Source organism: Nelusetta ayraudi, unplaced genomic scaffold, assembly GCF_046127955.1.
Source record: "Nelusetta ayraudi isolate G7.1 ecotype Tasmania unplaced genomic scaffold, CSIRO-AGI_Nayr_v1 ptg000168l, whole genome shotgun sequence".
In the NCBI taxonomy this organism is placed as follows: domain Eukaryota; kingdom Metazoa; phylum Chordata; class Actinopteri; order Tetraodontiformes; family Monacanthidae; genus Nelusetta; species Nelusetta ayraudi.
In genome coordinates this window covers 2355438-2494780 of record NW_027466218.1, presented here as the reverse complement: position 1 = coordinate 2494780, position 139343 = coordinate 2355438, and the positions used below count along the sequence as shown (strand labels likewise).

The 139343-nt window shown below is 46.0% G+C and overlaps 12 protein-coding genes and 5 non-coding genes across 17 annotated transcripts in view; 8 read left to right on the top strand and 9 right to left on the bottom strand.

Annotated features, from left to right (window-relative positions):
- Positions 1–31419: 31419 nt before the first annotated feature.
- Positions 31420–40186, bottom strand: gata2a (GATA binding protein 2a). The gene is made up of 5 exons (XM_076014474.1): positions 39958–40186; positions 38552–39124; positions 35968–36113; positions 33582–33707; positions 31420–32795 (listed from the first exon to the last, which is right to left on the bottom strand). Exons 1-5 carry the CDS (start codon positions 40184–40186, stop codon positions 32499–32501), a joined length of 1371 nt encoding a protein of 456 aa, XP_075870589.1. The 3' UTR covers positions 31420–32498.
- Positions 40187–53616: 13430 nt separating this feature from the next.
- Positions 53617–58648, bottom strand: rpn1 (ribophorin I). Its single transcript, XM_076014235.1, has 10 exons — positions 58286–58648; positions 57523–57587; positions 57036–57342; positions 56733–56942; positions 56453–56645; positions 56229–56328; positions 56011–56149; positions 55392–55511; positions 54679–54924; positions 53617–54566 (listed from the first exon to the last, which is right to left on the bottom strand). Exons 1-10 carry the CDS (start codon positions 58526–58528, stop codon positions 54384–54386), a joined length of 1806 nt encoding a protein of 601 aa, XP_075870350.1. The 5' UTR covers positions 58529–58648; the 3' UTR covers positions 53617–54383.
- A 268-nt stretch (positions 58649–58916) lies between these two features.
- On the top strand, positions 58917–58989 carry trnaf-gaa (transfer RNA phenylalanine (anticodon GAA)). The gene has a single exon. It is a non-coding gene; the product is annotated as a tRNA-Phe (tRNA).
- Positions 58990–60058: 1069 nt separating this feature from the next.
- rab7a (RAB7a, member RAS oncogene family) lies at positions 60059–65441 on the top strand. The gene is made up of 6 exons (XM_076014430.1): positions 60059–60424; positions 62249–62311; positions 62443–62569; positions 63445–63663; positions 63776–63904; positions 63991–65441. Exons 2-6 carry the CDS (start codon positions 62259–62261, stop codon positions 64084–64086), a joined length of 624 nt encoding a protein of 207 aa, XP_075870545.1. The 5' UTR covers positions 60059–60424; positions 62249–62258; the 3' UTR covers positions 64087–65441.
- Positions 65442–65446: 5 nt separating this feature from the next.
- hmces (5-hydroxymethylcytosine binding, ES cell specific) lies at positions 65447–68793 on the bottom strand. Its single transcript, XM_076014429.1, has 7 exons — positions 68649–68793; positions 68296–68497; positions 67806–67949; positions 67490–67708; positions 66642–66784; positions 65885–66077; positions 65447–65775 (listed from the first exon to the last, which is right to left on the bottom strand). The coding sequence occupies exons 2-7, from the start codon at positions 68482–68484 to the stop codon at positions 65599–65601; spliced, it is 1065 nt and encodes a 354-aa protein (XP_075870544.1). The 5' UTR covers positions 68485–68497; positions 68649–68793; the 3' UTR covers positions 65447–65598.
- Positions 68794–68850: 57 nt separating this feature from the next.
- Positions 68851–74867, top strand: uqcrc1 (ubiquinol-cytochrome c reductase core protein 1). Its single transcript, XM_076014428.1, has 13 exons — positions 68851–69015; positions 70041–70181; positions 70289–70375; positions 70520–70649; positions 70818–71016; positions 71670–71749; positions 71838–71953; positions 72059–72202; positions 72878–73038; positions 73168–73253; positions 73334–73422; positions 73517–73592; positions 74354–74867. The coding sequence occupies exons 1-13, from the start codon at positions 68953–68955 to the stop codon at positions 74416–74418; spliced, it is 1437 nt and encodes a 478-aa protein (XP_075870543.1). The 5' UTR covers positions 68851–68952; the 3' UTR covers positions 74419–74867.
- A 4907-nt stretch (positions 74868–79774) lies between these two features.
- Positions 79775–84871, top strand: cidec (cell death inducing DFFA like effector c). Its single transcript, XM_076014394.1, has 7 exons — positions 79775–79887; positions 81688–81776; positions 81984–82036; positions 82123–82264; positions 82894–83043; positions 83519–83709; positions 84413–84871. Coding segments are annotated over exons 1-7 (810 nt in total). The 5' UTR covers positions 79775–79886; the 3' UTR covers positions 84597–84871.
- A 2096-nt stretch (positions 84872–86967) lies between these two features.
- On the top strand, positions 86968–100902 carry LOC142880446 (G-protein coupled receptor 22-like). The gene is made up of 2 exons (XM_076014381.1): positions 86968–87198; positions 97070–100902. The coding sequence occupies exon 2, from the start codon at positions 97181–97183 to the stop codon at positions 98780–98782; it is 1602 nt and encodes a 533-aa protein (XP_075870496.1). The 5' UTR covers positions 86968–87198; positions 97070–97180; the 3' UTR covers positions 98783–100902.
- Positions 100903–103166: 2264 nt separating this feature from the next.
- trnaq-cug (transfer RNA glutamine (anticodon CUG)) lies at positions 103167–103238 on the bottom strand. Its single transcript has one exon. It is a non-coding gene; the product is annotated as a tRNA-Gln (tRNA).
- A 1332-nt stretch (positions 103239–104570) lies between these two features.
- Positions 104571–116216, bottom strand: synpra (synaptoporin a). The gene is made up of 6 exons (XM_076014382.1): positions 115891–116216; positions 115679–115744; positions 107125–107249; positions 106767–106965; positions 105112–105303; positions 104571–104976 (listed from the first exon to the last, which is right to left on the bottom strand). Exons 1-6 carry the CDS (start codon positions 115906–115908, stop codon positions 104725–104727), a joined length of 852 nt encoding a protein of 283 aa, XP_075870497.1. The 5' UTR covers positions 115909–116216; the 3' UTR covers positions 104571–104724.
- On the bottom strand, positions 105971–106042 carry trnaq-cug (transfer RNA glutamine (anticodon CUG)). The gene has a single exon. It is a non-coding gene; the product is annotated as a tRNA-Gln (tRNA).
- trnaq-cug (transfer RNA glutamine (anticodon CUG)) lies at positions 106294–106365 on the bottom strand. Its single transcript has one exon. It is a non-coding gene; the product is annotated as a tRNA-Gln (tRNA).
- Positions 106559–106630, bottom strand: trnaq-cug (transfer RNA glutamine (anticodon CUG)). The gene has a single exon. It is a non-coding gene; the product is annotated as a tRNA-Gln (tRNA).
- A 4474-nt stretch (positions 116217–120690) lies between the features above and the next one.
- On the bottom strand, positions 120691–124954 carry zbtb49 (zinc finger and BTB domain containing 49). Its single transcript, XM_076014258.1, has 9 exons — positions 124830–124954; positions 124621–124673; positions 124004–124203; positions 122755–123887; positions 122619–122665; positions 122453–122526; positions 122208–122290; positions 121900–122061; positions 120691–121571 (listed from the first exon to the last, which is right to left on the bottom strand). The coding sequence occupies exons 3-9, from the start codon at positions 124153–124155 to the stop codon at positions 120847–120849; spliced, it is 2376 nt and encodes a 791-aa protein (XP_075870373.1). The 5' UTR covers positions 124156–124203; positions 124621–124673; positions 124830–124954; the 3' UTR covers positions 120691–120846.
- Positions 124935–127668, top strand: lyar (Ly1 antibody reactive homolog (mouse)). Its single transcript, XM_076014259.1, has 8 exons — positions 124935–125359; positions 125481–125595; positions 125775–125882; positions 125967–126047; positions 126170–126482; positions 126670–126732; positions 127165–127250; positions 127470–127668. The coding sequence occupies exons 1-8, from the start codon at positions 125238–125240 to the stop codon at positions 127605–127607; spliced, it is 1026 nt and encodes a 341-aa protein (XP_075870374.1). The 5' UTR covers positions 124935–125237; the 3' UTR covers positions 127608–127668.
- A 1502-nt stretch (positions 127669–129170) lies between these two features.
- On the top strand, positions 129171–131297 carry tmem128 (transmembrane protein 128). The gene is made up of 4 exons (XM_076014367.1): positions 129171–129350; positions 130220–130352; positions 130440–130601; positions 130687–131297. Exons 1-4 carry the CDS (start codon positions 129248–129250, stop codon positions 130784–130786), a joined length of 498 nt encoding a protein of 165 aa, XP_075870482.1. The 5' UTR covers positions 129171–129247; the 3' UTR covers positions 130787–131297.
- Positions 131298–132891: 1594 nt separating this feature from the next.
- Positions 132892–139343, top strand: part of otop1 (otopetrin 1) — a 7173-nt gene continuing 721 nt past the window's right edge. Inside the window, exons 1-6 of the mRNA XM_076014467.1 lie at positions 132892–133866; positions 134098–134234; positions 134558–134616; positions 135287–135417; positions 137381–138288; positions 138715–139343. The exon at positions 138715–139343 is cut by the window's right edge and continues 721 nt beyond it. Of these exons, the coding sequence (XP_075870582.1) occupies positions 133491–133866; positions 134098–134234; positions 134558–134616; positions 135287–135417; positions 137381–138288; positions 138715–138885 (1782 nt within the window). The 5' untranslated portion in view covers positions 132892–133490 and the 3' untranslated portion in view covers positions 138886–139343. The remainder of the gene's footprint in view (positions 133867–134097; positions 134235–134557; positions 134617–135286; positions 135418–137380; positions 138289–138714) is intronic.

Genomic DNA, 139343 nt, shown 5'->3' with positions numbered 1-139343 from the left:
ACAAACACAAACGCCCACCACCACCACCACCACCACCACCACCACCACCACCACCAGCTATTCATGCTTTCCAACCCCAGCCCGCTTGGCCTGCCCTCCTCCTTCGCTGGCTCCAGCAGCCCCGACCAGGGGGCAATAAACTCGTTATCTCCCCCTCTCAGATCCTAATCTGACGGCCCGCCGCCCTGCACGCTGCCAGGTGACCTGGGGTGGGGTAGGGTGTAGGCAGGGAGGGGTGGAGAGGACGGGGGGTGGGGTGGGAGGGCTGCAGCTTCCCTCTGCAGCTCCAACTCCTGCTCCCCTTTGGGTTTGCCCTTTTTCTTTTTTTTTCTTCTTTTTTTTAAATCCCTTCAGCTTTCCCTGCCTGTCAGCACCATCTTAACCCCCACCTTCTGAAAGCCTCCCCTGCCTGAGGCTCTGACGGTCTCCTCCTTCTCCTCACTCTCCTCCTCCTCCTCCCCCCCCTGCCCTTTCAGCAATTAATCCAGCTATTGATCACAGTGGAAAGAAAAACCTTGCAAATGTTTGGTAGGCTGCAGGCAGAGTGGTTGACGTCCATTCAGGCCAGTGGGTGCAGAGGATCATCTCAGCTGGGCAGCATTTTCACTTTGATAATCTTCTGTGTTAACGCGGCTTGCAACACTAAAGGAGCAGTTCAGCCCAAATTGAGATTTCACCCATTCGCATCTCACCTCCGTACTGATAGAGGCTCTGGTGACCTTTTCTAATCCTAATGACTGCTCTGGAGTTCAAGAGAGAACTACAAAATCTAAAAGATTCTCCTGTTTTTTGTTGTTGTTGTTTGTTTTGTTTTTTTACCTAGTATTTTTTGAACAAGCTACCACAAGAAATCTGCCTTACGGATTTTTCTTTTTTGTTCCACATCTGAATTCCTAGCTTATTGTTATGACACACTTCTATTTTGTTGCCATGAGGTAGAGTAAGTTGTTGAATAGAAAACTATATTTCAGTCATGGGCGAAAGATCACTTTATAAACAATAAGCAATGAGACAGAAGTTTAACCGTATAACAGCAACTCCCATGGAAAAAAAACCCGAACATTTACTGATAGATTTCTATCTAACTACCAAAAACCCAATCACGTTTTTCACGCAGTCATTTAGCACAATTTGAACAAAATATTTGAAAAAAAAAAAAAAAAGTTAAATTTGTGGGTATTTAAATTTAGTGTGATGGCAATAAACTAACCTATATTTCCAGTAAAAACAGTACAAACAAAAATGAATCTGTATCACCCCAAAATCAAAACAAAAAACAGAAAAAAACACAACCTCTCATGCTTAAGGTAACTTGGGGTGACAGTGGGGACACACCCTTGGCAGAGCAGTACTTCAGTGCAAAGTTTTTACTCAATATTTGTACATGTATTCGTACATGAACATTTTGTTCTAGAAAATCAAATGACAGCGGTTATATGAAAAAACATTTATAGTTCAAATTTTTATTTGGAGGGTTGAAACAGCTGGTCTATAACAAACAAAAGTCAGTGAAATGAAAATGACTCATCAAACTGAACGCAGATAAAAGCAAAAAACCTGTTGGGTACAATTACAGTACACTGTTAAGGTCCATCACCAGTAAGGTTGTTTTTTTTTAAAGATGTTTTTGGCTAAATTCCCGTCATTCTTTGACTCTTTTGAAGGAATGCTTTAAGACACTGCCCCCACGCTTTGCTTATTGTTCCGTGCAGACCGGCAGCGAGATAGGCCTTCTCAAGCAGCTTTTTTTCTTTCTCCTTGGAAGTAAATCACGACTTGTGCTAACAGTCGTACAGTGCATTTGATGTGACACTCTCTTGGCGCGCTACGCCACCAAAAGAAACATTCGTCGTGTTGACACAGCCCAACAGCTTGCGCGGCTCAGACAGACAGACAGCGTCCCGGGACCGCTTCATCAGACGGGCCGCCACCTCCGCTCAGGAACAATGCGAGCGTAAAAGTCTGAGACCCGCTCGCTCAAGGTTAGCGGAAAATTCCGAGCGAGATTCACTTCCTTAACGAGTCATTGTGAGGGTCCCGTCTAATCAGACCCCTCTGTTTATTACAAGTGTCCGACGGTACTTTGAGTTCCCGTCTACGAGGCGCTTGTCTACACGGGGGTTTCCGCGGACTGCCGCCGCGCTCGGACTCCCGCTGTTTCTCCTTCGATGACGAACAGTCGACTTCTGTGCGTCTCGGGGGCCTGGGCCGCCGCCCGGGTCCGAGTCTTTGATGTGGAGGGGCGAGGAGGAGCGTTTGGGTGCTCGGGCAGGAGCTGCGACAGACGGGGGCAGAGCGTGATGGAGTGATTACTCTCCTCGCCGCGCTCCTGTCTGGCCCTGGCATGAATGGCCCCTCTTCATCCCACCCTAAAAGGCACATTATTGGCCGAAGGAGAGTGGGATATCCTGGCCACTGACCCCCGGAGTAGGGGGGTCAAGGGGAACAGGGGGGCAGATGAAAGGGAGCGTAATTACAGGCGAAAGACAAAAAGAAAGCCTGTCTGCAAACAACTATTTTGGTGGGAAGCGGACCGAGGGTCGGCCTGGAAGGGGGGTACGATCCAGATCAAGACATTTTTCCCCGGCGAGTTATGTGTCCCTTATCACATCCACATCCTGGTCATGTGAGGCCGAGGTACAGCTCCCATTGGCAGAGCTCGGGCTTTATCTGATGGCGATTGGCTGTGCCCGGCGGGCACAGGAAGTGACAGCGTGGTTCCCACAGTCCCACCCGTGTCTGTAAGGGAAAAAAAAAAAAGATTGAGTGGTTGGCTAAGAGAAGGCTGACATTTGTGGATGTGTTATGGATGGAAGTCACATCGTGCTTCTAATCAATGATCCATCCATCCATCCATCCATCCATCCATCCATCCCTCCATCCATCCATCCATCCATCCCTCCATCCATCCCTCCATCCATCCATCCATCCATCCCTCCATCCATCCATCCATTTTTGATACCCGCTTATTCCTGAGCTCAGGGTTACGGGGGTCTGCTGGAGTCTCTCCCAGCTGTCCTGGACAAGTCGCCAGTTTATCGTAGAGCCAAATAGAGACAAACAACCATTCACACTCAAATACACACCTACAGACAATTCAGAGTTTCCAATTGACCTCACATGCATGTTTTTGGACTGTGGGAGGAAGCCAGAGAACCCACGCAGACACAGGGAGAACATGCAAACTCCATACAGAAAGGGTTAGGGTTAGGGATTCCCAGGCCTGGAACCAAACGCACAACCTTCTTGCTGTGAGGCGGCAGCGCTAACCACTGCCACCGTGTCACACTCAATAATTCATATGATAGTGAATTCAGATCTGGTCGCCATCCGGTGGGAGGGGTTTCCCTCGCACGCCGCTGAGACTCTCGGTCTTTGGCCCCTGACTGACACGGCCCCGAGGTCCCTGTTTGTCTGACCCGACGTGCTCCAACTGGCCAGCCAACCGCCCGACTCGTTGCCTTGTCCAGCTCCAGGGATCCATTCTTCAACTTTAAAGGAGCCCGGAGTTGATCCCGTCGGCATCGGCGGGATGTCCCTCGTGCGGCCCTCTATCATGAGGAAAGCTCAGTATCACTGTCAGCTGTTTGTGTGTGTCTGCGGGTTCCCAGCAGTGGCCCGACACAGTGCCGCTAGAGCAAACACAATCTGATTATTATTAAAAAAGAAAATAGAACATTAGTCAGCAATAAAAATTTAGTGTGCTTGTTATTTCTTTCTTGTTTTTGTAGTTTTGGGTGGATTATTTATTCTTGTTATTTTTTTTTAACATAGCAAATAATATGACATTAAACGGTCAGACCAGATTGTTCAGAATATTCACTGCTGGTGGGTTAGTGTTTGAGATTGAACAAGACTCACTGTGTTCAAATGTGAAAGCAAATTGTCATGATGGATGCGGTTGTTGTAGTATCATGATATATGATATTCAGAGACTTGGCAGCTTCAATTGTGTTTTGCAGACATTCTTTAATGATCTGGCATATTTAAAGGTGTACAACATGAGCTGATAGTGCTAGTTAGCCATGAAATTTAATCTTGGAGGCTGAGTGGTGAAGAGAAATGTCTTCCAAGGACTTGTAGAACAACTTCAGTACTAAATGACGGCCTGGGTGAAGAAGTTTGGTTACCTTTACGTTCAAAATACAAATACCCTTTTTCAATCCAGAAACACAAACAACCATCACTGACTGACAGCTCAGGCCGTTCATCTCTCAACCTCTGGGGATTTGTCCAGCTCCAATATGACTGTTCTGTTCTGCCAATTACACGCTGCAGTGACTGGAGGAACAATATCAGTTTCACGAGATCCGCTCGTTCCTCACCCCTAAAATCCCTTTGACCAACAGACACTTTCCCTGAGTGCCGGGGCATCATGGGCATCATCAAGTTCCCTGATAAATGCGTGTGTTGTGCTAGTTTTATTGGATCACTCACATGCTTCTCTTGTGATTGCTCTCTTAAGTTTTCCTGAAGTAATGCCAATCTGCTCTCCGCCTTCTTAAATTGGAATTTAAAAAGAGGAAGAAAACAGAATACAGCCAATTTAAAAGTAGTAAATCACAGCTGAATGAGCGGCCACTCGACGTCATCGGCTTGCAATTAAAAATTGCAAGGCAAAATAATTAAGATTAATTCATACAGAAATTGTGTGAGACTTTCAGATTTTCTTCACTTTAATGGAGTGTGTGTGTGTGTGTGTGTGCGTGCGTGCGTGCGTGCGCGGGTACGTGCGTGCGTGCGTGCGTGCGTGCGTGTGTGTGTGTGTGTGTGTGTGTGTGTGTGTGTGTGTGCGTTGGGAGAGAGGGACGGAGGGGTTGGGTCTTGTTTTGACACCTGTGGGCCTTGAACAGGTTAGATGCAGCTAGAGGGTGTGTGTGTGTGTGTGTGTGTGTGTGTGTGTGTGTGTGTGTGTGTGTGTGTGTGTGTGTGTGTGTGTGTAAATCCTGGTGAATGCCGGCAGATGGATTTAAGGCTCCACTTTGTGATGGAGGGCGATCACTCCCTCCTGGCTGATGGATGGAGGTCGGGGAGGCGTGCAGGGCTTCCCTGCCCACCCAGGGATGACTTTATTGGGGATCGGAGGAGTGCTGGCGAAGGGAGCAGCTCCGCCGGCCGCAGGAGGACTCGCTCAGATTCCTGGTCAAGATTCATGATCGCCCTTTGCAGGAATGTGGTCAGGCAGAAGTGGTGTGCGGCGTGCACTCCCAGCAGATCCCGGATGGAGAGCTGACACTTGAGGATGACTTAGTGGAAGCAATGAAAGGCGGCTCGTGGTGCCGAGGAGGGTGGAGTGGTCGGGGAGGAGAGGAGATGAAAAAAAAAAAGAAGGCAAATTTGTGATGAGGGGAGAGAAACGACGCGGTATTAGGAAGGAACACTGGTCCCGGCAGCTTTATTACAGGCCGAGATTTACGCTCCACTTTATTCCCGACTGTCACTCATAAAACTAAAAGAGAGCAGAGGAGCAGGGAGGGAGTGGATGATATACTAGCGCGGCTCCGCATGATAATCAAACCTAAACAGGAAATCAGCCGAAGGACTTGGCAGAGAGGAGGATGTCATTGCGCAGCTGGACGCTCCGATGGGGGGGGAGATACTTCTGTTAGTCCTCATTTCTCCTTTGCTTCATCTGCCTCAGGGCCTTCCACCAACAAGAAAAGTTGGGGGGTTTTTTTAAACAATTTTTTATTTAGTACACTTCAGTCAGTCACAGCTGGAGCTTCAATTAAAAGCAAAAGGCTAATAATAGGTATGATAGCTGCATAATTGCATTTTGCACTGCCATAATTGCTGTGTCTTTCTCATCCCTCTCCAACATAAACAGTCTCTTGTCGTACCCAAACACACATGATAGTGTCAACTTCTGGGTGGGGTGACAGAGGAGGGGGTGTGTGTGTGGGGTGGGGGGGGGTGGGGGGGGTATCCTCGGGAAATGAAGATTTTTTTTTTTTTTCCCCAAAAAAACCAGGAAAAAATAGAAATGCTTTGACAACCTGGGGAGGAATTTGAAGAGCTGTCCCGAGGAGTGTTTCAGAGAAAACAGATAAGATAAACCAATGGAGGAATTCAATGAGGCGTTGGGCGAGATCGACCCCGGCGATAAACTCCAATATGGTGAGAGGAATCGGCGAGAGATAGCGCAGGTATGTGTGAGGTAGTCAGATTTAGGAGATGCAGTTGGCAGGTTTTTGTGTACATCATTGTTGGTATCTTGTTTGAGGGAGCAAGATACACGGAGGGAGAGGGAGAGAGGGTGGGCGAGCGACTGTGGAGCACGCGCCGTTGTTTCGCCGTGCGGCCGCTATGCGGTAGACCCCCCCCCCCCCCCCCAACCGCCTCACTCTCTCTCTCTCTCTCTCTCTCCCTCTCCACCTCCTCCCTCCTGCCCTCCCTTCCTCTCGGACTGCATTGTAAAATCACATTGATCTGGCCTGACAAGGCGTTGAGTCTTATCCCCCCGCAGTGCAAGCTTAGGGGTTGACGCCGCCGACTGGGGAGGATAGTGGCGGCGGCGGTGCGGCGGCGGCAGCGGCGGATAAGATGAGGGAGAGGCGAAGATCCTCTGCCTCATCGGCCGCATTAAGAGATGGGAGGAATCTAAAGTGTAAAATCGGCCTCTTTCTCGCGATCAGTTGGGATTTAGCACCGGTTCGTGGCAGTCGGCGCCGCCGCTGACTTCTCTTCCCTCCTGACAGGGTAATCGCCCGGGGGGGCTTAGCGCCACGGGAAGAACAATGCCTCCCACTTCCTCTCATCTCATCTCACGGATGATCTGGACAAAGTACACGTCCGCATCGACCATATCTGCCTGCCTGCCTGCCTGCCTGCCTGCCTGCCTGCCTGCCTGCGCGGCGGGCGAGGGCCAGGCAGCCGGCGGAGACGGCAGGATGACAGAGCGAGGCCTGAGAGAGCGCTTTACAAGTCCGACGGGCTGTCAGTGAGGGACGGGCATGATGGGATATATATATGTGTGTGTGTGTGAGTGTGTGTGTGTGTGTGTGTGTGTGTGTGCGGGTAGGGGCTGGGTTTGCGTCAGCTTGTGTGTTGTTTGTGTCTCTAAATATGCTTACATGTTGGCACACACACACACACCCCCCCCCCCACCAACATGCCACAAGACCCGCTTGCCTGCGCACGCCATCGCTGCACCATGCAGGTGTGTGTGTTTGTTTCGTCAGCGACTCTGTGTGTGTGTGTGTGTGTGTGTGTGTGTGTGTGTGCGACGTGATCACCGACGCATGTGGAGATGCACCGTGCGAGATGCAGCGACAGAGAGGGGGGGGGGGGGGGGGGTCAGCGCTAATCTGCCTCAGGTTTAGTATCTGGAATCCCTTCTGTTTCCCCATTAATAAGCGCCCCTAAATAAAGCTGTATCTCTGACACATGCAAATGAACCGACGCAGGCGGTGGCGACAAAAAAAAAAAAAAGATCAAAAGATGAGAAAGTCTGCCGTCGCCGTTAATCTACCTCGGCGGAGACGAGAGGCTTTTTTATCTGGCCTAAATTAACCGGCTGATCCGCAGTCCGTCATCAGCCGCCGCATCAGGAGGAGGCGTCAGGTAGTGGCGCCGCGCAGCGCCGCACCACGCCGCGGAAAATGTGTTTCCGACATAAAACAGTGAGAAACAGCCGGCGGTCTGCTTTTATCATTTTAAATCACTCCAGCTGCGTTCATTTTTTTTTGCTTTTGCTTCATCTTCTTTTTTATCGTCCTATTTTCAAAAAATCCGCAGGAGGGGGACGCCTGTGACGAGAAACTGCTGAAATTGTCGTTTTGTCGCCGTGAAAAGGGAAATTGTCCAGATCAGAAGTGCAGCTGTTCATCCGGCCCTCCTCCTCCTTCTCCTCCTCCTCCTCCTCCTCCTCCTCCTCCTCCTCCTCCTCGCCGCCACCGCCGCCGATGGCCTGTTTTTGACCGCCGCCGCCGCCGTGTTCAGGTTTCCTCCGTCCCTCCGTGTGTCAGAGGCGGCGGCGGCGGGGGCGGGGGGGGTGGTCGAGGGGAGCCGAGGCCGGCTGCACGGAAACCCGAGACTTGGCTCTCCTCCCTTCTCTTCATCTGTCCAGGTGCAGGGCTTCACCGAGTGTCTAAATCTGTTAAGTACAGTCTCACTCCTTTTCTGCCTCGCGCGCCGCGATAAGGAGCCCGGCTCTCCGGCCTCCATACCCCACACATGCATTCTCGTATAACCCGGGCCATTACTTTGCATCATTGAGGTTTAGTCCCCCCCCCCCACCCTCGATAAGCACACTGAGGGCCCATTCTCTCTCTCTCTCTCTCTCCCAGCACTGAGAGAGGTTTTAAACTATCCGAGCTATGGCAACCATTTTTATGACACCGCCTGTTGCACATTAGCTGCCCGCTGCCACCAGCGCCTCATGTCAGGCACGTGCGCGTTGGGGGAAAAGTGCTTTAAACTGTTGACGTTTTGGTTTCAAAAAAAAGAAGAAGAAAAAAAGATTAGCCTGTGTAATTATACGACTGTAAAAAAAAAAAAAAGCAGATCCTCAGAGCAGGCGTGGCCATTTGAGGCAGAGAGAGTTGTTTTTACATGCATAAATCACTCCCCCTACACACACACACACACACACACAGTCCACATGAAGACAAGTAATGTAGCCCTGGGGCTTGACCTCTGCACCCAAGGAGCCGCTAATACCCTTAAATGACCGGCCAACAAGTGGCTGACTGCTCCACAATAATGACGTCTGACTCAGAGCGTCCAATTAGCACCGCCAACGGCCACAAGGGGTCCTGCCTGCATGTGTCACGGCACTCTCCGGTTCCCGTCAGGCCCGTCCTTCCCTTTGATGCAAACTCGGCGTGATATCCGAGCGTGTGTAAAAGCTTCTGTGTCTTTAAGAAAGAAAAAAATCCTGAGAGAAGAAACAGCATGAATAAGTGCCGTTTGTGACTAGTGTTCATGCTTGTGTGTGTATTTGTGTGTGTGTGTGTGTGTGTGTGTGTGTTACCTGCCGCTTTCAGGCTGGATACTGTCTCTGTCTCCGTCTAATCGGATTGCAAGGACACCAGCAGCTAATGCGGCCTGCTGCCATCAAGTCGTCCATTTAAAGCAGCGCTGATGTGATTGCTGGAGTTTATTGGTAAATGGAGCAAGCAGGCGGGGGCCCGAAACACACGCCTGCGCGTACACACACACACACACACACACACACACACACACACACACGTACATATACACGCACTTGATTTTACTGACCAAACACTGGGAAGTGCTTTAGCCTTTACCTAGTTAGCACTCTTATCAGTCCCGGCGAGTTGGGGGTCACTTTGGACAAAGACCTAAAGGGAAATGCTTAATGTCGCTTTATTGACAGGAAATGAGACTTTGAATGCGATTAGGTATTTGCGGAACAGGTAGCCGAGTGGACAAGTGCGGTTCAGACTTTGTTTAAAAGCCATTTGATTGTTCGACTCTTGCCTCCGTCCGTTATCTCTGGCCCTGGGTTCCCATCTCCCTGTTTTTAATGGGCATTTTGGAGTATCGCATCAGATGAGGGTGGGGTCGAGACACTCAGAATGGATGGGGGGACGAGGGGGGGGGGGGGGTTCATGCACAGTCCAAAAAAATACGTTTTACATTTACTGAAGATGTTTTTCTTATTTTGGCAGGTGCATAAATTAGGATGGGACACATTTTCCAAATAAGTTGTGACATCCTTCCGTTTCCCTCCTGTATTGCAGGGCAACAGTCACTGTCAGCCGAAGTGGAGAGTGATATACTTTCATGCATGATATCATCTATGAAAAAAACAAAAACAAATCACCAAGCTGAACCCTGTTATCTTGCCAAGTTGTAGACTTACCAGGGCAACAACTGGTTTTGTTTCCGCTTCTTTGCCGCTTCTTCCTTTTCATTTTCTTTCTACCTCGTCGTGGTATGTTGCTTCCACTGCCTTCCACTGATCCACTCAAACCACTCGATCAGCACTCACTTCATTTTCATTCCTTATTTTCCTTTCATGTGTTTTTTAAATTGCATTTTCAAAAAAATTCACTTTACATGAAGTCAGATGGTGACGGATGTAAAAGTGACACAAATATGACCACAGCCGGTTGTGGTAGAGTTTTGGCCCTTCCACAAGCCTCTCCCTGTCAGAAGCCAAAGCCAAAATATTAGTATTATTAAGTTGTTTTCCTATTTTCCTTTCACAAATGTTGACTCGTGGCCAGAGGGAAGTGCCTCAGTCAACAAATTCAATGTTCTCTGACCTCAACCTCGCCCCCGTTCAGATGCTCCTGTGGATTTGCCCTTCGCTGTTTTGACCCCTGTCAGGATGAGTGCTGTCCTTTCACACGCTGAAAATGTTCTAAAATTATTCTTCTCTGTAAAAAAAATAAAAATAAATGGCAGTGTGTTTTTAGTGCGTGACGGCGGCTTCTGTTTTTACACACGCAGACCGAAAATGAAGGAAGTGTTTGGTTGAGAAAAAGAAACACCTCTCCCTGGTGAATTGCATTGAAAGTGTGTGAATGTGGGTGCGAATGCCTCACCAGTCTCACCCCCCCCTTCCACCCCCCCCCCCTTTTCTATGACTTCCTTTACCCCCCAGGCCCCCCTCATGCGCACCCCTCTCTCCCGCTCGCGGCCAGCCGCTCTCCCCAGTTTTCTTTTTCGCTCCTGCGATCTTATCACACCTCTCCTGATTTCATTTGACCGTCGCCGGCTAATCAGAGGCCAACATCTGGATGGTCCCCATGGCAACCGACAGGACCAAATATTCTGGGCTTTAAAAGGTGGGCTGGGGTCTGGCTGGCGGCGGAGGGGCTGGGGGACAATGAGAAATAGCGCGAGATTGACAGCTGTGATGGACGGAGCAGAACAGAGGCCTTAAATGACGTTACACTGGCAGGGTGTCTACTGTGTGTGCGCGTCTGTGTGTGTGTGCATGCGTGAGTTTTGTAGGGTGGGTGGGTATTTATGCTTTAACTCATTTCCCCTGAGTCAACTGCCCATCCCATGGACCCAGTGGGAATGGGTGGAGTGGAGCGCTGTGTGTGTGTGTGTGTGTGTGTGTGTGTGTGTGTGTGTGTGTGTGTGTGTGTGTGTGTGTGTGTGTGTGGTGATTACAGAGGGAGCTGGCTGTTCTCTAACTGTACAAAACAGCTCCAACCAGCCGCGACAGCGGCTGCGCTTTATAAATACATTCACGCACACAATGGTTTTTCTCAGCAGCGGCCGAGGGAGAGAACTTCCCCTCGCTGTGCGGACCGGCGATGCCTCCGCCGAGACTTGCTCAGAGGCTTTTGCGGGCGGCCCGGCTCTCTTATTAAGTTACCATAAAAGCCAAAGCCCGTCCTCCGGATCTCCTGCAGCTTTTGTGATCGATTATCCAGGAGACGTGCGCGCATTCGAGCGGTGGTGTACCCGCTGATCGCTTTACCTGTTAATTACTGTCACTGGCCTTCTTCCTCCTCCTCTGCCCCCCCACCCCACCTCACCCCAGTCCCCCTCTGGTTTGCCTCTCGGTCGTGGTGCACTCATCATGACCAGGGCCCATTACAGTTCAGCTCCCCGAGGGCGAGTAAAAACCTTGTTTAGCGCAGCCTGCAAAGCTAAGACGGGAAGCACCAGACACACCCCCACCCCACCCCACCCCACCCCAACCACCACCACCACCACCATCAACCCATCCCTCTGCCCATAACTGCATTAGGAGCCAACCAGTGGACAGGCTGTGGGACCGGGGGTGAGAATGCGTCATATGAAAGAAGCGTAGCGGGGATGCAAAGTGACCAGCAGCAGGCGGAGGTGAGTCGGAAGCATCGCTGATAAACCCAGAGGGGCTTTCACAGCTCTTTCTGTATGGACTCTCCTCTCCGGCCCTCACTTCCTCCTCACCCATGTAGTGCCTGTGCTGTTTAAATGTGTCAGACCCAAAACCAATGTGCACGATATGATGTCTACTGATCTTACACATGTCTGCATGACAGCACTTCCTTTCCTATGTGTTACGTTACAAACACACATTCAAGACACATATGCTGTCAATGCTGCCTGCTGTCATGTCACGTCATTCTGCATGTTATCTACTGTGTGGTCGGTTGGTATCGGATGAACACTGTCATTTGCATTTCTGTGAAGAAACACCTACTGGATCCATATAAAGGCAACATCCAGTACCTGTACATGAAAGCCATGAAAAGTTAGAAGCAACCAGAGCGCTTTATGTTATCAGCAAGCTGGAGATACTCAGTTGTGTCAGGACCACACAAGAGCTCCGGAGCGGCCTGTAAACAGCAGCGCAAGTGTCTTCAGTAGGTGGTTTAAATCATGCTTGATCCTTATTGGTCCAAGTAAACGTGGCAGTCCAAGTAAGAGGACACCAGAAGGTGCATTTGAGTTTTTAATGAGGAGGCGGGACGGTTTCAGACTTTGTCCGACACGTTAGATTAAAATCAAGATGCGTTTTTTTTTTTTTTTTTTTGTAAGATAAAAATAAACATAGAAACATGCATGAATAAATAAAAATAGGTAACACAATTGAGGGGAAATGCAACACCTCAACTCCTCAGAAAAAATTAGTAGATTTCTGCCCTCAAAAAGACTTTGGTCAGCAGAGTCAAACATCGTAAATAGATTGTGTGATTGAATAAAGGCAGTGGAAAACGTGGAGTTAAGTGTGTGAATGATCACTGTCATAAAGGGGCTGGTATGCACGCTGTGCTCACATTGTCCCACTCCTCCTACTCCCTACCTCTCTTATCTGCTCCATCTCATGTCACTTTTTAAGACTATTCTGGGATGATTTACACGCCTTGTCCAAACAGGCAGACAAAGATCACAGATCCCCCTCGCGCCATTATCTCGTGGCCAGATATTAGTCACATGGGACATTAAAGTGTTTTATTCGACGGAAAGAAACTTTGTGTGTGTTCATCAACAGTGATTCATTTGTTCTTGCTGGTGGTTATCTGAATGTATGCTGTGGGTCTTCTTGGAAGCGGGACTGTTGGACTTGTTTCAGTGAGTGAACCTGGTGGGTTGTTTTTTGTTTTTTTTTTCCAGAAAGAAACAACTGTGAGCGTTTTAATTAGTCTAACGTGGGGACAACAGTTTGAAATGTTACAGGAAAAAACTGCCGCAGTGTCATTTTTAAGGCAAGATTTTGAGGTAAATGGAGGGCCAGAAAGTCTTTAGACAGCATGAAAACAAGACAGAAGATGTGGGATGTAGTCGTGCTAACCTGGATGTTTTTGGATCCGCCAGATGATGTCGTTTGTTGCAGTAGTTTCATCATGCTTCACTCTGTACGTTCCACAGAAATGCAAGGTTGTTGTTTTTTTTTGTTGTTTTGTTTTGTTGTCATCCACTGTGGCTGCGGGGAATAAAGGTGCAGAAACAAATGTCGCAGACAAAAGGTGACGTCAGAAACAAATATGGAAAAGCCAGACATCCCCGGTTTCCTGTATACACTGATATAGTTAAGTGGAGTTTCCTGAGGGAAAAAAAATCCTTGCGTGTGCGAACAAAAGGTCAAACTATGTATATATACACACACATATAAATACAAATTGTTGTTAGATTTCCTTGCTTTTCACGCTGAGATTTGAAGGTCAACACATATCAATTCATCAACTTTAGGATGCGCTAAATCACAGCCAAAACCAACTGATCATACTAGAGCAATCACGAGGAGACAGTGGCCAGGAAAAACTCCCCAGTGGGAAGAAACCTCGAGCAGACCCCGAAACTGGTGGGCAGCCATCTGCTTTGAGCGGTTTGGGTGAAAAAAAAACACAAAAAAAGATAGAGATAGAAGTAGAGACAGAGATAGGGGCAGTAACAATACATCATTGACAAAGCCAATAATTCTTACTTATCTATTTTTTTGTTAAATTTGTGTTTGAGTGTGTGTGTTTAATGGTCTAGAATTTAATTGCATTTTTTAAATAAAAAAAAATTTAATGAAAACATCCCAGAAGATCAGTAACTGCATCCAGTTGGCAGTTGCAGGTCATTGTTGTCCTGCGCTGCTGCTCCTTTTAAAAGAACACATGGTTGCGCACCAGAACCACATCAACCACGCCGACAGCAAACTGGCCCTCCAAAAACTACCGTTGGAGACAATACCCCAGGGATCCCAGGGGGCGGATTGGCTGAGGGCACAGGGGGAGAAAATTGAAATAAATGAGTAAATGGGGGGGATAATAGGATGGGTAAAAGGGGGGAAAAAAATCCCAGAGAGCCCAGAGAAAGTCATCGGGTATCAAGGGAGCTGTATAGATCCGTCATGGCTGGCCAGTAATTAAGCAGGACAAACAGAATGTGCGGTGAGATTCTAGTGGGGTGTAAATGCATTAGGGCCCCTTAACCGCCGCCTGTTGGGATCAATAAGTCTCCATTCGCGTCAGGCTGAGTGGGAGCTGTCCAACTCTCTGAGTGCTGAGCCTCAATCTCTGCAGCATGGGATTCTGACCGGGGCTTCGGACCACCAGGACAGGCTGGGTCGACGTCAAGGGTCAAATATTATAGGACGCGTGTTTGCAACGGCACTGAAGGATTTTCAAGTTGGACACCTGTTGGATGCTGTATATTAGATATATTAGCAGCCAGGGAAGATAATAATAAAAAAAAAAGTCATTAGACAAGAGCAAAGGGGGGAAAAGTACATTGAGGAGATGATGACAGGCACAGGGAGGAGCACTGATAACCTTGCTGGCTTAAAAGCTTCCTCCGGAGCCTAATCAGGCATCCCAATTACAAAGATGACCCCTCCCCCGCCCCTCCACCACCGCCACCACCCCCCCCCCCTCCGATAAACGGCATTATTAATTAAAGGGGCCCCAATTGAATCTGTGTGTGATGGACAAGCCTCGGGACGATTAGCTACAGGACCTGACATGGCTTATTTCTGCAAGATGGGCCATGCCGATAAAAAGGGAAGGAAACAAGTCATCGCACCAGTGCAATGTCATGCGCGCCGCCGAGACGTGTGCAAACTGACAAAGCCTCCGCTGCGCAAGACAGGAGTTAATTGGAAAGTTGCTATTTTCAGTTGACCCCCTCAGAGCAAATTGCACAAGAGTTTGACTTTTTTGTTTTGTTTGTTTGGAGTTTGTGTATGTGTGCGTGTGTTTTTGTCACATCGTGATGGAGATGTTTTCACGACAAAAAAAAAACCTTCAGCGGTACATTGGACGTGCATATTGCGATCACAACACTGGGCTTTTAATATCACATTATATGTCCCTTAATGAAGTCAGCATTAAATCCTAACAAAGTGTAAACTAATGCTTTTATCTGTATGCATTTATCTGTATGAATCTAAATTGACTTCAGCACATTTGCATTGAACTAAAGTTGTAGCTTTGCCCCAAATATTTTGATGTTAGAGTTAATCTGAACTAAAGGCCAGTTTTTGTAAGGAAATTATTTTAGAAAGTGCTTTGTTGTTCACAAAGCAAAGTTATCTGTATTTGAGCCACTCTCCTCTTGTCAGCCAGCATCAGAGGAACCAGATCTATTGTAGATCTTTTATCTTGGCAATGGCTTGATATTAACCTGTGATAAATGTTTCTGATTGTAGGGTAGAACCAGAAAAGCTGCATGAAACCTGCAAAAGCAGAGGGAGGAGGTGCAAACTCCAAAGAGGAAGACCCTCAGCACCGGCGTTGAAGTTCATCCAAGACCTTCTGAATGAGAGGTGCGAGTGCAAACCACCACCTTCCAAAGAAGTAAGTAGGAATGTCAGTGAGTTGTGCATGACATGATGAAAGATGAAGACTCAGGTCTTGTCTCAGTCTCAGTGTTTATGCTGCTCCTGTTGTGCAAAAGGTAAGAAGAGCACAGACTTTTATCAGCGGCCCTCCTTTTTCCCACTGATGAACTAAGGTTAAGTCTATGATAAGAATTAAATAGGGAAACCGAAAGGATGAAATTATAGTTAATGTGTTCATATAAAGATTTAATCGTTTTTGTTTTTTAATGACTGTTTTGTGAAAAAAGCTGATTGATGATATCTGCACCCTGACGCCACCAGATCAAAGCTGTGTCGAGATGTGTGGCTCTGAGAAAGTCTAGTAAAACAAAGTTACATTTGTGAAAGAACATTTAGAGCTTTGAATGATGCTAATACTACCACTAATTATAAAACAACAATAATGATAATAAACCTTCTTGATTGAGTACGATAGCAAAACACACATTTTGGGAAAGGTTAGGCAGACCAATATAAATGAAAATCATTCCTAATTACTAATTTCTAATTCAAATAAACATGGTAAAATGAGGTTTAAAGCAGATGTTTAACAAAACTCGGAACACAATGTAATCCATGTGCCTGATTTTGGACTTGGTTCCTCCTCAGTTATTTGGTTCGGTTTGCATTGTCACAGTTGGGTGACGGCCCAGGGTGTGAAGGTCTCTCACTGGGTGTTTATGAGGAGACATGCAGACGTTGCTTGGCTTGGCTTGGCTTGGCTTGGCTCGGCTCGGCTGGGACGCCCTACCTCTGCCCCTGTGCGCCCCCTGGGGAGCTCCGGAGGATCTGATAAGAACGGGTTCCCAGATCAGGGTCAGATTGACAGTTGAGTGCCTGAGGAAGACTGATGGATTTGGGATTGAGATGGGAGGTGGCTCCCTCTAACAGGAGGGCCCCTCTGGGACCTCCAGGGCCGGCAAAATATGTTGGATTTAATGAAACAAATTGTTTGACGATTCAATACAAAACCAGATATTAATATAGTTTTATTATTAGCTTTGGTTTTCTATTAAGGGTTTCGCTTAAACTCAAGAACGGAACTGCGGTTACACTTTCCCTCGTTAGGTTTTATTGCAACCAATCAGCTCCAGAATGTTGATGTGAGCTGTGAGATGTTTATGGCTGATGAGACCGTAGCTTGACAAGGAAACATATTGTAATTGAAGCCACTTGGGAGGCTGGGACCACCTCTCCTCCTCCTGTTCCACGATGTGGAACAAGATAATGAGAATTTTCCCACATGCTCTTCAGCTATGGATGCACCAAAATGCCATAGAAAGGGCCAAAGGGCAGGCGGAGGCATTTTATCCTCGAAAAACCCCATTCCACGTGAGAAGCTATCAAATCTCCCTGAGGAATAACCGGAATTGGCCAATTTTTCTTTCAAAAACAAGAACGTCCACAGTAGCGGCCCATTTTTCCCCCCTTTGGTTTAGGGTCTTAAATAAACTTCTAAATTTCCTGGTAAAAAGATGTGGCTTTGTGATTAACTGGTTGTGTTTGACAATTTGCTCCTGCTTGGAGATCCTTATTTTAGATAACAATTTAAGGGCAGAAGTAGCTTTAATCTGATTATAAAGTCGATGTGTATCTAATCTGATAAAGGCAGTTCTATTCTTCTTTATATTTGAAATGGAAAAAAGAATGGGTTGGGGGCCGAAAATATTCATGGCCGCTGTCTCCTACGTGGCTGCTGACGTTACCGCAGAAATAATGTTGCCGCACAGACAAACTGCTTAATTGTTCCTCGCCGGCAGACAACCTTTCACATATTTTCTCTCTTTGGCTCGATGGCGCTCTGCGACTCGGAGACTTCTGCGAGACACACAGGAGCACACACGCACCATTATATACACATACTCACGCTCTTGATAACCGTGAAGTGACCTATTAACCCAGTACATGGCACCCTTTAAATCGACCCCTGCACACAGACGCACCCGCACATGTGAACGCTGCACGCTGCAGGATGGGAGCCGCCGCCACTGCGGCTGCCGGGTTTTTTTTGGCACGGCGAGCCGGAACGCACACGGTGTCGGCCGGGCAGACTAACTGGCTCTCGGACTAATTGAGTAGAGTGTGTGGCCCTTGCGTGGCCCCGGTCTGACCCCGCTGTAGCCAAGGACACCGCTGAGCTCGCGCTTTGATACATTTGATACGGTTTAAGTGAGGAATGAAGACCTAAGCCTGTTTACATTTGAACCGGATTAGTGTTGGGGTGACAGTAAAGTAACGGGGGGGGACCGAGAGTGTGGGGGGGAGGGAGGGTGGATGCAGAAGTTGTGTGAGGTTCAAAAACATGAAGGTTGTTGGCTTGGACTGTACATTTAACAGGTAGTTGTGTTCTGAATAAACACAACATTGTGGATATTTCTACTTGTTTTTGCTTTGAAAAGCAGCAATCTGTTTGATATGTGCGTGAAGCATCCATCTGACCTTCACACCAAAGTGTGGTGGAAAGTGATTAGATGAGCCTTCAGTTCGTCATGTTCTTGTGGACAAATCTGACTCAAGTTTAGCAGGCTAGCTGGCAACAACTCGACGCTGCGGGTGGCAGCACTTGCATGAGGAAAAACTCCTGTGCTTCTGCCATGTTTCATTGAAAAGTTTGGCCAAAGCCATTTGGGAGGAAACCGAAAATACTTTTTCCACAAAGAACAGTTCTCAGTGCTGCTCTTTGTTCGTTCTTGTTCTCGTGTGAAATTGCCATCCGGCTCTGATGAAACGGTCGCTGCTGCTGCATCCACGCTGCTCTCTGTCTCTTCTTCGTCTTCTTCGTTGGTGTTTAAGGGCATCTCGCGGCAGTCACTTCCTAATTCGGCAAGCAAGGAGCAAGGAGGCCGAAAATGCTTCGGGTTGGAGGTCGGGAAGATGGATGGTTGAGATTTAAGTCTTGAAATCTGAGCCGCGCAACTGCATTTACGAGTTCAATTCTGGCCTGTGAGATTCACTACGTTAAATATTTGTGTACTTTAGCGAGACGACACGCTTGTACACGCCTGTGGATCAATTTCTTGCTGACTACAAGCATAATTCTATTCTTTGTTGATTATAAAAGAGGGTCCCTGCGTGTTGCCGTAATGGAAGAGACTGCGAGAGAAATCTGATCTCTCCCTGCTCGACCCTGACTTGTTCCTTGACTCGCTCTGTTCCGCTCTTTTTGTTGTCACACGCACACACACACACCCACCCCAAGCGCCACTGTCTCCTTTTTTTCTTTTCACCCCCCTCAAGTAACGATTTGATGTCACTAATAGCTTCCTAAATTTTATAGAACAGCCACAACCAGCGGCTGTCTAGAGTTTCAGACGCTGGACTTTTGCCAGACGAGGAGGGAAAGTGAGTAGCTGCAGAGGGGAGACCTGAGGCCGCCTTGGGTCGTGTAGGTGAGGGTGTCCAGCAGCAGCGGCCGAGGAGACGAGCTGCGTTGTGTCACCGCACCGGCTTTCAGTTCGAGATATTTATGTATTTGGATAACATACGTCTTTGTAAATCAAAGCCTTTTCCTTCAGGATCGTTGGCAGAACCAAACAACGTTAACTGCGCGGGTGGGCTGGTGTGCCCTTTTTGTTTTAGTTGAACTTGACAGAGATAACAAGTCACAAATCCTCCTCAGTTTGGCACAATTAGCGGCTATATTTAGCCGGCGATGCTGCCGTTTTATTTCTCCTTAAGGTGCGTCTGGACCAACACAGATGGACGCAGAGGCTGAGCGTGACGCAGCACAAAGGGGCCCTTTGTCGGAGGGCCGCCGCGCTGCTCATTCAGCTCAGCCCACATGAAAGTCAATGGAAGGGAATGACGAATGGATGCATCGCCGCTTGTCTCCCAGTGTGCCCGCGCTCTGTGTGTGTGTGTGTGTGTGTGTGTGTGTGTGTGTGTGTGTGTGTGTGTGTGTGTGTGTGTGTGTGTGTGTGTGTGTGCTCGCTCGGCGTGCGCCGCGGGCCGCGTGTTTGTATGTGTTTGCTTGTTTGTCACATGATGTCCTGTGGCAAACCCTAACTAACCGTACAGGCGCCAGCGGAAGGTAGGGGAGGGGGGGAGTGGGAGGGGGGTGAGCGGGGTGGGGGGGGAGGGGTGCATGAGAAGACCTCGGAGCCGGGGAGGCGGGGGGCACACTGCTGTCACATGAGGGGCATGTAACGGAGCCAAGCGGCGTTCAGACAGTTGGATAACTGCACAGATGACTCATGACCTGACTTTGTTCTGGGTAAACACTGAGCTGCACTTCAGGCTTGTGAGCCAGGCAGCATATCAGAGGAAACTGAGGTTTTTTATATTATTATTATCATGATTTTTATTTTTTATTTTTCCTCCCTGCTCAGTAGAATTAATTAAACAGTGCGAGCTGGACATAACCTCGATTAAAAAAGCCACATCTAAAGCAAACAGGAATGTGACAGAGATGATTAGTCTGAAAAATTCACTTTAATAGTGACAATAATTATCATTATTATCACGACACAGAATTGAGAAGAGACTTTTCTTTACTTTTTTGTGACATCACAAAGGGCAGTGGAGCCCGACCCCCCCACTTCACCCAACATCTGTACACGAAGGTTGCGTCACTGTAGGCAGGAAAATGAGACTAGTCCAACATTTCGCTGCCATGTAACGTGACGTGACAGATAAAATCTTGTACGAAAGATTGATATTTTAGGCGCGGAAGTGCACTCTCACTAAGACCCCAAGGCGCCTACCAAAATGCAGTTTATATCATGCACAGTTCGTGCTGGCTGACTGTCTGCAGTCCCTTGCTGTAGAATGTAATTGAAGGGAGGGGGGGGGGGCAGATATAAATAAACATTATCACTTCCTGTTAGTGCAAATCCATCACTACCCATGTCAAGACTAGTGCACTGGCCCAAGGCTGCTGTACTGCTACACTACACTACACTAATGAAACATTTTTTTTTTATTATTATTATTCATGTATTTTTTTGGAGGGGGGGGGAGTGGCTGTAAACAAACAGTTAAATCTGTTTGTTTTTAATCTGCAGATTTTTATTTTATTTTATTTTTTTGTAGACAATCAGATGACTGATAAAGGAGATTGGCGTATAGAATATAGATTAAATAGGCTGTGGCGGTTGTATCAGTCACAGATAAAAACAAAAAGATCCAAAAACTTGTTTTATTTGGGAGCTTTAATGACCTCACAACTGGTTGATTCTGTGTGTGTGTGTGTGTGTGTGTGTGTGTGTGTGTGTGTGTGTGTGTGTGTGTGTGTGTGTGCGTGAGCGTGTGTGTGCTGGTGCGTATCCATCCTCTTCAAAACCTCAATCAGCTGCCAGCACCCAGTGTTGAGCCTGTAAAGCATAATGAAGGTATTAAAAGGTTTTTTGGTTTTTTTTTTGCCCTGCCTTAGCATTTCATCACTGTCAAATTAAAAAATGAAACGTAGCGCCAAGGTGGTGTTTTCCCGAGAAAAATACAGAGGTGGTTGGATGGGAGTCCGGAGTCAGTGAAGAGAGAATGGACACACATACACACACACACACACACACACACACTCTCTCTCACACGCACACTCACACACAAACACACAAAAAGGCCTAAAAGGAAACAGAGTGGCTTTGTGCGGCTCTTTATCACAGAGGCTTAGTAATGCTGTCATATCTGCTGCTTACACTCCATTAATCACAGGCTGCATGTGTGACTGGCTTTAAGGGTTGGATGGCAATTGGGGAAGAGTGTGTGCCGGACTCCGCGTGGCTGAGGTGGTTGTGTTTACCCAGAGCGTAAGCGAGCGGTTGGCCTGGAGCCTGGCACGCCTGCCCGTGATTGGCCACTGTGAAATGTAGCTGACACAGGGAGCCAGTTGCCACCTCGGCTGTTCTGTGTGTGTCCGTATGCACGTGTGTGTGTGTGTGTGTAATACGTGTGTATACCCAGCTTGCATTCGCTTGTGCACGACTGAATAATCTGTTGCGTCACCAGTTGCGTTTCCATGACAGTTTTTCAAAATAAAAGCGATATTTCTAAAAAATCTCGACAAAGTACAGTTGCGATTTTCAGGTTTTTTTCCATTGAATGGTGTGAAGCGCATAAGCTGTAATTCTTGTCAAATCTCGTCCCGCGAGACCCCACTTTGAGGAGGATGGAGGTACAAAACAATTTCTGCGTTTCAATGTTGTTTGCTGTCAAGAATGGCTGTAAAAAACGTGTAAAAAACATTCCGTCTCCTCCTCCGTCCAAACTCACTAGTTCACTTGAAGTGAGCTGGTCACGTCACCCCACCAGTGACGTGTAAATGTGAAAAAAGTTTTCCCATGACACTTTTGCCATATACCTCTATATTGATACGTCTGAGAAACCACCTCATGAGTCATGAGATCGTCAAAACCTTTTAGAGATATTTGAAAGGTTTTTCAAAGTTAGTTAGTTAGTTAGTTAGTAGGTGTTTCCATGACCATTTTTTTGTTGCAATATTTAGGTTTTGCGCGATTCTAGGGGTCATGGAAACGCAGCTATTGACAGCAAGTACTGACCGGGTGGTTTTTTTTGTTAGTTTTTTTTTCTTCTTGCTTTTAAGGCCCCGATGAGACCGAAGGCTCGGCGTGTCAGTGTGAGTCTCGTGGTTGTTTGAATTCAGAGAAGCAGAGGATGATGGGAGAAACCTTTTCAACGCCTTCCCGCCTCATTCAGCAGACCTGCTCTCCGCCCGTCTGTCGTCTACCCCCCCCCCCCCCCCCCCACCGCTCCCGCTCCTCGTGCTTTGAGCTCTTGATCACTTCTCTTTCCCCTCTCTGTTGCATTCCGCGCAGTTTTGTCATCCTGCCAAGGAAACAAATCAGAAAGCCTTCCCTCTTCCCTCGGCCGCTGCGCTGCTGGCTTTTTCTTTTTTTTTTTCCTTTTTCCTCCTTTGTCTCGGCCTCGGCCTCCGTCCACCCACCGTTTGGGTCTGCGCCCCACCGTCTCGGCACGCTTAACTTTGACCCAGCCCTCCACTCCAACCGCCCCCTCCCCCCACGGGCTGTGATGTCACGGCAGGAGCAAAGGCTGTTGGGAAGTGGTGACCCGGGGTCAAACGAGCTCGTGTCCAGCGAGCATTTCTGCCTGTTGTAAACTGGCCATTCTTCCCTTTGAGCAGAGTGCTTCCCTTGTTTGGAGAAAGTGTCTCCTGTTTCAAGAAGTCGCTCCAGCCTTTTAAAGAGTTTCAAAGTGGCTCCCCGAGCTCCCTATTTTTCTTCCGGCCTAATTTAATGTGCCCGTACGTGCCAGTTATCGTGCCACAGAGCTTGTTATTTGTACCCATAATTGAATGAGGCCTTTTACATCACTGACTTTTAATTAATTTTCATGTGTTGTTTTCTTTCTCTTTTTTTCCCCCCCTCTCCAGCGAACCATGGCAGCGGTGAAACGTTTTAATCAGGAGGGTAAATGGAATAATTCTATCAGTCAATTTGGTCTTGTCTTTGTTTTTACATGGGTGATTAACCGTGTTACCAGTTGTTCAACTGGCAGGCTGGATTAGCTGGACTGAATGCTCCGTGTTTGTGCGCGAGCATGAATGTGTGTGTGTGTGTGTGTGTGTGTGTGCGTGCGTGTGTGCTTTTGATGCAAAATGCTTTTGTATCACTGTGTGCGTGTGCTTACGTGTGTGTGTGTGTGTATGTGTGTGTGTGTGCTACACACAAATTACTGACAGTTTGGCAGGCTAAAAGTCAATCCAACGCGTAATTTCCAGAAAGTAACACGAGATTAAACAGTGACGTCGGGGGAGGAATCACGAGCGGTTTCCGCTGGACGTTAATGTGTGTTTCCGTCCCGAGAACTGAGCGACCGCGTCAAGAAGTTCTCCATGACGTCTCCGATCCTCTTACTTTGACTCTGTCCATTTTTGTGTAACCTTTAGTCGCTGCGAGCGGCCCGGCTGGTAAACATGTCGTGCTGTCGTCTTTGTCCCCAGCTCTTATCGGAGCAGATAGCCTCCTCAGATAGTCTCCTACCCGCACAGTCAGAAACTCGGGCGGCCACGGCGGCGGCGGACGGAGCTCATGCAGGGCCGCGCTGTGACGGCAGAGAGGACGGGGGAACCTTATCTGTCATCGCGGTGGAACGATGACAATCGGTTCTCAGGCTGGAATTTTACTAAAAGGACAGCGCGGCGTCCAGAAAAAAAAAAAAAAAAAAAAAAAAGCGTACACCTGGCCGGGCGTGAAAGTGGAGAATTATCGAGTGCGTCAAGGGAAACTCTACCGGACGCCGTTTGCTGCGAGCTTGCGTTCTGAAGCGGGGAGTTGCTGCAAAAGATGCAACTGATCACAGTCATGCAGAAACCACAGGGAAGTAGGTTTATGTAACGTGGCCGTTCTTTTTTGGCTCATCATGCGCTCCTCCGCGGCGCCTTTTCTTTCTGACAAACATGACAGATGGATATCAAGCTGTGCAGTCTGCTCGGCCAAGATAAGGACCGTTTCAGCGCCGGGGTTGCAACATCCCGCCGAGCCAATGAGTGAGCACAACGCCTCCTTCATACCGATCCTCCGCAGATAGGCTCTCGGTGCGGGTGCGATGCCCCTGATAATTTCTGTCTCCACTGAATTCTGGCATCTCTCCTGTGTAATGGTTGCAGGTCAGCACAGGTCCCGCAGTCCCCGTAACTAGTTTAAAGGTAAATTAAAGGACATGCAGTCCATCCAAGGCGCGCGCGCGGTTACAAAGTCGATGTCACACAGCGGTTAGATCGTTTCCAAATAAAAAAGAAAGCCTCATTTCACAAGTTCAAAGTGTGCGTTAGCGCTTGCAGAAAAAAAGCCACGTGATTTGTGGTTCATGGGAAATGTTTAATGTTGAAAATATTCACAGTTTAAAATATATTTGTATCCTTTCACATCTTTACAAAAACATCCTTTAGCACTATACTTTTTACAAGCACGTTATTTTTTTTCCCCCTTATTTAATCGTCCTCTATTCACAAAACTTGTATGTGTTGGTTTTTGTTTTTCTGCCCTGGTATGATGCCCAAATATCTTTACTTATAGTTTGACAAAAGCAAAGACACAACAACATTTCATGCCGAAGACAGACTGCTGACAAAACCAGTCTGGTGTCCTGTGTGGGTTTCTGCATGAGCGGCAAGATGTGCAGTGTTGCAGTGAGCCTTGGTGCGCAGACTCCGTCTCTGCGGTTTAGGAGTCGTGTTGGCATTTCTCTGGTTTACCTGCACACAGCGAGCGTGCATAGTTTACACCCAGCTGAGAGTCTCAGTCTGTGCGATGGCGTGCACAGTTTCACAATTATACTTTATGCCGCAGACGACGAGCAGTAGCAGCTCCTTTCTCTAATCTGTCGGCTAAATGCGTTGGTTGTGGGCTGGCGTGGAGCCTTGAAAACAGGCCGCTCACTTGTCAGCGCCTCCTTCTTCTTCTGTTCCAGTCCTTCACGGGTCAAACTGCAGTGTGCAGATCCGGGAGTGATTAAACTCACATTATCTGTGCGTGTTTGTCAGAGACAGACGGAGAAATGTCGTTCTAAATGATTTTCAGCCAGCCAAACGTGTCAACATGTACACTACCAGTCAAAAGTTTGGACACACCTGTTTCCTCTTGATTTTTAACTACTTTCTACACTGTAGATACACACTGAAGACATCAAATATACGACCAAGATATGTGGATTAATGTGGCAAAAGAAAAACATGTTGTATATATTTTATATGAAGGGCAGCTGTTCCAGATTATCAAAAATATAAAAGTTCTTTGAGTTATTTTTAACCTTTTTTGTTTAATACATCTTCCATATGTGTGTTCATTCATAGTTTTGATGCCTTGAGTGACAATCTGAAATGTAAATAGTCATGAAAATGAAAGACAAACCATTAAATCAGAAGTATGTGTCCAAACGTTTGACTGGTAGTGTAGTTTAAAAGTCCAATTTTAGTTCAATTAATTAGTTCAATTAGCTAAATCAACATTATTTTCTCATTCACACTGCATGTGTGTTTGGGAACAGATGGACCCATGATAAGGAAGATATTCATGACCATTGTGAGCGTCCGAGCAGGACACAGCTTCTTTCCACCGGGTGTTTTCTCTTGTCCCGTCCTCCGTCTGGTCAACAATCCCTGCGGGGCCGGTCCAGAGGAGCCATCCAGGGTGTGTGCACCTGCATCCCGTGCTCTTGGCGTCGGGCCGAGTCGCCCTCAACCTCTCCCCCGTTTCTTGCCTCTCCTCCAGTTACTCGTCGGGCGGAGGAGGGGGCTGGGATTGGCGACGGACGTGACACTGGAGCAGGGAGAGGATGGCAGGGCCAGACATCTCCCCGCTCCCCTGAGCCCCCGGCCGGGGCTTCAGCGCCGCGCTCCCGCTCACGGCTGAGTCGGCCGGGTTGCGTCTCGGATGAATGGGCTCATTTGTCCTCGGACAGCGGGGATGAATTTGTCTGTCGGAGCAGGTGAGCAGGGAGGGCTGAATGAGACCTGAAAACACTACCTGTCCCAGGTGGACCTCCTGAATGCTGCGCGTCCCAGGTGATGGGAGACTGACCTGGTTTTCAGGCGGGGTGGTGCAGAGGGGGGGGTAGTGGGTCCACACCCAGCTCCTGACAGCTACTGCTCTACCTGGCTGCCGCTGGATTGGGGGAAAAAAAGAAGCATAAACTGGGGGCCACAAATTCGATTGCCCGGCTTTTACGCCATGAAATCTGTGCAAATAGCGCCAAAAACAGTGCGTCCTGTCCACAGAGCTATCACTTACACTAGAAAGCTGTACTCGATCAGATCAGCCACTAAACAACTACAAATCAAGCTCAGGTGGCGGTTACTGTAAAATATATAACACAATTAGAATATATAAGTATACTGACATGCCTTGACAGCCTTCCAATCATGACAGTGGTCGTGATTCCCGGACAGGCGCACAAGGACGCCAGAGTTTCTCTTTTTAAGATTAGACTAATTAAAATTATTCAATGCGCTCCATTCATTGTGGATCTGGCCCGAATTCTTTTTGTTTTAATTGAATGCGTTCAGAGGAGCCGCTGGTGTCGAGATGTTTTCGAGGCCGACTCCTCTCGGCACTGGCAGGGACACATTGGGCTGGCAGTGACACCACACACACACACACACACACACACACATGCAGCGTGATGGGGTGAGGGGCCGTGTGGGAGCGCAAGTCGGCTGCCCTCAGCGAGCCGCTTGTGGAAACCATTTTGCAACCACAAACTCAATAAGGTCTGGTATTAAGGTCTATCTGGGCCTGCTGGCCGCCGATCCAAGACAACTCTGGCTTTCTCTTCGCCTCGTTCACTTCTCTTCTCTCGCGTTAGCCAAGGAATTAAAAGCCCCGCAGAAGGACTGAGAGAGAAAATTGCGCTGCTGACTTTGCGTTACGCAACGTGACAATTATGGATACAGAGACACATACACAGACCCGGCCATTAACGCACACCTGATGCCCTGTAATTCTCAATTCACCACCATTTTCATTATTTGAAATGTTCCGAATATAAACCAAGTCAACATTTGTGTGAGTGGAGGTGCTCAGAAAAACACTCAGCACAAACCCAGTGTTCCTTGTCGCCAAGCTTTTTACCGTCAGCCTTCTACACTTCTAATTGTTTCTAATAGTCCACCATAAGTATTTCCTGTTTGAGCTTTTCACTTCCTGTTTTTCTTTTCTTTTCTTTTTCTTCTTTTTTTTCCATCAGTACTTCGAAATACTCTGACCTCAGTCAAGCTTGGCTTGCTGCTGTAAATAGCCGCCTCTTGCTGTGGTGGGGGGAAAAAAAGCGATAAAGATCAGAACATTTCTAACTTTTTCTGACTCATTTCTGACATTCGGAGAGATGGGTGAGATTTGGTGTTCTGGCAGTTTGTTTCCTGTCAGCGGGGGTCAGTGGCTGCAATCTGCTTCTTTCTAATTATCACTTATTACAGTCAAGACTTTTTTTTATTTGTCATTGCTAAGCGCTACGGGTGATTGATCTTACAGCAAGTCACTGCGAGTTGCTGGAGTGTCACGCAGCATCTTTTAATAGGGCTCAGTGCTCAGGTACTTTACTAAATACACCCATCCTTTCCTGTTAGGGGGTATTTCTATGAATGCCTCTTGATCCATTAAAAAGAGGAAGTTCACATTTGGGTCTTATCACAACGCGCTCTGTGAGACTCTGTAGCCATTACAGTTCCAATCACCCAAAGGCTCAGATAAAGCTTCATTCACAAGTTCTTCTTGTTGCTTGCTCAGGGTTAAGAAAGTCACTCTCTGTTATTGTGCGGCGGCAAAGGCATTATTATCCAAATACTGTCCCGTCTTGCAGCCTTAATATCCTTCTAGGGGTCTGGGGAAGGAGGGGATTCTCTTTTAGCAGGGCCCCGGCAAAGGTCAACCCCCAACACAACACACACGCTCACACACACACACAACAGTGCGAGACCTGCATCTGAACCGTGTTCCACTTCCTTTCATCTCCCGCGTCTCTCCCTCTCTCCCTAACTCAAGTTTGCGAGGGGACGGTCGGAATACCTTTTGATTCCGCTAATTCAATTTGATGGAAAAACAAATACGCCGGGGGAGTGGGAGGCAGGGAAGAAAGGAGTGGGAGTGTCAGCCGGGGGGGGGGGTGGGAGGGGAAACGAGAGGAGCCTCGAAGAAGGGGGACGGGGTCGGTGAGGAGGACAAGCGGAAGAAGCTGGAGAAGGTGGGGGGGTGCAGAGGGAGTGGAGGCGAGCGGAGACATCCAGTTCCAGGTTGAAGTCGTAAAATAAAAAAAAAAGCCTCCCGCCGCTCTGATCTAGGTGGCCGCCGCCTTCGCTGGGCGCTGCCGCATCTGAGCTGGCTGACTCTTCATCATATCTTCTGCGCAGCTCCGCTTTGATGGTGGAGATAAGTAACATCCTCCTTTATGGCTCATTTTGTGTCCCATAACTCTGAGCGTTGGTCGGGAGGGGTGGGGGTGAAGGGGGGGCCGGGGGCCGGGGGGGGGGGGGGGGGGGGGATTGGCCGCCCCATTTGATGTGTCGACTGCTGCGCTGAGGCTCACCAAGCGCACAAAAGTCTTCTTCCGGCAGCTTCGCAGGAATTAACGAGGCAGCGATGGCTGTCCTCAAACACTTAGCCCGGTGTTTGTGACGGCTGTCATGTCGGCAAACATCACGAAACCCTGCCACACACAAGCAGCGTCCTCGTTTGTGCGTGCGCACTCGTGTTTACGTGTTTACGCCTGCATATGTGTTTGAGTGTGTCCAGGCGAGAAAAGGCGGGGGGTTGGGTGGGGGGGGGGACTCTCAGAGCGGCTGGCCGGCCTGGCAGGCTGCTGTATTATTTTTGGGAGGGTTGTCCCTTCCCTCTGGAGGGCCTCAGTGAAGAGCGCTGCCTGCCACCACCCCCCACTCTCACCCCACCCCTCCTCCACCTTCTCAGGCTCCGGGAGTCGGGCCAAACCCGGCTCAGGGGGCTCGCTGGCAGCAGCAGTGGCACAAAACGCTGCCGGACCTGCAGGCCCGTACACGGCCCAAACACCCAGAGCGCTACATACTGAGCGCAGATGGCCGGATCACTTATTGGCACTGATCACCGCTGGTGTTCAGCAAGTGGATCAGTGCGCGGCCCCTCTCGCTGGATGTGCACACTTAAAGGGGTAGTTCACCCCCGAAGTGACATCTGTTTCATGTACTCGTATTGATCGCCGCATCCGGTGATGTTTTCTAATGCAGGGTTGATAAAAAAAAATTTAAAAAAACACAACAGGACACGTTTCCATGCGCAAGATTTGGCAGTTCAATTCAAGAGGCTAGCGGCACGTTAGCGCTGTAGCCTCCTGGCTGGGAGCCAGGCTCTGTGAACTTTAACTCACCTTCCTCTGGAGAGCGAACGCAGTGAACGCAGCTGAACAGGGAGGCACCAGTGGATATTTTGGCTGAAAAAAAAAGGTGTTGTGGCAGCGTCACCCTCTTGAGACTCACAAGTCGTGCTTTGATGACATCACACGCGCAGTTACGGACACGTTGTTCTTGTTTTTTTATGTTTGGTTTTTTTGTTGGTCTGTTGTTTCTTATCACGGCTTCAAGGAGCCTCCAGGCCGACATTCTGTTGGGATTGGATGGAATAGTCTCGCTCATCTCCTTCTGCAAAAAAAAAAACAAAAACGAAGCAGCTATTCAAATTAGGTAACGTCACCATCGGTGAGAGTTCACATTGTTTGGTTGGAACTGTCCCTTCCATGGCAGCGTTCTCCTCCTTCGCGGTAATGCGGCATGTGCTGACAGCACCACGTTCCAGCTGCACCAAATAACAACAAAACATCCGCATATAATCCCGGGATAAATATTATTTCAAATTTTGAACTCCTCGTGCCTCTGGAAGCCCCCCCACCCCACCCCCTACACACCCACCCTCCAACCCCGGATCAACCTCTGCAGCAATCCAGCAGATGTCAATGGGCGGAGGGGTCCGGGGAGGAGCCCGCCGTCCACTTTTAGCCGTTTGATCGTACACTGTGTGCCGTGGGTGTGTGAGCTGAACTCGGCCGACGGCGACCTCAAATTGGCCCCAATCGACTCAGACTCATTAGCGGCTGGCCGTGCTCAAAGTTCCCCTTCAGACCCCCCCCCCCCACCTGCCCCCACCTACCCAGCCAGCCAGCCAACCCCCTTTTTTTAATTTCACCGTTAGACGTCCAAAAATGCTGAAGGGAGAGACGGCGCGACCGACGGAGAGTACGAGGGGAGAGAAAATGGAGGCTGAATAAACGGCAGAATAAACAGGAGAGCAGCGCGAACAAAGAGAGAGAGAGAGAGAGAGAGAGAGAAACAAAACAAAACAAAGCAGGAGAGAGAGAGAGAGAGGGAGGACAAGCAGCGGTGGACGCCTGCTTCCTGGCAGCCCTCAGCTGCGCTCACATCTGCGTTGAGAAGGGTCCGGGCAGACCCCCGTGTGTTTGGTCAGGTCGCCTGATTGCCTTTCCTTCCTCCTCTCTCTCTCTCTCTCTCTCTCTCTCTCTCTCTCTCTCTCTCTCTCTCTCCTACTAAAGACCTCGATGTCCTTCCTCTCACTCCAATCAGCACAGCCAAGAGCGAGCGAGGGAGCGAGCGGCTCCAGCAGACCCACACTGAGAGAGAGAGTAGAAAAAAAAAAGAGGGTGGGGGCGGAGGGGGTCTCTCTCGCTGAACTGCACTCATGACTCAGTGTTCACCACTTTATGCATTCATTGAAAAAACAAGAAGAAAAACAAGACTGCCGGTTTAAAAAAGAAAAGCGATGGTGTGAATTTGGGTTTTCTCTCTTTTTATTTATTTTTTTCCTCGTCAAGTGTGTGTTTGTAACCATGCGCGTCTGTGTATATTTATGAGTGTGTGTGACTTCTTCTCTGGAGTCTGCTGTCTGGGTACAATGGTCTAGCCCGGGGCCCTCGGCTCCACAAAGGGGCCTTCTCTTAACAAGCCGGGCATCACAGATAGAGGAGGGGCCTGACCAAAGCATTACCACGCTTAAGGGATCACAGAGCTTTCCTTGATGCATCTGATATAACTTATGATTTTAATAATCGCTCTTCATTAAAATGGAGAGTTTGGTCCAGCGTCGTAGGTTAAGAGTGCGCGTGCGTGCCTCTGTGTGTGTGTGTGTGTGTGTGTGTGTGTGTGTGTGTGTGTGTGTGTGTGTGTGTGTGTGTGTGTGTGCGTGTGTGCGTGCGTTAGGGATGAAGGATGGTGGAGAGGAGAGCCCTAATAAACGCACACGACGGCGGTAGATCCAACTTTAGTATTAAACTTTATTTCCTTTACTTTCTGTGAGATGGGGGGAAAATGATAAAAAGGTACAGCTCAGGACTTGATCTAAGACAGGTCAGTGTTTCTCTTGACATAACAACCATGAAAATTCAAACAATCGTGAACATAGTCTTTCCATGTGTCTTTGACAAAAGCCTAAAGAGTGAAAATAAATTATCGTAGCAATAATTATAACATCAAATATAACAACAATAATAGCAATTAAGTATTTATAAACACCCAATTTACTGTTTTTCTCTCTCTCTTTCTCTCTCTTTCTCTCTCTTAAAAGTCCATTATTAAAAACAGTCGCGATGGTGCACAATCCAGCATGGGAGGAGAGCACTGCCTTCTGGGTACTGTAGTCTCAGTCTGGCTGGTTTCCCGAACAGGTTTCCTGGCGCTGGAGCTGACTGCCAGTCTTCCAGCGCTGGACAGTTTTTTTCTTTTGTTTTGTTTTTTTTGCTTGTCGGTGGAGCGCGGCTGTGGACACGAGGCTGAGGGGGCGGGTGGGGGGGACGAGTGGGGCGGGCGTGTCTCTGAATATAACAAGACGGTGGTGAGGCAAGGACAGAGTTGTTTTTTCTCTCTTTTAAAAGACACCTCTTGTGAGTCTCCTCTGACGGGGTCAAGAAGAGGCGGGTACCAAAGTGACTCAGTAAAAATAATAAGCAGAAGAGGAATGACGAGCGCCTGTGTGTTCGCTCCGTCCCTGCAGGCCTCGGGTCGCCCCCCCGGGGGGACTCTTGCCAACCCCCCCGCCCCCTCTCGCCACATTGGCTCTTCACAGAGTCCGTCGCATTTGCAGCGGCCCCGTCGGCGAGGCCAGGTGTGGTGTGACCCCCGACCCCCAACACCCCACCCACCCACCAGAGTCCAGCTGAAAGCCTCCACCCTCGCCGACCACTTTACACGAGCGTCCCGACGTGCTGCGTCGGAAGGGGACGGTGGTGCTGTAGTGTTCGTGGCTGGCGGGCCCCCCGCAGTCAGAGGGGTTGCGGGTTGCCGAGCGGGGGTGGAGGGTGGTGGTGGTGGTGGTGGTGGTGGAGGTGGGGCTCAGTGGGGCTCGGCCCAGACGGGCGAGCGGTTGGAGTGGTGCGGGTGGCCGAAGGACGGGTGGATGGGCGTGGGGGTGGGCAACATGTGTCCGGAGTGGCTGAACGGCGGCAGGTGGCCCATGTGGGCCATGTGGCTGGTGAGGCCGGGGCCGCCGCCGAAGGGCGACTTGTCCTGCATGCACTTGGACAGCTCCTCGAAGCCGTCGCCCGCCCGCTTGCTCCTCTTGGACTTGCTGGACATCTTGCGGTTGCGCGTCTGGATGCCTTCTTTCTTCATGGTCAGGGGTCTGTTGACCTGCGGGTAAAGAGGGGACGGGGGAGAGGGGGGGGCAACAGGTTAGCGCGGCGCTCAATAAAAACGGAAAAGTCCCACAAAGAGAGGACACCACCAGAAAAGTGTTTTGTTTTTTTTGTGCGAACCCTGGATGTTTGCCGAGCGCCACCGACGGTGGGCCAGTGTTGCACATTACGTCTGTGTGAGCCAGCGAGCGGCTATAAATAATGAGCAGCTGTTTTGCATTTATATCTGCATGATGAGGGCGAGTCAGGGGGCGGGCTTGCGTTTATTGTGCTTTTGTCTGATTTTAAAAGCAAACTTAACAGGCCCGGTCAATATGAATACATGGGCATGAGGGCTGGCCGGAGCTGAAAGGAGCAGCCGCAGACAAATCCTCATCAGTGTAACCGACGCCGTTACACTGAATGACAGTCCCACCCTGCAGCCTCTCCGGGGAGTTACGCCCCCTATTGAAGCACGGGTGGATTAATAATATAAAAAAAAAAAAAAAAAAAAGAGGTGGTGGTGGTGGTGGTGGTGGCGGCGGGAGGGGGGTGTAGACCGGTGGGTTCTGCCCGACAGGGTGAGCAGGCTTTGCCTCAGCACTCAAAGAGTTTCTGCGCTCCTAAATCGATACTCGCTGTCCGCCCACTTGACCAGTTAACGAGCTCTCTCTCTCCCTCTCTCTCTCTCTCTCTCTCTCTCTCTCTCTCTCTGTCTCTGTCTCTCTCTCTCTCTCTCATACACACACACACACACACTCAAAGACGCCCACACTTTCACTTCGCACTTGTGGCTACTTACATTGTGCAGTTTGAAGTAGAGGCCGCAGGCGTTGCACACCGGGTCCCCGTTCCCGTTGCGCCTCCACAGAGTGGTGGTGGTGGTCTGGCAGTTTGCGCAGCAGGTGCCTGCTCGTCTCGCTGCGGACTGAAGGGAAGCAGAAGGAGGAATAATGAATAATGACCCATTCACATGTTGCGCCCGGAGAGGTCAGCGCAGGCACCGAGAGGCGCCAAAAAAGACATAAAGTAAAAGAAAATGTCACCAAAAAAGGAGAAAAAAAAATACTAATAAATAATCTGACGCTGCGTGGAAAAATCGGGATTTCCGCCTGGCTGCAAAAATTAATAAGAGGCGGGATATCGTTGGGTTTGTTTTTTTTTTTTTTCGTCTTTTTTTTGCCCTGTAAATTGGACGGCGGGGCCGTTTCGTGAGGTTTCGAGCTTTGACCGCATAATCATGTGCAGAAAGGAATCAAAGGGGCGCAGACAATAATGTGGGAACACGGCTTAACTCCTCCAACACATCCATCACATATTTGCCGCGATGTTTGCGCCACAACATGTGGGAACATTTACAACACGGCCACACACACACACACACCGCCCATTATCATTATTTATCACGCGCGCGTTCTAATGATTTCATTTATTTCCCTCGTTTAATTTCTCCAACTTGCATTTTCTGGCGTTGACGGGTCACAGCGCGGCCCTCGTGTAAATCCCATTTATCCGGAACCGCAGAAATCTGGGTTATACAACCCGACAAGACGCGCAGTCCCGGCTGACTCCTGCGTGTGCTGCGGCGCCCATTGCTGATCGATTCTTCACACATAATAAGAAACATTAGCTTTACATGCGAGGAACCCTCCAGCTCCGCGCTCTGCGGGCAGCATCCAGGTTTTCCCTGTATAATTAATGTCACATGCAAGCCGTCGCGCTCTTGACCTGCAGAGCGGCTACAAACGCGCTCAGTTTCGAGCGCGTAATGGTTAAAAATAAAACGGAGAAGAGAGCGCATTAAGGTTGTACCGGCGGCCACCGGGAATGACAAAACAAGAGAGGAACATAAATCCATTTATTTTCCAATCCCCGCCCCTCACGGCCCCGTCCCTTCACACATAAGCGGCTCCTCCAGTGTTGTGATAATCTCTTTACAGTATATGTCAGTCTGGCTATAGAGAATGCAGCGCGCTGGGTGAAGGCGGAAACAGCCGGGAGCCTGACTTCCTTATCTGGCCCGGGCAGATATCCGGATAGGAAACAACTGGATGCCCCTTTGAACACAAGTCTGAAAAACACTTGAGCTGAAAATGTAAAAAGCTGCAGCCGCATGAGCCGTGCCAGTGGAAAACCTAATGGAGTTTTTCACGAGAAGGAACGACACGATGGAGAGGGAGAGGGAAAAATGGAAGAGAGGAACAATTTTTCGAAATATACCAAGAAATTGTCAACCCATCTCTTAATGGTGGCCATTTATTTCCAGGCCAATTTTCCAGGTATCGGTTAAAAGGTTGCCGACTGAAGTCTTCCCATGTTTTGATTGTAGCTTCCCAAATACCGCTTTACTTTAGAGGAAATTAGAGGAGTTAACGTTGTTTATTTATTTATTTGGGGTATTTTAATTGGTTCTTTATAATTAGCTCGTATAATAATTTATTTTAATCACATCATATTGATTTATTATTTAAAAATGTATAGCTAAATAAAAATAAAAATAAATGTTGTATAATTTCATTCCTACCTCTTCTGACTTTAACCAGCTTACTAAAATAAAAAACAGAGGACATTTTTATTTAAAAAAAAAAAATAGAATTAAAAAATTAAAAAAAAAAAAAACTATGTCAGTGCTTTGATTTTTTTTTTTGTGTCCAATAAACCAAAACTACTTTTCACGGTTGTATAAAGAAAATTCCTTTGGATGAAAATAAATTCATTGAGTCATTGGTTTTGAATAACATCTCTTAAATATAGAGAAAATGCAATTAATTTAAGTTGATACTTTGTGTCAGCATGTGTGCATGTGTGCATGCGTGCGCTCGTGTGTGTGTGTGCGTGTGTGTGTTGGCACTCTGCAGCAGCGTTGCATCCCAGACGAGACTGTCCTCGCTGCTTTTCATTTACTCTAGCATGGTGTTAACTAAAGCAACATGGGCATTGGTATCAGTAACAGTATCAGAAGTACCAGCAATAATGATAGCAGGAACAATGGCAATAGTAGCCATATTGTATCGGGCCATGAAGGTGGATCATCGGGGGGTGAGAGGGAAAAACAATTCCAGGAAGATCATAGGGAAAATATAACTTTCCTGGAATTGTGCTGCCGGCATCTGCTTTGTGCTCATATTTGGGTGCCTGCTTCTCAGAGTGTGCAGCTTGTTGGGAGCTTTGGGACATGTGGGACTCACCAGTCTGCGTTTGGGTTTGATCAGCGGTCGGTTCTGGCCGTTCATCTTGTGGTACAGGCCGCAGGCGTTGCACAGGTAGTGGCCGGTGCCGTCCCGTCGCCACAGCGGGGTGGACGTGGCACCGCAGTTGACGCACTCACGGCCCTCTGCATATAGTTCAAGAGGAAGGAGAGCAGGGAAAATTTTATATAATTAAGAAGTTCACTCAAGGCCCGGAGTTGCACAGCTTTTCCGTACGGCCCAAACACAGCGGGGGTCCCTGCTTGACCCTGGATGGGTAAAACCTCCCCTCGTCCTAGACTGTGAGTGTAGCAGGAGCGCACGGCTGTCAGGGACACAGACACCTCCGTGTAAAACGATCCCCAGTGTGGAGTCCAAAGACAGACAGAACGTGTCCAGAGGTGTTCAACAAGCACAGTGACAGACACCCATTAAATTAGGACTGCATTATTCATCAGCCCAGTGGGCCTTCATTGGTGGGGTTGGTATTAAATGTGGCCCCCTCTGTTTCAGACTGCTCGCCATTTGGCTGCCATTAATAATATAGGAGTCGGAGTGGGTTGAGAGCATTCCTGCATTTTCGGAGGCAGAAAAACCTGCTTCCCCCCGAGCCACTCGACTCACTTGCCGTCATTCAAGTTCGCCCGTCTTCAAACAGCCTGTTGCTAAAAGTCACCAATTCATTTAATTCGAGTATGCCTCTCCTCCCCAGAGCATCATCTCATTATTCCTGTTATAATGCCTGCGACGCCCCACGGTCCCACCCTCTTACTCCACAATGGAATCTGACCTGAGCAAAAAGCTATGCTGCCTTTTGAAATGCATCTCGTCACCCTTTCTCTCCCTCTCTCTCTCTCTCTCCCTCTCTTTTCTTTCGGGTGAACTCCCTTCTTTTCCTCCTAAGTGTTTCACAATGCGCCAACCACATTCTCACCAATATTCACACATCTTGTTTGATGTGTGGCCGCCTTATGCAAGCGCTGCTGTGTCGAAATCAACATTTAACACGGGGGAAACTCAAGCGTTTAAGGTAAACCTTCTGACCGCTTAAATGTCATTGTGGCATTTTGTGCAGCAATCAGTCGCCATCACTGGCCACTGGACACTCACTTCTGATAGATAAGAACCCCTACGTTTTTCTTGCCGCTGCTTTTGTGTAACTGATTCAGGCCCAGTGTGCTCGGCTCGCGCTCTAAATGTCACCGTGTAACATTTCTCTGATTCAACAGCTTGCATTTTCCCCCCCGACATCAACCACCGGAGCGTTCCCTGGGCGTATTAAAAGGCTGCGGATGACAATATCGATTACATGCGACAATTATCTTGGCCGGAGCACTGTAGTCCAAACTTGTTAGTTCATACTGTTGCCATTTTCCCCTCTCTTTTTTTGTTTTTTGTTGTTTTTTTTTTTTGGGGGGGGGGGGGGGGGCTGGGTGGGTACAGGGGGGTTCCATTAATTCAAAGTTCAGCAGCTGGAACAATGCAGGGAAATTGCAGAGCCATTAGCAAAGCAGGGTTGTTATTCAAACCTCGCCACATTAATGTCAGACATGCAGCAGGTCTGAGTCAACTCCAGCAGTCCATTAAAACAGGTGTTTATGCAGCCAGACTGATAATAAACTTTTGTTTTATTGTGAAATATGGAATTTTTTGCTGGGGATGGTGGTGGTGGTGACTGTGCGGGGTTGTCTAATGCATCCACGCTGTAAACTGCTCCACTTGGTGTTCAGTGCACTGGGCCAAGGCCATGCTAAAACACACAAACAGCAGGACTCCGTCGCCTGAGCTTTGTTAGTGCTGGGGAGGCGGGGAGGGGAGGGGGAGGGAGGGGGCGGTGGAGGTCGTGATTTGTTCACTCTGAGGTATACAGGATATGGCAGGAGCCAGGGCGTCGTGACTCCTTGGTTTTTTAAGTGCAGTATAAAGGGACCCCGCTCGCCCCCCTTAAAAGAAAACAAGGCCATGACGCGAAAGAAGAAAGAAAAAAAAAAAGCCAGACTGGTTGAACTTTTACTCCAACAACACAGACGCACAAAAAGACGTCGAATAAAAGGAGCGATGTTAAACCATTATGCAACGTTACTCTGTGTGGTTAAAGTCAAACAAAATAAAAGACGGGGCTCGTAAGTCACGATATCCCGAGCGGTTCACTTTTAATCGGCTCCCCTTTCTTCTAAAATTTCATTTAATTGTGAACATAATGGCTCCTTACATGACGCAAATAGCTGACCCCGATTATTAGTCTGGAGGGTCTCACTCGAAGTTTAATGTCCTTTAAGGTGAAACGGTTTCACGGTGCGTGGATGAAGGATGTTTCGCTTTCAGTATTAAAACCAGCCGATTATTACGAAGAAGAAAAAAAGAAAGGAAAAAAACAGGCACGGGGAAGGAAAACTGTCTCCCGCCTGCAGTCACCAGACAGGTTTATAAATAAAAGCACAACAGCTGATTAGGCTGTCATGTGTACAGTGCTGCACGAAACCGACCGATTTTTAGTGTTTTTCGCGTCGTTTTCATCTGACGCGACAGGCGAGGCGAGAGAGTGAAAAAAAAAACAAAAAAAAAAAACATGCGTGGGACTCACCTGAGCTCGACCTGGCTTTGCTTTTGCACTTGGGCGTGAAGCTGGAGGACGAGCCGCCCAGCAGGCTGCCCGGGTGGAAGAGGCTGCCGCCGTACTCGTGTGGCGGCAGCGAGTAGGCCGGGTAGGTCGGGATGGGGTGATGGGTGGCCGGAGCCTGGCCGTTCATGGAGGCCAGGCCGCCGCGCAGAGGGCTGCAGCTCTCCATCTTCATGCCGTCCGGCAGCGGCAATTGGTACTTGATGGACTCCTTGTCGTCCATCCTGGTCGAGGTGGAGGTCGGGGAGGTGGGTCCGGGGTCCGGGGACACGTCTTTTGGGGGGGTGGGCGGGAAACTGTAAAGGTGTGGACTCGAGTGGGACGCCGGGGTGAGCGAGGACACCGGGGCCGTGCCGGTGCTGCTGCTGCACGGGTAGCCGGAGCCGGTGGTGTGCAGGCCGGGTTTGCTGAAGTGGCTGACCGCCCATGCGTTGTGGTGGTGGGCTGCGGAGAGGGCTGCTTTGCCGGGGTCCAGCCAGGGAATCCCGGGGCTGTGGATGAGGTGTGGTCGACAAACCTGGTTCCCAGTGAGGCGAGCTGAAACCCCGGGACACGGAAATATATTTCAACATTTTCCTACTGCGTGTAGGACAACAAACAAACAAAAATAAAACCCGAAAGCAACAACGCAATTTTCTCACCTTTTAAAAAAATTGAATTACTCGACTCCGACATTTATTCCGAGACGTAGGGCGAGATTTAAAAATGATATCAATAAAAACGCTGACGAGATCTATTTATTTTAGCCTAAAAAATATTGTCGGCACAACCGCAGAATTATCATAAACATGTTTTCCATAAGATCGTTTCCTTTTCAGATGACCGAGACAGGGAAATTAAAATGAAAAAGACACACACGCACACACACACACATTAAATCCAGCTTCTTCGTAGCGCGCTATCTTTTCATCGACGGCAGCCCACTGACTAAAGATTATCAGTAAATTTGCGGTTTTTATTTTATATCCGGGAAGTGTCTCTCGCTCTCTCTCTCTCTCTCTCTCTTAACACACACACACACACACACACACACACATACACACACTCCCTCCAGAAACCCCTGCCCCAGCAGAGAGGGGTTAAATGACATACTTCCCTTTCCTCTCGCTGTCATTTGCTAGAAATTCCTTTTATGTTGCTGGATCGTCCCAGAAAAAAGTACAGCCACTTTCTCAGCACGTCACGCAAATTACTGAACTCGCGGCATATTTTTTTTTTTAAGATGCCGCTAAATTATGACAGCGTTAATTCAACTTGTAAAATCCTGCCCGTTTTATCATTATTATTATTATTATTATTTTTTAAAGCGCAATTCCAAAATAAAATGCCGATGGTGTCATTTTCTCCCCCAAAAGACACGCTGGACTCACCGTGTGCTTGGCTGTACGTGACCCTTGCCCGGGAGTTGGTGTAGTAGGGGTTCCCTTGAGAGTCCAAGTGGTTGAGAAACATGTCAACCTCGTCCTGGGGCAGTAAAGGCGCCATGGGCTCCATGTAGTTGTGGCTCAGACTGTGGTGGTGAGAATCCGGGTGCTGGCCGTTGAGCACGGCGTGGTGGTGCGCCATCCACCGAGACTGATCGGCCGCTGCGACCTCCATGGCTGAGCTGAGCGTCTCCTCTGCCGAAGAGCGACTCTCCGCGCCGGCGCCGCTTGTCTCCAAGTAAAGGGAGATAAATCCGCTTTACACTAGGTTCAATAGTTCCCGAGCTTGGAGCTTGGTGGTGGTGGTGGTGGGGAGAAAGTCTCAGCTGTGCGCTCGTTTGTTTATCTCAGAAATAGAATCCTTGAATCAGCCGCTGTCCTTCTCTCCTCACTTATACCTGCAACGAGACGGAAACGAAATGTTAAACACTCTCCAGCCTCCCTTCCCGTGCAAGACGGGGTTTCGTGCTGACAGCGGTGGCGACAAACAAAACAAAACTTCAAGCGAGATCCTTCTGATTTTAAAGCAAACAAAGTGTGCAAGTCGCACCGGCAACAGCAGCAGCAGCAGCAGCAGCAGCAGCAGCAGCAGCAATGCGCTGCGAGCTTCCGCAGAGCAGCACACAGATACAAAGGCTCTTCGTAATACCTGTTGCAATTCCGTGCAGCTGACCGGCAACAACATCAACAGCAGCAGCAGCAGCTTGGATGTGTAAAAAAAAAAACACACACACACACACTACACACACACAAAACCCTCCTGATCCATGCAGTGTTCAGGTTCATTAATGAGATGTGGCGCAGACTGATGCGGCTGGCGCCAGTAAATTCCCATATCAAGCCACGTGAGGCGGGGCCTCGCTGCGAGCCAATCGCAGCCAGCTCAGCCACAATTGGCTCGCCGCATCCCTGCTCTCCTTTCAATTTCCATTTTCCAGCACCGCAAGAAGAAGAAGAAGGAGGAAAGGGAAAAAAAAAAAAAAAAAGCTAAAAGACTTATCAATCAGCAGAGTAATTTCTCGGGGGGTATTTCTCTCTCATGAAGCTCACACTGAATGAGCAATCGGCCCCTGATAATCTGCTTTTTAGCGGCGGTTATAAGCCTAAAGACAGACATCTAACATGCGCGGAAATTCACTCTGAGCAATGTTAAAATGATTTCACAACGACGAGGCTATTGTAAGTCGCCTTCATTCGTTTGAAAAACCCCTTTGCGAGAAAAAAATGTTTTAATATGTGTCACATATTTTTTGATTTAATAATCACATTTAAAAAGAAGAAACATTTTCATTAAAATGCTCCTTTTTTCCCTTCACCGTTTTCTTTCTTTTGCGAGACAAGTTGCCTGTGTAACTTTTACACCACGGCCATAATAGGTGTTGTTTTTCGCATATTGTTGTTATGTAAATAAACAGCGTCTTGGGCACCTCTAAAACCAACAGAGGAGGAGTCGTTTTATGACCCCGAAATTGGCCCCCATTGTTGGGAGCGCCCTAATTGTCTTTAATTACCAGCAGCGCATTCCTCTTGTGAAAACAGTGGGTTTTGTCTCCGGGACGGCGCAATCAAAGGCTGCTTTGCATACTAATGGTCCTCCCTTGTCTTGACCTGATGGCACCAGGGATGGGCACATACAGGCCGCGCCTATCAAGCAAGAGCGGCGATCAAACCTCTTGTCGCCCTCGTTCACAGGTGAAGCCCGCCGATGAATGAGCGCAGTTTTACACCTTCTTTGCTCATCTATTTAATCGCAATATTATTAGCCTCAAATGGAGAGCGCGTGATTCGGCCACGATCTGTACCCGCCCACAGAGAGGAGAGAAGAACTCCTCATTGGAATCCATAATAACCCTTTGTAACCTATGATTCGTGTTAAAGGATTAGGCCCAAAAACGCGTGGCTCTTGATAAAGTTATTAGTTAACACAATTATTATAAAGATGCATTCCCGAGGGGATCTTGCGCGCGCGCGCGCGCGCGTGTGTGTGTGTGTGCGCGCGCGCGCGCCAGCGATCGCTGAGAGAATAATAATTGGAAGGTTAGTTCGCCCGGACTCGGCGCCACGCTGACGCCTGCTGACGTCACAGAAGCACGGGGGTGAGGGCGAGTGTTTGGAGGGGGGGCGGGGGGTGAAAGCTGCTGATACCTGAAGGGAGAACCGGTTCAGGTGAAATAACCCTCACAACCACGACGATGATGATAATGCATGTCTTAATAGCGCTAATCATTCTCTGATCTGATGTTATACCTGCAGTGTGTGTGTGTGTGTGTGTGTGTGTGTGTGTGTGTGTGTGTGTGTGTGTGTGTGTGTGTGTCAGTCAGTCATCAGTCATTAAATCACTGGCACATTGCCAGGGGTGCTGAGTTGATGAGCTCAGCCCTTTGAGCTTGTCAACTCCTAAAGTCAACAAATTAGTGCATGTGGGGCAGCAGAGGAGCAGCCACCTGAATTACTGACATTCCAGTGGGAAAAAAAATTGGGGGAGGCACCGAGGTCCGGCAGGTGGAGGGAGAACATCCTCACCCACGTGCTTATTTACACTTTGGTTTCAAGAAAGCGACACTCGGTTACTCATCAAATGTATGTATGCTGCATAGAAAGAGGCTATTTTATGGTGAAGAATCAATTCTGTCACACATTCTTGGACCCATAAAACTCTCTGTGAAGCTTGAATTTACCCCCCAAAAAAACAACAGAGAGAGAGAGAGAGAGAGAGAGAGAGAGAGAGAGAGAGAGAGACAGGGCCAGGGCCAGGGCCAGGCTGGTTTTTATCCTCCAGGCGAGTGAGATTTACACACAGTGTAACGCGTCTCCGTGTAGCCTGCAGTGGTCACCTCCCCCCCCACCCCCCTTGTCTCCGCGTTGCAATTCTGGCTGTGCTGCAAGCACAGGGCCGCGGAGAGCCGCTCCCAGCCCAGCCCCGTCCAGCCCAGCCGAGCCCAGTCGCTGCAGCATGCATTGTTGTTTTGCATGTTTGCCAAATGGATTACTCAGCAGGATTTAGCCCTCTGTAATTTATACCTTCATTAATCCCATTTGTATCTGTGCTGGAACAAAAGATGAGAGGGAGGGTGAGTAGAGTGGTGTGTGTGTGTGTGTGTGTGTGTGTGTGTGTGTGTGTGTGTGTGTGTGTGTGTGTGTGTGTTTCCCCCCCCCCGCCCCCGTCTGTCTCAAGGACACAGCAGTATTGTTTCACCTATGCCACCCTGGACCAGAGAACGGTGTGACTCTCCCAACACCTCCTGCGTTGGGTTGAGGACGGCGGGCAACAACTGTATTGCTGCTGCAGCCGCAGTGGCTAATGAACAACAAGATTATCATTCCGATCCATGCTGTTATTAAACGGGATTGGCTTTATCTACCTGTTTGTTCCCATTGGGCACGGTCATCCATCATTATCCAGAGTGGAGGTGTGTGACTGTTCGAATGGGTGTGTGTGTGTTTGTGTGTGTGCGTGTGCGTGTGCGTTTGTGTGCGTGTGCGTGTGTGCATGTGCAGGAGGGGGTGAAGAGCCACAGTGGGGCTTGTGAAGATAAGCAGAGCCAGAGAGAAGAGAATGACACAAACCAGCTGAAGCATTATTGTCCCCTTTACTCACGGCTAATTAGATCGAGCCAGGGCACCAGGGGCTTTATAGACACAAGCACCCCAGACATAAGACCATATAACTGCTGCCGAGAGGAGTCTGGATGCTGCCACGACGGCAGCACTCACTCCCATTTAAGCAGCTTGAGCTCGGAATAATAACATTTCAGAGAAAGGGGCTTTAGTCATAACGCACAGAATGCACTCTTTTAAATGAGGATAATGGAGCGTGAGATGATTATTGTGTTCGCACAAATAGCCTAAGACACACAGAGCAAATTTTCAGAAATGTTCGGCCAACATGCGACTTGAGTGGCTTTGAAAACGATGACAACGTCAGAAGGAAGCGAAACATGGCCACACAACATGGGCTGAGGCGAGGTGTGTTTGCAGCCCACCACACGGCCTTCAAATATAATTATAGGTATCTTCATTTTTTTTTCTTTAAACTTGACTTAAGCCACCGCTTCCACACTTGATTTTTACAGCATCACACACACCTTAACAACCAGCAGGTTTATGGACACATCAGGTGAAACAGAGGTGGCTGTATTCATTTCAGCTCCTGCATGCCTGTGGAGACCCCAGGGCAACCCCCCACACCCCCCACCCCCCAACCCACACACACACACACACCCCATCCCTGCTCCTCCTTTTATGGCTACTGGCATGATTGCTCCTTTATTTAGCAGCTGACTTTTAATTTCTATTTATTTGTTTTTCATCATGCATTTGTCCATTTTTATGGAGGGATTGTTTCCCTCACAGCATGATGCCCAACTAAACCTTTTATTTCACCACACAGCTATCAATGTGTATTTATATATAAACAATAGCCTCTGTGTGTCTGCTTATTCGAAATGAGCAATATCAGAGTGTAATTTCTGTTTAGAAAACATTTAATGGCTATGTAGACCATTTATCTGACATGAGAAAAATAGAGCATCTTATGCACACAGTTAGATGATCCCACCTTTAATTTAATCATGTGCTGCCTCTTCAGATGTGACGGCTACAGTTAGTAATATTGCCGTGACCAGATCGGGATCCGTGTCAAAATGGGCCATAAAATATAAACCATAAAAAAAAAAAAAATCAATGAATGTTTACACATGTAATTTGTTTTTCGTTCCAAAAGCCGCTGCACAAATAATAACATCCTCAGTGGCGCCAACCGCGGGCAAATGCGCAGATATCTTAAGTAGCATCTTCCAGCTATCATCGTTATTATTATTATTTTAGTATTTTAAAGGGGGATGAACGTAAGATTTATGGTGCCGTTGAAAAATGCAATAGACGCCGTAAGAATATTACCTGTTTTCGGAGCGGGTGCGGGAGGCTGCGCTCCTCAGTGGTCGCGGTTCGCCGGGATCCAGCGCACAGCAGCTGCGGCTGTTTCTTCTCCTCCGAAAAAATAACCACGCTTAAAAAAAACAACAGAAAATGCCCAGACGACCGACCGCCTTTAAAAAAAATGTCATCGGAAGGAGTCTCGCTTACTGATGCTGTCGACTGGGAATGAAAGGAAACAGGCGCCGGTGCTGCGCGTCTCACTCATCAAGCCGCCAGAGAGAGAGAGAGACAGACAGAATTCTGCTGCTCGCTCGCTGCTTCTTCCTCTGTGGCTGCATCCAAACCTCCCTCAAAATGAGCAACAACACACACAAAAAAAAAAAACTTAACTGGCCGCATGAGACGCCTCAGCACCACCACAGCAACGTAACGGTACGTCAGCCAACAGCGTTTTCTTCCGGGTCCCGGAGAAACGGATAGAAAGCAGCAGCAGCGACAGCAGCTGGTTTTTTTTTTTTACCTGTTCCAGAGGTGATCAGAAACATCTGCAGAGTCTTGCCACCCCCTCCTTTTTTTAAAAAAAACAAAACAAAACAAAACAAAAAAAACTTGCCACTAGTCAGCCGCAAACCCCATGGATTGGTGGCTTGATGGGTTGCATGTATTTGATTATTTTGTTAATAACTTTACAAACCCCGTAGCCACTGAAAATTAGTGGTCCTGACACAAAACGAACGAACAAACAAAGAAAAACAAGACAACAAACAAAGCAGCCACCATGCTGCAGATTAGTTGTGGTCAAAAACAATCAAAACGCAATGCACGGTTCCCTAAACACAGACATACAAGAAGCAGACTCAGAGTGACGCTAAACTGGTACAAATCATCGCTGTTCTTGATGTTGTTGATCTATGACTTGCAGACATGCAAGCAAAAATGCAAAGTTTTTTTTTGTTTACATCTTTGCGAATGGAATTGGGGGGAAAAAAGAAATACTTGCTCTCAGAGAAGGACTTCCTGTGGGTCCACCTGTCTGGTGCACAAGCTGTGATTTAAAAAAAAAAAATATATATATATATATTATTACTTTTTTACTTTAAAAACAAAAACTGACGCGTTAGCAAAGCCACTTTCCATCAGTCAGTTGAGGCAGTTTCCACTTCATATTTCTTTGGTCTTCCCCATGTGAGTTTTCCTCAATTTTCCAACGAAAATTGTCTGGGAAAACTGACGGCCTCGATCCTAATTGAGTCGAGAATTTTTTTTTTAAAATTCATGTATTTATTTATTTTATTTAGCTTTATGTGACTCGCTTCCCCATCCCTCCTCCTCCTCCCCCTCCTCCTCCTCTGTCCCGGCGTCAGCCGTCTCAGAGCAGGAGAAACACGCTCTCCTCCCTCCCCTCTTTCTTCTGCTTCTTTGTATTCCGCACAGCGACAACAACTTTGTAAAACATGCAAAGCCCCCAAAATCTCCTGCACGCGACCGGGACTCGTGCGCCGCGCCGCAGCCGGGCAGGTGCAAGGGGCGCACGGACCTCTGCAACGCGGCGGGGACCCGCTGCTCCCCAGAGTGCACACGCACACAAAAACATCCCGAGTCCGAGCAGAAAGGAGCGAAGAAGTCGCAGAGTGACTGAATTAATGACGTTTTGTGTCACTGTTTAAAATCACTCGAGCAGAGCAAAAAGTGAGAGCTCAACGTATCTGTCACATCCATATCTGGCAACCTAATGGACATCCAAAGAAATACTTTGGTCAATAGTAATAACCATTACGAGTCTTTTATGGCTTTTCAAGGTATATTGAGAGGCCTACAAGTGGAGGTTGAGGGGAAAAGAAATCTTCCTGCTGCTCCAGTGGCCTTTATTGTTGTTGTGTGCGTGTGCAGTGCGAGAGGAGAGAAGTGTCACCACCTCGACATCATAATTAGGTGGACTCTAATCTGTTTTCCATGTAAGAAAGATATAGGCTCTATTTAATGTTATAATATTCAGGCTACGTCAGCACAAATAGTGTTTTTTGTGTTTTTAAATCGTTATAAAAAAAAAGTTTCTCAAAATTATTATTATCATTATTATTATTATTATTATTATTATTATTATTATTATTATTATTATTATTATTATTATCATCATCATCACACTGTGTTATTTAATGACGTTTAAATATATATTATCATCATTCAAATCCACGTCGTTATCATCGTGCCTGTGTCGTATTTGTGTTTTTCTCGCACTTGTTTTTGTTAATCAATTTTCTGCACGTTTTCGCACGGGACTTGGTGAGCCTGAGCACATGCACACACGCACACAAACACGCACGCTTTTCGTCAGGCACGGCATTAGGGCTTATATGCACAGCGCATTAGATGCCGGGGCCTCCTTCTCTTTCTGATTATTACCAGGGGTAATATTTCATCGGCACCACGCAATCTTTGTTCTCTGTGAAGATAATAAATGGCCTAATCGTTATCAGCAAACTGCTGGGGGTGTCAGCACCGACCGAGGCTGGGAGCGGGGTCCAAAGTGCTGCTGAATAAATTGGTGTTCCTTATCTCTCACTCCCAGATTATCGCCGCCTTTTCAAACTTGCACAACAAACATTCAATGCATCTAATGCATCATGTGTAAAGGGGGTAGGATGGAGGAGGAGGAGGGCGAGGGGGTTGATGGAGACAGATAGGCGCAGGGAATGAAAAATATGTACACCTCACTAGCAATATGTGCTCTGTTTGACATAAGGGGGTGAGTTTATTGGCCAGACTATTGCTACATCATTTACATCTCAATGCGGGCGTTGTATAAACATGTATATTTAAACATAAATCACTGTGATAAGGTGAGTAGCCCCAATAATACCTCCGTGGAGAACCTCTCTTAAATATTAAACCCTGTTTGGAAATTTCTTTTAAATTAAATAAAAAATAAATAAATAAGGTGTAGTTTATCAATGGAATTGGATATCTTTAAAATATAATAAAGTTTAACATTTTATGTGCTCTAAACATTTTCCTATAATATGCCTGGTATAGATAGAGGCACGAGAGGAGCCCCAAGATATGAACGATAACTCCATTGTTGAGGACTAATCGCCGAGTGGCTCCTCCTGGTAAACATGTTGGTAGATGCACCAAGCATCATCTTCTCGTCCCTCGCGTGCGGCTCACCTACAACAACAATAATAATAACGACAATTTAAAAAAACAAACAAACACCGCAGTGGTATTTTTGCGCACTATTGTTTAAATCTGTCGCACTTTTCATTAGGCGTCAAGCAACAACAAGCGCGGAAAAGCAGCTGCAACCTGCAGAAAATGAAGCCTGGCGTTCACTTTGCTCAAATTGACCTTTTTCACTCGCGTGCGGAATAGAATTTATAATTCACACTTGCACAGAGAGAGAGAGAGAGAGAGAGAGAGAAAGAGGGAGAGAGAGAGAGAGAGTGAGAGAGAGAGAGAGAGAAATGATTCCACAGAGCAGGGGTAGGGGGTGGGGTTGCGCTTCCATAATGCAGTATTTATGAGTGACACTTGTGACAAAAAAGGAGAACATTTTTCAACACATACACAAGCGCGCACGCACACACACATTCCCCCTTTTAATACTGTGGCATCTCCACCGGCCCCGGTGCTCTGATGGTCTCCTAGACAACTGAGATAACGGTGCAGCAGTTTTCCATATCGGCCCCAGAGTCTATTATAGCTCGGGATTAGCTCTCTTTCCGAAAAGGTCATACGCAAAGTCACCAAACCTGCCTCTCCTTTTTCCCCACCACCACCACCACCAATGCATGCGGCCCCTACGTCAATGCGCACTTCTGCACATGCATACGCCATTTCATCTTATGCCATTATACTAATGGCGCTTTGCTTTTTGCCGCCGCCAGAAGAGAGCAGTAATATAAATGAGAGGCTCCAGGGGAGGAGGAAGAGGAAGAGGTGGAGGAAGAGGAGGAGGAGGAGAGCGCAGCCTCCTCGCTGCAGACGCTTCTCGCTGCACCTTCGCTCGCCAAGGAGGAAATACGCTGTCGTGCAGCGACCCCTGGCGAGCGGTGCACGCAGTAGCGCGCAACCAACATGCACGGAGGAGTCGGAGGGGGGACGGAGTGTCGACTTCAGTGAGGAAATGTTCTAATCAAGCTGTAGGAGGAGATTGTTGCAGGAAAGGAATGTCCCACCCGGGATTCCCAATAGCTGGACAGGAAGTTGGAGAAGCTCATACAGGAAGTGTGTTCACAGGAAGGGCCAGCATTTGGCTGAAGAGAGGAACGCAGCGGTGAGTGGGCGATGTTTCCTTCGAGCCCCCCACCTTAGAAAAATAATGGGGGGTGGAGGAGGTGGGAACAGCTTTTGATAAGTCTGCTTGCTCCCCAGAGACAAACGCTCAACACAGCAACAACTTGTGCTAAGAACTAGATCAGGGGGTCGGACGGGTTGGGGAGGAGGGGGTTGACATCAGACAACGACAGCCCGAGTCAAGACAGCAGGCCGCGCGTGGCAAGCACAGGGCTGTGCCACAGGATGCAGATGTCACCACACGAGATGAAAACTTCCTGCCCATCAAAGACGAGAGCGTGGCTTTAATGGACTGGCGTGCCCGGCGGCTGCTGAAAGTTGGAAATGGAAGAAGAAGACGACCAAGACGCGCCTGAGAAGGAGAGGAGGTGGCACAGAAAGAGCAAGCGAGCTGCCAGATGGCGGTCAGAGATGCGATGGGGGCGATATGTGGATGGCGAGAGTGGAGAGGAAAAAAATCTCTTTGTCTCTCCTGAGCTCGGTGGACAATCAAAGTTTCCTATCAGCTCTGGAGTAGGGGAAATTGGCTGCCCTGGGAAGGAGAGGGCCACGCTCACAGCCAATGGGAAGTGCCCCTGTCACTCTAATCAGGCCTGATAGAGAAAGTAGGAAGTGTGTGTGTGTGTGTGTGTGTGTGTGTGAGTGTGCACACTCTGACTCGAGTGCCGTTTTCAAGCGGGGAACAGCTTTGTTTCGCCTGCTTTCATGTTATCCAAGATGGTACAAATTCTAAAAGTAGTGCGAGAGAGACGGTCGTCTGCTGCTTATCCTCTGCAACTGAGGGACACACACTCTATAAGCCATGTGGGCATATATATTTTTTTTTGTTTTGGGCTGCAAAACTTGCCCTGAGAGGCATGACCACGCCGCGCTTTGATGGAGCGCCATGTGGCAGAGATCACCGGGTCTTAGCCGGGGAGCCGTGGACAGTCGCACACAAGGGCGGCACGGCAAGAGGATTAGTGTCTCGTGGAGATACAAATCCAGACGGAGTGGGAGGTTGACATCAATATGCGCGCGAGATGCGCGGCAGGAGCAAACGGCAGAGCTTTGCGTTTCCAGAAGAAGAAGAAAAAAAAGGAAAAGTAGTCGTGGCGGCGGTGGCGATGCAAAGGGCCGCAGAGAGGATGTGGACTTTGATGCAGGCTTGTTTTTTTGCAACCATCCCCAACTTCCTGCTGTCTGTCACTCTCCCCTCCCTCCCTCACCCCTCCTCCTCCTCCTCCTCAATGCCAGGCAAGAATGCATCTCTCCTCACCCCCCCCCAGTCCAATCCCCTTGTTTGAAGTCCCATCTCCGTCTCCTCCCCGCCCTGTCATCCTTCCCTTCCTCCATCCTCCCTGTCTTATCTGTGGGCCGCGCTCCTGCCCACCCCCCTGCAGCTGCAGCCGGGGGTCCCACAGACACCATCATTGTCCTCCGCCGGTGCTCCTGCGTCCGGCCCCGCGTCCTTACACCTGCCACCTGCGCGGTGGAACGGCAAAGCCACGAGGCGCTTTCATCCGTCCCGTCGCTCTCGGCCCGCGGAGCCTCTCATCCCCTTGTCCCCGGCTGCCCTGTCACTGAGGAATGGCCCCGGCGTGGAGGCGGTGCAGGCCCAGGCGGGACACAGAGCGGCCCGTTGTGGCGCAGCCGCGTCTTTTAAGCAGGGCCAGGGCGGAATCATCGCAGGTGAAGTGTGTTGGGCTCGAGATTCGAGTCATATTTCTCCCGTTCAATGACATCCTTATACGGCCGGGCAGCGGGATTGAGAGGGCTGAATGAACGTCTGTCGTGAGGAACATGGACCCGAGCGTGTGTGTGTGAGTGTGCACGTGTGTGTGCATAATAACACGCTGACAGTGAGGGTGGTGGCTCTGTCTCAGTGATTTATGAGAGTGTGCAGCGAAGGGTCTTCTGAGCAGGATATTGTTCCCTGACTGGTGACTTCTTCTTACTCTCGCTCCCTCCCTCTCTTTGTATGTGTGTGTGCGTGCGCATGTGTGTGCGTGCGTGTGTGTGAAAACAAGAAAGATTAAGAGTGGGAGCAGCGCAGGTGAGCTCTCAATGTAATCAATCACCACCTTGTCACCAAGACCACAGCTTTTGGATTACCACTTCACTTTGTTTTTTATTATTTATTTATATTTTAGATATTTTATTGCATATTAATTTTGCTCCTGGCAGATAATGTGAAAAAGCACACTTTGCACCTTCCCTGCACCCCAGGAAAGGAAGATAATAATCAACTCCATGCCTGAGCAGGGACTGTGACAGCTCAACCACACGGCCCAACCAGTCCAGCACCCTGACACAAAGCCCCTCATCCACTGTACACACACACACACACACGCACACACATTCTCACACACATTCGGTTTGCCACATCAGGATACAGTGCTGCACACGAATTCCGGTTTAAACAGTATTCTGCTTGGCCTACGCTAACAGATAAACCGCAGTCCTCGTCTAACCGATTATCACATCCTGGCCCTGGGGGACAGGCCTGGGACTGCGAACCCTGAGGGGCCAATCAACCACAAATACCAACAAGCAGCAAGCGGGAGCAGCAAGCAGGAGCAGCAAGCGGGAGCATCAGCGCAGCGGTCTGTGACGTCAGTGGCCATAAGGTTCAGCCATATATAGTGATGTCCGTAAGAGAAGTAGGACCAGCTGCTTGCATCCTGTTTTCGTACACCGTTTAAATCGTCTGACTTTTCAGGCCTGCAAAATAAAAAAAAAATAAAAAAAAAATCTCAGTTGTTAAGCAACTTAACTGTTAAACTTAAAAACAATACAGCAAAATACAGCAAAAGACATAACATTACCTGAATTCTCCCTCAATATGTCTTATTGATTAATTCTGTTTTTAGTTTATAGCTTCACAGGATGTTGTATTTTTGGAGATCAACCAAAAGCGACTTTTCAAAAGGGTGGAAGGTGTTTTTAGTTTAGAAATCATTCCAGTCAGTAAAGTCAAGAATCAAACCAGAAATTGCAAGTGAGTGCAAATAAATTGTCCTTTTAAAGGAAGAGTCTACTGATTTACAGAGATTTACGTCTCATCCTAGACACTAGTAGAGTACCTTGGCATGATTAATTATCCCCCCCCCCCAAAAAAAAACTCTAAATATCATATTTAGCCCTCTGTATGCAGCCACCTGCAAAAGAATGCACATAGTGTAGAATGAAAGTCAGTTTGTTCCAATAAGTAAAAGAAATGACAATAAAAAAGGCCCACAAACAATAAAGATTGTTTTTTTTCGAGAAAAAAAACCAACAAAAAAAACAAAATAAAAACAAAAAACAGGTGTGTTCCTTTAGTGAAGAGATACAAGAGGTCGAACTCACGGGAGGTTTTGATTGGGTCACATTGCATTTATTAAATTTTCTAGAAGACCTATTGTTGGAAACAAGGAAACAAGTGACTTGCCTGACATACAACCTCACCAAAGTGTTTTTTTGGTTGCTTTTTCTATTTATTTGAGCTATTTATTGTAAATTTCCCACCCCAATTTTGGAGCAAACGTGGAGAAACAAGCAAGAGAGCTCCACATATCTGAGGCATTTGGGGTCAGCTCTTGCAAAATAATTTATTGTACATAATCTCACATATCTATAAATCTTTGTGTGGTTCCAGGCCCAGAATGAATCGTTCAATCACGTCAGCCAAAGTCCCAAACTGATAGCATCGTGACTGAGTGGCACGGCAGACGTGAGCTCAGCGCTCGGCTGTCTAGGTGGACGTGGTGCTGCCAGAGTGAGACTCGGTGGCTTGTCCCACTCTCACTGCTCCAAACCGCTCTGCTTGCAGCCCAAACACTCTGGAAAAAAAAAAGTGCCATTGTGTGGCCTCTTACCAACACCGAGCGTCAGTGCTAACAGACATTGTCTTTGCTTTCCCCCTGCTGCATATCTGCAGAATGATTATTGTATGGCACATACAATAAGTTAACATTATCATTGTGAGGGGAACAGGAGCTGTTATTATGGGGCAGGAAATGACCTGCCGGGACCCCTGGTGACCTCAGAGGGAAAGCTGTGACCCCAGCCTGACCCTGAGTGTTTATCCTGAGCTCTGACTGGGGCCGAGGCAGGTCGGCTGCTCCGTGAGGGGGTGAAAGGTGGGACAACAATGAGCTGGAAATCCCCTCTGAAGTGCTACTTTATAAAAAAAAAAGTGTGTGTGGTGAGAGGCACTGGTCACGACGCAGATGTAGCTGACTTTTATTTTTGGGTTTCAGAATGACAGTTTTTAGCTTCATGCGAAGCCTCGAGTGGGAATGACAAGGTTAGAATGCTGCAGTTTTCTTGGGATGAAAGCCTTCAAAATGTTTAGTTGGTAGTTCTTGAAACAATTGCGCCCTCTTTTGATTAAAGTAGGTACTGCCTCTCCAAAGCAAACCCAGTGGGGGTAATTTAATAATGATTAATGAAAGAGCAGCAAAAATATGAAGTTTCTCAAAACTTTATTTCAAATTCTTCAGCTTTGCCCATTTCACAAACATGTGTGTCCCATGTCTTTTCCCACATATAACCTAATCTCATGTTTTCTCGCTAATCTCATGCTTTAAAAAAAAAAAGGAAACAAAGAAAACTCTCGAAACAAAAAAAAAAATGTACAAAATGTAGAAAATATGACTGATGCACATCAAAATAAATGAGCATTTGGGACAATACAATCAGAGCTTCAAATTTGTTCACATACAAAACCTAAGTGAGAAAAGAGTTGGAAGTGCAAAAGACACAAGCTTGGAAGAGACTTTCACTTTTATGCCAAAGAAGCAGAGTATGAATACAGATTATGTGAGGAAAGACATGAGACTGACAACACTTGGGCCTGTCAGGTACTCAATCAAAAATGAAAGAAAGAAAAAAAAAAAAAAAAGCCTCCAAGCCGTGCATCGTTAACAGACGAGGGGCTGGTACAAAGTCCAGATATGAACATGAAACGTAGTGGAAACGTTTGCGTAAAGCTCCGCAAAAATTCTGATGTGACTGCTGAACACGCAGTGAGCTGGAGTTTATCACAAGGCACAAGATAAACCCATCACTACTGGCAGATGAGATGTTAACAGTCCATGTCCGAGTTTAAGGATGTTCAAACAAAAAGCAAAAAAAAAAGCAAAAGAAAAAAGCACGTAACCATTTCTTTTTCTGGCATTTATTCTGAAGTGTACGAGTTGTCAGCTGGGGGTGTGGCCGGGCTGCAGGATGCTTTAGAGAGCGTCCAGCAGGCTGTCGATGCGGCCGACCAGCTCGTGCCTCTTGCTGGTCAGCGTCTTGTCGCTCTCGACGTAGGCCTCCTTCTTCACCTTGCCCGCCACCAGCCGCTCCGCCTCCTGGCTGGAGCGGTACACCAGCTCCTTCACCTGGACGTCCAGCTTCTGCACCTCCCCCACCTGCGACCACGACAGGTGATTTAAAAACGCAATAGCGATAATAACATTGCGGAAATGCGTTGGAATCACTTCTTGATAGGGCTGTGTGCTTTATAGAAGCCGCCTGGCTCACCTTGTCGGCCAGGTCGGAGCCCTCGGCTTTGAGGCGGGCCTGCAGCGAGCTGATCTCGTTGGTCAGTGTGCGGTGGTCGGCCTCCAGGGTCTTCCGGCCACTGTTGAGCGCGCCGGTGTCGCGGGACTGCTTGTAGCGGTTGACCACCTCGTCCATGTGTCGGTACAGACCCAGACGCTTGTTGACCAGGGTCAGCACCTGCTCCGTGATGGAGGCCACCTTCATGCGCACTTCGGCCGCAGGGTCCTGAATGTGGAGGAACGACGTTAACACTCACGGCAAACCACTGTACGACAACATCGTCCACACTGTTAAAATAGTGTTTGAAAATTGGAAAACGATATATGGATGCATAGACACTGCAGAAGTAAGAGAGAAAAGTTGCCTTTTGATGCATTGAGAGAAAATTCTGAATATCTACTCCTAATCTACTCCAAAAAAATAAATTATAAACAGATTGGATTGGTTTTAAATTTATTATGGAGATTATCGCCTGCACGGGATAATTTTTTGAACAGCTACGCACACAACATCTGTCACATGACAGCAGCAGAGCATGTAATAAACTTGATTAGTTTGTTAGCTAGCCCTGTTATACAAGATCAGACAGCCTAAGTGCAGTCTATAAAATACTTGCTGGCACCAGGCCAGAACTCACTTGATGAAACAAGGACCCGAAACCTTTTAGAAGATTTTTTTTTTCTTAATCATACCTTTGTAATGGCAAAGTCAAGTCGGACGTAGATGATGACGGTGAAAAAGAGGATGTAGAAAGCTCCGACCACCAGCAGGGGCTCTTGCAGCATCAGGATCTTGTTGAAGTTATAGTGAACCTGTTATAAATAAATAATAAATAGGATAAATAAATACAGTACACAAGGCACTACCCTTTGTCAAAGTTTTCACAGCCTTACAAGTTTGCAAGTAAAAATGATAAATTAATGTACACTAAAACTATTTATGAGCCATATATGTGCTGGGGATGAATTATTACATTAGTACATCTGACAAACAGAAAAACAAAAAGCATATTTAAAGATTTACTGAGCTTTGAAGATTTGACACCAAGTGCACCGTCTCCTCAGAACAACTGTTGTTCACCTTAAAGTTCAACTTCATAGTTGCAATAATTTTGTACGCAAAGGTTACACTGGAAAGTGTTAAAGAGTGAGCAGGCCACAGAGAAGGAATTGGAAGACTGACACGGCTGCTGTAAACAAAGATGGTGAGGCGCACTCAGTGAACTCTTTGCAACCTCTTTAGATCTGCAGTGAATAACACTGCTGGCAAGGCAGTGATGACAGCGCTAGTGATCCTCTAACACACACTTACCACAACGTCCTGAATGTGATGCTCCACCAAGTTCGTCTTGGTGGCGACCAGCACCGGTCGGCCGAACGTGTCCAGGTAGGTGTAGTGCAGCTGGTTTGGCAAGCGGTTGATTTTGTAGGGTGTGTCCATGTGGATGTTTCTGGTGGGACATGAAGGAGACATTCAGCATATTGTCTGCAGTCACCAGACTTCTTTGGCTTTTGGCTTGGAGAACTGACCTGGCTCCCTCTGGCAGGATGATTTTCACAGTGAGGGAGTCAATGACCTGGTCGTCATACACGTGGTCCACTAGTCTCATCTTCAGAGCGTACTGGTCACCTAGACGACACAGTGCCACGTCGGTCAGTACTGGTCTCTACTGATCCTCGTTCTTTTGATGTTTTTAATATGAAGGGAACTCTGAATTGCCAGTGTTTGGCTGAGTCATCAGAGATCAGCTCACCCAGGGTGTAGAGGTACTCGTAGCTGGGCAGGTTGTATCCAATGAGATAGTGGGTTTTCCAGCCGCCAAACAGGGGAAAGCGGGGACGGATCTCCACCTCGACCGAGTCATCCAGAACCTGGAGGTGCGAGGTGGAGATGTTGCCAATCTCATCCCTGTAGTAGACATCCTGGGCCGAGGCTGGGAGGATGGTCTGTTGAGAAAAGCAGGTGTGTTCCCGCCGTGTTAACTTGACGAGTGGAACATCTCAGAAGACAATAGATTTTGTTGAATACGGCACCTTGAAGGATTTGACGGAGGAGATGCCGCTGTCGGACTGACGCTGGTAGTCGTAGCGGGAGAAGGGTCCCGTCAGGACGGCCCCGGTGTGCCTCAGGTCAATGGTCTCCTCCACAGCAATGTTCCCCCAGTGGGAGACCTCGATGATGCGAGTGATGCTGCTGATGGTGAGGAATGGTGTGTTGTTCTCATAGTGGATCTTCATCGTATCCTAAGTAGCAGCAGACATTCAGACAACATGTTTTAGTCATTTCCGTATCCTGCCGGTAACGTAAAGGTGATGGAATCCGGTTCAGATGCGCACCTGACTAAATGGAGGCACGTCGCGGAAGTTTCCGTACTCGATGACCTCGTCGCTCTTACTGGGGTTGCCCAACTTCGTGTAGCTCTCCACCGTCTTGGAGGCCAGGCGGACCCGTGTGCTCTGGCTGCGGGTGGGGTACGGCGAGTAGAAGTAATGGTTGCCCTGGAAGACCACCAGCTGGCGCTCGGCTTGGTTGATGTGTGTGGGGAAGGGTTTCAGGACGTGGCTGAAGGTCATCTCCACCTTGGCCTTCAGCTGGGCGCCGGCTGCCAGACCAGACGGCAACTGGACTTTGAAGAACTGCCCGCTGAATGGGAACAGATGAGAGATGACAGAGTTTTAGAGAGACGAAGAGCTTCTGGAAAACATTTGCATATGGAACTGACTGCTGACTTCCTATTTAAATATCTATGAAATCATTCATCAGACGTCACTCTTCGTGCCAGACTCTAGGCTCAGCACCAATTTCAAAATTCTAAAGTCATACCTCTGTCCGGAAACAGTTGTCTGCTGGAGCGCCAGTGTTCCATCATCTTCCTCTTCACCCTTCACCTGTTGGAAATAATGGCAGTTTATATTATTGCACAACAAAAAACACAGCGCATGGAGGCTTCTGCTGCAATATTTTATTGCTTTATTTGTTCTGGAACGAATTTCTGTGTGCGTGTGTTTGCAAACGGGAGTCCTGGCACAGTTTGATTCGCAGTTCAAAAGGGGGGGCAGGCCTGCGCAGTCACACACGGAAGTGAGCTGCTCAGCGCATACGTGTCATTCAGTCACTGTGCAGCGCAGCCGGAAGTAAATGCCCAGTTAGCCGTGGAACGAAACATATGAATGAATGGACCGAAATCCAAGTCAGATAAAAAAAAAAATAAATAAATAAATTTAAAAAGTGTATTGCACAAGTCTAGTGCAGAAACCGGCGCACGTAGCAAGAGCTTAACACTGTACATGTGGAAACAGTGGGCAGCGTTTAGGTGACTTCTACTTAGCTTTTGACTACCTAGCCACACGTCACATTACAAGTCCCGGCTATTCCTTTGTAATTGCTACGTAGTCCCATGCAAGCCATATTCCTGATTTAACACTAAAATAAATAAATAAATAAAATGCAATGATAGTCAAAGCATTTTGCACGGAGTGTGTGCAGGCTAAGTTACAATGCGGTTGCTAGTATGCTAATGCTAACGCTCTGGTTAAAGCCGAGTGTTCGCATGAGCGTTTATTTTATCCATCAAAGCGGGTCTCACCGAAGCACCGATGTAGGCCAGGTGCGGGACAAGGTCAGCCTCCACCGCCAGAATGAAGCTCTGGGCGGCAGAAGGTCCCTGGTTGGAGAGCACTATTTCCGCGGTGATCTTGGCCAAATGAGTGCTAAGGTCCACGGTCCTCTTCACCTCCTCGTTGACCAGACCGTTCGCGGAAACGTGCGTGCTGAGAGCGGCGACGGCGAGCAGACACGCTGCTGCCAGTAGCGGCGACTTCCACATCATGACTGAAGACACTTTTTTCCCCTGAAAGGCTACGAAGAAGAGGCAAAGGTGGGAAGCGTGGAGACGAGCCGAGAAAAGGCCGCCGCGCCGTTCTACATCAGAAAGGATGACGCTTCACACTGTGCGACGTCATGACGTCAGCGCGCCCCTTTGTCAAATACGTCTTGCGCCGGAGACCGATGGCAGCTGCTCTGTTGCAAATTAAAAATAAAACATTAAAAAAAAAAAAAAAAGTTGTTTTCTTTTTTTGGGGGGGGGGGTTGTTTTTAAATCGATATTATCTCTAAGTATATAAATGATTGTTTTGTATGTTTTCCTAATTGAGTCAGTGTTCTGTACGACTTTCTGTGTGTTAGTTGTCTAATGTCATGCCTGGCTTCGGACCACCGCCGAAATAGCTCAGTTGGGAGAGCGTTAGACTGAAGATCTAAAGGTCCCTGGTTCGATCCCGGGTTTCGGCATTTTGTTTCCGCGTCGCAGCGATCACACCTGTGTGGTTGAGTTCACTGGAAACATCAACCATACTTGTTGACAGTCTTCGGTATGTTAACAGGTATGATATTAACTGAATGAGTAGCTGCTGATTCCAGTAAATAAATAATAAAAAATAAAATAAATAAATCAACTAATAATGTTTTTATATCTCTGAATTAAAGACTATAACCAGAGAATAAAGTAATTAGACATCTTTAAAGGAATTCGTCCTCCTATAAGGAGGACTACGATGTTTTTTGTGAAATACGCATTTTTAAAAGCCTTCCAACGAAAAATGGGCACGGCTTATGAGCTCGTGACCTGAGATGTTCCTGTTTGTTCTCCTCATGGAGGTTTCATCTTCTTGGAAGCTATTTTTATTCTGAGCTAATAAATCTAATGTGCAAGTCGATGTGGCATAGAATACAGAGTGAACTGCTTTGAAACGTGCTTCAGTGAGTGGTAAGTGTAAGTTTCATGAACCTGTTTTATTTTGTAGTACACTACCAGACAGAAGTTTGGACACACCTGTTTCTTCTTTATCTTTACTACTTTCTAAGCTGTAGATACATACTGAAGACATCAAATATATGACCAAGACATGTGGATTAATGTGGCAAAAGAAAAAATGTCAAATACCCAATGTTATATATATTTTATATGAAAGGTGGCTATTCTAGATAATTTAAAATATAAAACTCGTTTGAGTTATTTCACACGTTTGTTTGTTTGTTTGTTTGTTTTTTGTTTAATACATATTCCATATGTGTTCATTCATATGTATTTTGATGCCTTGAGTGACAATTTGCAATGTAAATAGTCGTGAAAATGAGAGAAAAACCATTAAATCAGAGGAATGTGTCCAATTTTTTTTGACTGGTAGTGTATTTTTTCCTGTACATTTTGAAACCGATCTTAAGGAACGTACCGCATTCTACCAGTTGCCTTATCTATCCGGTGATCGTGGCAACTTATTTGTGACAGCCGTGTTGTCCGCCAGTACAGCGGAACTAGGCGTGTCCAGAGCGTGACGTCACTCAGCCCCTTCGATGAGGCTTGTTTTGGAGGAAGTGAACTCAGCTCGGCTACCACACAGCTAGCTCGTTAGCCTGACAGGAAAAGGCAAGAGCCGAGCGCTTGCGAGGAGGCGAAAACGGACAATTGTGCCACAATTTCCCTTTGTCACGCCAAAGGGGAGACACGTTGTCATCGTCGATCGTCGTGGGAAGTGTCGGCGACGGAGCTCACCATCGGCAGTTATTTACCTGTCGACGCTTCAAACGCTGTTGTTTTCCTGCGACGGGTATTTCCGAGGAGCGGAGATCGCTAGTTAGCCCTGCGCGTTAGCCTAGCGCTTCCCGACCGAACGAGGCGGAGGAAAAGTCCACTTGTGTTTTTTCATATCGCTGGATTATCACACAGGTTGGTTATTTTTTGGCTACTTTGGGTTATTATTTTCAGTCAGATATATATGGAATTTCAGGCTACTGTGACAATGATACATTTTGCCCTGCTAACAAATGTTAGCTTAATTTACGAGGTGTCAGTCGTCCCGGGGAGGAACGCGGTGTTACAAAGGTTTGATCTTACTTTTTTAAAAATGCTTTTGTGATTCTCCGTGACACCCCTAATGCGATGCTAAATTAAAATATTTTGCTTCTTGCTTGAGAAACATTAAACCTACCGTTTCATCCGCAATGCGATCAACAGTGAAACTTGCTAAGCCCAGTGTGCTAGACGTCTTTATTACTGATTTGGTATAATTTTGTCACAGGAGCGTTCAATGCGCGTACAAGATGGACACGATGACACTTAAACGACACCGATTCCACAACGTGTGGTATTATTTTGTGACTTTAGTGCCATTATCTCTGTTAAATGCGACATTTGTTGTGCTAATCATGCCGTGCCAAGTCATGGTTCTGTTAGTCGTGTGTTTTAAAAAACCATGTGATCAGTCCCTGACACAGTGTCATGAGGTGCAGATTATCAGAGCCCCGCCGGTAGCTCCGCGTTAGCTTCGCTTTGAAAGTACAACACAGATGATACCCGTAAAGTGTCTGCTCAGTTCGAACGAGACGGGACATGGACCGCCGATAAGCCGTGTGGTCTTTTTCTTTCTTTCTTTTTGTTTAAATAATGCTGTCTCAGACGTCTGCCTGAAATGGACTGATGGCCCTTTAAACACGTAATAGAATCTGGACTTTGGCCATTACAGGATCATGAGGCAGTTTATGTTTACAGAGTTCGCTGATGTCCAGTAGAGGCAAAGAGGAATAAAGGTTTTCTAATAGCTTCAGAACTTGGTGCCAAAATAATGTTCAGACGTGGCGAGAACAACTCTGTTCTTGTTTAGGACGTCGTCACAATGCGATGATGTGTTTTGAACTGGCTGTATTGTGTTTTATGTTCTGAGTGGAACAATGCAACATTCACTGGTTGGTTAATATAATGAAATCAACAAACTCGGCTATTTAGACCACGGCAAAGACAATTTGCTACGCTTGTGTCGTAGATAATGTAACGATAGCGCTCCCATTGTATTGTAATAGCGTTTGGTTGTGGTAGGGGTGGTTTTTTTTTTTTTTTTTTTTTAATTGCATTTACAAATGTATTGTTGCACAATGGCCCTTTTGTTAACCATCACTCTAACTTTTTTTTTTTTTTTTTTGATGGAATGGAACATTATGCGCTTGCGTTCACTTCTTGAAGTGTGTATTTTCTTTGCAGTGTACTCCAGATAGACTTTGAGTCTAGGCAATAATGAATAATGAAGCAGGAACATTTATGCATTTTTAAAACTCTGAGGAGAAAGAAAAACAATCTTCCCATCACATAGTAGATTATCAAATACAAGTAGGGCCTTTAAATTCCAGGTCATTTCTGGTCTGTAAATAAAGTCAGTCCAAGCAAGCCTGGCCTGTTGTCCTTTCTGCAGTCATCCAGTTTCATTGTAGCTTACTGCCACGTAGATGCAGGCCTCGTCCACACATACACGGACATTTTTAAAGAGTAGTTTTTCTATGCGGTTCACCGGAACTCGTGGAAAACCCATTTAATTTGACAACACCTGACAGCTTTCATATACGCGTCATGTGGGTGAGGTTTGTTCCACAATAACAACATCTGTGTGGACATGACCTGAGTCATGTCTAAACCCGGTGCCTTTCATGGTCCCTAGTCCACCTTTGGTTCGGTCCTCGAAAGAGTTTTCCTGGCCTCTTATCATCTTTGTTTTCTCTGCAGCTGAGGGACAATGACATCAAGGAAGAAAGTACTACTTAAAGTCATCATCCTCGGAGACTCTGGGTAAGTGATAATGAGCATAATGGAAAATGATGGTGTTAAAAAAAAAAAAGACTCGCTCACAAGTTTGAATGCTGTTCCAACTCATTCCTGTTTTTGACAAATGGTTGTGTTGTTGTTGTTGTTTTGTCTAGAGTGGGGAAAACCTCTCTGATGAACCAGTATGTGAATAAGAAGTTCAGTAACCAGTACAAAGCCACAATAGGGGCTGATTTCCTGACAAAGGAGGTGATGGTGGATGACAGACTTGTCACAATGCAGGTACGGAGAGAAGATGGTTACACATACTTGTGTCATCAAAACACAAAAAAACAACCCTGAAACAGTTTCAATATTCTAGAAAAGGAGAAATTAGGTGTTTAAGTATCAAATCAAGTCTCTGTGTTGATCTGCGGTTACGTTGGTGGTCACACGTCCCCTGAAGTTAAATCAGTATCACTTCTACAATTGGATCAGCACGTCCGTGACAATCTCTTAATTTGCTGAGAAAGCATAATTTCTGGCAAGCGATGGCTGCCCAAACTCTGTGGTCTTACAGAAAATGAGGCCTTAAATGGCAAATTTTTCTGTTTGGCAGTCTCACTGCTTCACTAGATTACAGCCACCCTCCACAGTCCCTGTGATGTCAGCAGGCGTGGCCGACCAGACTCGTGCCAGCTCCAGAACCAGTTCTCTGAGAACTGTTTTTCCCCTTCTTAAAGGAAGCCGTATCAAGCTGCAATGAGCAGTGTAAAGTCAGTATGAACAAAACATTTACCTCAGTAGCCATTCAGACTTGCTCAAGTGGAAAAAAAATAAAAACAAATGGATAAAAATCAGAAACCGATGATTTTACACTAAAATATACTTTGTTTTTACAACAGAGATAAGATGAAACTTAATATTTTAAGCATCTAAGATGAAAATTATGTGGGAGGTGTACTTTTAGTGTTCACTATATCAGGCAAAAAAAAACTATAATTGTATCTCTAAATTCCCAACTAGTATCACCGAACTTAAATATTTAAAGTTCAGCAAATGGTTTAAGATCGTTACAGAGATCTATTTAATGTGACCCTTGTTGGTAAGTATCACTCTAATCTCAGTGATTAGTGAATCCTGAGCACCCCCCTCCCCGCCTCTTCACTGCTGTTCAGATCTGGGATACGGCAGGCCAGGAGAGGTTCCAGTCTTTAGGCGTGGCGTTCTACCGCGGCGCCGACTGCTGCGTCCTGGTTTTCGACGTCACAGCACCCAACACCTTCAAGACTCTGGACAGCTGGAGAGACGAGTTCCTGATCCAGGCCAGCCCCCGAGACCCTGAGAATTTCCCTTTTGTGGTGCTGGGCAACAAGATCGACTTGGAGAACAGACAGGCGAGTCCAGAAAGTTCAGATTTTTGGAGGGCACCTGGAATATTTTAATTTAAGCATAACAGGGTAGTTTTATAAATAGCCCCCTTTCTAAAAATGACTTTGAACGTTTCAGGTAACAACCAAGCGTGCGCAGGCTTGGTGTCAGAGCAAGAACAACATCCCCTACTTTGAAACCAGCGCCAAGGAGGCGATCAACGTGGAGCAGGCCTTCCAGACGATTGCGCGCAACGCTCTCAAACAGGTAACGGCCGCCGCGCCGCAGAACCAACGCCCTTGCTGTGAAACGTGACGCAGACTCTCAGCCAATGAGCTCTCGTCTGATTTCAGGAGACCGAGGTGGAGCTTTACAACGAGTTCCCCGAGCCCATAAAGCTGGACAGGAACGAACGAGCCAAGCCGTCGGCGGAGACCTGCAGCTGCTGAGGACGCTCGAGTATCTTTTTTGGAGGGGAGGGAGGAGGAGGGGTCGCTGCCGCCGCCACCACCACCACCCTCGCCACCCTGTCTTGCCTTGTCTATATATCCCCGATCCCATGGCCCACTGTGTTAATCCCTGAAGTCCAACATACAAACAGTATCCCACTTGTAGAGTAAACTACAGCCACACACACACACACACACACACACACAAACATGCTGCATTCACCACCTTATGTATACAGTACACATTTTCTATAATCCTAGCCCAAAGAACACCATAAGGAAACATGGAATTTACTTGTAGTGTAATAATGACGATGATGATTACTTCCCAGCGTTTCCCCCTCTGCTGTTTAATCACAGTGGAGGATTTGAGCCCATCTAATTTGTTTTTTCATTTATGTAATGCTGCTTTCACGTTCAGTTTTGGTTCTAACTGCTTTTATTTGGGTACTTTAAGCGGAAAAAAATCAAATATTATATCTTTACATGTTAGTGTTGATAAGTACAGTTAGAAATTGAATGTTTGTTTTGTTTTGTTTTTTAAATCTGCACACTTCAAGCAGTGCTGGTTGTTTTGCTACTTTCACAGCCAGCGACTGCTGCATTAATCACGGAAACACTGCTCCACAAAGTCAGAGCTGCAGCCTGAACGAACTAACGCGCTACTTGCTGATTAATATTAATTGGCTCGGAATCAGAAATGCAGTTTGGCGGAAAAATGTGCCCAATTCTGTCCTCAGGTGGCCACTCCCCTGTTATCAACAGAAGTCTCATTTTTAAGCCACAACAGCCATTTCATTTGTTGCTCAATTATGGATTGACCGAGAACTAAGACAAGGCTGCTTGATGAGCTTTAGTCTTGCATCCAGCACAAATTAAGTAAGTCAACACGACACGTGCACAGTTCTACCTGATATTACTGGAGAGAAGCTTTTTTTTTTTTTCCCCTGAAAATATCTTTCACAACAGTACTATTAGCTAGTACATTTCTTTTTACTCTTGCAAGACTTTGTACATGACTTTGTACATTCAACAAACCTCTCAGTCTTTGCATGGGGAAGGCACAGGCTCCTGTTGTAAATCTCTCTCTCTATCCGACTCTGCCATTTGCTCATGTTGGCAAACGATACAAGTGCTTCTTTTCAGCTATTTAGATCGTTCATTTTGTCTGTTATTTTAACTCTGAAATGCATTGTAGATTACAAGAGGGCATCCATACTGTAACCTCGAATGAAACAAAAACTGTGGGGGAAGTATTAGCATTCATCATGATATTAATATGATAAATGCATAGCATCTACATTGTTTCAAAATGTCTTTTCAAGTAATAAGGGTAATAAAAATTCTTGAATACAGTAGACTGTGTTTATCTCGTTTTTATTGGCGACCTTTTGTCAGAAAGTATAAGATTATTATCTTTTATATGATATCTGAAAATGTCTGCCCGCCAGAGAACTGGTTGGACACTGTATTTCACACTTGAACGGGCTTGAAGTGAACAGAGGCATATCTTTAGTTGGTTTTTTGCTTCTTATTGGCTCCCTTAAGCCAGTGTTGAAGTCCTCCAGCAGATTTGCGCTGAGCTTTGCTTTCTTCATCCTTCTCCCTCTCGGGCTCCTTTCTCTTTGAGGGTTTGCTGCTCGTCAGCCAGCTCATCATCGCCTTTCCACTGGATGTTAGCTGGGGCTCCTAGGGATCAAGGATCAGACTTGTCAGCTTTCACAACTTTGCCTCAAACTAAAATGGCTGACGTCCGCAGCCGCAAGCCTTTAAAAGAATTGCGTCATAAATCTGACACCTTTTTGCAGGCGGGATCCACCGGCTGCAGGCACTCCGGGACGTTGTTACGCGTGTTGTTTACGACTGAAGAGACTGGATGAAAAGTTAAAATGTCCTTGGGCTGGAGCAGCTGCAGGGCTTCAGTGGACTTCACCTCGCCAAAATCAAGCCATTTCCTCACTTCCTCCTCTCCTTGCAGGATTGCAGGCATCCTGTTACATAACACAGAAACTATGGATTCCATGGAAACAGAAGAGAAGAAGATCCCCCCCCCCATTTTTTTTTTTTTTTTTGGGGGGGGGGTCCTCACAAGGGATGTTAACAATGAATCGATTATTGATTAAGAATTTAATTGATTAAATCAAATTAGTCACAATTAATTGAACATTTTTTACACAGGTAGTTATTATCATTATAACAGTGTAGTGGCAGGAAAGAGCAATTCACCTGTAGATACTGTAATGGTCATAATATACCGAGAACAAGTTACTCTTAAACAACTTTAAAACAATAATAATAATAAAAAAGTTCAAATGTGACCAATTGGAAGTCAACTTGAAGTCAGAGGATAAATGTTTAGAGTGTTTTTTCTGTTCTCCAATGTGAAAATGGGTCACATTGGACCATCAACATTATTTATGGGTTAAATGATTATTTTTCATTGTGAAATATAGGTTCTCAGAATCGCCACTTATCAATTAATTGTTAATCGATCGATAAGGCCAATCAACTAACGATTAATAAATGAATCGATCATTTGCATCTCTAGTCCTCACCTATGATGGATGCTTTGCAGGTTGGGGGAGGCGTTCACAGTGATGACGCTGTAGGAGTAGAGGGGCTCTCCACCGTCTGGGGGCGTCCAACAGTCAAACAGTCCAGCCATAGTCAGCAACTTCCACCCAGTCCATTTTTCCTTCTGGTCAGTGTAGAGCAGACAAACTTCAGTAAACACCTCTAATGCCTTTCGCGCGTGCGCGCGCGCGCGCGCACACACACACACACACACACACACACACACACACACACACACACACACACACACACACACACACACACACACACACACACACAGGTATTTTATGGTCTTAAATCAAAAGTTACTTATTACCTGCACTGGAAGAAAGGTTGAAACCAGGAAGAAGCGCTTTTACTTCATCATACATATGGTAATATAACAGAGAACTAGTGGGTTTTTTTTGGTTGGTGACTGTGCAACACTTCCTTCTAGTTTGCCGCCTTTTTTTTTTTTTTTTTTTAATCACATTAATTCAAGCGTGTGCTCCTCCACAATCCTCTTGGGGAAAAGTAAAAAATGACTGACTGACTATTCAACAGCGTTGTGGTTATATCTGCCGTTGCTTTAAGAGATAGTCAAACAAATGTTGCTCACAAAAAGGACAAGACAAACCAGACTTCTCAGATTACTTTGCATGAGGTATGCAATTTTCAATATCAAAGGACCACCTGGTGGACATATGCACATTTTTGCTGTAGCTCCTGTCCCACGCGGTTTATTTTCAGAAGCGGCAATTTCCGCCACAGCTGCCTTTTCTTGATCTCTGTTCTAGACGAAAGCACAAGTCGGCGATGCTTATAACACTACAGGAAACGCCAAACAAACCCCTGTCAAGACGGAAGAGGTCATCTTTGCAGGGTGCGTGGCGCCAGAGGTCTTCTTCTTGCCGAGTGCAGGTTCATCCAGGTCCTCCACTTTGCCCTGACTCGGCCCTTCGGTCTGAGGGAAGTATATGAAGAAGGGCTGCTTGACTTTTTCCTGCTTCTGCCACTCATAAAATCCGTCAGCCAGGATGACACAGCGTTGCCCTTTCACCATGGGGTCCTTCAGGGAGACATTCAAACTTAAGTTAGTCCCAGTCACCTTGCACAGGTTGCAATACAGGCAGAATTAGTTTTTTATTTTTTTTGTGTGTGTGCACCTTATAAGACTTCTTCTCCAGTATGTTCTCACTGCGACAGTTGCTGGTGCTGTATTGCATCTGTTTTGGGCTGGATCCCCTGAACCAGGAGGGTATCAGGCCCCAACGCATGGAGGCTAACACACATTCATCTTCAGGAGCATCCTGCAGATAGATAGGAGGAAAACATAGTACAAGTCTGCTGTAGCACATATTAAGTCAACTATTTCTGGACTCAATGGCAAATGTTACAGTAATGGTTCATAAAACCTTGCTTATGCCTGCCCCTGCACACCTGACTGCCTTTTGCTCGTTTGTTTTTATTTTTTGTACTGTTTTAGTGCTGCAACAGCGTTGTTTACCAATTTGGGATCAACAAAGTACATCTATTCTATTCCATTTGTACTATAGGAGGCAATGAGCTCCAGGCAGTTACATTACATTTCCTTATACATCTCTGTTTCCTTGCTGCAAGGGGCAGCACATAAACAATGGTTCCCGGTGTTATTACCGCATCAAAATGTCTCTGGGACAGCAGGACGGGACTCATGGACTGCGGGCTCTTATTGTAGGAGGGTCGGTACTTGTCCGCATCCCCATCCCTCCAGCGGGGCTGCCTCCGCCGCCCTCCCCGGTTCCTGTAGGTGCAGGCTCGCCTCACCTCGTCAGGGGCGAGAGTGCACGCCGTTCTTCCACACATGTTCAGCGCGAATCTACAGCCGAGAAAGTAAAACGAAGTCATATGAAAGTTCAGCAGGTACCTCTGAGGCGAGCTTGCTGTTAGCCCGTTAGCTTCAGTTGTGCAAGAACGCCACCGTTTTCAAATGGCGGAACAGCGTAACAATAAAACATTCCAATGCTTACCAGCTTTTCGAGGAGCGGGTTTTCAGGTTGACTTCAGCAGTCGGGTGAACTGGTGGTCGGCTTTTGACGGCGCAGCTACTCACTAGATGGTGCAGAAATACACTGCACGGAGTTTGCCTGGGCATGAACCAAAGGGGCGTGCACTCACGTCGCACCGGCTGACGTACGAGTTCAGAGCGCCAGGAGAGCTCTTGCTCAAGTTCCACATATTGGCCAGACGGCGGCGACAACGAGCTTCTGAGAGGGTCGACTGAGACGCAGCTTGACAGTCGGCTTCTCCTCTGTATCTGCGCTATTAAAAAAAATGGCGGCGTCCGTCTGCAGAGTCGGCAGTACCGTGGGCCGAGCCCTTGCCCAAAACCGCAACGTAAGTACACATTTTAAGGCTTTCTGGACTGTCAGACCTACACACGAATACGTGTTCCGCTTTCAGTTTGTTTAAAAAGCCCCCGAAAGCAGATAGTCCACTTGGGGGAACCAAAGGAGGAAATGGCTAACGAGCGAACGGGGCTAACCACAGTCAATGAACGGAAAGGGGTTGGCTCAAGTTAGCAACTCAGAATACAAGGTCACATGTAACGCGAGCAAGTATGACTAGTAACATCAACTTGATGTGTGATTTTAGTTTGTACACGTATTATTCTTGTCGTCCGATTGACGCTTAGTTCTCTGTTGCCACACACAAGGTCAGCCGCTGTAGCATGGCCCGTTTGTCCTCACGTACTCTGGATCACAGCTAGGCTACATTGCTAGCAGAGTTAGCACGATGACATTGGCTCAGAGCAAACAGCCGATCGCCGGTTCAAAATGATTACGACCGTGTCATAATGTTTTACAGGTATTCGTGTACCGTGTTCAGAATCTAAAGACTGCTGGCTTTCATTGTAGATCGAGTGTGAAAATCCTCAGCTACAACTAACTAATATATACGTCCTTATCTTTGTGTGAGGTTTTGTCACCTGGTATGAAAATGTCACTGTTGTCCTAAGTTGTGTCAGTCAAAACTGACCGAGTCAGTACTGGGAATTGTCTTTTGACGATTGCTTAATTGAGTACTTTCACACTGGGATTTCCTTCCAAGGTGACAGTAGTGTAGATGACAGCTGATACAATTAAGAAGGATGGACAACACCAAGAGAGCTATTAATAAAGTCTGCACTTCTTACTTTTTACTCTGCTGCCAACCATCCTGTCAGTATTCAACACTCGGGCTACATCTCGCAGGCGCTAATGCAGTTTAAGTCTTTAAACTCAGGATTTTACTAGGCTTTGATTCAATGATTGTAAGGATCAGTAGTTAGTAGTCAAACCCCCAGTATTGGAAATTGGAAATGTATTTTATATTAAAAGAGAATTTTAAGTTTTTATTAACATGTTTGTCTTCTCCTCCAGCCAATCCTGCTGTCTTTGAGGCGTGGACAGGCCTCGGTCAGCTACGCCCAGAGTCTGGTGGGAGCCCCTGAAACCCATCTCACTGCCTTGGACAATGGTTTCAGGGTAGCCTCTGAGGAGACTGGACATGCCACATGCACTGTTAGTACACATTTGCATCTACAATCCTTTTATCTAGCGGCTATTAACGCCCAGGTCTCTGTTGTAATAATGTTTATAGTAATAATAATGACTTTTGCACTCTGTAGGTTGGACTGTGGATCGGAGCTGGCAGTCGCTATGAGAATGAGAAGAACAATGGTGCTGGCTTCTTCCTGGAACACATGGCTTTCAAGGTAGACATGAGTAGACTGACAGACCCGTGGAGTCCTCTTTTAAACCTAAAGAAGATGGTTTAAAGTGTTGGTGTTCTGATGCATGTTTCAACTTTTTGGCAATGCATTGTTTTTCGTACCTTCATCTCTACTCGCCTCCACCAGGGAACCAAGAAGCACACCCAGTTGGCTCTGGAGCAGCAGGTGGAGTCTATGGGAGCTCACCTGAGTGCTTACAGCTCTAGAGAGCACACTGCGTACTACATGAAGACCCTTTCTAAAGACCTTCCCAAAGGTACGGTGATGTGCTGACAGCAGGAAAATAAACGGCCTGATCTAAGGCAGTATTCTAATATAAAACAATTCTATTACTAATCGATGTTGACATTATAATGGCCAGACCTTTGCACTTCCTTTGTACAAATTGCAACAAATGTTCTTCTTGTCAACAATCCTCATGCAGCCGTGGAGCTGCTGTCTGAAGTGGCGCAGAGCCTCTCGCTGAACGAGGCTGAGATCGAGCAGCAGAGGGCTGTGGTGCTGCGTGAGCTCCAGGAGGTGGAGAACAACGTCCAGGATGTCTGTCTGGACCTGCTGCACGCCACAGCGTACCAGGGCACATCACTGGGGCAAAGCGTGCTGGGACCTTCCAGCAATGCCAGGCAAGAGGAGACACATGCACACGTCAACTAATCCCTGTAAAGAGTGATTTAAGGTCACCTTTGGATCGATTAGAGACGTTGACATCAAACATGGGAGCGTTTGGATTGGTTCACTTTGAAGTGTGTCAACCCAACAGTGGCACTCTTTTGCAAAACAATGCAAACAAGTCAGAAATGCCCAGAACATGCCGTCCTGACAAAGTTCTGTTTGAACACGCTGGAGCACTTTATACCTTTTTTTATCTTTGTTTACGAATGGTACTGATAAGACACAGAATTTGGCTCAACTCCTCTGTTTGCTTACTCACGATTTTACGATTCAAGTGTTTCTGTATGTGATGTTCTACATCTGGGAACTGTGTTTATCGGTCCGAATGGTCAACGATGGACTCTTTTGCCGTGCCAAGTTAACCTATGGCTCCTTTAGTTGTTGTCATGAAATTGACCTCCAGAGACTAGTGTACTTGAGGTAGTGACATAAGAGTGAAAGAAAAAAACTGTGTGCGTGCACCTTGGCCCTTTTTACAGTAATGCTGTGTGAACAAGAAAACAATCACTCTGTTTTAGAAGAAACTGCAATGGTGTGAAAGCACTCATGATTTCACCATGCATTCTGTTTTAGTATCTTTCTTCTATGTTCTCATTTCTTCTAGGACTCTGACCCGCCAGGACTTGGTGGAATACGTCAACAGCCACTTCAAAGCCCCTCGTATGGTGCTGGCTGCGGCTGGAGGTTGGTCCTCTGCAAACTTGCAAACTTTCTGGAAATGCTTTTTTTCCTTTCAGAAAACACTATAATTAATTCATCATGTCTTCCACAGGTGTGAGCCATGAGGAGTTGGTCGGCTTGGCCAAGACCCACTTCAGCGGCGTGCCCTTTGAGTACGAAGATGACGCCATCCCCGTTCTGTCCCCCTGCAGGTTTACAGGCAGTGAGGTGAGATGTCGTCAGGCAGAGTCCTGGATAACGACGGCGTCGATCAACAGGACTAACTGCAGAACCTCCAACCTAAAATCGTTTGTTCCATCTGAATTTCTGCAGATCCGTATGCGCGATGATGATTTGCCTCTGGCACACGTTGCGATTGCTGTGGAGGGGGCCAGTGCTACCAGCCCAGACATCATACCTCTCATGGTGGCCAACTCCGTCATTGGCAGCTTCGACCTCACCTACGGCGGCGGAAAGGTTGTTGAAAAGTGCTTCTGTGCGACTGTGTTTTAGTTGAGGCAATAGAAAAACTACAGGAGTGAGGGGAGTGATGCAGTGAAGTTTCCCCTTTAAGCTTTGCCCACTTGAGATTGTTCATGTCTTTAGTGGCCATTAATGAGGGGTAGACTATGGTCCTCTCTGAAGACCTGAGTCAGGAGTCTCATCCCTGCCTCTGGTCCCATGGGGAGGAACATGACCTGAACTGAAGGATAGGAGATTTTATTTTTCAGAAAGAAACCCTGATTCACTGGCGTTATTTATAAATTACCAATGAAAATCAAAAAATATATTACAGTTCCAGAATTATAAGCAGACGTTTAAATGTCAGGATATATTGTGAGGTTCCTGTTTGTGTGACAAGCATCTTCTTAACTCTAAAGGGATCATATATGAGTATGATTTTTTTATGAAACCTTTACACAAGTCCACAATCCACAAATGTGGACATTCGTTTTGGTTACTATTCATACCAGTGCAACCCGAAAAAGTGATTAACGTAATTGTAGATTTTAACTTGAAAAGGTCCCTTATATAGCCGAGGCAACATGAAGCCAACATGTGTCGGGCTCCTCTGGTGACATTTTAGGGGGGGAAGCATGTGCAACCGTGACTGGAGGGGGCTTTAATGCGCATGTCCGTGTGTCCCTGCAGCATCTGAGCAGCCGTCTGGCTCGGCTGGCCGTGGAGGAGAACCTGTGTCACAGCTTCCAGGCCTTCCACTCCTCCTACAGCGACACCGGCCTGCTGGGAATCCACTTTGTGGCTGACAAGCACTACATTGAAGACATGATGCACTGGTCCCAGAACGCCTGGTCAGTGAGTCCTCAGGGATGGACACACATTCTCACGCACACACTGGAGCCACACAAAATGATCCCGTAGATTACTGCAGGTCCAAACACCTGCTTTGCCTCAATGCCTTTCCCGTCTGCTCCCGGCAGGATGAACCTGTGCACCACGGTAACGGAGAGCGACATCGCCAGGGGCAAGAACGCCCTGAAGGCCAGCCTGGTTGCGCAGCTGAATGGTGTGAAATGCATCCCTCATGTTTGTCACGTTGCACGCACAATTATCCCAGCCGCTCAACACGATTGGTTTTCCCTGCAGGGACGACTCCCATTTGTGACGACATCGGCAGGCACGTCCTGAACTACGGCCGACGTATCCCGCTGGCTGAGTGGGACGCTCGCATTGACGTGAGTTCACGCTCCGAGCTCCCAGTTCTCTTCTCTTCTCATCTGCTGCGTTTTGTTTTCTACTCTGACTTTCCCTCTGCGTCACTCCTTCCAGGCTGTCACCCCCAAGATGGTGCGCGAGGTCTGCACAAAATATATCTATGATAAATGTCCTGCTGTTGCAGCTGTTGGTGAGTTGTTTGTTGTTTTGTTTCATAACAACTTTTGGGGTCTACTCGGTAGAGGTGTGTGATTAATTTATTTTAAATCGAAATCGGATTTATTAGTCAAGACGATGTTAAAAAAAAAAAAAGGAAAATCTTAAAATTGATTTTCCTCTCGCATGATTCTGGGCTGTGCACCTCTAAAATGTGAACGTTTTGCACTTTATTTACTCATCTTTGTTCAAGATGGTAGAATAAGCTTTTATTTTGAAAGTGATGTTTGGTGAAAGCAGTCAAGGTTGCCACTTTATCCACAGCGGGATTCATTTGTGTTTGGTTCTTAAGTTTTCACTTTATTCCCAAATGAAGGAACTTCAGCTTTGTTTATGAAGAACTTGTTTATTTTCAGGTGAAGTTTGGTGAAAGTGAGATTCTCACTTCATTAATGCCAAGGGATTCATCTTTGTTTGGTCAAGAAAATGTATATGTTGTCACTTTACTAAACCCAAGGAGGATTTACAGTATCATCTTTCAGTTGCAATTCGCTCCCAATTGGGAAATATGTTTTCTATTTTTCTCTTTTTAAAAAAAAAGGATAAAATATTTTAAATAAATTCCATTGGCTTTTGTAGTTTTACCAAAAAAATCTAAATCGGAAATCGAGTTTTCAGAGATAAAAAAAATTGGGATTTTATTTTTGTCCAAAATCGCTCAGCCCTACTACTGGGTTTGTGTTTGTGTTTATTTTATTTTAAACTCCAACGTGTATGTTTTCCTCACTCGACCAGGTCCTGTCGAGCAGCTGCCCGACTACAACAGAGTGCGCAGTGCCATGTACTGGCTGAGGTTTTAAAGACGAGTGGCTCTTTCCTCCTGACCATCGACCTCCAACCGCTATCCCTCCTGTCATCACTTGCCGAGGGGCGTTGCCTCCTCGGCCCCACAGCACATCCATCCTCTCCCTGTCTCCTCCCCTTGTCCCGCCCACTCAGTTAGCCCCGAAGGGGACAAGACGTCTGCACATTGTGAGGGTTTCAATGATACATCCGTTCTATTCTGATTGTATGATGCAGGTACCATCATTTGGATTGATTTTACATATATATATTTTCTTTATTTTCAATAAAAGAAAAGCAGAGTACAGATATTTGACTTCTACATCAACTTGACGGTACAGCCAGAATGGAACATAAGCAGATAGGAGCAGGAGAGTATTTATAATTTGTGTAACATTTGTTTCTGTCCTCGATTGTACATAACAGAAGCTCTCATTCCGATAAAATAAAATGCTGTCAACTATTTTCTCAGTGTGAGCGTCTTTTTGTATTTCTGAAATCATGATATTGCCTTTTGTGTTTGTTTCAAATGGCTATATTTCTGAGGTGATAAAAAAAAAAGATTAAATGATAAATTTGGGAAAACCATGACCACACATCTTTCAATTGTGTGTCAATTCAAATTATATCTGTCAGATAACATTAATGAAAGTAGGAGTAGTTTTAAGGCGTCAGAAAAAGCAATGTTTGTGGAGTCGGGTCCTGTCACTATCTAATCTTAAAGGACCCCTGGTATGTACCATTCACTTTACCAATGGTGCCTTGGACATCATTTCTTTATTCAGTAATAAGTAAAGTTCAGTTCAGTCCTTGCTTTGCGTTCTTTATTTTTTTTGGAAAGGAGTGTGAAATGATGGTCCTAGAAACATGCCCTTTGTGATGTCATGTGTGGCATTAACAGGAAGCCAAGAGTGTTTCTGCAGGCTGTAAACAGAGGGTTAAAAGTGTGTTTTCTATAGTTTTTTTTTTATTGTGTGCGTGCCTGCTCCTCTGAAGTTTGAGAATTGATCCTCCTATCCCCACCCTTCTGATGTCTTCCTACTTGTATGTCTAATTTCCCAACTGCCTCTCGCCACAGTGTAAATAGATACGTGGATGGAGCTGCAGTTGGAACCTCACTGTGACGGTCAGTGTGATGAGATGCTCTCTGATACATTGAGTCTATTGCGTCAGAAGTCGTCCGGAATAATAAACCAGGACCAGCTGTGATGTGTACGTGTGTATTTTGAATCACTGCAATGACATCAGCTTGCGGTTTAATGTGCCGTCCTACGTCACGCTGTGTGTGAGACAATAACGCTACTGGTAACTGACACGGGGCATCTGTTTCCCCCCACGTGACATCTGTGTGACCCGCGTTTGTTTATCTGATGCTAAGTGAATCAGCACATAATCTTGCCTGCCCTTCGGGGCCTAAATATTGCAAAGAGGCTGCACTTGCAGTATCTGTATCATTAGTGGGATGAGTACGAGTTCCTTGATGGGCAGGATGGGCAGTGATTTGTTTTGTTGTGCCTTCTTCCTGGTCCTGACATTCGCTTCCTCCTCGCTGCGCTACACAGGGACATTCTTCCTCCGTCTCACCTCCCAACACTTCCCTTTCTCTAGGCCTTGCTCTGTAAATAGAAAGGAAGTGTGCTCTTATGTTATGTTCTCCCAAGGGTCAACAAGTCATAGCTTGGGGCACGGTGAATAACTGTTTCCTCATTACGCAGGACAAACAGTTCAACATGAACAGATGGATCAAATTTATTATTATTTTTTTTTTTAAATAACAGATTCTGAAAGTTGACAGCACTCGAACGTTGTTCATGCGGTTAAAATTTTTAACCAACCGAATTGCAGTTCTCTTGATTTGTTCCTCTTGCAGAGTTGAATCCTTTTAATGCAGAATAATTTGGGCACACGGGCTCTTTCATGTGGGACCGTATGTTCTTTTGGATTTTGTGACGTAAGATACTAATAATAAATAATATGCCTGCTGTCTGACAGACATTTATGCAATGGACTGTTTTGCATGCAAAGAAATTGATTCAGTTGGGTCAGTACGTCAAATTTTCAACAATGCAGATTCTTGAGGAGGGTCAAGAATGGCACATGTTGGCTTTAACATAAAGAAGCATATAGTTTAAAACTTTTCAGCTGTGGGTGGGCTACGTTTTACCAACAAACCAAGGTGAGCCTTCAGTTTGGAACAGGCAAACTGCTGTGATTAGTGTTGTGTTATTTTTAGAAGACGAGGGGGGACAAGACATAAGGAAAGGAGATGAAATCAGCAAAGTGTGGTGGGGTGTGCAGCAAGTGGAAAGGAAAGACGGGGGAACGAATGGAGCAGCGTCACGGCAGAAGACGACGTCTTGGAGGTGCGGCCACACGTCCAGTTAAGCTTCCGACTGCTGCGCTGTGCAGATCACTCCTCCAGTAGACCAAGAGGAAGAGGAAGAGGAAGAAGAAGAAGAAGAAGACAGAGCTGGAAGACAGGAGACAGAGAAGGATCATATCTGACCAGGACAAAACATCAACACCCAGAAACTGGTTGGACTTCAGAGACGACGTTCTACTCTCACTAACTTACCACATAGCTGACTTTTCACAGTGAGTAATGGATTTGTTTATTTGTGATTTATATGGAGATTTTCTTGGAATGTTTATTTGAAATGAATAAAGTTTTCTTTTTACTTTTGTCGATGCATTAGTTTTATAATATTTTTATTCATACAAATTTTAGTCTGCATTAATATTCAGTTGAATCTACCCTTTGCCGTACAGGGTAGATTTTTCACCTTTCTCATAGTAAATAGTCAAATCATTTTTTTTTAAATAGTGTTGCTTCATTGTGCATAGTCCCCATCTAAGGCCCCATATTTTAAAGAAACTGTTATTTAATTTTTTTTCAAAGTTTAAGTTGGCCTATTTGCAAATTTCCCCAATTTGGGATGAATAAAGCCATACTTCCTTTCCTTCTTTTGCTCCCCTTCTCTGCTGGCAGACAGTTTCCACCATGAGAGGGGTGCGTGTTTGTTTCTGCCTGGCTCTGCTGCTGCCCTGGTGCGTCCGCAGCCAGAGGGACAGTCCCGTTCCAACCAAACTCGATGAAGACACTCAGAGGGACATGATGGGCTTCGACGCACTAAATCACAGCACCATGTTGAAGTCGCTGCTCCGATCCAAGCATCAGACTGTTCTCCGGCCAGCGAGGGCTCCACGCCCGGTCGTGCAGCTTCCCCTGAGAACCCAGCAGGGATCCCGCTTCGCTTTGTCCCTCGACGTTCCCACCAGCATCCTCAGCGTCCTCATAGACCTGGCCAAGAACCAGGACATGAGGACCAAGGCAGCGGCCAACGCAGAACTGATGGCACGAATAGGCAAGAGGAAATGAGACGCGTAGCTCCTGGGAGGCGCCAGGGGCCGGATGGATGAATTCTTCTGACGCTGCGGCACCGACAACCTGGACAGAAACGAGGCTCGATCGTGAAAAAAAACAACAACAAAAAAAACAGTCATTGCAACCAGAATCTGTCTCCTAGAGTTTAGATGCTATGTTGCTGTACCTTTTATATGAAATTATAATACTGCTTCACTCCTCACTGCAACTACTGGAATTGAAATGACAAGAAAGAATTAACATAAACAAAACAGCAATGGAAACAGTGTGAGCTGGAGGTGTTCTTTTCAAACTGTGACGTGGGTTTGTGATTCTACAGAATCACAGAGAACCCGATCGATTGAACGTGATAAGATTCATTCATCTCATTTCCCATTCTCCCCCTCGAGGCTAATTCACTTGGGTGATATCACTGATATCAGGCGCGCTCAGAGTAATTACAACCATCGGCAGCCCACAAATGAATGAGTCCAATCAAAAACGGTCCTGTGCCACTCACAGTGAGGTCCTGATGATGTGATAACGGGACAAAGACGCGGGCAGGATATTGACCCCTGAAGGGAACAACAGACCCCGCTGCCGACCTTTGTTTGCCGCCGCTTGATACGTTTGGCAAGCAAGTCGCGGCTATTTTAAGCCAGATGTATTATCTGCCCCTCATTAGATTAATATCGGTGGCATGATTCATTCCGCCCTCCTGCGTCCAGCATGAGATGTGAAGCAACGGAGTGAAATAAACTCCTCGTCTGATTCACATCTGAGTTTGTTCTGTTCGGCGCCCGCCATGACCTGGAATTCACTTGGAGTTGCGGTAACTTCAATTAGATCAGCGTTATAGCCATAAATAATTTAAATTGTGAATTCCTCAGCACCGTTTGTCCTGCAATCAGTGAAAAAAAAAAAAAAAAAAAAAAGTAAGTTTACTAAAGAGCTGGAAAGAAGTAACATCTTTTCATCTTCATTCCATTTTTAAAAAGTGTTTCTTTCTCCTGTCGTGTAACCACTTTAGAAATAAAACTCTAGGCGCTTATCACAATAAACACTGAGGCAGAGGTTGCTTTCTTTTATGTAATACAGTTCTTTGAGACGCGACAGTCTTTATTTAGCCTCTTCAGTTTGGGTCTTAAGTACTTTTACATATTTGCCTTGACAAGTGTACTCCTGTGGGGCTGCAGAACATTGCGGGGCTGCGAAACAGTGATGTGATTATGTAGAAACTAATTTTTACTTCACAACAATAATGTCTTATTTTTTTATATTCAAACACACATCATTAGGAGATGAGGATACCCAAGACGCTCATAGGAAGATTCTGTGGATTAACTTCATGCAAAAAAAAAAAAAATACAGATGCAGCTGATTGAGTCAAAAACAACATTTCTATGAATTATTGTTATTATTATTATTATTATTATTATTATTATTATTATTATTATTATTATTATTATTATTATTATTATTATTATTATCATATGAATAAATGTTTTGGTTGGGTTTGTTTTTGTTTCTTTGTTTGTTTTGCTTTAATATAGACTTTCATCAGTGACCTATCCGATGCTGGGGTATGACCTCTTTTACGGGATTTTATTGGAAAACTTGCACCAAAGGTAAAGCCTTCAACTTAAAATGACCCGAATCATGGACGGAAAATCAAAAGGACAATATTAATAGACAATCAACCAATCAACCAACCATACAATCACAATTTACATATTTCATAGTAACTACATACAAATGATCAGAATTTTGCTACCTTACACCAACGTCAAGTAGCAGCCATCATAAAACATAAAGGGTGGCACTGACTCGACTCAAAACGGGACGCACCATTTCATTGTGAAAATACGGGACAATTCTGGATTTTTTTTTTAGGGACGGTTAGCAACTCTACGACGGCCACCCCTAAATTGGAAATGTTGGTAACTTCCGCCACTAGTTGTCGCTCTTGAGCGCGCGGCGCGAGCATTCAAACGGATGTTGAAGGGAGCCAAGATGGCGGAGTGGTGGGTCAGTGGCAGCCAATTGGCAGCCAGGTGCGGCGGTGCGGAGACGGAAGGACGGAGCCAGGCCAATGCAGGGGCACCTCGCCTGAGGAACTGAAGTAAGGCCCTGTTGCGTTTGCACTCGTGTGTGGCTTTTGAATTCGTAATACTTGAGTCGCCTCGCTCGCAACAAACGCTGCGTTTTGTTGTTCAGTTCAATCAATGTATTAATTAGCTCGCAATTTAAGCCAGCTGTGCTGATCGGTTCATGGCGGTAACCACAAGGCACCGATATCTCACTGGTACTCTACCAGGTTGGTGACGTCACACCCAGTTTGTGGGTTTTGCCTCGCTGCCTTCAGTCTTTTCTTGTTTCAGGCGGGAAGGTCCAACAGGGCATCACATTTAATACTGCTGCTCCTTGGAGAGCTGTTGCTAGCCTGTTTGTTTTTGCTTTGTTTAATCAATCGTGACAGACTTTTCCGCAGGAGTTTAGTAGATAATTTTTTATCTTTCCACGCATGAATGAAACTTTCTAAGAAAGTAGAGATCATGGAAGAAATGTTGATCTCCACCTTTTAAAACGTGGGCCCCTTCGGCATATCACTTTTGCTTGTGCTACATCACACCATTTGGGTTTGTTTTTGGTATGTCACATAGCCATACCGAAAACTATTGTCGCCTCAATTTTGTTAGTGTGGTCAATCACTGCATCATGTCACAGCTGTGTTGACTTTATTACTGATGCCACTGCTTTTGGTACGAGGCTGCTGAGTCTGCGTTGATGCTGCTGCTTTGATGCTTTTTTTTTTTTTTTTTTTTTTTTTTTTTTCAGAAAACCGTAATAGGATGCAGCCTCTCACGTGGACTGAAGGGACTGAAACTAATTAGAGTTATGTTGTAATATGTTTATCTTTTCCCCAACACGTCCCTATGAGATCTCTGAGGTGCCTACAGGTGTCTCTTGGTCTGCTGTAGCATCTTTTTATCGTCAGCATTCTGAGACATTAATCTAATGTGGTTTTAGGCTAAATGTTTTTTGTTGTAGTATTTCCGCTCTGTCATAATGTTTTTGCCTATTTTGTTAATATGTCAGTAGTTGTGAACCTTGCGGACATACAGGTTGTGTGGCAATTCGACCACCAGTGGGTGTGTTCTGTCTCCAATAGTGACATATGTCGTGTGCGTTGAACTTTGAGCAGTGACCACATTTGGACCACCTTAACAATGTCTTGTCAGAAAAAGTACAGTAATTGGTATCACCTTGTACTTCTAGAGGGTTAAAGTCCAAGCCCATCCTACACATTCAACTAATGGGGGGGGGGAAATGTACAATCCCCAAATAACAGCCACTGTACATCAAGACCAAATGTCCCAGTCCTGAATATTTTCTTTGGGATTGCTGGAATATTACATCAGTGCTTTACTGCATTGCAAATCATGTTTTTTTTTTTGTTGCACAAATGCAACCTTTTTTTTTTTTTTTTTTTTGCTGTTTTATTGGTCATAGCCCCACCCCCTCACCACCAGTCCACCTTCCCTCCCCACTCCCCTGTTGGCCCCATTTGTACTGTATCGCATGTATTTTACTTGAACCTGTCTGAAACACACAAGACAAACATTCATACCCTATCTGGCCTACATTGTGACATGAAATGTTTTCCAAAAAATAATGAAGATGGTTTTGGAAGGAGGCCGGTACGTAAAAAAATCAACGCCAAATGAATTGGATTTGATTTGATTTGATTTTTTTTCCTGTCCTCCTGGATGCACGGCTTTCACAGAGGGAGGATCAATAGAAGTGTTGAGGGAGAATTACTCAATAGAGTTGCCAAACAGGACCAGCTGTCATAAGCTCAAAGTTCGAATGAACGAGTGGTACAAGGAACGGCAGCATTAGGAGAGTTTATCTTTAACAGTGTCTGGAGAGCTGGAGAGAACGCAGCAGTTCACAGGAGCATTAAGACAAGAAACAAGGAAGATACAAGAAGGACGGCTGCTGAAGAATGTAAGAATGTCTAATTAATATTGTCAAATGTTTGACAGAAGTAATCAATATGGTGGCTTTTAACCCTGAATGGAGCTGTAAGCTACTGAAAACATGTTGTTATACACCAAGGACCTCATTTGTTTTTCCACATGGTTAATGCTATTCCTGTGATGTTGCTTCATGTTGTGCGTCCGTGTTGTTGTTGTTTTTTTACTTCTACATCAGATGGATTACGCTATGAACACTCTCAGCCTCTTCACTCCGTCCACACTGTCCAAGTAAGAGAATCAACAGTCACACTGGCTTGGATGTGGTTGTGAACAAACACAAATTGTGAACAAATTCTCTGTTTGTTTGTTTTCAGATGTGTAACAGCCAGTGCATCCATGACCCAGCAGCTCCTGGCAGGTCGAACGCCTCATCTAAAGCCCTTCAGAGTCACAAACGCCGACCGCAGCAAGAAGAAGGGCATCATGGCAGACACTCTCGGAGACCTGGTGAACAAGGTAAAGTGGTAGCGTCGAGGGTTTAAAGGGTTAAAATCCACCACACTAATGTTTTCTAAGAACACGTGAACAGTGTTTATAGCAATCCATCCTTGGCTTATTTTGCTTCGTTCATTGTTATTATTTAAAGGGAAAGCTAAAATGTGCTGTTTTGTAAATCCTTTGTGAAGCTTTTGGAACCCCTTTGTGATGTCACAAAGGGCACCGTTAAATCTCCCAGTCTAGTGAAACGACACCCTGACAGGTGTCTGTTCTGCCCTCTGAGGTGACCCAGCACAGTATCAGCCTGTTTTAGGAATCTGGAATGTTTTCGTTGGAAGCTGTAAACAAAGGGGTAAATTTCCTGTTTTCTGCATTTTTTTATTTTTTTATTAATATCAACATTCATTTAAAAAAAAAAAGCTGATGTAACCTTTATGAAAGTCGAGTAGTATTGCTTGTGAGCTGTGGCTGGACTCTGTCACTAGGTGACACTCAGACAGCGATGGTCACATCCTGGCGTGTGTCTCCCATAATCTCATCAGTCCAAATGGTTTGAAGTCTCGACAGATTTCAGATGAGTAATTGGGGGCCGGGGGGGGGGGTGCATGTGCGTGTGCATGTGCGTGTGATTGTTCTCTCTCTCACAGGCCATGGAGTCGATGGACATCCCGTGTGTCAGCGCCCTGGTGCTGAACGAAGACGGCACGTGGGTGGACACGGAGGAGTTCTTCCAGACGCTGCCTGAAAACACCGTCCTCATGGTCCTGGACAAAAACCAGAACTGGACCCCTTGTCCCGTACGGTAGCTCCGTCCATATTTTCAATAACCACCAGGTGACACTGTTGGTCAACTTCTTCTATTCAGAGCTCGGCTCTACTCCCACTTCAATTCTTTGATGTGTAGAGCCTGTGAGCGCCAGCCGGCAAAAACGCTCCTCTCTATGGCAGCAGCCATGAGTGTGGATGGTCTTTGCGTGTGTAAACCCAGTGGTAACAGTCAGTCAGTCCATTTATGTTTTATTAGGTCAGAGATAAGTTTCATTCCTCACATTGTCTTAGGGAAAAATCAAAGGCTAGAATTGATAACCCTTTAGATTTGAGGGACTGCATTGCAATGCAATCTGCATTGGAACTGAGTTGTGCAACAATTTTTTTTTTATTTTATTTTTTTTTAAACTCACTACCACCCACGTTTTTGCACATGTACGCACCACCCAAAGCTGTCGGAACCCTTTTCACCCGCCTCAGGTGTCATTTCCTGTCTCCTCACAGAACAGCCAATGCCTGGATCAGCTCAGTGAGTGCAACAAGCGGCAGCGAACAGATGTGGCCAAGTTGACCTTTGACCTCTACAAGAACAACCCCAAAGATTTCATCGGATGCCTGAACGTGAAGGCGACCCTGTACGGCGTCTACTCGGTGTCCTGCAACCTGCGCTGCTGCGCTGCCAAGAAGATGCTGAAGTGAGTGAGAAAGTCTGCAAAGTGCGTTGATATTTCTATGCTCTTATGCTTAAATCTGTTATGTAATGTTTTTTTCCCCATCATACCCCAGTATTTCTGGTGGCTTAAACACATTATTCGACTTCTTAGTACAGTAATCCAGTCACTGTAATGAGTTTTGGGTCCATATTTTACAGCACAGACCGCACTTGCATTCACCTGCGACACATCCAGCCGTGACCATCACCAGTGGTGATGGTCTTCTGCCGTCAGTCTGAGACAATTACGGAGGCGCAGACGCTTGTCGGCTATTTCCACATTGCAATATGTCACACCGTAAACTTGTGTCTGAATTGCAGAAGAACAAAGGTTGGATTTTACAGAGATTAATTTTGACTGGAGTTATGTCATCACTGCTGAGATCCGCTGCTTTGCAGCGCTAGCACGTCGCTTCAGTCAAAAAGGATTACAATTCTGCAGACCTGTCAATGTGATGCTTTTGCACGAAATGGTTGTGTCTGAACAATCAACTAAGTCCGAGAAAAAATTAATCTTACTTTTTTTTTTTTTTTTTTTGCTGCAGCAGTTTCATTATTTTGCTTCTTTGCTTTTTATTGCACTTTGAGCTGAGTCACAGTTGGATTTCTAAATTTGAACTTTGTTTGAATTGTGCCTCTGACTCGTCCGTCTCTGTCACGTCGCCCCTCTGTGTACTTGTCTCCAGGGAGGCTCTGCGATGGACCATCTTTTCCATGCAGACCACTGGCCACATCCTGCTGGGCTCCTCCTTCTACATCGAGCAGCTGCTGGAGGACGAGGAGCAAGCGGAGAAGAACATGATGCTGCCGCAGGGGAGCAGGATCAGGCAGCTGCAAAGCATGCTGCTGGGAAAAATAGCCTACCGATGATGGATGACAGCCCGGTGATCATGGGGCCGAGAAAAGCAAAGAATGATGAAAAAAGGCGTTATTGATTGAGGGCACAACCCTGATTTCGCAGTATTTTTCTATGCAGTTTACAGACATTTCAGAAGGTGTCGTCTTGCCTCGTTGCACGTTCCACTTTCTGCTGTTGCGTCCTTTGGCCAGCACCATTATGTATCACTCAGAAAGCTCTTTATTCCACTGTACTTGAATTGCTGTGCAACCTTTATATTTGAATAAATAACACTTTTTATTTTCAAGTTCTTCAAGGCTATTGTGAATTCACATAACCTGACGTGGGCAACCGTTAAACCATGATTTGACTGAATTTGCATTTTACAAATCGATATATGCAATCGATGAAAAAGCCGCTTGTGCCGTGTAGGAAAAACCCTTGAAATTTAGATTGACGTCACAGGGCCTCCTGGATGCCACTGGGATCAAGATTGAGGAGGTTCTGGGTGACCCTGAAACTCCCAAAGATGATGGACAAACCTTTTGTTGATCCAATTCCCAGTCAGTAGTTTTCATCGCCAGCTGTTCCACTTAGTGACACTGCCAACACTTCCAATTTTGGTACGTGGGATGACATTAGATGTGTGTTGAGAAAGCTGCCAAACGTGTCCGGACTAGATCAGAAACTTCTTTTCCTCTTGAGGGGGAAAAAACCCCGCCTTCTGTGCTGCTCTTTTGGTTTCAAAATGTCACCGTTGGAGCCTCACGGCTCGTCTCCTGTTCTCCAGCTCGCTGTCTCCTCCTCTTCCTCCTGGTGACGGCTAACTGCTTTTTTTTTGTTACAACTTGAGGGCTTCTAATTGGTACCTCAACACAAAGCCTGGCTGAAAACGCTTTTGACTGGAGTTTTGCAGATATGATGGTCCATTTTTTTTTCTTCTTCTTCTCCAGGCTGCGTCACAGTTAAAACGCACAGACGGCCGTTCAACAGGTGTGATGTTGAGGAGGACGTGCGCCGTCAGCCCATTAGGCTCGGCTGTGTACAGATGGTTCCTGGTCACAGACATCCTCTGGTTGGTTACTGTCTCCCCCACACTTCCTTAATTGTCCCCTGGGCTGCACCGTGGTGTCAGCTGCTGCCTGCCCCCTGCCTTCACAAGACCAGAGGAAGAGGATGTAGAAAGAGCGAGCAGCTGTAGGAAGAGGTGGCGGCGAGGGGACGTGAGGAGGCCATTATACTGAGGAGGGCTGCTGGATTCAGCCGCTGGCAGAACTGCTTTGAAAGGTTGTAGTAAAGGAAAAAAAAAAAAAAAAAAATCTGTCTGCAGGCAGATATAAAACTAATTGGCTCTCAGATTTTCTGCTTGGATAAACTCATTTTTTGGTAGTGATACAACTTTGAAATCAAAAGAAATCTAAACAAAACAATTAGATCTTGGTTAATTCTAAGTCCATCTTTGTGTGCGCGTGCGTGCGTGCGTGCCTTTGGTTGAAATGCTGAACTTTCCCTCCATTTTCTGTTGGCATGGCATCAGTCGGGTGACATCACATCTCATCCTGAATTCTCATACACCCACATGCGAACAACATGAAAGTCAGCGCTGGTCATGCGCCGTTTCTTTCTCTGCGCTGATGTGAGTCATGAGGTGCACGCCACGCTGACTACCTCTGCCTTCTTCATTGGCTTTCTTGTCTTTCTATCCTGGATTTTTTTTTTTAAATAGAAACACAAAGGTGTTCAGAGCTGTAAAGTGGGACGAGAATCGTTTTTGTACAAAATTTACTTGTCAATGTTTTCTCGCATCATTTAAGCCAAAAGTGGCTCTTTGGTAGGCTGATTTTCTGGTTCCTCATCTTGCTAAACTGAAGCAAGGCACCAATGAGTTAGTTGTTGGGTGATCAATGCTTGGTGTGGGGGGGAAAAAAACGTGTTAAATGTGAGCCAAAACTGATCGGCCTGCATTAATCAAGCTGTTAATCATAACAGTAAATAATCCAGATTAATTTAATTGACATTTTGAACACACTGCGCCATTAAAATGGATAAATAAATTATACTCCAGTGGGGTTCAAGGTCTGAAGATCTCCTCGAAACAGTGGATTTAGCCCGCTGTTGACAGCTTCCTGAAAAATGATGCGTTTGGCTTCATGCTAGGTGCTTTTCAAGAGGTTTGATCACCAACCTAAGATGGATAAGTAGCCTACAATTTCTGACCCTTCGTGAGAGTTGCCTGCGCACATTTCAGTAAACCAAGCAAAAGAATGATTGTCTTCAATTTCAGGGTAGTTTTGCCGAGAAATGTTATTGTGGGGAAAAAAAAGAAAAAGCAATCGCTCTTAATATGAGACCATTAAAACGCTACTTTAGTCTCAGTCTCCTCAGGCCATGCTAAAGGAGATCCATTGGGAGCCACAGAGCCACTGCCTGCGGTCAGAGAAGCTGACCGTCCATCCCGATGAGCTGTGCTGCTGTCAGCGGCCCCTGGTGGCGCTGCTGGAGCTGCTCAGTCTTTGTGCTCGGCTGTGGACTCCTCCACACGACAGACAGGGAAGCTACCAGCAGCAGCAGCAGCAGCGGCGGAGGCACGGAGGAGGAAGAGATGGGTCGCTGAGCGCAGTTACCACTCCAGAGGTAGGCTGGCTTCACTTCCACTTTTACTTTTACTTGTTTCGTGTAAACTTAAGCACGCTAACTTCCAGTGCAATATACAGCATGGATGTTCATATGTATTGCGGGCTGTTTTGACACGCAAACAACCTCGGCCGGTGGAGCTTTGCAAGAACTTGAAATGGACGCACACGGAGACATTTATTGATCTTATTTCCTCTCTCTAAAATAAAAAATAAAATAAATTCACATTTATGCTCGCTTTAAACGCATTTTAACTTGTGACAACAGCCTTCTTTAAATTGTGCACGTCGTTTTTTTTTCCCCTATTAAAACATCCATCCATCCATCCATTGCCATTTTTTTTTCTCTCATGCGTAACGACGCGGGCGAGCCGCGCCGCGCCGCGCCGCGCGTAACGCTTTGAGTGTCCAACTTGATGTGATGATTTGGGATCTGGATGGTTTTCAATGCGAGGCTGCAGCGCGTCGCTCTGCGTTGGACTTGGGAGGGATCGATTCAGCTGATGTATCTGGGTTTTATAAGAGGCAGCGGGTTGCATGTGGGAGTAGAGGTGCTTGACACACTTATGCGCTCCGGGGCTGCGTTTGTCTTTTTTCCCTCCCTTTTGGCTCCCACGGACACACGAGCCTTCTCTCCTCACCGATGCGAAGATCTCATTATGCATCCTGCAACAACAATTGACATTTAGTCACTTGCATACATCCTCCTCTTCATTCTGCGAAACTGGAAGTGGAGAAATCAGTTGCAGCTATTATTTTTTTTAAGGCAACATGTTCTGTTCATCACCTGTTAAATAATAATAATAAAAAAAACATCCCACACATGTCTTTTCCTCCCCAAACCACCAACTTTTTCAAACGAAACGGTTGTGAAGCAAAAACAAGCAATTTTAAGAAACCGATTTGTGTGTGTTTTTTTTATTATTATTTTTATTTTTTTTTATTCTAGTAATTTCTTTTGAATTTCTTGAACAAATCGTTCACCTTGTAATGCCGCAAAGTTTAAATTGCCCGTGGGGCGGACACGCGCGGCCATCGAGGCAACACGTTGATCGGCACACATCAGAGCACAAGGGGGGGAGGCTGAAAAAAAGTAAATGCAGTGCGAGTCGGGGAAGCGGAGGGTCGCTTGGCAGAGTGTGGAGGTGGAGACGGCAGAGAGAAGCGCAGACGAGTCCTGATGAAAGGCTCTGGGTCTCTCTGCTGCAGCAGCGTCCTCCTCCGGCCGTGTTGGCCTTTGATTGTGAACATGAAGGAGGCGACACATGCTGCTGGACGCACGAGGACTGTGTGTATGTGTATGTGTGTTCGTGTTCTGTCCTGTTGCCACCAGCTCTCTCGCCTTTATACACACACACACACACACACACACACACAGACAAGCCGGTAAATTGTCACATAATTGCCTCCTTCTGCTGTTAAGTAACCTCGTTACTTTGCACCAAGTGGACTCTGTGTTCAGAATCTCCTATCTGGTGTTTTTGCAGTACATCCACCTTTTTAATCCCCTCGCTCTCTTTCTCTCTTTCTTTCTTATTTTTTCTCTTTTTAAACCCTGCTTCGTGCACACGTCCGGCTATTTCAGGCCCTTCATTTCTGCTTGGCGATAAATAATTCAGGTCACAAAGACAACACAAAGGTCCTCGGTGAAAGCCCGAGCGCTACTCTCGAACTTGATTGCACCGGTCGAAAAGTCGGACTGTGTTGTGGAGCACTCGCTTGTATTTCTGAAGCTCCAACGGCAGGAAGGAGCAGGAAAGTGACGGACGCTCAAGAAACACTCGTCCACTCTAAAGACCATACAGCTGAATGGTGCATTTTAAAGACGGGCTGGATTGATTTCACGTGTCCATGTGAAGTGTTTTTGCACATGGGAAGGCCCATTTGAGAAAACTTTGGAGGTGATTGGCTGAGCCTTATTTATTTATTTATTTATTTTTAACATTTAAACTGGACCTGTCAGATTTCTCTCCACCCCACTGAAGCAGGTAGATGCAGCTCAAGGCTTATTATGGTGCAGGGAGATTGGCTGCACCTCACCACCTCCTGGCTATTTCCACTGTGGAAAGTTTGTTTAATGAAACACTCAGCAAAGAGAGAGAGGCGAAAAGATCTTTTCCGTTCTTTGTTTTTATCCGAAAGCATCATCCAAGTCTGGAAAAACGTCTCTTTTTGCAACACTGTAAGAGGTTTTGACTGCAGAACTTTAGGTGGCCACTGGAAAGAGTCGCCTCGCAGCCATATTGCCAGCCCGGTATACAGGTTATAAAGATGAGTTACTGCCTGATCTTATTCCCTATCACGTCTCCATCGGAAAACACACCCTCTATTTTTCAATCAACCCGAGCGCTCTTTTTTTTTACCAGCTGCCCCTCAACCAGCTGCTGAAATCACCCCTCTGAAATTTAAGATTTCACATAAATGATAACTCAATAGCGGTACTGCAGGGTATTGATGCAGCCGGAACAACAGCTATAATTAATAGCCGTAAAGAACTCGGACAGACGGTCAATAAACCAATCAGAGAGGAGCGGGTCACCTGACTCCAGCAATGCCTTCACTGTGTTATCAAACAGCTTAAGGCTTCAAGCTTGTGGACGTCGGCTATGTGTTGCTGCCATATGACGTTCAGCATTTTGTCTGGCGTGCACTTTTTTTGTTCATACATTTAAAAAAAAACATCATCAGTGATTATTTCACTGAAACAAAAGCACCATGTGTTTCAATTTCACATGTGGTGTTTATTCACTATTTTTTTTTAAATGCTTGGGGAAACAGTGATCGGCAGAGGTTGCTGCCTCCAGCGGTTAGCTCCGCCGACAGAGAAGGTCCATTACTACACCGACTCTACACAGTGCTTGTGTGTGGTTGTTATTCAGAGAGAGGCCTTTGCATTGCTTACCGCGTATTCTGCTGTTTATTAAATGGCAATGTATTGCATCCATTTTCAGACCTCTATTTTTCATCTCCAGTGGAGCAGCCTTGCGTAATACATTATCCACAACTGCTACAGCTCTCTGAGAAATAAGTACATCTAGCCCTCTGTCACTTGGCTTTGACTTCCTACTTGGAATAATAATTTGTTGGACCTTCCGCACACGAGCAGTGCTTCTTCTACTCACTAGAGGGGTATGGAGTAGACGCATGCCTCGGCCGCTCCCGCACTGACCTGAAAAAAAAACCTAATTTTTTTCAACCCAAATCCGACTTGACTCTTAGGTAAAGTGAACAATATCTTCTACAAGCACGATGGCGTCCGGAACAAGGTTGGCGAAAGAAAAAGAAGCCAAAGGAGACGACTCGTCCACCATGGCTAACCAAATTAGCATGTCTGCCCTGACTAGCCTGCTGGAGGACCATCGCCAGTCAATATCATCAGCATTACCTGCTGAACTTAGGTCGGCGTTCGCCTCTCTTGAAGCTAAAATTGACACAGTACAAGCCACGGTGACTGACTTTGGTGAGCGAATTGCAAGTCTGGAGCTTAAGGCCAATTGAAGAAGGCATTCTAGCTCTCGAAGCCTTTTGTTCCACCTTATCAGAGGCTTTCGCCAAACTAGGGGCAGTGTAGCAGTGTTCCCACTCATGCAAGTGGATTAGCGCTGTCTCTTTCAATACTAGTTTAACAGCAAAATCCAAAGGTATCTTCTGCACCTGTCTATTTCTACATGTGCTGCCCCAGAGTGATCTGGCGTGCTCATGGTGGATGGCCACCTGGAATAGCGGGCGCTGCGGGGGGGGGCGCTGTGTTCCATTTGAAAATAGTTTAAAACCTTTAATGGTTTGGAAAATATTCCCCCAACATGCGTGACACGGCGCAGCACTCGTCGCCGAGTGAGTGCTGCTCCATAGGAAACCGCTCAGCATTCATCTACAACCTTAAGGCCACTTTAGTCTTAGCGGTGGGTGGGCTGTGTGGGGTCACGTTGTGCAACGGTCTGCGTGTTTGTGTACGTGCGTGGCAACGCAGACGTGTGCGCCTTGCTGCGCCTCGGTGCGGCGCTTTGCCCTGACATGACATTTTGTGTCCATCGCGGTGAGATGACTTGAGAAAACACTCCAGCCGCAGCTTGACGTCCCACCGCGGGGGTCTCTCTCTCTCTCTCTGTCTCTGTCTCTCTCTCTCTCTCTCTCTATCTCTCTCTCCCTCTGCAGGGAACACAGGCCTGCGCTTTATTGCATATGTCCATCCCAACCTTCCCGCCTTGCCGTTACTCAACCCTCGCACAGCTCGGAGGCTGTTGTTGCTGTTCCTGTCCGAGCGTTGGCTGAAGTCACGGACTAAACACGTGGGTGACTGAAGCTGCAGGTCTCGGGGGGGTGACAGTTGGCTGGCAAATGTTTTTCGTGCCGTCGCCACTGATCTCAAGTCTTCCAAAGTCAAATCAGGAAAATGATTGCGGTGATTATTAAAAGGACACTTTGATCACTATTTTTTCTTCCGGCCGGTGCCTCTGATGCCTGAGTTCCAACGAGTACATGACGGGAACCCCCCCCCCCACCCGAACCCAACAGCTTCCTGCGCTTGAGTTGACGGTCTGATTAGATTTTCAGGCACCTCCATGCATAACTTTGCATTGTAATGAGGAAAATCTGATTTACTTCAAGATGCTCCAACCCCAGGATGCTGCTCTGATACCTTCATGACATGGGAGTAATATTGCCGCGATAATAAAAGTTTTTCGTAGTGGACATCCAGAGAATTTAAAGGCTCTGCCTTTGATCCACATACTGGAGAGTAAAGATAAAACGCTAATTTTCCAGGCAAAATTATTTATTTCCATGTTATCACTCTTCATCTTCATGCTATATCTGCCAAGAAATCTACAAAATCTAAAAAAAGAAATACAACCCTCATATCTAATTTAATTTATATAATAAAATGTTTTTTTTTACCTGAGCAGTAATGTCACGGAGAAACTGGAGCCATGCTGCTCAATTAATTTCTCGGTGTAGCCGTAATTAACAGAGTCCACTGACGCTATGCATCACCACACACAGTTTGACAACCAGGGAATAACCACAATCAACTGTCTGACTTTCTCCTTTGATTAATTCAAACTGTGCGTGTCTGTTCGCAGACAGTTTGCAGAGTACCCCCACCCCCACCCGCACACCCTCCCCCCACCTTTTTAGAGTGGAGGATTGTTTAGATTTACATCGCAAATACTTCATAGCGCCGTAGCTGCGAGCTGAGCCGAGCCAGCTGCGGGCTACATCCGACGCAGTGTGTGCGTCCGTGTTTGTATTCACGTTCACCAGGGACTCCGCTTATTTCCCTCCAGACTCCTCTTTTTTTCCCCTCTGTTCCCCACGTGTTCCTCCCCAGCTCCTCTCTCCCGCCAGCAGTCAACAAGGATGAAGAGATTCCAATTATAGAATTATAGCACGTTTTGCTGTAGCCGCCTGCTCCAGGAAGCTGACGATCAAGAGCAAAGTTACATCAGCGAAGTTAAAGATCCCACTTAAGGTCCTCAAACAAATCCTGATGAGGGAAAAATCAGAGGGTGTGTTCTTCCAATAACCGCAAACCTTTAAAAAGAAACTGATTCATACTGCGCTTTATTAAATGTAAATTTGTTGGTGTCTCAAAGGGCTGTGGTCCATGTTAATAACCACATCCCCATGTTGGCTCCGCCCTCCAAGATCACCTTGTTTTTATCCATTCCACTGTTTGACGTGGAAGTCTGACAGCCGTAAGCTAAAACCTAGCATTTCTGCTGCAGGCTGTAAACAGAAGGGTAATTATGCTGGTGGCAGGGGATCTGTAGAGTATTGTGAATAGTCAAAGCGAGAAATATAGAACTGAAAATGTGCAAACTGTACCTTTTAAACCATAGTCTTTTGTTGGAATGTCCAAGCAATTATTTGTGCACTTTTTGCTGCTTCCCTGCCGACTGTGTGTCATTTCCACAAGCTGTCGGCAGGTCTCACAGGAGAACTAAGATTATTTTTGCGGCTGTTCATCCCTCATTTTCTTTTTTAAATCTTTGTGCCACCGCCTCTGGGGAAAAGCCGCTTTGACTACAGCTGTTTGGCTGCAAAAGCTATCCGGTCTCATGTCACATACTTTCAGGCTGCGTACACGAGGGAAGAGGTTGTGGGATGTCACTTGGATCTGCGGCAAATGAAACGTCGGTTTTTAACCTCCCTGCTGAGAGTTTGATGTGCTGTTAAATTGAAACGTTATCGTTATATGATCAGCTCAGACTCTGCTGTCTTCTTTCTTCTGATTATAGTCACAATTTTTTCTTCTTAAACAGCACTGATTTTCCTTACTGACGTTTTGTTGAATTATTTATTATATTGCCAAAAGGCACAAAATACTGGATTTCATAAAACTCATTGAATTCACTTTTATCCTGGAAGTTTTCAAATGGCGATCCACTGAGATTAATTAAATTTCACGTGTGTTTTGACTCGAGAGGGATCCGCTGCATCCACTCTTTGTTTTGCGCAACCTTTATTTTAATGTGGACAGACAAATTCTGCAAATGTTACGTCTCTTGCAGCTGATGCAACGGCTCGACTTGGGCATTTTGTGATCAGAGGGCATCTGCCCCCAGCAAGAACTGCAAGATAAATTTCCCATTATGCTCAGACACTGGCGGTGAAGGATGATGACTGAAAGGCTGCTCGGACTGATGGATGAGGAAAGTCTGGGTATTGATGGAAAGGCAGAACGAGAGCCCAGCGGTAGCCAGGTGCAAAATAAAAGCAGAGACTAAGAAGAAAGATGATCGCAAATGAAGCAGCTCTGATGAGAGGATTAGAATAAGGAAACTGTTTCCCTTTTGCAAATGGTGCATTTACAAAGAAAATCCGATTTATTGTTTAAAGTGGTGATGTTGTAGTTCCACTCTGCATGTACACCAAAACAAACCGTGTCCTTGCAGGTCCTCAGAAGCATCCAGTGTTGCGAGCATGAGCATTTTTTTTTGTTGCTCTCACATTGTGACAAGTTACATTTTGATCTTGAAATCTCCGTAATGCGACTGCGCTGCAACTGTACTCTGCTGAGACATCATTGTGAGTTGACCCTCTTTTATCGACAATATCTTTCCAATGTCAAAGTGTAGTTAGTAAAATTGTTGCAACGATTGTGTTATTTCGGAAGTCCTCCATGCTCAGGTGCTGGATCTTGTTTCTCTCGCTCACAGTTCCTTGTCTTCTCCAACAAAGATTTTCAAGCGTTTACAACCAAGCGCTTTTTATCACAAGTTATTCATATGAAGTGAAGCGCAGATAGCGTTGTTGCAAAGTCTGCATCTGCCACGTGCACTCCATCAACAGCAAACAAATGTAAAATAATAACGACTGCAGCATGTCCTTTTATATACATTCATTTCCCGGTGAAGTAAATGTTGGTTTCCATGGTTGCAGTGCCGACGGGTGTTCAAGACATCGAGCGTTTACATGGTTCAAGTCTGGAACAATGTGTTTCTCCAAGTCTGATGGCACCACCGTCATTACCTGAAAGTACAGAGTGTACGACTGAGTTCCAGTGTCACCACCTCTATAAGGTCTACATTTAAAAAAACAACGAAACAAAAAATCCTCCATCAAAGTGCAAATTCTCCCTCCTTCAACTGGATTACCTTCCTTTTTCTGCCTCCTTTTGCCGTCATCCGTTGACCATTTAAGCCGCCTTAACCTGTGCAGCAGTCATCAGGCTGCTGTTCACCCAGGCAATCACAAGCCGAGTCTTGCGGGACTCAAGTGGTCTGTTGGGGACTGGAGGCAAGCAGGAAACGATGCGGTACTTCGGAAAGGCTGATGTAAGTACAAACAAAAAAAACAACCCTCCTCCTGCCACCTCTGCTCCCTGCTGGGACATCTTGTTTACCAGATCTGCTCACCCTTCCTTTTCCTTCCTTTCCTGCATGCAAATATTTTATTTATTTATTTATCTATTTATCTTTATAATAGTCATACGCAATGTCCCTCACTCTCTTCTGATCAGAGAATCAGCTCACTAGTGCATCAGTTGGAGGCCTCCGATGCAAACAACAGTCTAACAGACCTCCCCGCAGGCGCACGTCATCGACTCCTCGCTGCCCAGTGTTGTTTTTTCCTCAGTGTTGATACGTGTCGCGCACGGTTTAAAACTGAGACAGCAAATCTCCTCCCGCCGACTCAGGCGTTGTCAGTCGATGCTCACCTCTATCTTGCGCTTCCCATATTGTCTATAATCTGCCTCTTGTTGCTGTAAATAGTTTGAAGAAGAGCGCGGCTCCTCCCGGAGGACTTTCGGTTTCCTCCCACATTCTGCTGCGAGCCAATGCGCAGGCAGGCAGGCAGAGGAACATGGAGCACCACCATGTTGTCCACCTACAACTTATCTTTAGCATCTGTTGACATTTTGACTCACAACACGACTTAGAAGAGCAACGCAGAGTGTGACTTTTATTCCACTCTGCGTCCTGAGAGTTTCCGCTCTGCTCCAAGTGAGCAGGAAGCCTTTCGAAACCTGGCGCACTGCCTTCTTGCAAAGACGCCGCTGCTGCACGCTCCAAGTCCAGGGCGCCTGTGTCCTGGTCTTCTATGACCCTGACTGCGTGGAGCAACAGAAAGCGGGACGTGGAGGGGAAATGAATCCATCACTCAACTGGATGTCTGTGTTTGTGCGGGTTTGTTTCCCTGCATGTTTTTCACTGGTCGTCTTGCGTTTGGAGCGAAATACAGACAGAAAGTTCCCCTCCTGATGAGTTTGTGAGAAAGGAAGCTCTGATTCGAATGGAGTCAATTGATTTCCTGCAGGTGCAATCAGGAGCCTTGTCGGCATCTAATCAATGACTAGATACCACCCTTCATTTCCTAGTTGCCAATAAGGCTGTGAGGTTGTGTTCGTGCATGCATGTCTGTCCTCTGGCGACTGGCTCGCTATTTTTCCATTTTGTGTGACGAATCACATCTGCTTTCCTTCATGTTACTCAAACACGTCACACCTCCTGCCTAAATCACCTTCACATGACAGCCAATGCTGAAATGATCATTTATCACAACAATCAGATAATCTACTGAAGTGATGAATGCGGATGCCAAAGTGTCAAACACTAAAAAAAACAGAACCTCAAGCTTCTCTCGGTGGAAAACATTTTCACTTGATTCCCGTCTGACTTTGTCAAGAGTTTGATTTTGATTAAGAATTACGAAGCAAAGGCAGGAATCATCAAGTCAGCTAAACTGTTTGCAACGAAACATTCAAAAAAACTTCAGCTGAATCACATCTGGAGGTGTTTCAAAGTGCTTACACAACCAGAAGGGAAACTAACGGTCGTCATCCAGGGCGAGACGACAGCGACGCTGAAAAACTCCTGGGAAGAAACCTTGAGCAGACCCAGAGTCCGACTCTGGAGTTCCACCGCCTGCTTTGGACAGTTGTACCGGTTGAATCAGAAGTCCCAACGAGACGGAGACAAAACTTCGGCATTCCTCCAAATGAAAACGTTCTTCCATTGATTATGAATTCTTGAATTCTTGGTGAATTCAAGGATTTCAGGAAACCTCCCCTTTGTGATGTGAGTTCAAAAATGAGATGTCGGCCACTGAGGCAACTAGGACAGTTTCATGCGGAAGCAACTTTCCAGCATTCACACAATGCATTCACAATGCTGGTACATTTGAATAATGAGTGCAGCCTGTTACCCGGGGCAGCTCAGTAATCTGCAGCCTGCAGTTCACGGCTCTGGAGCCAAAGTCTGAGAGGCTGAAGTCTGAAGGATCGATGCATAATGCAGCACCTGCTCAGTTGCAGAGGCTGGATAGATAGATAGATAGATGGATAGATAAGAGGAGAGAGCAATGTGTTTTTCATGGTGTCCCCTACTATCAGTTTTTCATCTGTTTGCCTCGTCTTCTTGTCTCCCCAGTGCTGTCACCGAGCTGTTTTTCATCGCTGCATCATGGAGTCCGTGCCTGGTGCATCATGGGAGCTTGCCGTCAGCGTGACAGCCGCGGTGTGCGAGGGCTGAGAGGTCACCATGGAGACCGACGGCTACACCTCAGGCCCAGGCACCGCTGACTGGGCCGGGACGGCGGCCCTCCTGGAGGAAACCGTGTCTCTGCTGGAGAATGGAGGGGGCGGAGCCTTGTCTGGTGGCAGCGGTGGCGGCGGTGGCGGCGCTTCCTGGTACACGCCGTACTCGCTGGGCTTCCAGGTGCCGCTAACTGCCTTCCTCATGCTGGAGCTGGTGTTGGGCTTCAGCAGCAACCTGACCGTGCTGGTGCTCTATTGCTCCCAGTCCAACCTGGTGGACTCGGTCAGCAACATGGTGACGGTCAACCTGCATGTGCTAGACGTGGCGGTGTGCGCGCTCTGCCTGCCGCTCACCCTGGTGGTGGTGCTGCTGCCACCGGGACCCAACCTGGCGCTCTTCTGCAGCTTCCACGAGGCGTGCGTCACCTTCGCCAGCATTGCCACCGCCATCAACATCCTGGTCATCAGCCTGGACCGCTACGACATCTCGGTGCGGCCGGCCAACCGGCTGCTGACGACGCGGCGGGCGTCCCTGCTCCTGGCGGCCGTGTGGGTCACCTCGGTGGCCGTGTTCTTCATCCCGTTCCTGGAGCCGCAGTGGTCGTCCGGCGGGGAGGAGGTGGAGCTTCAAGGGCAGGCCACGCTCTCATCTCCGACGGGCAACGTCGGGGCGAGGACGAGGGCGGCGCCGCCGGTGCCGGCGTGGTACAACCGGACGTTGCTCTGCATGGGTGGACAGGACCTGGGCCACTCGGGCGGGGCTGTGTACTACCACCTCCTCCTGCAGGTGCCCATCTTCTTCACCACGGTGGTGGTGATGCTCTTCACCTACTCCAGGATACTCCGAGCGCTGAACATCCGCATCGGCTCGCACATGAAGAAGAGCCAGCACTTTATGGGCCCCCCCTGCAGGAGGCGCCACAGGAGGCAGAAGAAAAAGAAGGCGGGCGCGGGGGTCAACGGCGGCTGGGAGGCGGGGGCGGGGCCGGGGGAGGGGCCGGAGCAGTGCACCGCCGACGGCGCCAAGCAGCTCAACCACCCGCCTCTCATCTCCTCGCCCACACCGACGGCCACGTCGCCGCCGGCCCTGTCCCCCTCGGCGCCGCTCGTCACGTCCGACTCGGTGGCCGCTGCCCACGTGCCCGCCGCCACCATGGGGGTGCAGGCCTCCGTGTCGGCCATCATCGCCCTGAGGCGGGCGGTGCGGCGGCACCGGGACCGGCGGGAGCGTCAGAGGCGGGTCTTCAGGATGTCCCTCATCATCATCAGCACCTTCCTCGGCTGCTGGGCGCCCCTCTCCGTGACCAACGTGCTCATCCTGGGCGTGGGCCCCAGCAGCGCCCTGGTCAGCCTCCGCCTCTGGTTCCTGGCCCTGGCGTACGGCACCACCATCTCCCACCCTCTGCTCTACGCCTTCACGCGGCAGAAGCTGCGGCGCGCCCTCCGCGCCAAGGTGAAGAAGAGGGTGGTGTCGCTGCTGCAGGTGGACCCGTCGCCTGGCGGCACCGTCATTCACAACTCCTGGGTGGAGAACCGGAAGACCAGCCGGCAGGTGAGGCTGGAGGCCAGCGAGAACGCTGACCGCCGCTTGGCGGAGGTCCTCTGAGGGCCTTCGACTTGTGTGGTGCTATTAATAAAAGAATACATGATACACTCACAGGTGTGTTTCATTAAGAAAGTCACTTGTGCGTGAAGACTGAGCAGGAAATCATAACAGAAAAAAACAAAACAAACCAACAACACCTCCAACCTTGGGGAGATGTTTAAATAGAGCCGCCGGGCAGGCAGCGCTGGCAACAACAAGGCTGTTTGTGTTTAACAGCAGCGACACACAACCTCTGCAACCGAAGGAAACCGGTAAACACGCACACCTGCATTGTACATAACGTCCACTGACGGTGCGTCTCTCACCCGTCAGCACCGCACAGACGTCCTTTAACCAGCAGGCGACTCTGCACGACGTCCGCTCCAAACGCTCCTCCTCGGCAGCTTTCAGGAAAAATTCAAAGCTCTCTGAACGTACTTGACACAGACTCGACCGCCGCAGGTTTCGCTCTTGACACTCGGCGAGAGTGTATGTAGTACCGTATTTGATATTTACAAGCGAGACGCTGCAGTTGTGAACTGCGGCGCTGGGATGTAATCATGCCCGCGGTGTGAGAGGAGGAACAGGAATATTAAACACACACTGGTTTTAGCCTGAGTTGTTACTGAGCACTTAACTGTTGCAGATTTTATTCAAGGTCTTGGAGTTTCTTTACATGAACTGTCTGCACTCTCATTTGTAAAAAACAAACAAACAATAAAACAGTGTATGGTGGTTTTACATATGTTGCAGGAAGACATCATTTAAAGATGTAGATTTACATGTACTTCTTTTGCAGGAACACAAGATGACGTCACTCTCACAGTGATATTAATAGCAATGATGATGATTGTCCTGTAAATATTGCAAAAGCTGTCTGAATGACAGCAGGGACGTTTCATATATCCAAAGTAAAACAAAACAAAAAAAAAATCACATGTATATCAAATAAGCAGCCCATTGAAAACCTTTGAAACCCTTTATTTTGACAGTCTGCTGTGTGCAATCAACCATATCTGATATCTGTTGCACAAGCCCTTAAATTTCCCCCCAACTTAAGCATTTATGTTACAATTCTGATCTATCGGTCCAAAGAAAAACAAACAAAATAAGGCCATATGCGAGTGTAAATTCAGCGTTTACCTTTAAAATTTAAATCCGAGCAATTATTAAAGATTTATATATAAATACCAGTGAAGCCAGTTGGTAACACGCAGGATGCAATCCATCCATATCCTTTCTGTGATGTCACACATACAACCTGCTGCAGCATTTGATTGGTTAGTCCACGAGCTTATCAGTTGATAGCGCAGAAGGGGGTTTTCAAAATGGAGCGAAAAATGTATTTTATTGACTTCAAATCTTAGAAGCCTTGCGAGTTTTTTATTTTATTATTTTTTTTACTTTATCTGTAAATCCGATGAAACATGACGTGAGTGTGTTCTTGTGCCGATGAGCCTGACAAGCAGTTTAGAAGATCTAACACTTGGGTGGGACAGTCCCCTGCAGGCTGTACAGTTTGTTTTATGACATAATAAATGTTGACGCGATTACGGCAAAGTCAGCTGAGACAAGGCTGTAAAAACATGTCTCCTTATGAAGGACACAGTCAGTGGGAAGACCTTTCAATGTTGTGCAGTGGTCAAGAACATCACCAAAACAAATAATAATTTAAAAAAATCCCACCAAAAACAAAACCCTGTTGTGCGAACAGTATTCTCATTACTGGTCCGCGGTTTAGAATTTGGTTTAGGTTTTGTTTTGCTTAAAGGTCCTAAATCACATTTGCCACTTTGGTTTTAGCAATCACTTTCTAAATAGTAGAGCAAGTAAAGCAGAAATGAGTGGCAAAGTGGATGTCACATCATTTAAGAGATAGTAATTTGAAAAATGATTGTAAATGCTGTGAATACTGACTTAACCTTAGCACCTGGATTGTAAAGTGCTCTCACTTCCTTTGTGGTGACTGACTGGTTTTTGCAAACACTGCACAGTGTGTGTCACTTCATGAGCGCTGACACACTAGATCAGAATCCTACTGTAACCACAATGAAAATATGCTTTGTTTTCCTGAGTTTCTTCATGATGTTTATATTGTGAATGTATTTCCATGCAACATTGTACTAATAAATGTCAATGAATATGAATACACCGAGATGTGGATTGGATGCACTTTGCACGCTACACATGCATGCTGGGATAATCTTCTAAAAAGTGGTCTTCTTTTTGTTTGTTCATTGAAAGATGCTGACCAAAGTTGGGATTTGTACACACAAACAAATAAAAGCATCGGGACCAAAAAGCCCACGGGCCGAGGTTCCCATGCTGCTCTTTGTTTGGCGGTGCGCTGTCCTCGTGTGCTGCGTCAGGGACGGCTCCATCCCTTTTACTCAAGTCAGCACAATGTACAACATTGTCCGTGTAGCTCACATGATGGTTCCCCTGTGCAGCTGAGCTGATGCTGAGTGCATAACGGCTGCTGTGCGGGGGGGAACTCGCCGACTCCCCCCGCAGCGCAAGAAGTCATGCTCACATCGGAGGCATTAAAACACAGTTTTCATGTGATATACGGACGGTTGTGCATTTATAACCAGCCAATATTGCAGCGAGTGGGCGGTGGTGGCAAATTGTACGTATTTTTTAAAATCTATTTTATATATATTTTAGCGGTCTTGTTGGCATGGCAGCGTCAATTGTTGCAGATGAGGAATCATGCTTGCACACCCTTGCAGTGGGTAGTGCACGTGTGTCCAGCGCGTGTGGCCGTCAGTGGGCACCTGGGGGCAACTGCACCTGCAGCTGCTGTACCTGCTGGTGTTTACATCCAAGCAACAATAACGCGTCTCTACGCGGGAGTTTTGGAAGCTGCCGACGCGCTGCCTCTGCGTGGGCTCGGCGCTGCGTGGGAGGGAGAGGCGCCGCAGACCTCCTAGGTTTGGGGAGAAGAAGGTCATCCATGTGGGATGAAGCCTGCAGGACATACAGTGAGCGAGAGGGCTGGCAGTGCAGCGCGAGGGCCCGCTGCTGCTGCTGCTGCTGCTGCTTCTACTGCTGCTGAGGCTTTGGTACAAACCAAAACGTTCCTCCACTATTGTTGACATTCATACTAACAGCTTGTGAGAAAAAAAGCCAATATCTTGTGGCTTACTAGTTATTCATGATATGAGGAATTCTTCTGTCAGCCATCTTCTTGACTCCACGCTGCTGTTTGCCCTGCAGAAGCAGATCTGTGAGAGCCTAATGAGGTGAATGAGTGTTGCCAGTTAAAAGGCGCTTCACCCTTTACCTGGACGTGTGAGAGATTCTGCATCAGCCTCCGAGTTTATTGCTAGGTTGTTCACCTTCACCGTCCAAAGGGTGATGATGTGTCTTCTCCAAGCAGAACTATGACAACAAAAATCAAATGTGTTTGCGTATTTCTTTTATTTGCCCTTATAGCCTCCATAGTGGAATTTGTCCTCTTCAATTCCTTTCTTCCTCCAAGTGTCTCCTTGTTGAAATGGCCACTTGTAAGCCTTTTCATCTGGGTTTTTAGAGATGTTCCACCTCATGTGAAGATTATTATTTATAATATTCTAGATTAAAAAAAAATAAAAATATATATATATATATATATGTATATATATATATATATATATATATATATATATATTAAAATAGTCCGGTTTGCCAATTTCAAAGGTCAGGGCACATGACCTATGTATTGATGAGATGAACACGTGGGGTTTTTGTCTCGTGTCTCTGAGACCTTCCTTCCCTTGAGTGATTTTGGGTGCCTGTAAGAAATTTCGCCAGTCGCCACATTTCGTGAGTTTTGATGCATTTTCAAGGAGTCAACTTTTGGTGGAGCCAGGCGGCGGAACTCCAAAAATTAGCAAGAAGCGTTACTGTTTCAATTGAGGTCTTCGTCCCTGACGATAAGCTGCTCTGTTTGTGGGCTGGAACAACACAAACAGTGAATTCTAATGTATTGATAGAAAAAGGAGAAAACTAATACTTATTAATCCATGCTTTGAAATCAACACGTTGTACTCGTTGATTGAGCGCAGCTTTGGCATCTTTCATGCATTGTCGCCATCTGCTGGTCACTTTACCAAATTACACTAACATGTGGTTCCATGGGGCTAAAGTTTAACCTAATAGTTTCCGCCACTGTCAAACCTTGTTTTATTTTATTTTGTCTTATTGTTGGTGTATTCATCTCGAGATTTTGTTAAATTGTTGACAATATGTAAAATGACAAGAAAGACTTTATTTAGATTTCAAAAGTCTGAACGTCTATTAAGTTTGGGGAATGTGTAAAAAAAAAAAAAAAAAAAAAAAACACGACTGGTTCTGCCTTACGTAATTATAATCACGAACTTTACAAAATGTCTTGCTAGGAGAGGGGAGAAAAAAAAAACACAGGTTCCACCGAGATTTGAACTCGGATCGCTGGATTCAGAGTCCAGAGTGCTAACCATTACACCATGGAACCGCCGTGGCAACCGGGGAAGATCACTTCCACCAAAAACCTGCCCCGAGAAAGGCTTCAAGTCTCGGAAATGACGTCACGCTCAAGAACTCTCACGATTAGTCGCACCGAAGTCTCCAAACTGACACGTGTTTCCTTTCTTTTGGCAAATTTGTACTTTATTTGCATTAATTCATGAAAAATAACAACAGTCGTCGACAAACTGGTGAGCGCACACACACACCCTCACACACGGACGTTCCAGCTGCTGTACGACGGTAATACAGGCCACATGCTTAGGAGGTAAAACAAAGAAACAAGGTTGCACAAGTTAAATATGAATAAATAAATAAGTATACTTAATGTCAACAGATGTTCAACATTACAAACAGATGTATTGTTTTCGTGGTACTAGTTTTATTTTATTTTTTGCTGGGCTTAAACAGTTTACAGGACACACTGACCATGCTGTGTAGAGAAATAATCAGGAAACAGTCAGAGCAATAGCAGCCATGGCTGCTTGTAAACAAAGAGATTCTCTCCCTCTGAGAATGAACTGATAAAAGCGTTCAATGCATACAAATAGTAAATTAAGTTGTTTTCAATACAAATTCTTTTTTTGTCGTATTACTGGTAGTACTTTTTTTTTTTCTTTTTAGATTTCACATATTAATACTACTGACTTGGCACAGTTTGTAAACTTTCTGAAAAAAGTTATTTTTCCTTTTTTCAATCTAAACACACACATAACAAACACAAATGTCACCATTGAGCTCTTTTTTTCTCCACATTGTCAAACATTTGGATATCCAGTCTTAACAAGCAGGGAGATGAAAAACATTGAGCATCTAACAACAAGAAATAGGACATTCAGTAAACAACACCTGACAGAAAGAGTAAACAACAATAGCTAGTCTGTTTTTTAAATAGGAAAAATTATCCGGACATACAATAGATATATTTTGACACCTCTGATGCCATTTTAGATTACATCATATATATATATATATATATATATATATATATATATATATATATATATATATATGTATATATATATATATATATATATATGTATATATATATATATATATATATATATATTTATATATATATATTTATATGTATATATATATATATATTTATATATATTTATATATATAAATATATATATATATATATATAAATATATATATATATATATATATATATATTTATATATATTTATATATATATATAAATATATATTTATATATATTTATATATATTTATATATATATATTTATATATATTTATATATTTATATATATATATATATATATATACATATATATATATATATATATATACATATATATATATATTTATATATATATATTTATATATATATATATATATTGCTCAGATAAGTGAAGCAGAAGATGAATTCCTCCCCTCCACCTTTTCCTCTGCTGCTCATCCCCTGATTGCCCTGGATTAAGCACTGCTCACTGTGGATGGAGCGGTGCAGCTACATTTGATTGGAGTAGGAGGTGGGTCCACCCACCTGGCTGTACTCAGAGGGCTGGCTGAGGTTCCCCTGAGCGCTGTAGCTCCCCGACTGGTCGAAGCTGCCCTGGTTGTATGGCTGCTGGCTAAAGGTGCCGGCCTGCTTTTCGTTGGCTCCGCCTGCAAACTTCGAAGCGCCTTTGTGCCAACCGGTCTCCTTAAAGACGAACCAGATGTTTCCAGCCCAGAGCACAAAGTTGAGAAATCCGAAAACCTAAAGAGAAGAAGACAAAATTACAGCGCTCATATATGTCTTGGTATTATTATTTCGACCATGCCCAAGAATCAAAACTTTACTGTAAGTCTAGACAGCTTAACAAATACAGATGTGCACAATTTGTATACGTACCACAGAGGTATTGAGCCCAGACCAGCGCGCTCCGTACACGGAGTCACACTTGTTGCTCTGGGTTTTGCAGGCGGGGATCAAGAGCTGAACCTCATCCGGATCAGTGGCCACCTTCACATCGGACAGAGCCTTGGCCCAGGCAGAGGAGCTGACCAGCCACATGAAGGAGAACACCACGGTCACCACAAAGTCCTGACGACACGGGGCAGAGAGAAGACAAGGCAGAGAGGGGTAGAGATCAGACAGAGAGACCACCTCACCAGAAGAATGAGGAGGTGGATTGTACATACAAAGAGTGGTCCCTGGATATTTTCAATACTGTACTGTGCTCAAGTATTCATTAAGCATTATTATTGATTAAATAGAACTTAATTGATCCTGACAGAGATTCTTCATGCTGAAGTCAGAGTCCCTTTGCTTCACCAAGAGCAAAAACTGTGACAGACATTGTCCGTCCCTTCCCTTTCCTTCAACTAAAGGAGATAAAATAACACGTTTGTCCTTGAAAATAAAACAGGTTCCACTGAGATTTGAACTCCGATCACTGGATTTAGAGTCCACAGTGCTAACCATTACACCATGGAACCAATGAGCACACACCAAGAATGAAAAACCAAATTACTCTAATTTAAATTTCTTCTTATGCCACAAACGGGATGTGGCCACTGTGGAAATCTTTCACTCTGGAACAAAATTATTTCAATGAGACAAACAATAAACTTTGTTCTAACCAGAGTTGGCTTAGAGATAAGTCTGATTAGGGCATACAGGGAATGTCTTTCGGCAGGATTCAAACAGTGAGAATAAACAGAATCTGGGTGAGAATCAGAATCTCAAGGACTGCTTTTCAAAAGCAATCAGGTTCCACTGAGATTTGAACTCAGATCGCTGGATTCAGAGTCCAGAGTGCTAACCATTACACCATGGAACCAACACAACCGTGCTGGGGATCCAACTACTTTTATCTACATGATTGTACAACTGCTCTGGAGACAATTTCAGTTGTGGTTTCATAATGACGCCACAAACAGGGAACTCCAGGCTGAATGTGAGAAGAAAGTGAAAAACAACCACTCAGATTGACTTTGGGCATAATTTGATTGAGGTGAGAAACCTTTAAATTTGACATTTAAGTTACTAAACCAGAATATCACCAAATGCATAAAAACAAAAAAACAAAACAGGTTCCACTGAGATTTGAACTCAGATCGCTGGATTCAGAGTCCAGAGTGCTAACCATTACACCATGGAACCAACATACACAACATGGTCGATCATGTTGTGTATGTTGGTTCCATCATTTTAGGCGATTTTTCTCATATTTGGGACTTAGAAATAAATTGGTTCAGGGCATACAGGGAATGACTTTCTGCAGGATTCAAACAGTGAGAATAAACAGAATCTGGGTGAGAATCAGAATCTCAAAAAGTGCTTTTCAAAAGCAATCAGGTTCCACTGAGATTTGAACTCAGATTGCTGGATTCAGAGTCCAGAGTGCTAACCATTACACCATGGAACCAACACACTCACTGTGCATGATCCAACCACAGTTCTACAGTACAGTCATATACTCTACTCTGCAGCCACTATGGAGCTGAGACACCACAGGCACTGAACTCCAGGCTGGAAGAGAGAGGAAGAAGAGGTCTACTCACAATTAGTGGCCCCCGGATGTTTTCATGATACTTGTTCTGAAAGAAGATGTAGATGATGGTGGCCACAAGGGAATACAGGAAGGCAAAGACGGCGATGGTGACGAAGAACTCTGCGGAGGACGAGTAGTCTCCGATGAGAAAGATGCGGTCTGTCCTGATCCCCTCGCAGGCCGGCGCCTCGAAGGACACCTGGTACAACCTGAAGGGCACAGGGAGCCACAGACATCAACCAAGAGACTCATTTTTATGATGACCACAGATGTTTTCAAGTCACAAGACAGGACAAAAGCGGAAGAGTCTGATGTCAATCCACAGTCCAGGCATTGTTATTTTGACGCAGCGAGCAAAGCGCACTCACCTGAAGGGATAAGCAAAGTCGATGCCCATGCTGAGGTTACTTCTGGCCTTCTCCATGCAGTCCACGCTGACCCTCAGTTGCCCTGAGTAGCCCCCGCATGTTGCAAAGGCAAAAATGGAGAAGAGCTGCAAGAAAGCGATAAACGATAATTAGTTGCTTAGTCAGAAATTACAAGTGTTTTGCAGAGTTTAGGACTAAAGAAAGCTGGATTAATGGTGATTGTGATTGATCACTTTCAGAAGGATGTTGATTTGCCTGAATGAGAGAACTCGTATTTTATTATTTTTATTATTTACTTTTAGCTTTTTTATTTGCATTAAATTCAGTCTCGTTTACCTGTATGTCTTTCACATCCTCAAATATCACACAACATGCTTTTCTAGCAGTGAAGATCTGAGTTTGCCACAGGCAAAGATCAGCGACAAGACCCCTCGTTATAATCTACAAACATGAAGCTGCTGCAATGACTTAATCACAGTCCCACACACACACACACACACACACACACACACACTCTCTCTCTCTCTCTCTCTCTCTCTCTCTCTCTCTCTCTGCCCTTATTATGCTTTCTCTCTCTCTGCACAGTTTTCCATATTAAGCTTTAAAGGGCCTGGAGGGCTCTCACAGCTGTGATCACCATAATCAGGCCTGACACCTGGTTAGCAAGAGCCTCCCCTCTCACATATCGCAGTCAGCTGGATGAGCAGCCGGACAGCAGCTGTGGAGAGACTCGCTTCACACTCAAACGCTGCCGCCTGCAGCTCCTCTAGAGGGCGCTAATGAATCTCAGCACAAGCATATACCGCACACTCAGCGAGACTCGCTGCTCCACTTACGGCTCACTTCAAGGGGTTTTGGCTTTGCAGTTCTCATTATGTGAAAAAAAAAAAAAAAAATCACTTTAGCAATGTTTTCTAACAACGATCTGTGCCGCTGGCCTGTCAGCGAGTTGAAGAAATGAGAAAACTATGTGAGTGTGAAAAGTGTGAGTCTGCAAAAACGTGCAGTTTGACTTCGTTGGACCTTCTCTTTGGAAGGAGACAAGAACAACAGGGTGTCAGGGGGCGGAGCAGACACCTGACTTGGATGAGGTATCAGTGCTCTTTGTGACCTCATTAATGTAGACTTTGTAAAAGAGATTAAGAAAAAAGAACAACTAAAGGATGGGCTTTCTGCTAATCTGGAGATTTAACTGGCAGGCTGGAGACACATGTTGTGTATTTGATACACAATATGGTACCACTAAATAGAAGCAAAAAAAAAAAAAAAAGCCAATAGATAAATGGCACGTGCTTGTCTTCACAAACAAACAGAGCTCGACAGAGCAAAAGAATAAACACTCCCTGTTAATGATCACAGATAAACATCTTTCCTGCTGCCTCCCGTGCAGCTGCCTCTTCTCCCTGTGATTTTAGGGGCTGGCAATAGTGCACCCTCTCATTTCTGACGAGGGCCTTTGAGCAGGAGAGCGTGGCATTGTGGATAGAGGGGTGGGTGCTAAGCCCTGTGCCCCCGTCTGTTTATCTGCCTCTCCCAGCTGGCCTCCTCGGGGAACAAGAGATGGGGAATGGAAGGGGGGATGTGAGGGAGGGAGAGGGAGATTCCAGAATAGAGGAATAGGAACTGTGCAAATAGAGCCCTAAAACATCTCCTCCACTGACCTAGATGGCACCGCAGAGGGTCGACTGATGTGCTCCGTAATTTGCTTCTGAAGCGACTCGTGGGGGGAAAAAAGTGGGGGCATAAAAGGTAGAACCTGTGAAAATATATGCACAGGTTTAGTGGCTGCCAGCGATGCAAGGTGGTGGGGATTCCCTGAATTTAATCCAGGTTTATCGAATGCAACTGGAGTATTTTTTGGTTCAGCGAATGAAAACAGAATGAAAATGAAAATTAGCTTTGATCTGGCGTCAATGAAAAATAAATTAAAATAAACATTCTTTAATTTGGTATTACACAGAAATAATTTTTTGTATAGAATTTTATTAGAAATTAAGAAAGCTTAAACAAACAACTGATACATGGATTGACAGATGAGGCTCTAAGACTATAATGAAACCACAAGTATAGCGCCACCTGCAAACATACTGGGGCTTCACTTCCTCTTGTGCTTTAGAACTGAAACCATTTTTTGGGTTTAGGCACAATTTTGTTTTCAAATTGCAAATATAAAAAAAAGAGAAAGAATGACACGCAGTTTGACTGAGTAGATATTACAGGCTTCTGGACTGGAGATGACACCAAGCACGCCAGACACTGCTAACCAGGATGAAATGAGATAAATGAGCCAAGAGAGCTTGGGCGAAGTTGTTGAAAAAACTTTTTGCTTTGTGAGACAAGGAGCACTTGACTGTTGAAGAAGGCTCGAGGACGGGAGATGGAGAAGCCGTTTCAACAGGAGGACACGGTGAATGCGGCGGAGGAGGCGCTGGAGTGTCGGCGGAGCTAAAAGGTGCATTCAGTGATGAGCTGCACTCGACACTGTTGACAAAAGCCACGCAGACACACACACACACACACACACACACACACACACTCCGTCCAATTGGTTCGTTCGAGTCAGTGAGAATCATCGTCATCAAGAGGCTGCTTCGCCAGGAGAAACACGCCTTCAGGTCCTCAGACTCTCTCCTCGCCTGCCGTGGAGATAATCAAAGAGATGTCGAACCTCCTTCACGGAAATGATTTTTTCAGTCCACTAAAGGAAACGAGGGAGAAGATCAGCATCTTTCTCTCGTCATCTAAAAATATTTATAATATTTATAAGTCCAATATTGCGCCTATTTTAAGACACTGATGTTTCATCGGAGACTCAGGTAGAGCAGCAACATCACACGATTAATCAACAGATTCTTTGAAATCTCCAGGAAACGCCATAATTTGCCCTGCTGCAAGTACTTTTTGTATAATATAGGACGTTTTGAAGCAAACAATACAAAAATAAATCAGGCTCTTAAGTGGTTTGAATGGAAAAGACACAACGTAGAACTGAAAAAGCTCACAGGTGTGATGGGCGGCCTCGCTGACACCACAGTGAAACCAAGGAGGGAGGAGCCAGACCCTTTAAAGACAAGAGCTGTGGACATTGCTTACATTTAAAACCATTGTGTAACCATTGTGTTGTCGCACCACACAGGCGGCACATTCTCCAATCCTGAGGTGTGACGACTGCGTAGTCGCATAAATCCCACTGTGCCCCCCCCACCCCCACCCCCACCCTCCTTGTGCTATTAATTCTGCTTTAATGCACGTCACTGTTCATTGGCTGATGGCGGTGATGTAATGTGCTGCTATGGATGCAGAAGCTTCTGTATAGCGATTAGCCCAAATGCAAGACCCTCCAATTAAACTCTCTTGATGTGCACACGTATCGTCTATACCTCCGCTTTTCACCTAGGTGACGTCACGTGTGCCTTGAAACATCTGAAAGTGTGTGTGTGTAGGTGTGTGTGTGTTTCTGTGAGTGTTTAAGAACATAGATATGAAAGCGTGTGTATAGATGAGAATGCAGAGTAAAAATATCTCACTCTGTCCATTGAGGCAGAAGCATTAGCCACAGTCCCCTCCGTCGCCATCACCACACACACACACACACACACACACACACACACACACACACACACACACACACACACACGCACACACACACACAGTCTCACTTGCTGCCACTGCTGCAGACCGCCAGTGTGCAAACATGAGCGATTTTACGCCGGCTAGTTAAGACAAAAACAAAACGGCGGTGTGTGTGTGTGTGTGTGTGTGTGTGTGTGTGTTAGAAATAAAGGCCAGCCAGGCAAATGGGGGCAGATGCATGATAAAATAAAACTTCAGCGCAATGAGGGGATAAGAGGGTCAGCAAAGTGAGCGAAAGTTGAGCTTATTTTAGTTTTAACTAACTAAATCATTTCACGCTTTAAAAAATAGAGATGCAACAATCCAATGTTGGGTTTGAGCTCCATCATTTAACAGCGATGGTGAGCCATCGGCTTGACAGAATAAGGTGTGTGACACTTGGAGGTCCGTCCACCGTCTACCACGGCTGCACTCTGACACTCCATTAAACAGATGATTGTTATCTCGGCTGCTAAATTACTGAGGAGGAAAAAAAAAAAAAAGAAGCCAGCTGCGACGATGGCTCCTTGAGTCGGAGGGGAGAAGCGACGAGTGGCGTCTGATCTTAGCTTCCGTGGCAGCGCCGCAACAGAATGGAATCAGCAGCTCATTTAGCGGCGGCTAATCCCTTCCTGCACGGGGGAGCGCTTTGTGCAGCGCTTTCAGCCCAGACACATCTCTCGCGCCATCTCTCTGCCTGCATTTCCATAAGCTTGACGACCACAAACAGGCGAGGAAATCTCCATTTTATTTTTCACATCCTGAGGTTTCCACGGCTGGGTGGTATAAGGGGGGGAAGCTGAAGAAAAAGTGGACTGCGTTGTTCAATGGTCCAGTTTCAAAGGTTGCTATAAAGGTATAAAGGCCCCGGTTTGTAGTCTAGTGTTAGATTACTAGATATAATAAACTAGACATAATGAGCCATCTAGAAAACGGAGGTCTTCTGAGACAGGCCTGCTTACAGTTGCCAGATCCAGAAGAAGAGAAGCAGCAGCCAGTTTCTATGCTCCCTTTATCTGGAATAAACTACCAGTAAACTGTCGGCGAGCTGAGGCATTGAGTTCCTTTAAATCAAGGTAAAAAAACACACCTGCTCAGTATTGCTTTTAACGAGATAATTCTAACTGCACTGTAACTTTTATGCTTGAACCTTTTGGTTTTACTCATTCTGCAAAGCACTTTGAATGGCCTGGTTGAATGGTGTATCAACACATTTGCCTTGCCTTGGCCAGATGAAGACAGCTTTTTTTTTTTTTTTTTTTTTTTTCTCAGTTGGTTTTAGACTGAAATGATGCTGCTCATTTGGAGAAGCAATCAAGTAATGAACACGTTCTGCCTCAGGTCGCTTTGTCCGCCGCCTGAAGTTGAGCCTGCAGGTCAGTGCAGTCGGGGCCTCGCTGTGACTTGCACGTCACGCTTCTCAGCGATTTGACGACACGCTGCGACGCATTGAAAGACATGTTTTGACATCACGCATTGGATTCTGTTAATTACACCACCCCCCCACTGTGCAACCTCCGCGCAACCCTGCTAGTTTTGTTGCAGCGTCTGTTTTGATGCAACTGGAGCTTCAGCTTGTACGGACAAGATATTTGAATTTGGTTTGGTCATAGAAAAAAACAGATGGCAAGCGGCATTAGTGTTGGTTTTTTTAATTGAGGGAACATAGTGAAGTCATTGTCACTGCACAGCAGCTGGATTGCTGAGATCTCCATTCTGAAATCTTGCACATCCATCTTGACATGAGGTGATTAAAGCAAAGTTTTCGGGCTCATGACCTTCATTTGCTCCCAAACTAAACAGACAGTGGAAATGGACGAGTCACACAGGAGCTGTTGGTTTCTCTCCTGACTGTAAAAAAAAAGCGCTTTGAAGCGCCTGCAGATGTGGTTCAGCACTCCACAAATAAAGGTTGACTGATTGATTGACTGACTGCTGGTCTGCTCAACTATTTTGACGCACCAGCCGTGAAGTATATTATCTATACATGTATGTGTGTATATATACATACATACATATACTTTAAAAAAAAATCTCTTTCTACACTGGAGATAGCAGTAGTAGATGTAATTATGCAGCAAAGAAAAACACATTAAATATTGAAGAATTTAAATATAAAACGTGTTTGAGTTATTTTCCAGTTTTATTGTTTCCTTCATAATTTCATGTGTGTTCATATGTAGTTGTGATGCCTTCAGTGAGAAACTGCAATGTCAGTAGTCATGAGAATGAAAGAAAAGACATCAAATTCAAAGGGTGTGTCCAAAGTTTTGACTGGTAGTGCAAAAATATACATATATATATACACATATATATGTATATCTACATCTTGTGTAGATATACATATATTTCTGTAAAATTGCATCAGTCATACAGTACAGTACTGACGATGACATCACAGCACGCACTCAGACTCCAGACTCGGGACGGTCTCATCCCTCCTGACTCACCGGTTGCAAAATAGGTGGACGTGCGAGGAGCAGACACGCTACTACAGTGTGAGGACGACACAAAGAGCCGCAATGACGCACCAGTGGATGGGGTGGGATTGCATGTATTTCATTTGCATCATGTGTTCAATCAACCAAAGAACTCCGCTCCCTACCCCCCCACCCCTCTATCTTTCTCTCTCTCTCACACACACACACACACACACACACACACACACACACACACACACGAGCAGTGAAGAGTTCGGGCACATCTCAAAGGACAGTTTCTGCATGAGTTGCTCCATGGTGGAAAAGAGGGACTTTACAGCTGTTTGGCTGTTTACAGCTGTTACAGAAGAAGATGACAGCCACTGACAGTGTGTGTTACAACCTCCCCCCCCCGTCGGAATCTCCCGAAGACTCTGCTGATCCCGGCAGCTCCTGGTACCTGTGCAAGATGCGAGTCAAGATGCAAGACACCCTCTCCTCTACCGCAGCGTCCGTCTTACTTAACTGAAGTTAACGTAACCTTTAAGCAACGTCCCGTTTGTCCGCCTGACCAGTCAGCCGTGCAGTCGAGGTCCCATTGTCATTAGCAACGTAAATGTCAATCGCTGCCTCCGATAGAGTCTGCAGGGCCCGGGGCCACGTGAACCAGCCGAACCGACGGATGTGTGTTTCTTGTCTGTGTCACAGCGTGAGCCCGATTTGACCGAGGGGCTTTTTAGAAATTGGGCACGATTCTTAAATAAACCAGCAAACTTTTGGGGTCAAACTTGCTTTTTCTACAGCTTGGAATAATGAAGTTAAATAACGAAAGTTGTTGACCGTCAACCACAACATGACGATGGCTGTTTAGCAGTGGGACCAGCTCCCTTGTTAAAGTGGCCCCTCCTCAAATGGAAGAGCTGTTGTGGCTTTTTGTTGAGTAAAGGTCATTGTGTGCGGCTGCAGAAGTTGGGGTCATGGCAGGTGAAGCTGTGATGTGTTGTTTTTTTTTCCACTTTCTCTTTGCGGTGGGCATCAAGTGCAGATTCCCGCTCCAAAAGGAAGCCCTGCGCTTGTACCACTGCGTTAACTGCAGCATCGGATATTGTGTGAATGTAGATGAAGTTTTTCAATGAGGAGACACATGAAAAATGTCTTGCCTAAAAATCAGGGTCGGGGAGCCTATCGCAACTGTCCTCGAGTTGAAGGCAGGGTCACACACTGGACAAGTCGGTAGTTAATCACAGATTGAACAACCTACCAGTCTCAGGGTGGACACTCTACCACTAGAGCACTGAATTGTACCTTGTCGCCAGGAAAGAAGACGCAGTAGAAACAAGAAGGAAAAGGTCACTTTCATAACAAAACTGTGTAGGTGGAGCGTTAGGGATGATGTCGGTGTGCAGCATCACACACACACACACACACACACACACACACACACACACACACACACACACACACACACACACACACACACACACACACACATCAAGCAACAATAAGACACACAGAGGGAGCTATTATGGTGTTATCTTAATCATACAGACGGTGCTTTGGACACTCGGCTCATGTCCCACAAAATATCACAGTGGTTTCGGTCTCACCAAAAACAGCCGAGAGGGAAGCCATCTCGCTGATAGACATCTGGAGGATCTCACAGTGGTTGATTAAAATATGAGCGTGTGTCTACGGATGAGAATGGACTCTTTGCAAGTGGCTGGTGGGGGGGGGGTGTTCTGTTTACATTTTTTTAATGGAGCAGCAGCAGCAGCAGCAGCAGCAGCAGCAGCCCCTGCTTGTGCACAATTGATGCATTTCTGAAAAGTGTGAGACAAGCTCTCACACACATGCACACGCTTGTCACGCACTCTTTGTGCACATGTTGGACGGCCTCGTGGCTGCAGCATTTTTTCTCTAAACTCACATCAAAGGAAATCACACGTCCTCCCCCCCCTCCCCCCCTCGGGGCGTCTCTGCAACTGTACACAACACAAACGCCACAGTCTACAAGCGGCGCCCAGACGGGTGGAGGTGGTACAGCTTTGATTCAGTCGCAGCTGAGACGCAGCAGTGACGCTTGATTCTGCCTGTTTAAATGAGAAATGAGGGCACTCATTTTTTTTCCTTTATAGTTTTTTTTTTTTTGAACTGGCGCTAAATTGCACATGGTTGGCACGACAGCGCCCGAAGTGGGCGATGACTGACGAGCCGGCCGCCTCTCATCCTGCCAGTGTGAATCCTTACATAAACTTGAGCCATTTAGTCACGGAGAACCACCGCATCAGGAGCGCGGCTACGGGTGGCCCGCACGAATCGCGCACAGGCGCGCGCGCAGACGCACGAGCGCACACATCAAGACGTCAAGTTGCAGTTAGCCGGGACGTCGATCGAGCCAAAGCCAGGCTGTTTACTCACAACATGTGCACAGAATTTTCCACCGCCAGTGTCTCCCGTTGAACCAAACCCCGTTAGTTGTTGTTTGACGCCAAAAGAAAAAGCACGTGAAAGTTGCAACTCACCCATTCCAAGACTCGGATAAATCCCAGAGGTAATTTCAGCACTTGGAACGTCCCCATGGATGCAATCTGCAGACGCACCAACACACACACACACACACACACACATGAGCGGCCACTCATTGAGAACAACCAATTAACAACACCATTGGTCAGTTTGGCGGAGGTGGAGGGACAAACACAAACACAGTTCCGCTTCACGTCTCGTCTCTCACCTGATCGGCGGCTTCCATCTCAGCAGCGGGCGACTTGTTTTTTTTTCCCCCCCACCACTTGTTTCACGCGGTGTTGACACTCTACTACCGCGAGCCAAGACCCGATTGATGTCTCCGTCGCGCCTCGTCAACGGTCCTCGGCTCCGATGCCGACGGCTTCCGGAAAAGCACGAGCGCTCTCCGCCCGGGCTGTGATTCGCCGTCGAGGCAGCCAGAGCAGTGAGTGGCCTCTTTAAGGAAAAGGGACGCCTTCGTTTGTGTCCATTGTCACTCTGTTTAACGACGTGTAGGACCGACAGAACACAGGTTGGAGACGGGCTCCACCTAATACGTGTATTGTTGATCTGGACTGCAAATACGAGATTTGTTGCGCTGTTTTAAGCAAAACTGGCTTCTTTAAATGTTTGTCTTATCCATTTATTGTAAAGACAGCAATCACTGTAGAATAGTTCTGTTCTCCACTCTACTGGTGGGTGTGAATACTGTAGTTTATTGTGTTTTTTTGTTTTTTTTTGTATAAACGTATATAGAAAACCCCAGTAATACGACTACTACTACTACTACTACTACTAATAATAATAATAATAATAACATAAAGCACAGTATTTTTGTTTAAGAACTGTAATCAGAGGGTTAAATATGTTTTCCCCCTTGAGATCAACAAAGTATTTGGGATAATCAATCAGGTGAGACATTTTCACTGCAGTCTGGGAATGAACAATAAAGATCTGAAAATATGAGCGCCATATTAAACCATCTCCTGACAAATCAAGCGTTCCGTTACACAGAAGTTCATTCCCTTGAACGAGAACCACTTGACTCTCCTTCGAGCTTTGCAACAACGCTGGATGCTGCGATTCCACCAACAACGTTGAATCCGCTCTTTGGAGACTTGTGTCACGCAATGTGTGACAGCCAGGACAGAGGCAGACTCACTCATTCATGCACACACACACACACACACACACACACACACACACACACACACACACACACACACACAAAGGTGACTCCATGATTGCACTTGACTGCAGTTCTGAACCAGGTCGTCTTCTGCTGGTGCAGTTTTGTCATCTAATGAGCTCGCCTGAGAAGAGAGAGCCTGAATCTCGCTGCACTGAAGATGACAGAGAGCCAGTGAGCCAGCAAGTGCTGCCGAGGGGGGGTTTCCCCCTGAATCTGCGCCGCCTCTGACAATCCCCATAAAACCGAGTGCAAACTGCTCTGACAGCGTGGCTAATTCTACAAATCTCCTCTATCGTTCCTTCATCTCTCTCCCTCTCTCTCTCTTTTTACTTTTTCAAACCTCCCTCCGTCGCCTTTATTCCATCTCCCTTTCTTGAACACACGCACGCACGCACACACATACACACACAGTGCCTGCCTGAAGGGCTCTGCCCAAGCGATTAGAGAACCGCTGCATCTGATTGGCTAAAATATGCTCTATAGGAAATCAGACTGATCGCAGCAAGAAGAAGAGGAGGAAGAAGAAAAATGTCCTCTCATGTGCACTCCATCGGATCAGTCTTCATCTGTGTCGGGTAACGAGTGGAGGCACATCACCGACGGGCCGCCACAGACCTGACACCAATGATCGATGCAGAAGACACGGCGGAGAGACTGCAAAAAAATTACACAGCCATTTCTTTTCCTGTTTATGTCTCACATCATCACAGAGACTCCCATGAACGAAACAGTGGAAATGTCCTGAAGGTCATGAACTGAGGGGCTAAACTTTTCCCACATCAAAAGAATAACGGTCACGGGTTAACCTGTTGCAGAAGGACTAGTCCAAAAGTCTGCCTCTGACCTCTGCTACAATTTAAGGACAAAAATTATTATTGATAATTATTATCATTAATGATCCTGATCTACGTGAAGACAATCATCACGTTAAAGAGTTCTAAATAAACATCAACAATGACTTAACAAGGCTGGATAAAACTGAATTTTAGACGCAGCTCAATGTGTTGTGCTATTTTTAGAACAGGCCTGGGGGCTACTCGTGGTCCTTGGGGGGGCTACCTGGTGACCACGGGCACCACGTTGGTGACCCCTGATCTTGCTGTGCCGCAATAACACTGATGTGGACGTCAGGCTGCAGTGTTTGCATTTGGCTGTGTTTCCCTGCTTCCCCTGCACTGTCGATTCAGGTGATGGTCTGTCTATGCTGCTGGAGGGGTAACAGTCTGACAGGTGCCCGAAACAATTCAAAGAAACACACACACACACACACACACACACACACACACAGCACTCCAGAGCCAGGAAACAGCACATCTGGGTTACAGTAGCTGAAGGCCAGTGTGTAACAAGAGACTGAGCATGTTTGGAAGAAGACGCAGCGGTTACGCAACGGGGGGAAAATGCAAAGTGTGTATTCATTCCAACAACAAGTGCACTGTAATTCCCAGTGAGGCAGAAGAATGCTTGAAAAATAATCCCGTGGCACAAAACAAACACTGTGCGGTGGCACCTGTCTAGCTTTGCGCTTCGTGAGCGGCCGCCTCGGAGGGAAACCAGTGCAGTCGATGCCAAACAGGTGCCGTCTGAGTCGCAGGGAGAAGACGGTAAAGACGCCGCAGAGTGGAGAGAGGGAGGACGGGCGCAACAGAGGGAACAATCGCCATTCTTCTCCCCCGGCCTATAAGCCTCTTTCATGTTGCGACGCACAGAGGAATTATAGCGCAGAGAGTAGGTCAGCCACTTATCCATTTCCATCCAACAATACAAGACGCCACGACTCCGCAGCAATTACCGCTCGGCTGGAACCGCTGCCAGAGCAGCACGGACGGACGCATCTTCAGCGGCTGATGTGGCTTCGAGTGTGCAGCGGGAAGCAACAACGGCCGGCGCTGCAGGGCAGGCGGCAGTGTTGTAGAGCGTCCATGACATTCAGTTAGCCGTGAGTGGGCTCCTATTAATGCAAATGCAGATTAATGCAGGGCAGAATGAAGAGATGGAAGGACGTGAGGGTTTTTTTTTGCTGCAAAAGAAACACGCAGACCAAACCCCTGTGCAAGAGCAGCGGCAGAGCAGGATGAATTTGGAGGGATTTGTACATTTCACGCTCACTTATTAATGAAACCTATCCTCACATGCCTGTACCAACACAAAGCGACGGAACGTGATTAGATAGTGAAACAAAAGATGAGCTGTGGAAACGTTTGGGGGCAAAACGGCATTAGTTCTGGTCTCATTTTGCACCAGTTAGACAGCGTTCATAATCAGGATTAACTTTGGTGTGATGTAGTGGGGGAGAGTCATGGGAAGACAGATTTCGTAGTCACTCATTCTGGTGATAGACGGGAGCTCTGGCGCACTGGGCAACCATTGGGAACCACATTTTGCCCAAATGTTAAAATTGAGTAAAGAGACACGTACAATGTGTGACCCACATCTTGGAAATTTTGAAATGATTATAAATAGTCATCTCTAATATAACGCATGCTCATTCCTAAGGCTTGTGAAGGACAAAGTGAGAAAAATACTGTGTCCCAAATTCAAAACAAACAAAAACATTTAAAACGAAAACTAAAAACACTTTATATTTTTGGCACATACTGCATGTGCACAAAGTGCTTTCTCAAGGAGTTCACCAAATACTGCTCTAAATTCTGGATAAAGTATTTGCCCACTCAAAACTGCGCAGAAACTGAACACAGACACTCACAACGAATGCTGCACTGATGCTGTTTCAAAAATGGAGTGACGGAGTTTGCATACTAGTGAGCATTAGCAGCTAACTGACACACACCAAACCATGGTGGCGGAACATTTTGAAACAACGTTCTAGTGTCCTTTTGGCAATAAAAATGCTGTCTATACTGTCAGTTTGCAGTTACATAGGGTTGTTGTGTCTGTACTTTAACATATATAACTGCACTTGTACTCTTGTACAGTAAATACTTTCCCCTGCTGTATGTAAAGGTGAAAGGTAAAGCAGCTTTACTGTTTCTACTTTATACTAACGTACAACAAAATTACGAGGTCAGACAGCAGTTAGTCCTGAGCCGCTGTGCAGAGCGCATCGCCACTGAGTAACTTTCTCTTGTTTTTCTGATGATATCTGTTTGTGATATTGAATACCTAAAACATTGCCAAGGGTTCACGCAAGTATTTCCAATGCGACAAACAGCAGATAAATGTTAAACTGCCCTCTCTGCTGTGAATGCTGGTGTATGCATTGTGCAAGCAGTCACATTAGAGAAAGTGCAACATTAGTTGACATTTAAAGAACTGGAATATTTAAGAAACTACTGACCTTATATCCGTGCTTAAAAAGGGCACATATGTAGGTCCAGTCCCAGTTCACCACTTCACTCTTCCACCAGCCGTGCCTGCGTCCTGATTCTTACACGGTTTAAGCGGCATTTACAGAAAAGGGATTATTTTGGTGTTATGGTGAATATGTGTGAAGTACACTCCATGCCCTTGATGAGGATCAGCATATTTCCGCGACAAACATTTTTCCCGTGATGCTGAAGAGGACAAGCGGGCTTGTTCACACTCACAATTTACTGAAAGGCTTTGTGTCATCTCTCCATTGGTGTGAACACACACACACACACACACACACACACACACACACACACACACACACACACACACCTCTCAAGGTGTGATACATGGGGGTTCAAGCACTCTCTCCTACCCAGAATCCTGTTGTCCACAGCCATTATATTTCACATTTCTTCAAAAGAAGATCGAGTAACACCATTTGCAACATTTTGACGATTCCAAGTCTCGCTATTTAACTGCATAATCAGCAAACAAAACAGCCAAATATGTCAACTAATGCCCTGATGATTTGCTTTTTTTATTTATTAAAGTGCAGTATAGAACCTTACAAGACCAGTAAAAACTCCTCTCAATGGATTCATAAGCAGTGGAATATTAGACTTAAAAAATATTGTAGCTTTGTTTTTGGAATACTCGCTCCAACTCCCAATCGTCCTACTGCTCCATGTCATTATCGTTCTGCAGCGTTTTCATGGCAAAGCCCCACAGAGTCACACTGGAGATGAGCTGGCCCTCACCGGACCTGTAGGACGCCGGCCGGCCAGAGGAGGTCTGGGAAGTGCAGCGGTTCTCAGCGGGAGGCAGGTAGGGTCTCCCTGCGAGACCTCTCCCCATCTCCACCGACATACTCCCGTTCTCCACGTACGGACCGTACTCGGAATCCTGGGGCAGGTGCGCTTTGACCAGCCTCATGTGCTCCGTACTCGTCAGGGACGGCGTTCTCTCCTGATGGCTGGAGGACAGCAGGTGATGGGGCACCAGCGAGCGCAGGTCCGGGAGAGTGGTGGGGGTCGAGGCCGGGCTGAGGTGCATGTTGGGAGGCGGCGTCTCCATGTGTGCCGTGGCTTGTGGCGGCGAATTGGGAGGCGTCGAGTGTTTATCCAGAGCCGCGTGCTGCAGCTCGCCGGCCGATGGCCGAGGCCGTTTGTTGCGGCCGGCGGCTTTTTGGAAGCAGCCTGCGCCCTCCGAGCTGTGCGGGGGGTCGGTGTTTTCGGCGGAGTCGGTCTCATCCGGGGCGCCCTTGCAGTGCATGGTGGTGTGTCTCCTCAGCATGGCCGAGCGGGTGAAGCTCTTTCCACAGGCGCTGCAGGTGTACGGCTTCTCCCCAGTGTGGGAGCGGATGTGGCGCTGCAGGTCCCCTGAGCCCATGAAACTTTTCCCTGCAAGAAATGAAACCATATTATGACGCCGTGTATGAATGCTGATTTAATCTAACTGACATTTTGAGATAACTCAAAGTTTATTTCGTGATGACACAGAACCAAAATGGACTTGGCAAGACTGATTTCAAGAAAAACAAATAGAATGCATGTGAGCATCATTATGGTTTGAAAAAATAAAACTTGTAGGCCTAAAGGCAGGGGAAAAGAAAAACTCTTGACATTGCTGCTACTAAGACTACAAAACCATTATTACAAAACATGTTTTGAGCAGGCAACACAAAAACAACTGCGGAGAACAATTAAAACTGAATGTTGAGTCACTCACCACAGGTGGTGCAGCTGTGCGGTTTCTCCCCAGCATGGCGAGCCTTGTGCTTCAGGAGTTTCCTGTGCGTGTTGAAGGATTTTCCACACTGGTCGCACGTGAATGTTTTGTCTGTGGCATGAGTCCTTTTGTGTTCTTTTAGATTGCTCAAGTTGTTGAATCCTGTGAAAATGAGGGCAAAAAACCCAGCAGCGCAATGGCCAAAAGGCCAGATCAGACTCCAGATGTTTCATTATATTTTAGACAATTAGTTTGCAGATGGGATGAGATAATAATTAGAGGGGCTTTGACAGAGAGCAGGCACTGACCTCGACCACATGTGTCACACAGATGTGGTTTCTCCCCAGTGTGGACCACTTTGTGACGGTGAACGTCTCCTGCCGCAGTGAAGCTGGAAAACACAAATTAAGATTTGGGAATAATGTTTGTATTAATAATATATATGTTTGTATAACATTACTGGGATCTGCACTCAATTGCAGTCACTGCCGCTAGCAGCAAACGTGGACAAAAAGACAAAATGACACAGCAAGAGAATGAGAATGTATCTCACCCTTTGCCACATAATTCACAGATGTACGGCTTTTCTCCTGAATGTCGCCTCAGATGCGTCTGTAAATTCCCAGCCTGGAAGGGAAGGAATGCAAAAGCAATTTTGTGTCTGTCAAAGAAAAACCGCAGCACATGAGAACACACAAGACGCAGACACCCACTGATACCTGTGAGAAGTTTCTTCCACAAACGTTGCACTGAAAGGGCTTCTCACCTGCAGACAGCAAAAGTTGAAAAGCATTAGCTTACTGCAATTCCTCTGAATTATGACGGCAGTTTTGTTTTAACATAGATGATCAGTACCAGTGTGAGAGCGCTTGTGCATCTCCAGGTTGCTTGGATGTTTGAAGATCTTCCCACACACCTCACAGCGGCACTGCTTGTGGCCTGTCTGCTGCTGTTGCGGCGGCTCAGATGCAGCAGTCACATGTTGCTCCTCCTGGTTCACAGTGGGAGGACTCGGAAGCTGTGCCTCTGTCAGCACCTCTGCCTCCGTCAGCACCTCTGCCACCGGCTCTGTATCCGTGTTAAGGCCTTCGACGGGGACATCTGACGCTTGGGTCTGGACCACACTGTCTTCTTGCTGACTCAGTTTGGGGCAGATAAGGACAGGTTCGCTGACCGACTCTGCAAACATCTCCTCCAATTCTTTCTGAGACCGGAGGTAGTTGTATTTCTTCAAGTAAACAGCCTTCTTTGGTCGTACTGGTTTGTTAAGCATGGAATCCGTGTTTGCGTTAGGGCCGTTTAAATTGTCTGAGGGTGTTAAAGAGGCGACGGGGTTCTTCTCCACTACTTGAGGTGTGCACGGAGGATTCGGTTGAACTGTGTTTCCTGAGCATGTGGCCGTGTGGCCTCCTCCCTGGCTGACCCCAAGCTGACACTGTTGCTCCTCCACTTGCACCAAAGGCCCTGGGCCTTGATTCATGGCTGCATTATTAGTCTGCATTGCACTCTGTTTAAAATATTGCTTACTGTAGAAATTCCGTAGCTTGTACCCGTGGACAAGCTGCTTCTCAACAGGTGCAGCATCACAGTTTGATGTACTATTAGAAACAGACATTGGCAGCCTTTTGCTGTTGTCCATGTCACTGCTGAATCCAGACCTCTGGGCTTCAGGGGGACAGTGGAGGTCAACGTCATGAGGCAGACCGCTTCCTAAGAGGCAGTCATGCTCCGAGGTGAGCATGCCTGGAAGAGAAAAGGAGGGGATTTCCACTGGAGGGGGACAAGGCTTGAGGAAAGCATTGCACATGCTCTGAATGTTTGGAACCTGCAAACACTGAGCAATGTCCAAGAGTGCCTGAACGTTGTCTTGGTTGATTTCAAGGTGGGAGGTGTACATATAGTCCAACACTTGTCCAATGCCACTGACATCCTGAATGACCAAGTTGAAGACCTCGTTCTTCTGACTGGGTGAATTTTGGAATAGAGACCTGGAAAGATTGGTGCATACTGTTTACTTGAGGTTTCTCTTTAGCAACACAGAGATTCGTTTTATGTATGGTTTGTGTGTCACTGTACAAATGAACAGTGAAAGATGTGAAAGCACCTAAAATATGAGCTGAAAGCTGCCAGGACATTCTTGTGAGCCTTGAAACAGACACCTTTGACCACCAGCATGCAGTCACACAGCAGGCCCTGAATCCTCTGCTCCTGGAGCTGTTGCAGCAGGTAGGAGCTGTGGCTGGAGAGGGTGTCCATGGTCACTCAGCTTCCGGTCTTACAGGGGTCCGCCTCTCCATCTCAAAGTTGCGCACAGATAAGGAACATTACACTTTAGCTATTGAAATTCCCTTTATTAAGCAAGCGATGCCATCAAGACAAGCAAAATGACTTAAACGAATAACATGAAAGTATTCAAGCCGACAATCTGAAATAAACAACTACGAAAGAAAAAGTGTATAATAGTGTGTAAACTACCATCCATAATTCAAGTGAAGCGCAGAATCCAGCGTGTTTGTGCGACGAGACCACCCATGCAAAAAAACTGAAACTGCTAACTAGAGAGCTGTGGTGTCCTGCGACAATGTTACGTCAGATTCGCCATTACAGCGCTGGAATACACCAGACTGAGATTTTGGACACGAAGAGTAAATTGCGAACACAGATTTACCAGTATTTGTCCATTAAATTTGTGAATTTAAACCAACAAGAAGAAGTGCCCACCTTTTATTTGGATGATAGGTCAGTTTCCGGCTGTAGCAACCAGATCTCACTTCCTGGTCCGCGGTATTACGTGCACCAAAGCAACATGAAATCATGTGTTCGTTATAAAAGTAAACGAATTCTTATTCTAACGACACAAACCTACGTATACACATTTCTCCGATAAATACGTAAAGATTGCTGACAATTTAACTCGAAAACAATTTTACCAAGGCGTCTCTACGTCCCGGAACCTTTGGCCAGAAAAGCTTTCGACCCGGCGGGCAGTCAGTGTAACAATCTGTGTCTGTTACTGTGGTCACGTGTGTTTTTAAAGTTTTCTCGTTCCGCGGGGGGACAGTGTCTCGGAAATTGTGCGTTATGGTTAACACAATTTATGCGGTTTAGATCACATGTGACATACTGAAGGCTATTCAGTGCTGTATTTGCTGTCACTGGGTAGTGCCAGCTACCTTCCTATGCTAACATTAGCGCCCACCTTTTTGGAAGCTCCGGACGTTTCTGTTTCGCGTAACGTCAACGTAATAACCATTTTTCGTTAGTGGAAACGTTTATGTTCTCAGGGAGAATCGGACCAATTCTGCATTGCGTTACAGTCTAAGGGAAGCGGACTTAAAATGGTGTTCTTCACCTGCAACGGCTGTGGCGAATCCCTGAAAAAAGCTCAAGTAGAGAAACACGTGAACATCTGCCGCAGCTGCCAGTGTCTCTCCTGCATCGACTGTGGAAAAGACTTCTGGTAACGATGACCTGCATGCGTTTTTTTCCCCCCTCCTGTCAGATTAAAAAAAAAAAAAAAAAAAAGCCTTGACATTAACAGCCAGGCTCACTGCTCTTCATTCTTGTTTCGTGTTGACCAGGGGTGATGACTATAAGAACCACGTCAAATGTATCAGTGAAGATCAGAAATACGGTGGCAAGAACTACGAGGCAAAGGCAAACAAAGGAGACGTGAAACAGCAACAATGGGTCCAGGTAAAATGCAGCAAGCTACTCCACTTAAACTCTCTGCCTCTGTCTGTTTTTAGAACATATTTTATTTAGATTTCCAAAAGTATTAGCACTCTGCACGATTCCTCTCTTTCTAATGTTTAACCTATTTTGTGTTGATATGAAATTGATAAAGTTTCTGTTTTTTGTCTGTTCCCCTTTAGAAAGTCCACGAAGCCATGAGCAAACCAGGTGTCAGTGCAAAACTGAAAGATGTACTCAGACAACTTTGTAATTATGATAATGTCCCGAGAAAGAAGGCAAAGTTTCAGGTTTGTCCAAGAGAGGTTTTTGTCACAATGTGTTGAGAATATGTAACCTTTTAGTAAGGGTATCTTTTGCTTTTTTGCTCGTAGAACTGGATGAAAAACAGTCTTAAAATAGCGAACACAAGTCTTCATGATGAAGTATGGGACATCATCTCTGCAGCTGACAGTGTAAGCCACATTATCTGCATGTATTTTCAATTTTAAGTATTTTTTCCTTGCGAGTGGGACTTAGTCTTGAGGCCCAGTATTAGATTAAATTGTCAAGTTAACTCCCACCAATAATCCTCCAGCCTCCTGAGGTGCCCAAGGAAACCGAAGAAGCTATAAAGACAGTGGCTGAAGTGGAGGTGGATAAGAACGGCAGCCAGAATGGGCATCAAGAAGTTGAAAAGAAGAAGCTAAATAAACGGGAGCGTAAGGAGGCACGTCAGCAGAAGAACGGAAAGAAAGTGAAAGGTGCTGAGATGAGTGAGACGCAGGAGCAAGAAGAGGAGCAGGCTGGGAAAAAGAAGAAAAAGGACAAAAAGAGGAAGCGCGGCACTGAGAATGGTGGAGATGAAGAGCAGAACGGTGATGCAACATCTAGCAAGAAAAAGAAGACAAGTAAGAATTTTTTTTAAAAAGTTTTAAATACAACATACTGTCCTGGTAACTTCAGTTTCCTTGATTAGTGTACTTCATTGTTTTGAAGGCTGTTTTCTTTAGATAAGCACGTAATCTTCTCAAGGCATATTCGGCTCATGCAATGTCTATTAGTCCCTAACCCTTTTTGTTTTTGTCTTGCTGCAAGGTGACCAAACTGCTGAAGAATCAGAAGAGCCAGAAGAAGCAGCAGAACAAACAGTTTCCCAGGGTGAGCTATTACTATATAAATACCAGTGATTTGTTCAGAAAAACAAAACAAAAACAAAAACACACCTAGCATCTATCTGTTTAAACCAAAATGTTATTTCTTATTGATGCCCTCTCAGTCTGGAATAATATTAATAAAAATACTACTCCTACTAATATTACTACTACTACCACTACTTCTACTACTACTACTACGACTACTACTACTACTAATAATAATAGGGATGGCGATATTCAGATATGGCAGTGGTCAAATAGTTGTTTAGTTATTTTCTATAATTGTCTCAGAGGCGATGCCTGTAGTGGCATGATACTGCCACTGAGTGGCAGTGTTGGGCTCAGTGGGCATTTTCAGTTTGCAGCGAGGTGTTAAATTCCTATGAATGTTTCCCTAACTTGAAGTTTTTTTTTCTTCAATGATTTACTCGTTTAGGGAAATTCAACTGGAAGGGCAACATCAAGGCAATCCTGAGAGCGTCACCTGACCAGGAACTTCCTGTGAAGAAGCTTAGAAAGAAGGTGAGGATGTTGGAAGTATTGCTTTTTTTTTTTTTTTTAAAGTTTTTAACTCCTGATGATGTGTTTTTGCTCAAAAATTCTGACTAATTTCTCATGTACTTTTTTGTTTTAAATCAAGACATGCACTTGTTTCTGTAGTTGAAATATAGCAAAATATAATATAGTTAAATAATCACAGTTGTTTGTACTTTTAATTAAAAAAAGACTATGTTTTAACAGGTGTTGGCTGCCTACTACTCTTTCATTGGTGATGGAAATTTCAAAACAGAGGAGGAGGTGCTTGTACTTTTCAACAAAAAGGTCAATAACAATCCCAAATTTAAAGTTTTAAAAGAAAGAGTTCGACTTGTAAAGTAGATGTTTATCACACATGTTGTGTCGTCAAATGTCTGTATTTGATAAAGATATTTAAAAGCAATTGTTGTCATCTCTCTACAATGTTTCTAATGGAGGTGATACATTCCCAATTATTAAACCCTTTTTTTATCTAAAGAAGTTGTCCTATTTTGTAATTAATTTATTTTTGTCTTTCTTTATTTTTTGTTACCTCAACACTAAGAAAGTGTTTACAAATAATAACATGCCACTGTTGTTAACGTATAAAGTGACAGCTGTGATAGATGGCTGCTCTGTTCCACATTCCAAACCCACGGTACGGCTTGGAAATGGCACCTTATCCGTGGGATAGGATGTTGGAGTGGGGGGAAGGGAACTGCGAGAGGTGCACCTGAGGTGAATTTGACTCTCACACGGGACGAAACTAATGCACATTCCTCGGCACCCCGAGTGGGGTTCACTTGGCGAGGGACACAGAAGCTCCATAGAAGCAAGGCGCTTGGTGTCAGCCTCAGGTGAAGTTTTAATGCTGTCTGATTTTTCCTCCGCTAGAATGAGTAGCCTCTTTACCCTGGAAACACACAGCTACAAGAGGAGGAAATCTGCCCAGCTTTATGAGAGTCTGTTAATCCCAGAAGGTTTTACACAGATGCTCATTCATCACACTGCTTACCTGTAATTGTATATTTGGTACTGGGGGTAGTAGTCATGCTCTTACTTAGATTTTGTTCCCACTAAAAATATGTTTTCGAAGGCATCACTCCCAATAAGAATTAATGTGTCATTTATTTGTTTTGATTAAAATGACACTTTGTAGTTTTTCTCTCCCCTAATGAGGGTTTCAAAATCATTTTCACATTTCATTGACTTGCAACAGTTAGAATGTCACCCTGCCAATGTGTACTTGGCTGTTTTTTGTTTTTTTTTACTGAAAAATGTTAGCAGTGAATGTCCTGGCAGGTATGTTCTTGCAACCAGTTATAGTCCTATACCAAGAAAAACTCTCTGCGTCTGTTGCAGGTGTGCATTTCATCTGTTAGTATCTGACTGTAAAATTTAAAATAAGGAAAAGAAAAGAAGTTATGACTAATTTAATGTTGCTAAAGTTCAGGACGCTGATTTATAAGGGCCATGGTAGCCATACACGTTGGGCTCCTTTACACACCAGCTTTGGTTTTGATTTTTTATGAATTTGTTACTTCTGAGTTTGTTTTTTTTTTTTTAATTATAATTTAAATAATTACAATCTACTTACTCTGTAAAATACAAGCTACCAGCATAATAGTTTGTTTCTAATTACACTAACAAGCTCACTGAGATACGTGAAGTGTAGTAACATAAAATATATGGATCTTGTGTTACGTCTCTGAGCTATAGACATAATATAGAAAATAAGTTTAAAACTAAAAAAATGTAATTGTACCATTTCAGTATCGACAAATCTAGAACCGACCAGCCAGTTTTCTTTCATTTTTTTTCCTTGCAAAACACAAACAAAATTCACGCATTGTAGCGCGTCTGTCCTGCTGTCTTAAGAAACTAAACACCTACGACTGTCGCTTTTAACGGACGTCATAGGACAGCGGCTGCGTTTACCCGGAAGTGCCGGAGCAGTGGTTAGCATTTGGCGAGCAAGCGGCACAGGGAAAAAGACAAAAACAATGCTCAATGACAGCGAACTCGCGACGCTGCGCAACAGATTTAAGAGGGATGCAGAGTTGCTCATGCAAACATCCACGTCGCCCGACGAAGACGAAAAGACGAGTAAGCTGCATTTGAACCGTCACACCGGCTCAACACTGTCACCAGCCGCGTCAAACCCCTGGCACTTTTGACGAAGCGAACCGTTAAAACCGTTTCCCAGAGCCCAGCTGAAGGCGACGGTCGTGTAACTCGGTTTCAGGACAGAAACGTTCACCACTCTTACTAATCTGTAATGTATAAACAGCGTGTATGGCTGGCTAGCTTTCGCATTCCAAGTGTAAACAAGCGCACGTCTGTTTCGAGAGTGATAAACACAACGTTATGCCGTGTGGGTTTGTCAGCAACTTGCACAGCAGAGTATGTTGTTCAACTTACTGGCAGAAGTCCAGCAATTCTTGATTCTCTTGTCCACAAGTCAAACGCTGTGAGACCCCCAGCAACATAATACATTCCGCGACAAGACTACACTGTCCACATGTCACGGCTGATGTCTTCGCCGGTGTAAACCGATAACTGCAATATAAGGATCAGGCGAGAACCTTTGCCAACTGCTCATCTTTTTTTTTTCTGTTCACTACTGGCTGCACATGTTGCAGTTTACATTCCACCAGCCATTCTGGCGAGAAGTCCATTTTATGGGTCTAGTATCCAAGATTGACCACCAGGAATGGCTTTGATGTAAATGTAGGCCAAGCACTGGTCTGGGCCACGGAGTTCATGGTGAACTTTGCACATTGTTGGCCAGCATTCACTTCAACACTAACAAAATGGTGGGAATCACATTTAATTAAACAGCAAATAAGAAATTAATCAATCCCTCAAGAGACACAGGAGCACACTGAGAGATTCTGCTTTGAGGTGAACAGTGGCACAACCCGTTTGACGAATGTTACTCAAATGCACTTTTTTTTTTTTCAATTGCCTTTCAGGTGAGGATGAAAAGGATGAAAAACCTCTCCCTCGCATTAACAGACACTCCGTTTTCTGGATCATGGCATCCATAGGAGTGACATACTACATAGATTTCTTCCGCAACATCATGGACAATGGTGATATCAAAAGGTGATTCAGTTATGTTTTATATCATAACAACATGGGTATTATCATTTGGTCTAAAACTTGTTCTGTATATATTCTTTCCTTTTTAAGCTGGTGGTTTAATGCGGGATTGGTTCTGCTCGGAATCTGCCTGTCTCTGGCCACGTTCTGCATTGTGTACCTGGAGTGGTTCAAAGGCATCAAGCACTATGACCAGGAGTACCCTGCAATACCTCCTATCACCACTGCAGCCTTCATTGCTGCATCATGCAGGTGAAGCAGCTGGAAAAATGCATCTCATGCAAAACTGTCAATGTGATATTTAATCATTGTTGCTGTGTTTTTTTCTCTCTTGCAGCTTTAACATTGCACTCTGGCCAGTGTGGTCCTTCTTCACTCCACTCATCCTCTTCACTCAGTTTATGGGTGTGGTCATGCTAATCTCTCTGCTTGGATGAATGTGATATGAGGAGAGATGAACTGTTTTTTTTTTTTGTTTTTTTTTTAAATGTCAGATGAGAGCCTTCACTACAAGTGTTTTTATACTGTTTGTGAATGCGGTCCAGGTCACTGTTGCTCATAATTGTCAAGTGCAAAAATCATTTGATTCACAACTTGTCCATAAATTAAAACACATTTTTTGCACTGACATTTAATAAGAATGAGCAACAGTTGGTTCAGGTGTTGCACGGGTAAAGGACAATGCAGAGTTTTCCAAAGCACTTAAAACCCACATCCAACACTCACCACTGCATCATATTGGGTGGAAAGACGCCTCTCCCCATTGCATAACACTCGACATATCCAGACGCAGTAAACAATTCAAGAAAACATCAATCAACCAAACAAATTCTCTGAATTGTAAATTTGTTAAATTGTCTTGGACTTTTAAAAACACAAACACTGATTCTAACAAACTTCATGTGTGTCAAATTAATGTATTGTCTGAAGGCTAAAAGAAGATTTTTTTTTTTTTTTCGATGAACAAGGTAGTGCAACAGGAAAGTGCAGTACAGCTAACTAATTATTAAATTAGTCTGCACAGCACATGAACTCTCCTTTGACATAATGAATGGATGGACCAAATGTATACGTGTGCAATGGATGAATGAGTGAGTGTAAAACTGTTGTGACTCATCCTAACACACTGGTCAACTAAGCCAAACCCATTTCTACACGTTAAAGAAACAACCGCTGTTTGAATATTATTATTATTTCTTTCTTCTTTTTTTTTTAATTTAAAAAAAAAAAAAAAGATTTTAAACACTCCAGTTTACTGTCTGTATTTTTCCTTTTAATAAACTTTTATATTTTTTTTTTCTCAAAATGTATATATTTATTCCTTCATAAAATGTCAAGATAATTTGTGAAAGTAATAAACGGACTTTAAACTAAGTTGTAGACCGATGAACTCAATTTTGATCCTATCAGCCTTTCAGCAACTTTGATTTAAAACGGACACTTAAGGCCTCTGCAGAGAGTCGAACTGTCACTGACGCGTCCCGCAACAACATTGACATGCCAAGCTTGCGTTCTGGCCGCGGATTGTGTCAAAGGAATGTCCCCCTATCTGCCGCCAATTAAGGCTCCGTGATAGACTATAGATCGGACTCTACTTCCACTGATGAAGAAATCGATAGTCTACCTCGGCGCACGGGTGCGGGGACCCGCTGCAGAGAGACCTGCCATTATTTGCCCAGTTGATGCCGCTACGTTGTGTGTGGAGTGTTAACGAGAACACACACGGGTCCCCTGATTCCTTCCAGTCAGAGTTCGGCGCGCAATGTGAAAGGCCATTAATCCTCCTGCAGTTTATAGTTCATTCAGTCATTCCCCGAGTAACCGGGTCAGTTCTCCTATCTGCCTCCTGCCGTGCGCGATAGCACGCACGCTTAACCAAATCAATGACGCCTTATTAGAGTGTAAATTGTAATCGATACCTTTATCAAATAGCAGCGGCACGTGCGCGCGTTCCTCATATATATATATATATATATATATATATATATATATATATATATATATATATATATATATATGTGTGTGTGTGTGTGTATATACACACATATATATAGGGTGGCTATTCTAGATCATCATTTAAAGTATAAAACGCGTTTATTTCATACTTTTTTGTTTAATACATATTCCACGTGTGTTCATTCATAGTGTTGATGTGACAATCTACAATGTAAATTGTCATGAAAATGAAAGAAAAAACATTGAACCTGAATTATCGACTGAAACTGTTTCAGAAACAAATAAACAAAAAAAAAACTCCATTCTCTCTTAAAATCACATCACACCAATCACCTTAATCTGCCATGAGTCGGCCCCTATTGTCATGCTGATTCCGCACGTCCGGCCGGGTTACTTATACAAGAGCAAAGGTAATACACTCACAGGCATCATGGTGTCCCCCACTTGACATCCATGGCAAAAATAAATAAATAAACACGATTCACCGTTGATCTCATCAATGAATTAGAGTTCCTTCCCCACCAGGAAGGTTTTCACCTCAACTCCACATCTCATGCATTAGTCGAACTTGAGGGGGAAACAAGATGCATGACACTGTTAGGACGGTTCGTTTACTTCCAGCCTGCAAAACCTGCAAAAGTCGCGGCTTTGTGAAATGCTTGCCTCTTGCTTCGTACCTTCCGGAGCTGAACATCTGATAGCTTCCCTAGCCGAGAGGATTGCAAGCACACCTGGGAAGACCAAGCTGACAGCAGCTCCAAAACAACTGACTTCGGCCACTGCTCCCCCTGTCTATAGTTTTTGGCCACTGAATCGCTGGCACGAGAACATTCCCTGAAACATATGGGAGCTCATGGGACGCCAACCAAGGAGCGAGCAGCCACCGACTGAAACGCAATCTCAGATTTTCCACCTTCCACCGCCAGATATTTCACCTTCAGGGCTACAGGATGACGCCGGGATCTATCAAATCCATCCAGGCTGGACGCGGAAACTATGCGTGACCACTGAGCCGGACCTTGAAGATTGAATGAGCATGTTTGGCACGGAACCTATTGAGCTGAATCCCCACCTTGTAGCAACAGGTTACGCACCGGGCCTCCCTCAAATGCACTTATAGCGCGCGGCTTTGACTGGGACAGTCCGTCGGCGCTGCTGTGTGTGTTTGACGCGCACGCTGCCACCATGGTGGAGCACAGCGGCCTGGATATCATGTGTCTGAACAAGTACTGCCACAGCTCGTCGTCGTCGTCGTCCAGCTCCGAGCACGACAAGAAGATTTTCTCCAAGCTGAAGCACAGCTTGTCCCGGGACTATCCGCGGAAGAACGCCGAGTTCCTCAGCGGCCAGTACGGCACCAACGTGCTACTGATCGGAGCGGCGCTGATGCTGGCCATTGCGCACCACGGCCCCGCCGTCAAGGAGGAACACCTGCTGTCCTTCGTCACCTGCCTCATGCTGCTCCAGCTGATCTGGATGATGTGGTACATCCTTGCGCGGGAGAGGCAGAAGAACTCGCGGACGGAGAAGGACGTGCACGCCACCACATGTTGGATAAGAGGTGCGTTTGGAGGATTACGCGCGAGGGCCAGAGTTGGAAAGGGCACGAGTGCAGGGCAGCTGGTGTCAATGATGGAGGCGTGAAAACACGTTTACTTATTTATTTTTTAATTTTATTTTAACATCTGACGTTGCAAATTAAATGGTGGTGGGTGGAAATGATTTGAAACAGATCATTTTATTCCACCGGCTGCCGTTTTAACGTAGATGCTTTTCTTTATTTTCTCGGCAGGTGGTTTGACTCTGCTCGCGCTCCTTTCACTGATCATGGACGCTTTCCGAATCGGGTATTATGCAGGCTACCAGTCTTGTGTGTCGGCGGTGCTCGGGGTATATCCTGTCATCCATGCAACTCACACCGTAGCGCAGGTAAGTTTACAACCCCAGTCTATAATCTCAGCGCAGCTTGCACACTGTGCCCCTCTTTTTTTTCTCCCCCATCACCGAATTTAACCCGGTAGGAGTTGAAATAATGCGCTCTTTGTTTGCGAGGCGACTTCCTGCAACAATATAATCCCTCTCGTTGTCCGTGTTTTTTAAGTGTAACTGCAAATGTTGGAAATCCCTCTGGAAATGGGACGTAAACAAATTTCCAGATGATTTTTCATTATTTATTTATTAAAAAAAAATAATAATAATGATATGTATATATATATATTTTAAATGTATCTAATTTTGTGTGTTTTGCTCAGGTGCATTTCCTCTGGTTTCACATCAAAGATGTCATCAAGAGCTTTGAAACGTTTGAGAGGTGAAACATTTGAACTTCTTTTTGTAAACAAAAAAGTTTTGATTCAGCATTGGAAACACATTCTGTGCTCAGTGCGACTCAATTTGTGGGCTTCAATGTGCACTAATTCAGTACAATGATATAAAAGAATGGACAAATTAAACCATAGATAAAGCAATTGAATGCATTAATAGATAGATAGATATACTTTTTATCATCCTGAGGGAAATTCAAGTATGTCCAGCTGCTCACATAGAACCCTGTCACACACACACACACACACACACACACACAATAATGATAACAAACAAACAAAAAAAATAAAAATAATAATAATAACTTGTAGAAGAAAAGAAAAGTAAATATATATCTATCCCTGTAAAGAAAATAAAATCAACAACAACAACAAACATCAGGAGTGCACCACACCAACGGACTTAACAAACGGGGGAAGGTAGTTTAAAATCCAAGACAGACTGTATGTATGTATGTATATATATATATGTATAGAGAGAGAGAGAGAGAGAGAGAGAGGGAGAGCTGATAATAATGATAAAAGAAACAAAAGCATTAAAACAAAAGCAATACTGAAAATTTGTATTGATTTCTTGTTATAGAATGTGGAGTTATTAGATAGACTGATAGATTCTTTTAGATGAGCTTTCACCAGATTTCATGCTTGCTCGCTCAGATTTGGCGTGATCCACGCAGTCTTCACCAACCTGCTCCTGTGGTGCAACGGTGTGATGTCAGAGGCCGAGCACTTCTTGAATAACCACAAGAGGAGACTCTCTGCCCTGGGCCAGGGAAATCTCACCATAGGTAAGGGCCAAGGGGTCGATTGCTGACTTGTACCTAGATGAAAAGTACAATAGTCCACTTGAGAGCTCGGTGGATGAAAGGACGAGGGGGAGGAGAGGAGGTTCCGCCGAGGGGAAGGAAGGTTCGCACTGCAGCCCCGGTGGGCCTTGTTTGCGTTGAACACCTCTCTATTAGGTTTCAGGAGACACGGAGCGTTGTTAAAGCCGGGACCCACTTCCCAGCCCTTTCCCCCACCACACTTTAGCCGCCATCAACCTCTCGACAGCCCCCCCCCCCCCCCCCCCCCCGCTTGACCTCAGACGGCTTTGTCCCCAGGCTGCCTACTCCCAAGGGTGCTGCAATTACAGTAACTGATACAGCTAAGCCCTGGGTTGGGGGGTTCGGCGGCTCCTCCTCATATCCGGCTGACTGTGAGGCTGGCTGCACCCTGACTGCAGCTCCCGTTTTTTAATTAAAGGGTGCAGTGCCCTAGTGGTGGCCTTTGGTGTGTGGGGGTGAGGGGTAGGAGAGAGTGAGGGAGGGGCTCACTGAAGCTTTCTAATGTTGAGATGATCTGAGGAGGGAAGAAGCAGCTGGCCATGTGTGTGTGTGTGTGTGTGTGTGTAGCAGTGGGTTTGAGTTAGAGTATAAAAAGTGCAGATCCATCAGCTTCTTTTGATGCTCAGACTTGAGCTAATGAGGCTTAACGTTTAGTTAAAAAAAAACAAAGATTTTTATGCAAGAAATTAAGCCCATAACTTTATGTATTACTGGATATAGTTGCTGTGGCTGGTGTGTTATTGTTGTGAAATGCATATTTTGTATTTTTCTAGTTAGTGCTTTTAAATAATATCACTATTTATCACAACCCTTTTTTATTTGACAATTCTCACCTGATGGGATGTGCACCATGTGCATTGGAATGACATAAAAACATAGAATTGATTGCACAGAAGAAGGCTGACATACTTGCAAGCAAGAAGAACCGTATAGCTTTTGATTCAGAGCCTTTGCCTCCGATTATTTTCAGTCTTCTTGTACTCAATGTGCCCTCATTTCCAAAGTTCTCTCATGTTTCCAGTCATTATCTGCACCATCTATCTATTAATCTGCTCTATGACCAGTGTGGTTCATGCTCTGTATAACCATGACCCAGATTAACTGCATACACTGTGGCCTGGAAGGCCCAAATATAGTTTAAGATTAGTGAAGTTGTTTAAGTTTTTGTTGTTAAACTTTTTGTTGTAATATATTAATGCTGTGTCCTCACCGTGGGAGACCATTTTCCTACTTCTTTTTGGCTCATTTTTCAGATCGTATTATCTTTTGTGTTGTGAATTACTGTTAATTGTTTTTTTTTCTGCCACTTAAACAAGCAAAAAATAAACAAAAAACATAAGAAATGGAAAATTAAAACATGGGTGGCAAAAGATATATTGCCTTGTGATTAACCTGCAAGATAAGATCGAAGTTGCAGGAGGAAAAACAACAACAAAATGCTTGATAAATGGTTCTGGTTTTAATTCAAGATTTTCAAAGTTATTCTTATGTCACCCTTTTCAATACACACTATGATATAACCACTACTGCGTCGATTCAGAAATCCAGTTACTTAAGATTCCAGCTGCACCATTAATTGATCAAGTGACTCAACACAACCTTTTGTGCCACAGACTGTAAACTGCTGACAAGCAAAATCAACAGAAAATCCCCTTTGAAGCTCTGTGATCTTTTAATTGGGAACAATAATGAAGTAAAAACGGGGGAAACATTGATTTCCGGCCTAATTACTCCTCTGCGTTGTCTCCCTCTTATTACATAATGATGATCAACTCGTGTGGTAAATTTCTTCTCTGAATTTATAGTGTGACAAAGTATTCCAATAGATGGATTTTGTTAACTAGTCGTCTTTAAAGGTGTACATTGATCAAGAGTGAAGACAGATGTACTCCTCATGCGACTTGTTTTGTCTGTGTTTTCACAGTGCACTCAGAGCCTCACTGCAACTGCACCACCAGCTCTTGCTCCATGTTCTCCAGCAGCCTCTACTATCTCTACCCCTTCAATATCGAGTACCACATCTTTGTTTCTGCCATGCTCTTTGTCATGTGGAAGAACATTGGACGGACCATCAACCTTTCCTCCAACCAGAAACGGGTCGCCACCAAAACCCAGGGCCTGACTTTGGGTCCCATTCTGGGTCTGCTCGCGTTGGCCAGCACTATCGGAATCCTGGTGGTCTACATCACCCATGTGGAGGAATCCCTGCGAACACGCCAGTCAGCCATTTCCATGTTCTACATCTACGGCATTGTCATCCTGGTCTTCATGTGCTCCAGCAGTGCCTCGGGCCTGATCATTTACCGAGCTGACCACGTGCCGCTGGACACGTCCAAGAACCCGTCCAGACAGCTGGACACTGAGCTGCTGTTTGGGTCTTCAGTCGGCTCCTGGCTCATGTCCTGGTGTAGCATTGTGGCGGTGCTGGGCTCCGAGAGCAGTCCTCCATACCGCTGGACCAACCTTGTCTACTCGCTGCTCATTGTGCTGGAGAAGTACACCCAGAACCTCTTCATCATCGAGTCCCTTTACCGCCAGCAAGAAGGCAGAGAGAGAGAAGACCCTGAGCTGCTGGCTGCTCCAGAGATCTTCTCTGTGACGTCCTCTTTGGCTCCGCCGTATAATGGGATCATCAATCGGGCCTATGAGACTCCGGACAGGGCCTGCGTTCCCATGGAGAATGAGCAGGAAGGTGGCGGACAGGTTTACAGGTGTCCAAGGAAACCTCTCGAGGTGCCGCTGCCTCTGGAGAATCAGGTGGTGGAGCCCCCGAACATTAAGAGACAAATACTGAAGAATATTTCCGTCTTCCTGCTCATGTGTAATATTTCGGTAAGATTTCACTGGACAGAGGTTTGTGAACTGAGGAGGATTTGTTGAATTTATTTTTTTACAATCCTGACCCTATTGCTTAGTATGTTAGCTAAACTCTTTATGATGGTGTGAAACAATCAGCCCCAGCTGAATGGCAGAAGAAGGTATACTGTACCTTTCTTAAAGGATTTTTGTGTCTTAAATGGTATTTGTGCGTCGTAGAATAGATAATGTTTTGGCTCATCATTGTGACCCTTAGAATCTTGTCTGCCAATCCTAATATGAACACCAGCTCTTTTCTGCCAAAGCTAAACAAACAAACAAACAAACAAACAAACAAAAAAAACAGTCTGTGAAAGGTGAATATAGAGCTGATATATAGTGGTGAGGGTTGGATTGAACAAAGTTTTGATTTATTCTTTTGCCTTCTTTCCCCCCCCCCAGCTCTGGATTCTTCCGGCATTTGGATGCCGACCACAGTACGACAATGGTCTGGAGCAAGAGACATTTGGCTTCAGCATATGGACCACAGTTCTCAATTTTGCCATACCTTTAAACCTTTTCTACCGCATGCACTCAGTTGCCTCCCTGTTCGAAGTGTTCCGCCGGGTCTGACGAGCAGAGGAGATGACTCACAATGACAAGAAATATGCACTGGGACACTTGTCGCAACTCGCTGCCAGCAGTGCCTCACAGCGCAAGTCAACCGTTCAGGAGGCAGTCCCGGTCACACTCCAACAGACTTGAAAGCCACCGAGACAAACAAAATGTAGGTGGCTCTGTGCGGGGATTACAGACGTAGATGAATCTCTACGAGACTTTGCTCCTCAAAGAGTTGTCTCATATAACCTGATGCCTATTCAAGATGCCGATGAAAAGAGCCTTTGTGTTTCACATTTCAGTTGATTTTTCTCAGTGCTTCACTGTGTAGAACGTGTACACTCGGACTGAGATGCACATTTAGCACTGCAGTAGCTATTATAATGATAAAAGGTGAAAGGCAAACCACTGAAACATCTTTTAGGTAAATTAGATGAGTTAATATTCCTGTGTTGAACAGAGCCACGTGTGCA

Excerpts from the sequence above, each read along its gene's own strand:
- rpn1 (XM_076014235.1), bottom strand. The coding sequence starts at position 58,528 with ATGATGTGGAAGTCGCCGCTACTGGCAGCAGCGTGTCTGCTCGCCGTC. Across the intron at positions 56,943-57,035 it reads ACGTGCCTCCATTTAGTCAG|GATACGATGAAGATCCACTA; the intron begins GTGCGCATCTGA and ends GCTGCTACTTAG. Across the intron at positions 56,150-56,228 it reads ATCCTGCCAGAGGGAGCCAG|AAACATCCACATGGACACAC; the intron begins GTCAGTTCTCCA and ends ATGTCCCACCAG.
- cidec (XM_076014394.1), top strand. Across the intron at positions 82,037-82,122 it reads ACTCCGTCCACACTGTCCAA|ATGTGTAACAGCCAGTGCAT; the intron begins GTAAGAGAATCA and ends GTTTGTTTTCAG. Across the intron at positions 83,044-83,518 it reads AGAACTGGACCCCTTGTCCC|AACAGCCAATGCCTGGATCA; the intron begins GTACGGTAGCTC and ends GTCTCCTCACAG.
- zbtb49 (XM_076014258.1), bottom strand. The coding sequence starts at position 124,155 with ATGGACACCCTCTCCAGCCACAGCTCCTACCTGCTGCAACAGCTCCAG. Across the intron at positions 122,666-122,754 it reads GCACAAGCGCTCTCACACTG|GTGAGAAGCCCTTTCAGTGC; the intron begins GTACTGATCATC and ends TGCTGTCTGCAG. Across the intron at positions 122,527-122,618 it reads GTGGAAGAAACTTCTCACAG|GCTGGGAATTTACAGACGCA; the intron begins GTATCAGTGGGT and ends CTTCCCTTCCAG.
- rab7a (XM_076014430.1), top strand. The coding sequence starts at position 62,259 with ATGACATCAAGGAAGAAAGTACTACTTAAAGTCATCATCCTCGGAGAC. Across the intron at positions 62,312-62,442 it reads ATCATCCTCGGAGACTCTGG|AGTGGGGAAAACCTCTCTGA; the intron begins GTAAGTGATAAT and ends TGTTTTGTCTAG. Across the intron at positions 62,570-63,444 it reads ACAGACTTGTCACAATGCAG|ATCTGGGATACGGCAGGCCA; the intron begins GTACGGAGAGAA and ends ACTGCTGTTCAG.
- gata2a (XM_076014474.1), bottom strand. The coding sequence starts at position 40,186 with ATGGAGGTCGCAGCGGCCGATCAGTCTCGGTGGATGGCGCACCACCAC. Across the intron at positions 36,114-38,551 it reads CAAAGCCAGGTCGAGCTCAG|AGGGCCGTGAGTGCGTCAAC; the intron begins GTGAGTCCCACG and ends AACTATATGCAG. Across the intron at positions 32,796-33,581 it reads TCTACTTCAAACTGCACAAT|GTCAACAGACCCCTGACCAT; the intron begins GTAAGTAGCCAC and ends CTTTACCCGCAG.
- lyar (XM_076014259.1), top strand. The coding sequence starts at position 125,238 with ATGGTGTTCTTCACCTGCAACGGCTGTGGCGAATCCCTGAAAAAAGCT. Across the intron at positions 125,596-125,774 it reads AACAGCAACAATGGGTCCAG|AAAGTCCACGAAGCCATGAG; the intron begins GTAAAATGCAGC and ends GTTCCCCTTTAG. Across the intron at positions 126,733-127,164 it reads AGAACAAACAGTTTCCCAGG|GGAAATTCAACTGGAAGGGC; the intron begins GTGAGCTATTAC and ends TTACTCGTTTAG.
- hmces (XM_076014429.1), bottom strand. The coding sequence starts at position 68,484 with ATGTGTGGAAGAACGGCGTGCACTCTCGCCCCTGACGAGGTGAGGCGA. Across the intron at positions 67,709-67,805 it reads TGGAGAAGAAGTCTTATAAG|GACCCCATGGTGAAAGGGCA; the intron begins GTGCACACACAC and ends GTCTCCCTGAAG. Across the intron at positions 66,078-66,641 it reads CTGCAAAGCATCCATCATAG|GATGCCTGCAATCCTGCAAG; the intron begins GTGAGGACTAGA and ends GTTATGTAACAG.
- tmem128 (XM_076014367.1), top strand. The coding sequence starts at position 129,248 with ATGCTCAATGACAGCGAACTCGCGACGCTGCGCAACAGATTTAAGAGG. Across the intron at positions 129,351-130,219 it reads CGACGAAGACGAAAAGACGA|GTGAGGATGAAAAGGATGAA; the intron begins GTAAGCTGCATT and ends ATTGCCTTTCAG. Across the intron at positions 130,602-130,686 it reads TTCATTGCTGCATCATGCAG|CTTTAACATTGCACTCTGGC; the intron begins GTGAAGCAGCTG and ends TCTCTCTTGCAG.
- LOC142880446 (XM_076014381.1), top strand. The coding sequence starts at position 97,181 with ATGGAGACCGACGGCTACACCTCAGGCCCAGGCACCGCTGACTGGGCC.
- uqcrc1 (XM_076014428.1), top strand. The coding sequence starts at position 68,953 with ATGGCGGCGTCCGTCTGCAGAGTCGGCAGTACCGTGGGCCGAGCCCTT. Across the intron at positions 72,203-72,877 it reads TCACCTACGGCGGCGGAAAG|CATCTGAGCAGCCGTCTGGC; the intron begins GTTGTTGAAAAG and ends GTGTCCCTGCAG. Across the intron at positions 73,593-74,353 it reads TCCTGCTGTTGCAGCTGTTG|GTCCTGTCGAGCAGCTGCCC; the intron begins GTGAGTTGTTTG and ends TCACTCGACCAG.
- synpra (XM_076014382.1), bottom strand. Across the intron at positions 106,966-107,124 it reads GACTTTGCTTATCCCTTCAG|GTTGTACCAGGTGTCCTTCG; the intron begins GTGAGTGCGCTT and ends TGTGCCCTTCAG. Across the intron at positions 105,304-106,766 it reads ACATCCGGGGGCCACTAATT|GACTTTGTGGTGACCGTGGT; the intron begins GTGAGTAGACCT and ends CCGTGTCGTCAG.